Source organism: Ornithorhynchus anatinus, chromosome 17 (assembly GCF_004115215.2).
Source record: "Ornithorhynchus anatinus isolate Pmale09 chromosome 17, mOrnAna1.pri.v4, whole genome shotgun sequence".
Classification (NCBI taxonomy): Eukaryota; Metazoa; Chordata; class Mammalia; order Monotremata; family Ornithorhynchidae; genus Ornithorhynchus; species Ornithorhynchus anatinus.
In genome coordinates this window covers 43,441,216-43,585,394 of record NC_041744.1, presented here as the reverse complement: position 1 = coordinate 43,585,394, position 144,179 = coordinate 43,441,216, and the positions used below count along the sequence as shown (strand labels likewise).

Genomic DNA, 144,179 nt, shown 5'->3' with positions numbered 1-144,179 from the left:
TCCACAGGCCCCAACCACTGTAATTCACATTTTCATTTTCTTCCCTTTTCTATGGGGAACACTCGCCTTGCTTTCCTTCACATTTATGTGGAAAATCAGCCCATTCTGGATCAGCTATAAAATTAATTGAGCTTCACAGAATTAACTTCTCTGTGTTTCTAGAATCTGTCCATTAATATGGTATGTCTTTATACCTAAACCTGACTATATATTTTACATTTTGAGTAGACAGGGATAGGCATATGTAAAAGATACATCTATGAACCCAGATCCATGAAGTCTTTTTCACTGGAATCCAGAGAAGACAAAACCTTAGACAACCATAACCAAAAAGACTTATTTTTGCTGACTCCTAGTTTGCAGGTTCACTTTAAGTCTCGACTTAAAGATTCAGAAGATTGATGCTCAAGGAATGGGGTTAAGGGACCGGACTGTGAAACTGTAGAGCTCATTCACCTGGACCATCATCAGTCCATCAGAGATCTCTCACAGTGACTAGTGACACTGACCTAATTCACTAAGCTTTCATATACTGAAAGAGTTAGGTACATCAATTTCTTGAGCCTTAAAATCTTACCCATGAGACCACGACAGACTCAACTTTAAATGCTTTCTAATCTTTCATTCCACTCACTAACTAGATGCTTTCTTTGAGGCTGTAGGGTGAAATATGCATCACTAATGATCGTTTAAACATTGGTGATTGGCATCTCTTAGCCAGCTTTTCATACATAGTTCCAGATGGAACTTATAAGAAGGACATAAACCTTTATCTTCACTCCGGGGCCTCATGAACAGAAAATAAATGACTAATATATATATCACTAAAGATACATCTTTTCATTTGTCAATTCTTCAAATTTTTATAGATAATGAAATATTTACAACAACGAGAACTGGTTCTAATTCACTTCTGTTAAGATACTCTGTTGTCTGAAGTCCCTATCTATTTGATCCCCAAAATATGTGTTCAATGATATTTTTTAAGAGCCCCAGTCCTGAAAGACTCTGGTTAGGATGTGGTAGATTTCTATTTATTGTAGGATTCATCTTTGAGGGGAGACTGCCTCTTTAGGATAATATTGGAATTCTGTTGCCACCTCTCCACGGTTCCCTCTCTTGTTGCTGGTGATGAGGCTGGAGCCATCTTCACTCTCCAGAGGTGATAAGATCGGTGAGAGGGCCACATAAATTACTTAAGGACCACAGAAATCCTTCACACGATGGCGGTCTGCATTGCCTTGGGTCTCTGACACTTGGGTGTCCCCAAATTTAAATAAATTCTAAATTATCCAAATTGGCTGTCGTTTAGCTTCCTTTTATCTGAATCATGTGGTGATGCAAACTATCAATGATGCATCAGTTGCATTCCTGTCAACAGTCCTAAATGTCAGAGTAATTGTCCTTGACCCAAACTTGGTGACAGCCTGATCGATCCCCATGGCCTGACTGCTGCCTAGTAGCCTGGATCACAGAATAATATCCATCCACTATTTTCATGGCTGGTTGAGGTGAGAGTGCTTTCATGTGATAGGTCTAATGCCAATTAATGTTGTTGCAGACTGTACTGTTGTTATGGAAAATTTACTGTAAGTTTAAAGATGACACTATTGAAGCTGAGAATTTTATCAGTTTGTGTGGGCGCGCCTGATAAAAACAGTGAGAATCTAACAAAGCCTTCCACATTGGTCACCTACAAAGACAGCCCCTTGAGGACTTGTTGCATTTACTGCCCATGGTTACTGATGTCAGGGTGACTAGATTAGACTGTAAGCCCGATTAGACTGTAAGCCCGTCAAACGGCAGGGACTGTCTCTATCTGTTGCTGACTTGTTCATTCCAAGCACTTAGTACAGTGTTCTGCACATGGTAAGCGCTCAATAAATACTATTGAATGAATGAATGAATGACTTTTCTCAACATTTCACAGCAGGAGAAGGGAAAAGCAAATAAATACAGAATCACTGGTTTAGTCCACCCATAGCCTGGAAGTTGGCTTTGTTCTTGCCCATAGGTACTGGTCCTCCTGTACCTGGGTTCTCAGGAAGGAGGAGTGAAGATTTCAAGGAAATCTTTGATCTCATATTGGTTAAGGCCAGAGAGATGAAGCTTCCCTGCCCTGGCAGTTCCCATAAGTGTGGCAAACTACAAACCACCAGCAGCAACGAGAGAGCTTCCTGTGCAGTGTCAGCTCGACCATCATACAGTGAGCCTCTGCTGCACTGTCGGCTCCCAGATCGGTTGGGCTGAGCAGCACATGGTCTCTGGGCTCATCGGTCTGGATTTCTCCCTCCTAGGGAAACTGGTGCCATGAATGGCTGAGACCTTCTGGTGCTCAGTGAATTCCTGGATTCCTCGTCCCACTGGTTCCCTCCAGCCACGAGCCTTGGCCCCTGGACCAATTTGCCGTTAGAACGTCTCCTCCAAACAGGTATTTATCTGCTTGCTTGCTTTCCCCTCTCCAGTCTGACCTAGAGTAACAGCACCCCTGTTTTCATGTGTGTGTGCATGCTTCTCAAATAATTTCAAATTATTATGTCAGAAAACTTTCACACAAATGCAGAAATAGAAGTTGCACCTTAAGAGATTCTATATCTCTAATGTCCATAAACATCCAAGTAGTATGTTCAATGGAATCCTCTGTCTTCCTGTCTTTAATTCACTGTCTTTTCACTCATCTTCCAATCAATGAGAGCAGATAATGGGGAAGGTTGGAACTTTGGAAAGTGTTTGGTGCTTCAGATCACAGATTGATATTTTAACATCTGACTCAAGGTAGGGGGACTAAAATTCCCATGACATAAATACAAACCAGAAAGGGGCAGTGAATTAAAGACCTATTTTTTCGATGTTCAAAAGTCTCTAAAATATGCTCAATAACAATTACCATACAGAGATTACTGTGGGTTACCTAATACAGCTGCAAGACAATTTTAAGCCTAATCTACCCAGTTGTTAAAGAGACATGAATAACACTTAAACATACTAGGTCGTAAAGTTTTTCTCCTATTTCCCTGGCATTGCTTAGAACTTGATGACACTCCTGGGTCTAGGACTGGCCTCTCCAGGGATTGAATCAGGGGAGAAAGATAAGCGGGGGCAAAAGGTTAGAGAAGGCTTGGAGAAGGTTTGGAGAAGTGGGTGGAGGAGATGATCGGGCAAGTTCTTTTCCAGCTGTGGGTCTGCAATGATCCTGAAATCCTCTTTAGAGTCAGAAAAAGGCCTGAACATCAGGTTGATGAGGGTTCTGATGGGATGGTTGGTTGTTAAATGTTCACAGTCTGGTTTTACAAATGGAGCCAGGGAGTGAGGGGAAATAGGAACACGAAGTAGGAAAACCTCACTAAGAAACTACATCTACCTAAAGACCAAACTGTATTTTCAGAGGCTTTGTAGATTCAGACTCCTGTCTATCTCCCTCCTGTTCCTGTTTCTGAACTTTTTTCTGGCTTTTTCTTTCCAACCTGCTTGGAGAAGACTTGCTTTAGAACGTTTTTGAGCTAAGAAGTATTTGTTTTTTTCAAATAAATGTCTTGTGTGAAACGATAGGGATTGGAGGGTTTAGACTGTGGTTCCTGTAACTGAGACTGTTGCATGATTTCCCACTTACTTTTTATGGTATTAGTTATTATTATTATCAATAATAATAACTGTGATATTTGTTAAGCACTTACTATGTGTCAAGCCATATTAAGCATGGGGTAGATACAAGTTAATCATGTTGGACACAGTCCATGTCGCACATAGGGCCTAAAGTATCAATCTTCATTTTGCAGAAGAGGTAACTGAGGCACAGAGAAGTTAGGTGAGTTGCCCAAGGTCACTTAGCAGTTTGGCATTTTTATAGGGAGAAATATTTTTGAGGTTCAATTCTGTTTGGATAAAATCTGACCCAATTTCTTCACTTTGGAATCTCTTAAATTGCTCTCTACAGCCTATCCCTCGTCCATTTAACTTTTGTCTGCCACTGTAGATGGTGAACTCCTTATGGACAGAGACTGCATCTAGCAACTCTGTTGTACTGTACCATCCCAAGAGCTTAGTACAGCACTCTGCACATAGCAAGTGCTCAGTAAATTCCACTAATTTATTAAATTAGTTATTGCCTCATGGCTGGTTACAGTATTGGTACATGTAATGGAGATGGAGATCATGAGAGAATTTCAAAATACCTCTCACTGCCCTGTGACCTGACTTACCTTACTCCCCTATGACGCACCTGAACCCTAGAGAAGGATTCTTACATGTCCACTAGGGATCAAGAAGACTGTACCAGATCCTAAAAGCTTGCTGTTGACTCCTACTTGTTTTTCACTATATCATCTCTCCCAGTGCAAAGGTGTCCACACTCTGCCATTCATCTCCCCTCTGCAGAAATGAAGGAACAACAAGTCTTCTACATAGGGTTGAACAAAAAAAAGCTTCTCTCAGTTCAGCCCCTAAGACCAAAAAAACAAGAAGAGCAAAGATTCAGGAAAGGAGAAGGAATCCAACTACACTGAGTTGAAACTGCATGGGTCTTTCCAAAAGGAGAGCAAACCAGAGAATTCAATGGCAAAGATATGACATGCCAAATGCAGCTGACTCAGCAGGGTTAGATATTTTTCTGGCCTTAGTCCCAGAAGAAGCTGGAATGAATTTTGTGGAGACAGAGTTCAAGGGCCCAGTTGGCTGATTCTCACAGTGGTGGACTCCTCCCCTAACATTCCGCAGTTTTGGGCATTCACGTGGAACTCCATTTCCCTGGGAACAACTCATTCTCTCAATAATTTCCAGCCAGAGTGTTCCCAGATTTCACACTCAATGGCTCTTTATGGTTTTGTAAGCTACATTCAGGTCATTAGTCGTTTTGCCCTTTGGCCTCAGATGGTCTTGTTATCAATGATTCTACCAGAACCGCTGAGACCACCTCTCCGCTGAGAATCAACAGAGTTCTACTCAAGTTGGAATGTCCCGGAGACTCCACTTTTCCCTTGCCCTCACAAGGGGCCCATGCCTCGTCCTGGCCTGGGGAGCGGGTGTGTGTGTTTTCCTGTGATTCTGCAATTTATGAGGCTCATATCCTGGCTGTGCCTCTCTGATTCCTTGTCAGTGAGAAGCTATCTGTCAGTGCCATTTAAAGAACCTGCAAAAGGACTGGAGAAAGAAGAAACTGTCAGTGAAATGGATGACCTAGGGGCCTGGAGGAATTTCCTTCTCTAGAAGTCCATGGCTCCAGGCTAGATTCAAGTATATCAGTAGAATCTGCCTCAGGATGAGGTTTGTGAGTCTGAGCAAACTGGAGTATTCCAGTTCCTCAATGGACTGCTTAGGAAAATTACCTTGGGGTTCATGAAAAACCCAGTTATTCATATCAAGGCTGAGTTCTGAGCTGTCTCTCAGCTTGGAGGTCAGCTGAAGTTTGATTCGGGAACACTTTCTTGGCCTTCTCCACCTTGGGGCTCATTTTACACCTCTTGTTCTTCCACTTGGAGGATATGGAGGAGCTGGAAATGACAACAGGCCTTACTCAGCCCCTGACCAGGGCTCCTCCTGACCAAGGACTTCTTTGGCATCACTCGGGACTGGAGAGAACTCTACTCACTAACTGGGAGGAGGTCCAATGGCTGTCTCTATTCCTTTACCTCTCCTTCTGCTCAAGTACGCTGGCTCCTAAACTTTCTCTCTTGTTCACCTCCCCTCTGCAGAGATGAGCGAACAGCAGATAACCTACTCAGAGCTGAATAAGGAAAGACTTAATCTGCCGTGGCAGGGCCAAAACTCGAAGGACACAAAGGGCAGAAGATCAGCAAGTGAGCATTCAGTGAGTTACACGGAGCTGAAGCTGCATAATTGACTTCAGCAATGCACCCCACCTGAGAGTGTCCAGAGAAAAGGTACAACAGGTCTTCTGCCCCAGGGTATTGAATTATTCCAACAGATTTAGATATTTCACTATCCTTAGCCAAGGGGGCCCAGCAAGTTAAATATGTGTTTTTGAAGAATCCATTTGGAGAATTCTATTAAACCAAATTTCCCCATATAATTACAATTTTGCTCACATTCAGAGATTCCCAGCAAAGATACTCTCTTGGTTTAAACAGCATTAACTCAGTGAGGGTTCCCAAACTGGATTTTATTTGTTGTTCTCCTTCATTATGTGTCTCTGGCATTTCCACATGAGCTTGGGTGGGTTTGTCATTATTATTATTTCTGTTGTTGTTGTTCTTGTTGTTGTTTGTTACCTTTATCAGGCCAGATCGGCCCAGGGGCACTCCACTACAATAGATGAAAAGGCTGGTGTCCCATCCCCTCCCTAGGTGGTAAGGAGCCACCCTTACCTGGAGGGAACCATAGGTTGAAACCTGAAGGAAGCTCATGAGGTTGTGGCTGCTGTGAGGAGGTAGAGACCAGCTAGAGCAGCTGCCCTCTTCTTAGCCCACCCCTCTCCCCACATAAGGGTGGCCTCAGCACCAGCAGGGTCAAGGAGGGGAGAACCTGGGGAGCTTCCTGAGAATCCCTGAGCAGACCGTAGAGGGAAGATAACTGGTGATTCACCCTCCCTCAAACTCACAGAAACCATCTATCACCTGTTTTCACCCATTTGCCACTCTTCTTCCCCTGCCCCGGTATGAGGAAATAGGGTCTTTCAGGTTGTCAGTTCCCAGCAATAGCTTTAAAAAATTCTTAGAATGACAGGTTTTCAAAGTGAGGATCACATGGTGGGTTTTCTTGGGTAATTCATCACAGAAATCAAGACACCTCAAACCACAACACAGCCAGCACCCACTGCACTTCATTATAATTTGGTAACTACATGCACAGTTCTCCTACAATCCTACACACCCCATCGCTTTCCTCAGAATCTACCTTCAATCTAACAACATCACTGTGCAGTTACATTCACTCCCAGGTACTTTAAACCGTTACAGAATTTATGCCCTTGAGAGCAGAGATTGTGTTTACCAATTCTGTCAAACTCTCCCATCCTCTTCATGTGCTCTGCTCATAGAAAGGCTTTGCTTTGGCTCGGTTTTATTCCCCTTCAGATTTTTCTGTTATTTCCCAACAACTTTCACTGGTACAACTCTGAAATGAAGACAAGGTTTGGGACCATATTTGGAACTGAAAAACAAAGACTCATCTTCAAATGGTAGCATCAGCAACGTTTAAGAAAACCCTCCCCTCCCCGCCCACCCACTCTCCCCCTCCAGATTATAAGATCCTTGAGTGAAGATTTCTTGTTCATTAACTCTGTTGTACTCTCTCAAGCACACTGTGCAGTGCTTGGCACAAAAAGCTCAATAAATACCACTGATTGATTGGTATTTCCTACTCTCCAGTTCTCATTAACTTATGATCAGGTTAGAAGTTGGATAGAGTGTGCAAAATGAAGCTTTGTGTTCTTTGGATTTTAATGTTTTGCCTGTGGTCTGTGAGCCTCTCCAACCCACTCCCTATCTATCATCCTTTGACTCATTTTCTCTCTATCTTCTTTTTCTCTGTATCTCTGACTATATTTCTCTATTCATATGGGTCCTTTCTCTATCTCCGTTTCTCTTTCTCTTCCTATACGTGTCTCTGTGTGAGTCAAAATGAGGAATTGAGGATGTCAGTAAAAGAAAAAAACAAATTAAATGTTAAAGGAAGGTGGTCCAACAGTGAGGTCTAAAGAGATAGAAGATGGCATTAAAGATAAATGGAGAGATAACTTCACTGGGCAATGCCAGGGCTGAGGGGATGAAACAAAATCTGGAGGCATTCTGGGTGTTTGAGCACTAGGGTATTTTTTCTGTTAAAAAACATTATCATTGCTAGAATTATTTACACTACTAGTAGGTTCAAAATGCCCCCTCTGGATGTTCACTGCAGTGATTCTGGGGATCTTCTGCCTTGTGTTACTGGCCACAACAGGTTTCTTGGCTGCCCAAAGTAAATAACTTTACCGTCAGTCTTCAAATAGTGAAGATACTTACCCTTATAAATGACTTGTATCTAGACTATCTAAATAGCGCCGTCCCGATAACACTGCTTACCTAATTTCTTATAGTGATCCAGCAACAAGCAATTTCTCCAGACTCCTTTCAAAACCCTTCTTCAAACGCCATCAATGAGACAGATAGGTGCGAGCACTGAACAGTCCAAATAACCATCCCAGAGCAGCTCAGAGAGAGACAACCTTCTTTGCCTGAGGCTGCAGTGCAGGGGGGAAGTGGGGTCAGAACTCAGAACTCAGGAGCTGTTTCACCCAGTCCACTGCTCTCCCAAGGGGAGTGTTAGTGTAACTGATGAATTCTCATATAATTTGCTTTAACACGATAAGCCCCTGTTGGGGGAGGGTAATTATTCTTATTTTCCTTTGCTCTGAAGCTCTTGGTTGTTGGTAGCAGAAGGAGGAGGTATTTAGAGAACGGCCGCCCCCGAATGAGGAGCTCTAAAACCTTTACATGGAACCAAAGCATTTTTGTGAATGAGAGGAAGAAGCAGTAGAAACACTGACAATGCATGCTCCAGAAACATTTGATTCTGTCCATACTAACCCTTTCTCGTTATCTAGGACTTGGCTGTGGATTTTGTCCGGAGGACTGGATTGGGTTCAGAAATGGCTGTTACTACTTCTCTAATGAAACTATGAGCTGGGAACAAAGCAAGATGGCCTGTGCAGCTCTAAATTCCAGCCTGCTGTGGATAGATAGCCAGAAAGAGCAGGTACTTTATTCTGCCATCTTAGTTCCGATGGTTCCCATGAAAAGGCCAGAGGTTGTATAGGGATGGCATACAGACAGGCTCCCTGGACTCTGGAGCTCTAATCTTGGCTCTGCTTAGAAGCCGTTGAGCCAACTGGGGCTGGTCATTCAGTCTCCCTGATCTTCACCTTTTCCATCTGTCGACCGATGGGAGAAATCCCTGCTGTTTCATGGTACTTTGAAACCCTGTGAGATAATATGTTTTGGATTCTCCAGGTGAAGACAGTGTGACTCAAGGACAGAACTTCATCCAACCATCTTTGAAAGATGGAGGATAGCTATTATTAAGAACCCACTAGGAGTTAGACATTCTAACCCCAAAATTATACAAAGCCTGGGTCCTGCCTCCTGCCTGCAAAAGGAAGACATGGGGATATTTACCTACGCCATAAATACGGTAGCATATTAGAGTTGGCATCCTGCTGAAAGTCAATCAATCAATCTATCAATCAGTGGTATCTTTTGAGCACTTAGTTTATGGAGAGAATTATACTGTGTTTGTGAGAATACTATAAAATTAATAATCCCAATTGCTGACTTTGGAGGGATTGAGTTGGTGTCAGGGAGTCTGATCAGTGGAGGATCAGGATCCAGGCTGGTTATAGGAGCTCTGAGACAAGATATTCTTCATCTCCAGTACTTCCAGGAGAACCGTAGCTAGGCTTGCTATGATGGGATATGGCAGGGGCTGGTCTGCAAGGAGGAAAAGTCTTAAATTTCTAATAAATACAGTAAAAGCATTCATTGTTGTCTTCCTGCCTAAGGATCAGAGAGGGTGGGGGGCAGGAGGGGAAAGAGATGAGAGATAGAAGTCAAGAGAGACAATGACTGTGCCCACGCTGAAACAGACTTGAAACAAGGTGGAAAGTGGGTAGCAGGTTGGGTTTTCTCTCAGACAAGGAGGCTGGAAACTGTAAACACTCTTGGGGGATGGTAACCCCATGTCTCTCTGAGACAGCCTAATGCCTCTTTGGTCTGTTTGTGATTCCCAAAAGGATTTCCTGGCATTGTTTTCCTTCTCTGCATGGATTGGACTGTCTCATAATAGATCTGGTAGTTCCTGGCAGTGGGAGAAAAGATCAGCTTTCTCCAATCTTTTGTAAGCCTCAGGCTCTGAAAGACGGTCCTGTTTCCCAGGGGATTGTTTCAGAGCTCCCCTTCCGTCCCCACTCAACGTTCCTGAGTGTAGGGAGGTCCCTGGTACCTGGGCTCTGGGTTGGGGGGCTAATGGCGATGGGCAGCCCAGTCCAGTCCGGCTCCAGAATGAGCTAGAACCATGTCTCCGGTTTCACCCAACTTGGTTAGCCAATTCTTCACTCTGGATTCCTCCTTGGAACAAGAGTAGCCAAGTTCTCTGCCCTTCACCTAGACCATGATCAGGGGAAAGCAGCAAATTCTTGGGGAAGATCTGAAAGGCAAGAAAAATAAACCCAAGCCCTCTGTTAGCAGAATGTTCCCTACCTGTCTCAGAACAAGTATACCATACCTCCGGGGCTCTAATCTCCGTCTCTCCAGTAACTGAGAGGTTGGCTACAAGATTGACAAGAATGAGATACAATGAGTAGGATGACATTACGGAGGGAAGTGCATGAGCTGGGTTGTAGAATGAATCATGGAGGTAAGGTAGGAAGGGGAGAGGTGATTGAGTACTTTGAAGTCTATGGTCGGGAGTTTCTGTTTGATGCAGTGGTGAATGGGCAACTACTGGAGGTTCTTCAGTAGTGGGGAAACGTAGATTGAACAGTACTATAGAAAAACAATGTGGGTAGAAGAGTGAAGTATGAATTGGAGCAGGGAGAGACAGGAGGCAGCAAAGGGAGGCAGATGCAGAAATCAAGGTGGGATAGGATAAGTGCTTGGAGAAGCAGCGTGGCTCACTGGAAAGAGCACGGGCTTTGGAGTCAGAGGTCATGGGTTCAAACCCCGGCTCTGCCACTTGCCAGCTGTGTGACTTTGGGCAAGTCACTTAACTTCTCGGTGCCTCAGTTCCCTCATCTGTAAAATGGGGATTAAGACTGTGAGCCCCACGTGGGACAACCTGATTCCCCTGTGTCTACCCCAGTGCTTAGAACAGTGCTCGGCACATAGTAAGCGCTTAACAAATACCAACATTATTATTATTATTAATGTGATAGCAGTCATTAATTGCAAATCATATCTATACTCCATCACAGGATAATCATCACCATGAAAGAAACAAGGTTTAACTGTGTCTATCAAGGTGAAAATAAAATTCTATGGAGGCAACTGTGAAGATCTCAAATTGTTCATCTGCAAAACCAAGACTCACTAGTCTCTGTCTATGAAAAGCCCCAACACTGAAATTTCATCTCAATCCCATGCCAGGTACTTCCTCATGGAGAAGCCTGGAGGCTCAGCTGGTCAGGTGCACTGCTTTCTTGGTCATCAGAATGGCACCATTGCCCTTACAAGCAAAAGTGTTCCTAGATAGGATTGGACACTTTAGGCCCAAGAAAAGAAAAGCAGCATTAGCAGTGTTTCAGATCCTCATGAGATATTTCCGGTCCGGTCAGTGACTCCCATTTGAAATCTGATTCAATTGCAGCTTCCTTATAGAGTTAGTGAGATTTCTGTTAGGTAATCCACACCTATCTTCCCCTCTTGAACAGCATGCAGTACTATGCAATGTCTCGTAGCCCACCAAAAATAATTGTCATGGAAGAAAATGAAATTGTTAATGACAATAATTCACAGATTATTGACACATCCATCTTCCTTCAGTCTCATGGCTTCATGCATCCTGAAAAATGTTCTGGAAATAACCAGGCAGGTTATTGTAAAATAATAGCTATTGAGCCCTTCAAAATGGCATGTAATTCAATTAAAAGTCAGAAACAGACAACAGTGAAAGGAGATCATTTCACACACTTTGAATGGACTTTGTTGATTTAACAACAGTTATTGGTTGTCTCCTGTGCACTTTGTCCCTTGAAGAGAACAATCAGAGCAAAACAACATGGTTCATATGTTTCTTGTTATACCCTATAGAGTAAAATTCTGTCAACCTCACCTAGGTAACAGAGTAGAAGTCCAAGGCTACATAGCTCTCAAAAGAAATGTAATAATTATAGTAACTGTGGTATTTGTTTAGTGCTTATTGTATACAAGGCACTATACTACGTGTTGGGGTAGAGATGACCAAGTAGAACACAGTTTCTGCCCCACATGGGCTTCCAGCCTAACTGCAGGGAGAACAGATACTGCATCCCCATTTTGAAGATAGGAAACTAAGGCACAGAGAAGGTCACACAGCTGGTGGTGGTGGAACCAGGATTAGAGCCTAGGTCGCCTGATTCCTAAGCTTTTGTTCTATCCACTAGTCCATGCTCTCAAAGGCCGTATGTGTCAATAGAACTCAGCTCAGGATAAGAAGTTGCAGCAGGAAGAAGACTCAAAGAGTTGTAGGGTGGTTCTCCATTTTTATTGCAATTAAATATCTCCAAATGGATTTCTGATTAACACATTTATCATAATCAAATTTGCTTTTTCAACAATTGTATGCATTTTTCCTTGGATCCTGGAGGATGAAAACGGGCTTTAATTATGAATCTTACCAAACATAAGAACTGTGGCAAAATCATATTAATAGAGATGATGAATTGTGTAACAATAATGTCACAGGGTATTTCTAGTAGTGATCTCACGGACTCTCTACCGAAGCTCTTTTTGAACTAGGTTTGGAATATTTATTCCCACAATGAAATTGAACTACTGGCAAATGACGCTTTGGGGATTGGATCAAAGTAGACTCTGAATTCACTTCCCCTTCCTTTCTAGCTCTAACCCATTATGATGAAACAATGAATGTACCACATTTGAAAATAGGGCACTGAACTCAAAGACATGGTATCCGGGAGACTGTAGGTATTGTCCAGGGGAACTGTGTCATAGGAAGTCAATCTAGTCAATTCTGCAGGCTGTTGGCCATGAAGGAAGTGGATACAGAATCCAGAACTTACATTCATATTTTTTGGAGATGCTGGGTTTCTTCCACATGCTGAATAACTATCTCCACAAAGAGCTTAGTCATCTTCATCGTTTACGTCTTAAATTGAAACTGTGTTGGAGAAAATAATATTTTCATAAATGGAAATCCCCCCAACAAGCACTCTCCCTTGTTTGAAACTGTGTAGAAGGTGTGGATGAGGAATGAAAAGGGAGAAAAAGAGAGAGAGAAATGCAGAGAGGTGGGAGGGAGTTGGAGTAGGTAGAGTTGGCTGAAAACCATGAGCAGAAAGGAGTATTCTCTTGGGAGAGAAAGTGGGTTGAGTTCAGCTCCTGGGCTATTAAACTTGTCCCAAACTCCACCCTGCCCCATGGCCTCCTACATGGTAGTTTCCATAGCTGTGTCTGAGCTACTTCAGGAGGGAAATTCGGCCTATAAAGAGTCAGTACCTTTGACTGTGGGATTTGGAGAAGCAACTTGTTTTGGAATGGTTAGATAACGCAGGGTCAGAAGAGTGAGAATCATGGTAATGTTCTCTAATACTCAATATTACTAGGGCTCACTAGGAATTTTTTTAAGGAATAATATGTACATGTGATTGGCAAATGAATAAAACGATTACCGCAGGACATTTACACTCAAGATCGGTGTCAAATGTGGATGAGGACATTGCAATGCCTGCTGCCAAAGGGGGATCCCAGAGATAATCTGGTCTATGTCCACAGATTGTATGCATCCCTAGCCCAGTCAGCTTTCTCACAATGCTTGCTACTGGTGACAGGAGGTGAGTGAGAGGCTGTGGATGGTTTCACGCAAACTGTCACTACTATCGGAAAAACAACTCAAACAACTCATGACTACCAACTCATAGTCTACTCATGCGGGGGTATCCTCACCCCTAAACAGAAGCCCTCTTCAAAAAACCAGCCTTACCAAAGGACAGTGTCTGATATTCTTCTGCCTTGGGGTGACGATTACCAGCAGCATAACCAAAATATACGTTTAAGAGCAAGCAATGGGACAGACTGGCAATCCTGCATCAATCTTTTCGGCCTCACTAACATACCCAGATAATAGCCATATCTCTGAAAATGAAGAACAGCTCTACTCCTATGCCCAGGTATGGGTTTTTAGTTGCCTCCGTGAAAAATATGGTATGAAATGAAAATGCACTAAATGAAATAGACTTTTCTACTGGGAACATTATGAAGTCCATTCATGCATTTCCAAGATCATAATATTTGCCCAAATCAAAATGAATACAATGAAAGTCAATAATCAAACCCTCAGTGAATATGATTACATAATCAAGTAACAATGTCATTCTGAACCACTAATGAAAGATAGTCAATGTGTGTATGTGTATCTTTACACATTATGTATATGTACGTGTACATTCATAAAAACAAGATATTTAGTTCTTGATTCAAACAAGCTCCTACAGTGGGGTGAATTTTCTCTTAGTCCCTAACAGCTCTCTAGCCAAAAAACCTTGTGAAAACAAGGCAGGGCAAAACAAAGTGTACTTAATTTGAAGTGTTATCTTTATATTTTATTAAGAAAGCTTGTGGTTACATAGTGGATACAACTCACCTATGCTAAATAGATGTCACTATCTACTTTTGCATTAGAAAGGATAAGCAAAGATCATAGGGTCTTTTATTGCAAAAAAATTTCTGACTTTTTACAGGGAAGAAAGGAAAATCCTCCAGGGGAAAAAAAACCAAACATATTGTGAGACTGAGTAACTGAAATGTTCAGATATCACAACCCAACCTACATCTCAATTCAATGTCAACTCTGGAAGCACTGACGATTCATCTCACAGAAACACTAAATTTAGTTGTCAACTATGGAAAAAATAGAATGATTTGTAAGCAATCTAAATCATTTTTCACCATGAAAATATTAACAAAATCTTAAATTATGAAAAATGATGATGATGATGTTGGTATTTGTTAAGCGCTTACTATGTGCAGAGCACTGTTCTAAGCGCTGGGGTAGACACAGGGGAATCAGGTTGTCCCACGTGGGGCTCACAGTCTTAATCCCCATTTTACAGATGAGGGAACTGAGGCACAGAGAAGTTAAGTGACTTGCCCACAGTCACACAGCTGACAAGTGGCAGAGCTGGGATTCGAACTCATGAGCCCTGACTCCAAAGCCCATGCTCTTTCCACTGCGCCACGCTGCTTCTCAAGAAGTCCTGGGTGTTTTTTCTGGTTTAACGGTAATATTTTTTTGTTCAGGGAGGGAGGGCAGACATCAGAATCAATTGGATAAATCCCTAAAACTCAAATGTTATTTACTATTTTGAAATAATTTGTTATGAAAAAACTGGATATTCAGAAAATGACTTGGGCAGCGACATTTACTTTAAGTCAGGCAGGCAAGTTACTGACTGAGAAAAGCCAGGTACCAGCAGCAAGAGGCAGATAATCCCCAGAGTCACAACCATGACTCACTGAGGATAGTCTGATGAATCTATCAAGAATGATAACAGTGTATGTTTGTGTCATTAAAAATGACGTCAACACTGAATTGTTTCAATATTGCCCACCTCACATTTCTAGTGACCCCCTAAATCCTGCTGCTTGCTACAAGATGGAAAATAGATTCATCACTCCTTTCACCTTTGCCCTCGGCTCTTGGGTCAATCACGTATCTTCACTTCTTTACCTTTTCCCTATTTTCTACTTTAGGTGAGAGTCTATATAATAATAATTAATAAATATGGTATTTGTTAAGGCTTACTATGTGCAGGGCACTCTTCTAAGCGCTGGGGTAGACACAGGGTAATCAGTATGTCCCACGTGGGGCTCACATTTTTTCATCCCCATTTTTACAGATGAGGTAACTGAGGCCCAGAGAAGTTAAGTGACTTGCCCAAGGTCACCCAGCAGTCAAGTGGTGGAGTCAGGATTAGAACCCACGATCTCTGACTCACAAGCCTGTGCTCTTTGCACTAAGCCACGCTGCTTCTCTAAATCCATTTTGTGGCTCACACTGACACATGTTTAGACTGTGAGCCCGTTGTTGGGAAGGGATTGTCTCTATCTGTTGCTGAATTGTACATTCCAAGGGCTTAGTACAGTGCTCTGCACATGGTATGTGCTCAATAAATACGTTTGAATGAATGAATGAATGTACCCGGAGAGATACTTGATTACTTGAAAAATACATGATTCCTACTATACATAGTAGATAGAAAGTACAGAAATTATATAGTAAAGTATATGTGCGCGTCTCTCCTATGAATTGACACCTTATCGTGGAAGGGGAGTTTGTACACACTGATGACGCTTAGGGCTGTGCCTTATAGGGTTACCCATAATGGAAAAGTCGGAGGGAAGCAGCGTGGCTCAGTGGAAAGTGCCCGGGTTTGGAGTCAGAGGTCATGGGTTCGAAACCCAACTCTGCCACTTGTCAGCTGTGTGACTGGGCCTCAGTTACCTCATCTGTAAAATGGGGATTAACTGTGAACCTTACGTGGGACAACCTGATTACCCTGTATCTACCACAGTGCTTAGAACAGTGCTCTGCACATAGTAAGCACTTAACAAATACCAACATTATTATTAAACCTAAGCATCAGACAAAGTTGATTCACCTGTGCTGGGCAGCAGCCCCTTTGGGAAAGAGTCAGAGGCGGATGATCAAGTGTTTAAAACTTTGATCAAAGACAATGGCAGAGACCCAAGTTTTTGTTGCACCCAAGAAGACAGTGGTAAACCATTTCCATAGCTCTACCAAGAAGACTCTATGGATACACATCCCAGAACGGTTTTATGACAGAAGGTGGGATTTTCTGAAGAGGGTGTGTCCATGGAGTCATTATAGGTTGGAAACAACTTGATGGCATTTGATGAAGATATATGTGCGTAGATAATAAATACATGCACATGTATTAATTCCCAACTCTCTTTCTCATGCTTCCCCTTTGCTTCTCTTTTCGTCTCCCTATCTCTCTCTTTCCCTCTCTTTTCCCAGAGAGAATCATAATAATTGAGGTTTAGTCTTCCATTGAAAATTACAAGGGCTCTACACACGATGGATGCATGGGTAGGAAATCCCTTCCATCCCTCTGTACCTCCTAATCTATCAGGAGAGGAGAAGAAATTCATTCTTGAAAAACTTTGAAAAATCTTCCATTGGGTCTGGATGCTAATCAACTCGACTATTATTGAAAAATCACCTTGAGAGTCAAAAGTGAAACCATCAGAAAGAGTAGATAATTACAGTTTATTTTCCCGATAGTTGTATTTTATCAGAAGGATTAGATCTGATACGAAAAGCACCATAAACAGGACGCCCAGATTCAATGTAATGAGCCGCCACTGGAAAGGAGAGCCTAAAAGGGAGAAAAGCAGAGGAGGGAATGACCTAGTTGCAGTGAAACGATTGTCAATGAGCATAGGTGAGCATGGTGAATGATCATTCTTTTTTATCAGTTCCCCACCAAGACAGCAAAGGAGACTGAGTGTGCTGGACTAGAGGGAGAAAACAACTGACTGCCATGGGGCCCTGGATAAGTCACTTAACTTCTGTGGGTCCCAGGAATATCGTCTGTAAAACGATAAAACTGTGAACCCCATGGACTCTGTACAACCTGATTAACTTCTATCTAACCCAGCACTCAGTGCCTGGTACATGTTAAGCACTTAACAAATATTACAGAAAATATGGGACAAATACTCTAATCAATTCCTCTGCACAGGTTCTCAGTCCTGAAGTCTCAGAAATAAGGAACAAAGAAACTAAGAACTAGAACTGAGCCCGTCGTGGGCAGGGATTGCCTCTGTATGTTGGTGAACTGTACTTTCCAAGTGCTTAGTACAGTGTTCTGCACACAGTAAATGCTCAATAAGTATGACTGAATGAACGAACTAAGGAACTAGTCCTGAAGTTTCATAACTAGGGAAGCAGCGTGCCCAGTGGAAATGATAATAATAATAATTATGGTATTTATTAAGTGCTTACTATATGCCATCACTATACTAAGCGCTGAAAGAGTATGAGCACTGGAGCCAGAGGACCTGGATTGAAATCCCTGCTTTGCAATCCCTGTCTGCTGTATGGATTTGGTCAAGTCACTTAGAAGCAGCATGGCTCAGTGACAAGAGCCCGGGCTTAGGAGTCAGAGGTCATGGGTTCTAATCCCTGCTCCACCACTTGTCAGCTGTGTGACTTTGGGCAAGTCACTTAACTTCTCGGTGCCTCAGTTACCGCATCTGTAAAATGGGGATTAAGACTGTGAGCCCATGTGGGACATGGACTGTGTTCGATCTTACCCCAACGTTTAGTACAGCTTCTGGCACGTAGTAAGCATTTATCAAGTACTATAAAAACAAAACAAACAAAGGCTTATAGTCCCTATCAGGAGATTTCATCTCCAAAATCTTGGAATCTACCAGATGGGGATTAAGACTGTGAGCTCCATTTGTCTTGTAAACCCCGAGACAGAGACGGACTTCTATATCTTATATAAATGTGTGGAATGAGTCCAGGTAGCAGAAATCACTTATTGTGTGATGACCCTGTTGAAACTACACAGGGAATTTGCATAGTGCTCAAGCTCTGAAGCCCAGTGAGAAGACAGAGTAAAGAATGGGTGATCCAAACAACCTAATATTAATATGAAATTTCCCCTCTCTGTTGTGGATGTTTAGGCTCAGCTACATCTTCCACCAGGCCCAGGTTTACACTGTATTTCACCTCATTTTGGAGGAAACTGACTGTCAAGGGGTCAGGAGAGTAAAAGGTCTGAGCAGATATGGTAGGAGTGAGAAATCATAGGCTCATGCCCCTGCCCATTCTGTGGTCACAAATGCTTTAAACAAAACATTTAAAGAAGTTAACCAGTTGCTTATCAGTCATTCATGAGCAGTCAGTCCATGAGTGGAGAGCTCAGAGCACGATAAGCCCCCATTCTTAACGTTTGTACTTTTTCTTTCAACCTCCTCATTGCTACACTGGTTTGGCCCCAAAAAGAGGGAGTTTCTGTACTGGTTTGGGGGAGCGTGGGGTGTCCCCAGCCTCCCACATCCTGGATAATAAGAAACAGAGTGTGAACGTGTCTGGATTCACCCCGATTTGATCAGCAGGGATCTCACAGGGAGGAGAATAATGGAAGAAGGAGTGACCCAGCAAAACTCAGTCAGGTGACACGCTCTCTATGCATCCTGACTACATTCTGCTCCAAGCCATTTCCCTCAACACCTTCAACCTCTATTACTGTGAGCTTATCAATTAATCATTCGATAGCATTTATTGAGCACCTAGTCTGTGCAGAGCACTGTACTAAGCATTTGGGAGGGTAAAAAAGAGTAAGTAGACACAATTCCTCCTCTCAAAATCTCTGTTTTTTAGACTGTGAGCCTCCCAAAAGAGAATTGTGTCAAATTCCCATCTAAGCATTCTTTCCCAGTGCTTAGTACAGTGGTCAGGAAATGTTTAATAAATACTTTACTAGTACTGCTACAAGGAGCTTACAATCTAGTATTCCCTTTCTACTCAAGTTGTTTAAAAAGTGGTATTTGTTAAGCGCTTACTATGTGCCAAACCTCATACTAAGCACTGGGGTAGATACAGGACAATCAGGTCTCACGTGGGGCTCATGTTCAAGTAGGAAAGAGAACAGATATAGAATCCCATTTTACAGAGGAGTGAATTGAAGCACAAAGAACTTGAAGCGACTTGTATAACATCACACAACAGGTAAGTGGCAGAGCCGGGATTAGAACCTATGTTCTCTGACTCCCGGACCCGTGCTCTTCCCGCTAGGCCTCGCAGCTGCGTGCTCATCATAACCCCATGCTGCATGCTTCTTTCTCAAGACTCGGGCAGGTCTCTTTTCCTGCCTTTCTTCCTCTTCGCCAAACCATGAATCTCACTCTTCACACCCATAGTAAAACTACCTCCCTCGCCATCTCTCCTGGCTTCGATCACTCAAATCATCGCAATAACCACTAGTTACTCATATCTGTGGCTTATCAAGGAATGTTTACTAGATGCTGGGTCTGCATATGTGGACTTGTTCATTTCTCTCCCCCCTCCACCTATTTCTCTCTAGAGAAGCAGCATGGCTCAGTGGAAAGAGCTCAGGCTTTGGAGTCAGAGGTCATGGGTTCGAATCCCGGCTCGGCCACTTGTCAGCTGTGTGACTTTGGGCAAGTCACTTAACTTCTCAGTACCTCAGTTACCTCATCTGTAAAATGGGGATGAAGACTGTGAGCCCTACGTGGGACAACCTGATTCCCCTGTGTCTACCCCGGCGCTTAGAACAGTGCTCGGCACATAGTAAGCACTTAACAAATACCAACATTATTCTCTCCCCACTCCACCTACCCACATCTCTCCCATTCCTCCATTTCTCTCCATTCACCACTCAACTTTGTTTCCCCATTAATTTTTTTTATTATTATACTTAAGTGCTTACTGTGTGTGTCAAGCACTGTCCTAAATGAAGTTACTCACCTAAGACCACACAGCAGACAGGTGGAAGAGCCGGGATTAGAGACCACTAATAAACAAGTCAATTAAGTTGGACACAGTTCCTGTCTCCCATGGGGCTCACAGCCTAAGTAGAGAGAGAACTGGAGAATTAAGGCCCAGAGAAGTGATTTTTCCCAAGGTCACACAGCAAGTATTTGTGCCGGAGCTGGAATTAAAACTCGGCTCATATTCTAACTCTGGTCACAGATTGCAATATTTTCTCCTTTATTCTCTACCTCCCTCCCTCCTCCCCTTCTTTCTCTTCATCCCTTTAGCTTTGCCCTCATTTTTCACCTCATCTGTAATTTTCTTGCCTGCTGTGCAGTCTTGGGCAAGACACTTAGGTTCCTGTTACTTCAGTTTCCTCTTCTGTAACAGTGGGGATTAAAATAAGGGTTCTTCCTCTAAAGCTGTGAGTCCTTCTGGGACAGGGCTCAGGATATTCATGTCTACATTGTTGAAGGCAGCTGAGAGGTCCAAGAGGATTAGGATGGAGGCGAGGCAGTTGGATTTGGCAAGAAGGAGATCATTTGGGACCTTTGAGAGGGTGGTTTCTGTGGAGCGAAGGGACGGAAGTCAGATTGGAGGCCCATATAAGTTACGTGACTTGTGCAAAGTCACGCAACAGACAAGCGGTGAAGCTAGGATTAGAACCCAGGCCCTCTGACTCTCAGGACTGTGCTCTTTCCATTAGGGCATGCTACTTCCCCCACTGCTTTTTACCCTTTAATTTCAGAGGCTTTTCAATAACTATTATATTATTAACTATTGTGATATTTATTAAGGGCTTACTGTGTTCCATTCATTGGGGTAGATGTTGTACAATCAGATGAGACACAACATCTGCTTCATGTGGGGCTCACAGATTAGAGGAGAGGGAGAACAGGCATTCATTCACATTTTACAGGTGAGGAAACCAAGAGACAGGGGAGTTAGGTAACTTTTCCAAGATCTCACAGCAGGTAAGCGGCAGAGCCAAGATTAGGGTCTGCCTGTCTCCAAGTCCTAAATTCTTTCCCCAGAACTTGTTACTTCTCCTGGGATCTAAGAGTTCACGAACCAACAAAAGTCACTGGCAGAGTGGAGGCCCCCCAACTCTATGCCAAGCGTGACATTTTAGGCTTTATTCCATGCATTTTCCTAGCCAAAGTCATCCCGTACCGTTTGTAAGAAACTGGGCTCCCAGGGGAGTCCCCAGAGCCCTAGTAAAAATAATAATACTATTCATAATGATAATAATTATAATAATTGTGGAATTTGCTAAGCACTTACTGTGTGCCAGGTACTCTATTAAACACTGGGGTGGATACAAGCTCATCGGGTTGGACAGAGTCCCCATCCCATACGGAACTCCCAGGTTCAATCCCATTTTACAGATGAGGTCACTGAGGCACAGAGAAGTGAAGTTACTCACCCAAGAGCACACAACAGACAGGTGGAAGAGCCAGGATTAGAGACCACTAATAATAACGTAATAATACCAATAGTAACAATAATTTAAAAAATGAATAATAATCACTGTGGTTTAACTGTTTCCTACCTATCAAGCACTGTACTAAACACTGAAGTAGAAATAAGATAATAAGGTCAGAAATAGTCCCTGTCCCACATGGGGCTCACGGTAGAAGTAGGGGGGAGATAAGTTATCGAATCCTAAATGTACAAATGAGGAAATGGAGGCACGGAGCAGTTAAGTGACTTACCCAAGGTCACTCAGCAGGCAAGTGGTGAAGTTGGGTTTAGAACCCAGGTCTTCTGATTCCCAGGCCTGTGCTCTCTTCACTAGGCCGCATTTAGGTTGATTTCCATGGACTCTTGGAAGTGTCACTCCAACAATTCTTCCTTTAAATAGGAAGGGAGTTCATTTTCTTCTTATTCGACGTCAGGCAGAGTCTGTCACTGGCATCCCAGTTTTCATTCCTCAGTTCATTATTGCTCATCTTCCATTTGTCATCACTTTTCTCCAAACGATTGGCTCCTCCATTCGTATTTGTCAACAGTCTTGATGGTCCACCACCAACTGCCTTAAGGATTTGGGAGTTCTTTGCCTATCAGTGCTGCATTTATTGGACTTGACCCATCTCTCCATAAACCCAGAGGGTACAGAAGTCTTGTTCAGCCTCTTTCTAGTAGTTATGGGCCTACTCCACCTCACTCTGCCCCACCATGCATTCTGCCTGGGGCTACAAGCCGCTTTTTGTTTGATCCCTCAACAGTCCAGTGCACCTTGGCCAGAGTCACTGGAGAACAATGATATCGCTCTCTGCCCAGCTGTCTCAGTGGATCCAGGACATCTAGTATTGCCTCTGCTTTAACCTTCCTTGTACACTGGACTTCCTGGGCCACTGTTGGCCAACTCTTTCTCTTTACATCTCACACCAGTCCTACTCTGCTTATTTCCCCCAGTGTCCCCAGGGGAAAACTGGGTGTCCCCAGTTGCGTGTTCAGTACTACTCATACTATTCTGCATCAGAAGCAGCATTGCCTAGTGGATAGAGCAAAGGCCTAGGAGTCAGAAGGTCATGGGTTCTATTCCCAGCTCTGTCACTGATCTGCTGGGTGACCTTGGGCAACTTCTCTATGCCTCAGTTCCCGCATCTGTAAAATGGGAATTAAGACAGTGAGCCCCAAGTGGGACAGGGACTGTGTCCAATCCAGTTATCTTGTACCTACCCCAGTGCTTAGAATAGTGACTGGCACACAGTAAGGAGTTAACAAATACCACTGGTATTATTGTTATCTACATTATTCACTCTCAAATTCCATCTACTTGGCATGGATCCACTTTTGATTCATTGAATAAGTATGCTACAAATGATCTTTTCACCAAATACTCACTCTTGGAATCACAGAGAGTCATAGTTGCCACGGAGGCCACCTGCCCAACACACAGGATTCCCAGTTCCCAGAGATGAGCCTCCTTGGGGGAAATGGAGAATCTTACAGAGAGGAAGAAGGATATGCTAAGCAGAAGAACAGTCAGACGGACAGCAGTTTGAGGAATTCAGTTTAATTCAATCACATTTACTGAGCATATATTATGTGCAGAGCACTGTACTAGCCCTGGGGAGAGTACAGTATAATAATAGACACAATCCTTACCCAGAATGAGCTTACAGTCTAGAGGTGGAGATAGACATCAATATGAATAAATTACTTACAGATATGTAGAGAAGTGCTGTGGGGCTATAAGGGGAGATGAATAAAGGGAACAAGTCAGGGACACAGAAGAAAATGGGAAAAGGGGAAGGGAGGGCTTTAGTCTGGAAAATGTGCCTTCAGTTGGCAGCACCAGGACTGAGGATTCAGACACTCTGAAGTCAGAATCAAGATTTTTAATTTCACATTAGTAATTCCATCACGAAAAAATACAGAAGGCCTTGAACCCCGAAAAGAGATGAGCAAAGCCTTCAATGATAACTGTTCATAGCCTGCCATACCTGCTCTCTGCCCAGCCTCACCTCTCTCTGGCTTCTGGGAGCGGCTGGGTGGGGTCAGCTCCCAGTAGATCCCCTGCCACTCACTCTCTAGACCCGTGATCTTGTCACCCTTATACCTCATGTGCTGCGGAAGCTTAGAAGGCTTGGAATTTTTCAACTCTCTTAGGATCGCCTGCCGCTCACAAGAGCCATCTTTTTTCTTGTGTTTCTGAGTTCTTCCCTGCTGCTGTTGGGATGATTTTTTTTAATGTTGATGACTGAATAGGTTACCTGCTGCTTGCTCATCTCTGTGGAGAAAAGGGACATGGGAGAGAGAATTCAGAGGTTCAGGCACTAGATCTGATGTTGGGGAATGCAACCCACTGGAGAGGTGCAGGGGAAATCTTAGATGATGAAGGACCCAGCCCACATCTACTGTTGCCTTTGGGGTGTCACGGGGGATAGTTTATAAAATCGAGTGAATCCATCACTGTGAAGTACTGCCCTAAACATGGGGGAGAACATATGGGTATTAAAACAGATATAGTTTACCATTCTCATCTATGAATTGTAGCAATAGCCTGGATGGGGTATCAAAAGATGAGGCTTTAAGAGATATTCCAGTTTTCCCCACTTGAAAGCCTTACTAAGGGCACAGTCAGGTGTAACCTCACTAAAATCTACCTTGTCCCTCCCCAGTTCCTCCCCCTTCCAGCCCCTTCTTCAACTCTCCCATCTTTCCCAGCAGTCTCTCTAGTATCTCCTGCCTCTTCTTAAAATCCACCCTCTCCACCTGCACATCTGACCTCATTCCTTCATACCTTATCAAAACACTTGCCCCCTCCTTTCTTCTCTCCTGGACTGCCATCTTCAACTGTTCACTCTCCAGTGGCTTCTTTCCCCCCGCTTTCAAACATGCCCATGTCTTCCCTATCCTAAAAAAAACCATAACAAACCTCTTTTAGCCTCACGGTTCCCTTCTGTTATCTTTCCATCTCCCTCTTACCATTCCTCTGGAAACTCCTTAAGTGAGTTGTCTACACCTACTGTCTCAAATTCCTCTTCTCCAATTAGCTCCTGGACCCCCTTCAATCTGGGTTCCTTCCCCTTTACTCCACAGAAGATACCCTCTTAAAAGTCATCAGTGATCTCCTTCTTGCCAAATCAAATGGCTTCTACTCCATCCTAATCCTCCTCGATGTCTTGGCTTCCTTTGACACTGTCAACCACCCCCTTTTCCTGGAAACATTATCCACCCTCAGCTTCGCTGATACTGTCCTCTCCTGGTTCTCCTCTTATCTCTCTGGCCACTCATTCTCAATCTCTTTCACAGGTTCCTCCTCTGCCTTCCACCCCTAACTGTGGGGGTCCATCAAGGTTCAGTTCTGTGTCTCCTATTTCTCCATCTGCACCCATTCATGTATTCAACTACTACCTCTCTGTGGATGATACCCAAATCTACATGTCCAGCTCTGATCTCTCCCCCTCTCTGCAGTCTCACATTTCCTCCTGCCTTCAAGATATCTCTACCTGGATGTCCTCCCATCACTTCAAGTTTAACACGTCCAAAACTGAAATCCTTATCTTCCCAAACCCCGGCCACCAATGTGACTTTCCCATCACTGTAGATGGCCCCATGATCCTTCCTGACTCACAAGCCCATAAGCTTAGCATTATCTCAGCTCTGCCACTTGTCAGCTGTGTGACAATGGGCTAGTCACTTAACTTCTTTGTGCCTCAGTTACCTCATCTGTAAAATGAGAATTAAGACTGTGAGCCTCACGGGGGACAACCTGATTACCCTGTATCTACCCCAACACTTAGAACAGTGCTCTGCACATAGTAAGCGCTTAAGAAATACCAATATTATTGATTAGACTGTAAGCCTGTCAAACGGCAGGGACTGTCTCTATCTGTTGCCGACTTGTTCATTCCAAGCGCTTAGTACAGTGCTCTGCAAATAGTAAGTGCTCAATAAGTACTACTGAATGAATGAATCCTTGACTCCTCTCTCTCTCATTCAACACACATATTCAATCCATTATTCAATCCTGTCGGTTCCACCTTCACATCATCACTAAAATCCACAACGTTAATACAATCACTTATACTATCCTGCCTTGATTACTGCATCAGGCTCCTTGCTGACCTTCCAGCCTCCTCTTCCTCCCCACTCTGGACCACATTTCATTCTGCTGACAGGACCATTTTTCTACAAAAACATCAGGACATGTTTTCCTGCTCTTCAGAAACCTCCAGTAGTTGCCCATCCATCTCCTCATCAAATAAGAACTCCTTATCATTGGCTTTAAAACATTCAATCTCTTTGTCCCTTCTACCTCACCTTCTTACCCTCTTACTACAACCCAGCCCGCAGACTTCGCTCCTGGAATGCTAACCTTCTCACTGTAACTCATTCTCTTCTATCTTGGTGCAGACCCGTTCCCCATCTCCTGCCTCTGGCCTGGAATGCCCTCCCTCCTTAAACATTCATTCATTCATTCAATAGTATTTATTGAGCGCTTACTATGTGCAGAGCACTGTACTAAGTGCTTGGAATGAACAAGTTGGCAACAGATAGAGACAGTCCCTGCCGTTTGACGGGCTTACAGTCTAATCGGGGGAGACGGACAGACGAGAACAATGGCAATAAATAGAGTCAAGGGGAAGAACATCTCGTAAAAACAATGGCAACTAATAGAATCAAGGCAATGTACAATTCATTAACAAAATAAATAGGGTAATGGAAATATATACAGTTGAGCGGACGAGTACAGTGCTGTGGGGATGGGAAGGGAGAGGTGGAGGAGCAGAGGGAAAGGGGGAAAAGAGGGTTTAGCTGTGGAGAGGTAAAGGGGGGGTGGTCGAGGGAGTAGAGGGAGAAGAGGAGCTCAGTCTGGGAAGGCCTCTTGGAGGAGGTGAGTTTTAAGTAGGGTTTTGAAGAGGGGAAGAGAATCAGTTTGGCGGAGGTGAGGAGGAATGGCGTTCCAGGACCGCGGGAGGACGTGGCCCAGGGGTCGACGGTGGGATAGGCGAGACCGAGGGACGGTGAGGAGGTGGGCGGCAGAGGAGCGGAGCGTGCGGGGAGGGCAGGCGAAAGAGAGAAGGGAGGAGAGGTAGGACGGAGCAAGGTGATGTAGAGCCTTGAAGCCTAGAGTGAGGAGTTTTTGTTTGGAGCGGAGGTTGATAGACAACCACTGGAGTTGTTTAAGAAGGGGAGTGACATGCCCAGATCGTTTCTGCAGGAAGATGAGCCGGGCAGCGGAGTGAAGAATAGACTGGAGCGGGGCGAGAGAGGAGGAAGGGAGGTCAGAGAGAAGGCTGACACAGTAGTCTAGCCGGGATATAACGAGAGCCTGTAGCAGTAAAGTAGCCGTTTGGGTGGAGAGGAAAGGGCGGATCTTGGCGATATTGTAAAGGTGAAACCGGCAGGTCTTGGTAACGGATAGGATGTGTGGGGTGAACGAGAGAGACGAGTCAAGGATGACACCGAGATTGCGGGCCTGAGAGACGGGAAGGATGGTCGTGCCATCCACGTTGATAGAGAAGTCTGGGAGAGGAAAAATACTGCTCCCAGAGGATCTAGAGTGAGTCAGCCAGTCAATGTCCCAAGTTTCAAGTCCCAACCATATGCATTTATTCAAAATGCTTACTGAATGTCTACTGAGTACAGATTACTATATTAGGCCCATCAGAAATTACTGTAAAAATAATAGCCACGGTGTCTGCCCTGCAGTAGTACTGTGGGAATAGATAGAGAAAATAATCACTGTGGTATTGGCTAAGCATTTACTACAAATCAATCACTGGACTAGGTGTGGGGTGGAAAAAATATTAGGAGATGGAACCCAGTTCCTGACCCACATCAGCCTCACAGTCACAGGGGGAAGAACAGGTATCTTAACTCTTATCTTAACCCCAGTTTTACAGCTAGAGAAACTGAGAGACAGGGAAAACAAGTGACTTGCACAAGGTAAGTGGCAGAGCCGAGTCTAGAACCCAGTTATCCTGACTCCCAACCCATGCTCTTTCCATTAAAACATGTAGTTTTCCTAAAGAGAAGAACCAGTGCCTTCGTTCAAGTGAGACAAAGTTTAAAAGATAAAAAAGGAGTGATATAAATGGAAATAAACAATATCTAACTGTAAAATCTAGAGAAATCTACTGAAGCATAAACAATAGAAATTTAACAGCCTACATTTCAAGATGTACCCAAATGCTAATGGTTTCTGGAGGGGTTGAATAATTAGGGATTAGTAATGAAATGCATTAGTAATTAGTGATTAGTAATTAGTAATGAGAAGCAGTGTGGTGTAGTGGATAGAGTATGGACCTGGGAGTCAGAAGGTCATGGGTTCTAATTCTGGCTCTGCCACTTGTCTGCTGCGTGACCTCGGGCAGCGCACTTCACTTCTCTGTGCCTCAATTCCCTCATCTGTAAAGTGAGGGAATCTGTTAGCCCCACGTGGGACTGATACTATTTCCAACACGATTGGCTTGCAGCTATCCCAGTGCTTAGTACAGTGTCTGGGCCATAGTAAGTCCTTAACAAGAACCATTATTATTATTATTATTATCATCACTAGTGTTTGGAATCAAGTGGAGTTAATACCATTTCTGAAGACCAACTTTCTTCCCCACATGAAGCACCAGTCGTTGCAGTGAAAGCAGCAGCATTAATTAACATCTAATGTGTTCAAAGTATTTGTTATTTAGCGTAAAAGGTGCAATCCCTGCCTTCAAAGAGCTTTCGGTCTAAGGGGTGAGAAAAGCAGACACAAATTGCTAAATCATACAAAAATACACAAAAGGTAAAAGAGTAAGAGTAGTCTTCCAAATGATAAAATCCAGAGTACACTCCATTCTCCTCTCAAGCCTGTTTTTAGTCAGGCAATTTGTACAGATTTCTATGAGGGAATTATGGAGAATTGTTCTACAGCATGAATTGGACTAGATAAAGCATGAGTTCTATCTGCGCAAATAGACGGGGGAGGTTCTGCCCCATTCCTTCTAACAGACCTAAGGTAGAAAACAGAATTGATTGTGGGTATAATTTAGCTATTAACGCTTAACTATCAATCAATGTCATTTATTGAGGACTTATTATGTCCAGAGCACTGTACTAAGCATTTGGAAGAGAACAATACATTAGAGTAGGTAAACAAGACCCTGACAAATAGGAGCTTACACTGCAGAGTTGGCAACCTTTCCCAATCTCTTCTCAGCTTTAAGCATCTGCATATTGCTTATGGAACTATCCTGTATCATTTGAGGCAATTCTACGGGTATCTACCCAGCGCTCAGAACAGTGCTTGGCACATAGTAAGGGCTTAACAAATATCAAAATTATTATTATTTTTATTTATGCAGTAAAATAACACTGAACGTAACCGTAAAAGAGAACATGGTTTGTAATAATAATAGGGAAATTTGCTCTTAAAAATTTTAGTCATTGTGTACCTTTGAGTCATCTACCCTCTAAACTGTTAAATTGGTTTGAATCAATGTTTTCCATAACACAGGTTTTCCATAATGAAGTTGTTCAGATACACAACACTAGCTTTATAGTACGACTACAAAAACTAGTAATAATAGTAGTAGATTGTGAGCCCGTTGATGAGTCAGGATTGTCTCTATCAGTTGCCGAATTATACTTTCCAAGCACTTAGTACAGTGCTCTGCATGCAGTAAGTGCTCAATAAATACGATTGAATGAATGAATGGACAGTAAAGTTGTAGGAGCAGCAGTAGTAAAGTGCTTAGTCAGTCAATCGTACTTATTGAGTGCTTACAATGTGCAGAGCACTGTACTAAGCGCTTGGGGGAATAAGGTAAAACAATATAATAGCACATTCCCTGCCCACAACAGGTTTACAATCTAGAGTGTAGCCCTTACAGTCTGCAGTCTAGGGCTTACTGTGTGCAGAGCAGCAGCACTGGGAATAATAATAATAATAATTATTATAATAATAATAATGTTGGTATTTGTTAAGCACTTACTATGTGCAGAGCACTCTTCTAAATGCTCGGATAGCTACAGGGTAATCAGGTTCTCCCACGTGAGGTTCCCAGTCTTAATCCCCATTTTACAGATGACGTCATTGAGGCCCAGAGAAGTGAAGTGACTTGCCCACAGTCACACAGCTGACAAGCGGCAGAGCTGGGATTCAAACCCATGACCTCTGACTCCCAAGCCCAGGCTCTTTCCACTGAGCCACGCAGGAAAAAATGCACAGTGGGAATTAGACACGGTCTGTTACCCTTAGGGAGCACACAATCTAAAAATGTAATATGGGAGAAGGGACTGGTTGACAGGCATATACGGAGGGATGAAAGAATACAACACTAAAGAAATAGAAAAGACAAGGAAAAATGCACCAAAGAAAAATCAGTATTGTGATAAATCAATATATTATTGAGTTTATCTGATTCTTGGAAATTATTTGAGGGTATGTTTATTCTGAAGGAAGCCGTGATTAGGCAAGGGGATCGGAGACAAGTAAACTGGTCACCATGGCACCGCCCATTCCTCAGATTTCATTTTTCCCACCTATCGGAAGGCTTAATCCTCTGCCTTGTCATTCATTCATTCAGTGGTATTTATGGAAAGGATATTGAGAACAAAGTACTATGCTAAACACTGAGACGATATGCAAGGATGAGAATACGACCGGGTCCCTGGACCCCAATTTATGAATAAATGTGGCAGAACCAGAGGGAGTGATGAAACTATTTTCTGTATCCTTAATTCTGTATCGGAGTACCCGTGATTCTTCCTCAACCAACAGTTAAAATTTTCAGAATGATTTCAGAACTTTCTCTATTAAACCCTCTACTCTGTAGAGTTTTCCTGTTCAGTTAATCAATCGATCAATCAGTCATATTTATTGAGTGCTTACTGTGTGTAGAGAACTTGTACTAAGCGCTTGGGAGAGTAAAGAAGCAGCATGGCTCAGTGGAAAGACCATGGGCTTGGGAGTCAGAGGTCATGGGTTCGAATCCCAACTCCGCCACTTGTCAGCTGTGTGACTTTGAGCAAATCACTTAACTTCTCTATGTCTCAGTAAAATGGGGATTAAGACTGTGAGCCCCATGTGGGACAACCTTATCACCTTGTATCACCTTGTATCACCTCCAGTGCTTAGAACAGTGCTTTGCATGTAGTAATCGCTTAACAAATACCATTATTATTATTATTATTACAGTATAACAAGAAAACTGACCCATTCCGTCTCCACCATGAGCTTGCATTCATTAGGCTCTTTAGGCAGAGTTAGTTTACAGATAAAGAGCTTAGGGCTTAGGAGAGAGCAAAATCATACGAAAGATTTGTACATATTCTTTATTACCCTATTTATTTTGTTAATGAGGTATACATCTCCTTGATTCTATTCATCGTGATGATGTTGTCTTGTTTTTGTCCATCTGTCTCCCCCGATTAGACTGTGAGCCCATCATTGGGCAGGGATTGGCCTCTATCTGTTGCCGAATTGTACATTCCAAGCGCTTAGTACAGTGCTCTGCACATAGTAAGCACTCAATAAATGCTCTTGAATGGATGAATGAATGAAATAAGACAAAATTTGCCAAGCATATAAAATTGTGACAGTCATACCATGTACCTGCCCTGGGAGGGGCCCCTCTCACAGTGAAGGGTGGGTGAGGTCGTTAAGGTCACAGGGGCCTCTCAGAATCTTGGAATAACCCTGAGAGAAGATGCCCCAGCCAGTCCTGAATCCACAGCCCCGAGAGCAGGCAAGCAAGTCCCGATGTCCATACCTGACTAACTATCCTGAGTGCACTGTATGGCCTGAGCCACCACTCACTCATGTGATGTTTCCCATTTGCAGGAAACTGTGACGTTGCTGATCCTCTAACAACCCTCCCCTTCCCAAACCCCTCAGACAGGGGACCTTTGGTCTTTGAGCCCTAAAGGTCCAGTGAGAAGGTGTCTGTCTCAACATCTAGTTGAGCTTGTCCAAATTCAGCTGCTCAAAAGGGAAAGCTCTATGGGACCAGAATTAGGTAGAACAAGACCAGACAGCCGGGCCACTTTCTCCCTCCAGCAACTTCTCTTCTTCTCATATCCGCCAGCCCCAATCCCCGGTTCATAGCTCAGGCTAGGTTTAGATTAGATTTACCTGAATGCTGTGCCAAGAAACTCCTGCCAGCAATTGCATCGTCACTCTCACCTGTTTGCATATATAAGTTGCTGCATCAGGAGGGTCAATCGAAGTTAGGCTGGCCCTGAACAGAGAGAAGGGGTAAAGGTCTGGAAGTTTTTAAAAGGTGGAAAACAACTCACACTTCTGCACCTATCCTAATACTGATATATAGTATGTATATATATATATATATGTAGATATATAGTATTAGTGGAGAAGCAGCTTGGCCTAGTGGAAAGAACATGGGCCTGGAAGTCAGAGGCCCTGGCAATCACTTGTCTGCTGTGTGACCTTGAGAAGTCACTTCACCTCTCTGGCCTCAGTTCCCCCATCTGCAAGATGATGATGATGGTATTTGTTAAGCACTTACTATGTACCGAGCACTTTTCTAAGCGCTGGGGTAGACAGAGGGTAATCAGGTCGTCCCAAGTGGAGCTCACAATCTGAATCCCCATTTTACAGATGAGGTAGCTGAGGCACAGAGAAGTGAAGTGCTTAAATTAAGCACTTCACTAAGTGCTCTGGACTGAGAAGCAGGGTGGCATACTGGAAAGAGCACGGGCCTAGGAGTCAGAAGACCTGAATTCTAATCCCAGTTCTGCCACTTATCTGCTGTGTGAACTTTGGCAAGTCACAGCTTCTCTGTGGCTCAGTTTGCTCATGTGAAAAATGGGGTTCAATTCTTGTTTGCCATCCCACTTACACTGTGACCCCCATGTAGTACAGGGACTCTGTCCAACCTGATTAATTTATTATTATTATTAATAATAATAATAATGATGGTATTTGTTAAACACTTACTATGTGCCAAACACTGTTCTAAGCACTGGGGCAGATACGAGGTAGTCAGGTTGTGCACTGTGGGGCTCACAGTCTATTTTAAAGATGTGGTAAACCGAAGCCCAGAGATGTTAAATGACTTGCCCACTTTTGCTGACAAGTGGCGGATGCAGGCTTAAAACCCACGACCTCTGACTTTCAAGCCCAGGCTCTTTCATCTAACCCAGTGTTTAAGACAGTGCTTGACGTGTAATAGTAACGAATATAGTATGGGCCTGGAAGACAGAGGACCAGGGTTCCAATCCCAGCTCCACCGGTTGTCCTCTGTGTGACCTCGAGCAAGTCACTTAACTTCTCTGTGCCTCAGTTACCGCATCCACAAAATGGGGATTGAGACGATGAGCCCCTTGTGGGATTTGGCCTGTGTCCAAACTTATTAGTTTGTATCTACCCCAACACTTAGAACAGCCCCTGGCTCACAGGAAGCACTCAACGACTGCCATGAAAAAAGGATGAGCATGAAGGAATTGATAATATTTCTTTGATTTGCACGGTTCGCCTTATGCTTTCTTGCCCCTGCCACACATGTTTCTGTTGGGGGATGAAGTGCAACGGGGGCTGCACTGAGGTCCAGCAAAGCTTATTTTCATTGTCATATTTATCGACTACTTACTGTGTTCAGAGCACTTTTGTGCTAAGTGCTTTTGTGTTCTACAGCATCAGTAGCAAGTTACAAGTGGACTTGGGACTAGACTACAGGTCTCCCTATTCTCAGAACCATGCCCATGTCCCCACTAGACTCTTATGTTCCATGTGGGCAAGGAACATGCCTACCAGCTCCGCTGTATGTACCGTCTAAAGTGCTTAATATAGTGCTCTGTTCTCTGTAATTTCTTAATTACCACTGATTGAACGATCACCTAACGGTAGGGCTAACCATCACATATAGGTATAATAACGGGGAGCCGGTTGCCTGGAATTTGGAATTATGCTACCTTGATTTTATTTAACGCCGATGGAGGCCTATATAATAATGTTGGTATTTGTTAAGCGCTTAATATGTGCAGAGCACTGTTCTAAGCGCTGGGGTAGATACAGGGTCATCAGGTTGTTCCACATTAGGCTCACAATCTTAATCCCCATTTTACAGATGAGGTAACTGAGGCACAGAGAAGTTAAGTGACTTGCCCACAGTCACACAGCTGACAAGTGGCAGAGATGGGATTCGAACCTATGACCTCTGACTCCCAAGCCTGTGCTCTTTCCACTGAGCCACGGACTAGACTATAAGTTCCTTGTGATCTACTTTAGTGTACTCGTTGACTCGTTTAGAGAAGCACCGTGGCCTATTCATTCAATTGTATTTAACTGCTTACTGTGTGCAGATTACAGAGACTATGAGCCTGGGAGTCAGAAGGACCTGGATTCTATTTCCATCTCCTCCACCTGTCTGCTGTGTGACCTTGGGCAAGTCACTTCACTTCTCTGGGCCTCAGCAATCTCAACTGAAAAAGGGAGATTAAGAGTGTGAGCCCCTTATAGGGTGGGGACTCTCCAACCCATTTCCCTTACATCCACCCCGGCACTTAGTACTTTACCCGGTACATAGTAAGTGCTCAACAAAAATCACAATTATTATTATGTACAGTGCTCTGCACACAGCTGATGTTCAATATGCACTCACGATTGATTGATCACTTGATGGACAAGGGAAAGAGAATCAAGATTAGTCAAAGGAAGTGTTCATCTTGGAAAAGATGTGGGAGGAATCCAGAGTGTGGAAGCCAAGCACTGGTTTAAAAGCCTCAACTCCATTATTGAGCATTTCTGCTGATTTCTAGTTAGAGAATTTTCCCGCCAAGGGTCTAGCCCCTCAGGACGTACTAAGAGCTAAGCTCACACTTCTGCTGAGGCTAAAACTGCTTTGTGACTGGAAAAACATCACTCAGAGGTGGATGACAACGTTACCTCTGACTAAATTTACTCTTGGTGGCTGGTCAGAAACACAGAAATGGTGATAAGGAAGTTCTGAAATAGCTCCCAGACTGTTTCTTAGCTTTGGTAGAAATAATTTACAATAGAGGCAGTGACCAGTGTCAGGTTCTTCTGGGGTTTCCACATGCTCAGCAGCAACTGTAACAATCACAATTTTATAACCTTTTCACACAACCACAAAACAACCCCGGATGGCCAAGCAAACCTGCCACCCAGCCCCAAGCCAGGATTACACTGTGAAGTATTTATGAACTTTAACTCCTCTCTGTCTCCCTCTTTCAGGAAACTGATTCCTTCTTTCTGGATTCAGGGACACTCCCACTTCCTCCCCTACTCCCAGGACTAAATTCAGCCCTCTGGCTAAGGGTTATAAGTGGAGAAAACACCTGATCACCCTTCACCCCTGGCTCCCATCAACAGATTGGGTTCTGTGGAATCCAAACACAACTCTGTTCTCTCAGGCTCTGACCCAAATTTTAAATGTCCACCTCAGTAGATATGAATTTCCCCTCTAGCCCATAAGCTCATTGTGGGTAGCAAATGTGTGTTTATTGTTATATTATACTCTCCCAAATGCTTACTCTTCACCCAGTAAGTGCTCCGTAAATGTGATTGAATGACTGATGGAGTCCTTGGACCTCTTCTGATTCGGTGGTAATGTATCTGAGCAATGGAGGAATCAGAGACAATTGTGATTTCCCTTCTGTAACCTTAGTCTATTTTTACAAGGAACTGCCATCTCTGGTAAAAAGGAATTCATACCCACCCTCCCCACTGCTGACAGAGGAGTTTCTTTCATTCTCTTTGAGAAACTCAGCTACTCTCAGGGGAGGAAATTTCTGCTTATCCTCCCAAATGTATTAGGCCCACCACACTAAGGTCTTGCCACTTCAACTTTGAATTTTATTCCACTCAGTCAATCAATGGCATTTGTTGAGTGCTTCCTATGTGCAGATCACTGAACTAAGGGCTGAGGAGACTACAATACAACAATTAGCAGACATGTTGCCCACCTTCAACAAATTTCCAGATCAGAAGGAGAGACAGGCATTTATATAAATTAGTGCTTTATAATGTGCATTTTAAAAATATGTACCTAAGTATTGTTAATAGGCAGAGAACTGTTATACTGTACTCTCCCAAGTCTTCAGACTCACTCTGTGTTGAATGCTGAGCCATCAACCCACCTCCAGCCATTTCAGCTCCTGAGCTCCCACCCTCTCTGTGTGGCTGGTCCAGGGCTGGACTGTGGCTAATTTCTATGACTGCCAGGTGGCTAGTTTGAGTGGACCCTGTGGCCTAGATACAGAGTGTAAGGTATGAGAGCAGAAAGATGTTAAGAGGGACAAGAAGAAGGCAGAGAAGAAAGGGAGGGAGTTCTGAGTGGAAGGTAGGAAGTGAGAGAGGAACAGAATTATGGATGGTGGAGAAGGAAGCATGTCTTCTCAGATACCCCCTGCTTATGCCACATCCTGTCTTTTCTCCCACTCCTTCTAACCCAAACCATCTCATCCTGCAGGCTTAGGCATCCACAGCCACAATCAGTCAGAGGGCTAGGAGCTGGCGCTAGGCCATGGAGTGTAAGGAAGCTGTTGTTCATCCACCGAGACCCAAGCTGGAAGGTGCCATGGAGTACAGATCCCAGAAGGCAGGCCATTACCTCATCTGTAAAATGGGGATTAAGACTGTGAGCCCCATGTGGGATAAAGACAGTGTTCAACCTGATTTCCTTGTGTCCACCCCAGCACTTAACAAAGTAAGCACTTAACAAAGACCATTACTAGTATTATTATTATTGTTATTCATTCATTCAATCGTGTTTACCTATTATTATTATTGTTATTCATTCAATCGTGTTTATTGAGTGCTTACTGTGTGCAGAGCACTGCACTAAGCGCTTGGAAAGTACAATTCGGCAACAGATAGAGACGATTCCTACACAACAACCGGCTCACAGTCTAGAAGGGGGGAGGATAATGATGGTATTTGTTTAGTGCTTACTATGTGCCAAGCACCGTTCTAAGCATTGGGGCAGATACAAGGTCATCAGGTTGTCCCACGTGGGCCTCACAGTCTTAATCCCCATTTTACAGATGAGGTAACGGAAGCACAGAGAAGTAAAGTGACTTGCCCAAGGTCACACAGCAGACAAGTTTTGGAGACAGGATTAGAACCCACGACCTCTAACTCCCAAGCCCGTACTCTTGCCAATAAGCCATGCTGCTTATTATTATCATTACTCTCCCAGGTGCTTAGTTTAGTGCTCTGCACACAGTAATCACTCAATAAATATCACTAATTGATTAATCAATTTCTTTGAGGAGAAAGAAATAGCATAAATAACCGAGCCTTTCTCTCCCATCAGAGACTACCTAGACCAGAGGACACCACAATGGGAGAGTCACTTCCTTCTCTTTCTACTTAAAATTATTTTGTCATTATCATTTATCTTGATGGAAGATGATATGGCCTTAGAAAAACTTCGGGAAACATTCAACTCCAATTTCCCCCACCCCGCCCCCAGTCAATACAAGAGTATTTCAAAAATCATCTTCCTCAAACAATGCTGAAACAAACAATATACCAAGGTTCATCTTGAATTTTTTTCACAAAACTTACCATTTCTCTTCAGTAGCCAGACTCTGAAACCACTATAAAGATTGTCCCTAGAATCATGGCAGTGAGCCACCATGGGGAATGAGGGTGAGAATTAAAAAACAGAAAAGCAGTGAAAGGATTGAGCTAGCAGAATGAAAGTCTGGCCCAAGGGCAATCAGCCTGAAGGCTGTGTACACATATTCTTGTTCCTCTACTATATGTACACAGATATATTTCTCTGACTTCTGTCTTGCAGACACTACCTGCACGGGCCTGCTCTGGGTCCCGTATTTATCTTGCTGAAACTCTCTTTCAGAGAGCTCATCTGTGCAGATGGCTTCAGAAACACCTCTCTGTGAAAACTTCTAATATAGCAACAACAATAATAATGATAATAATAATAGTGTTATTTGTTAAGTACCTACTATGTGCTGAGCAATCAATGGTATTAATCGAGTGCTTATTATATGCAGGACACAGTACTTAACACTCAGAAAACTACAAGACAACAGAGTTGGTAGGTGCAATTATTTATTTCAATCATTTATTTTTCCATTCAGTGCCCGAATTAACACATATTCATGTTTTTCTTCTGGTCGTACTAGAAGTGTGCAATTTGTGTCTGCTTCTTTCATTTGATTGCTCCAAGGGCAAGAAAAAAGTCTATTCCACTAATTGTACTCTTTGAGGGGTTAATAATAATAATGATAATAATACCGGTACTTGTTAAGCACCTACTATATGCCAGGAACTGTACTAAACGCTGGGGTGGATACAAACAAATAGATTTGGACAGTCCCCATCCCACGTGGAGCTCACAGTTTCAATCCTCATTTTACAGATGAGTAAACTGAGACATTGAGAGGTGAAGTGATTTGCCCAAGGTCACAGAGCAGACAAGTGGCAAAGCCAGAATTAGAACCCAAGTGCATGGATGACGATCAATAACTGCCATTAAATGAATGAGGCCCATTAAAAGTGTGCAAAATCTCATTCTTTCACCATTGTCTGTTTCTGACGTTTTAATTGAATTTCATACCGTTTTGAAGGTGTCAAAAGCTGTTACTTTACAATAACCCACCCTATTTTTTCCAGAATATTTTTCAGGACTCACAAAGTCACGAAAGTGAAGAGAGATGGATGTGCTAATAATCTGTGAATTATTTTCATTAACAATTTCATTTGCTTCCAGAAGAATTATTTGTGGTGGGCCACAAGAGATTGCATAATATTGCATGCTGCCCAAGTGTGGAAAATGAGCGCTGGTGTTGTATCTACCAGAGATCTCACTATCTCTTTAAAGAATCTGTAACTGAATTGGATTTCCAATGAGAGTCACTGAGTTTAGACTGGAAATATCTCACGAGGCCCTGACAAACTGCTGAAGCGCCTTCTCTGGGGTCTTTAATGTCCAATTCTATCCAGAAACATCTTGCTAGTGAAAACAATGGGGCCATTCTGATGAGCGAGAAATCAGTGCAGTTGACATCTAGGATTCCGTATGAGGAAGTACGTGGATGGGATTGAGGTGAAATTCCAATGTTCGGGCTTCTCTAGACAGAGACTAGTGAGTCCTCTGTTTGCAGGTGAACCCAATGAGAATCTCACAGTTATAGTAATATAAAAAATCAGTTCTTTGGAAGACACAGTTACCCTCTGGTTGTTTTTCCTGGATAGTGATCCTGTGTTGGACAATAGAAATGATTTTCAATTAGTGATAGCTGCTAGAAGCAGCGTGGCTCAGTGGAAAGAGCACGGGCTTGGGAGTCAGAGGTCATGAGTTCGAATTCCGGATCTGCCACTTGTCAGCTGTGTGACTGTGGGCAAGTCAGTTCACTTCTCTGTGCCTCAGTTCCCTCATCTGTAAAATGGGGATTTACTGTGAGCCTCATGTTGGACAACCTGATTACCCTGTATCTACCCCAGCACTTAGAACAGTGCTCGGCACACAGTAAGTGCTTAACAAATACCAACATTATTATTATTACATTAATCCAAGCACTGATCCTATCTCGCTTCGATTACTGTATCTGCCTCCTTGCTACCTCTGGTCTCTCCCAGCTCCAATCCGTACTTCACTCTTCTGCCTGGATTATTTTTCTACAAAATTATTTAGTCCAGGTTTCCCCACTCCTCAAGAAACTGCAGTGGTTGTGGCTCAGTGGAAAGACCCCGGGCTTGGAAGTCAGAGGAGGTGGGTTCTAACCCCAGCTCTGCCACTTGCCTGCTGTGTGAGCTTGAGCAAGTCACTTACCTTCTCTGTATCTCAGTTACCTCATCTGAAAAAATGGATATTAACAATAATCATAATAATAATGCATCTATTAAGCGCTTACTATGTGCAAAGCACTGTTCTAAGCTCGGGGGGCGGTGTACAAGGTGATCAGGTTGTCCCACGTGGGGCTCACAGTCTTAATCCCCATTTTACAGATAAGGTCACTGAGGCACAGAGAAGTGAAGTTGCCCAAAGTCATGCAGCTGACAAGCGGTGGAGCCGGGATTAGAACCCAAGACCTCGGACTCCCAAGCCTGGGCTCTTTTCCACTGAGCTACAAGACTGCGAGCCTCATGTGGGACAACCTGATTAACTTCTATTTACCCGACGCTTAGAAAAGTGCTTGGCATATAGTAAGCGTTTAACAAATACCATAATTATTAATTGTTATTATTATCCACTTACTGGTCAGACAAACTCCTCACCATGCAGTTTAAAGCACTCAATCACCTTTCCTCCTCCTACCTTACCTCTCTGATTTCCTTCTACAACCGAACCCACACACTCCACTCCTATAATGCCAACCTACTCACTGTACCTCAATCTTGTCTATCCCACCATTCACCTCTCTCCCATGTCTTGCCTCTGGCCTGGAATGCTCTCCCTTTACACATTTAACAGACGATCACTGCTCCCACCTCAAAGCCTAATTGAAGGACAACTCCTCCCAGAGGCCTTCCTTGACTATGCCCTGATTTTCTCTTCTCCTCTCCTTTGTGTATCATTATTTCACTTGGATTTGCACCTTTTATGGACTACCTGCTCCTCCCCACAGCAATTATGTCCGCATCCATAATTTATTCATTTATATTGATGTTTGTATCTCCCTTTCGACTGTAAGTTCTCTGAAGGGAGGGAATGAGTTTACCAACTCTGTTACCCCCAGCACTTAGTACAGTGCTCAGCACCCAGTAAGTGCTCAACAAATGATTGATTGATTGACTGTAATATGGATAATGCAGATGGAAATATTTTCTAGTTTCATAGAAGTGAGACTCTTAAAGCCCTTAATAGCCAAATACATGACCCTTCTTCCGTACTGCAAAGAGGAAGGCCTCGGGACTCTGCAATATCCCAAATATTGACTGCTCAACCCACTTTGATCTGGCTAATGATGTCAGCACATGTGCTTACACAAGGTCTGGAAGGCAACTCTCAGAGGCTTCATGACCCATCTCTTTGGGAATCTTAGATATCAGGGAGACAAAGATTAGAGCTCTCGGAGGAATGGGGTGTCTGTGCTGAGGCAAGTAGGGAATATCCTGCTAACAAAGGGTTCGGGTTCATCTTTCCTGCCTCTCAGACTTGCCCTGAGAATTGCTGTCTGCCCCGATCCCTGGGTCAAGGTCGAGGTGAAGACCAGAGACCCTGCTTTCCTGCTCTTGTTCCAGAGAGGAAACCAGAGTGGAGAAGGGGCTTATGGAGCTGGATGAACTCAGAGACATGGATCCTTCTGTTGCTAGAGCCAGTTTGGACTGGGCTGTCCAGCAATATCATCACCCCAACCCAGGGCCCAGGCGCCAGTCACCTCCCTGCACCCAGGAATCTTTGGTGGAGGTACTGAAGGGGAGCTCAGAGACAAACCCCTAGGGGACAGGATAGTCTTTCAGGACCCCAGGCTTACCCATGAATGGAGAAAGCTGTGCCATCCTCCCACTGCCAGGAACTATGAGGTCCATTACGATACAGTCCAGTCCATGCAGGGTGGGAAAACAATCCTAGGAAATCCTATTGGGAATCACAAGAAGACCAAAAAGGCATAATGCTGTCTGAAAGAGGCACGGGGTTACCAATCCCTCAACAGTATCCGTGGTTCCCAGCCTCCAAGTCTGAAAGAAAACCCAATCTCCTAACTCCATTTCACCCAGTTTCGAGTCTGTTTCAATCCTGAGCACAATCACTGTCTCTCTTTATGTCTTTCTCTCATCACCCGCTGACCCCTGTTTCCTAGGCACAATACAGTGTCAGGAACACTTAGAACAGTGGATGGTCAGGGAATGCAATTACTACTTTTATTAAAAACTACAGATTGAGCTTTAGGGCACAAGCTTGAAAATTGAGTCTTTCCCTCCTTGGAGACCAGCACCTGCCATGTCCCATCATAACAAGTTCAGTCCCGGTACTCCTGGAAGTCTCAAAAATGAGAGAGTGTCTTGTCTCAGGGCTCCTCTGCATGGCCTGAATTCTGATTCTCCAACCTTCAGACTCCCTGACTCTCAATCAATCCCCTTCTAGAGAGTAAGCACTGTGAAGTCAGGAATCACGTGTATTAAACTCTATTGTATTCTCCTAAACACTTACTAAAATCATCTGCACAAATTAAATGTTCAATAAATACCACTGATTGATTGCTTGAATGACATTCACTGTGGCTCTAACTCTAGTCTTACTCTAAAATTGTAGCTTAAGTAAATATCCCCATGTCTCTCTGATGCACCAGGAGGTAGGGTCCAGGCTTTGTATAATTTTGGGGTTAGAAAGTCTAATATGAAGTGTGTGCTCAATAGTGGTTACCCTGCACCTTGCAAAGAGGGTTGGACAAATTTCTGTGATTGAGTTACACTTCCCTTCACCTGGAGATTCCAAAACACATTATCTCATAGACCCTCAGAGTGCAGTGAAATGACAGAGGTTCCTCCCTCCAGTCGACAGATGGAACAGGTAAAGACCAGGGAGACTGAATGACCAGTCCAAGGTGGCTCAACAGCTTCTAAGCAGAGCCAAGACTAGAGCTCCAGAGCACAGGGAGTCTGTCCTTGAGCTGTGCCGGCCCAACCTTTGGCCTTTTCAAGTTGAAACCGTGCAAGTAAGATAGAAGAGTAACTTACAAGCTCTTCCTGGTTGTCTAACCACAGCAAGCTGGAATTCAGAGTTGCACAGGCTATCTTGCTGTCTCTCCAGTTCTTCGTGTCATTAGAGAAGAGGTAACAGCTGTTTCTGAACCCAATCCAGTCCCCTGGACAAGGGTCCCAGTCACATCCTAGGTAGCAAGGGATGGGTTAGAGTCATGCACAGAATCAGATGTTTCCTGAGCATCGGTTGTCGGTGTTTCTACCACCTCTTTCTCTCATGCACACAAAGACTTTGGTTCCATGGTTCAGAGCTCCTCAGATGGGAGTGGCCTTTCTCCTAATACCTCTTCCTTCCACTCCCAATAACCAATAGTTGGGGAGCTGAGGAAAATAAGTATAACCACTCTATTACCAACAGGGACTTATCATGTTAAAGCACAATAAACTGAGAAGTCATCAACTCCATTAACGTTCTCCCCGGGAGGGAAGTGAACTAGGCACAACAGCTCCTGGACTCTTAGTTCTGAGTCCACTGACACCCTGCACTGCAGCCTCAGACAAAAAAAGTTTCAGTCTCTGTCTGAGCTGCTCTAGGATGGTTATTGAGGCTGTATAGGGTTAGCACTTACCTGTCTTGCTGATGGTGTTATGAGATGGTTTTGGAAGGGGGCTTGGAGAAACTTCTTGTTGCTGGGTCACTGTAGAAATCGGATGAGCAGTGTTATCAGGACTGCACTATTTAGCTCATTTCCTCAATGCGAGTCATTTACAAGGGGGAATCTCTTCACTATTTTAGGACTGACAGTAAAGTTATTTACCTTGGGCAGCCAAGAAACCCGCTGTGGTCAGTAATGCAAGGCAGAAGATCCCCAGAGTCACTGCAGTGAACTTCCAGAGTTTGCTTTGTGAACCGACTACAAGTGATAAGAAGATAACCAGTGATGATCTTTATAACAGAAAAATACAGCTCAGTGCTCAAACTCCCAAAATACTCCAAAATGTTAATTTCCTAAACCCTGACACCACTGAGGGAAATTGTTTCTCCATTCACCTTTTATGGCATCTCTGTTAGTGGCACACTCATCTTCTATTTCTTTAGGCCTCGCTGTCAGTCCTCCTTCGTTTTACATTTTCTTTCTTTTTCTGTAACTGACAACCTCAATTCCTTATTTTGACTCACACAGAGACACATATAGGCCAATAAAGAGGTAGAGGGATAGTTAGAGAGAGGTGCTATAAGAAGAGAGAAATATAGTCAGAGGTAAAGAGAGATAAAAAAGAGAAAGAGAAAGAGTCAAAAAGGGAGAGATAGAGAGCAGGCTGGAGAGGTTCACAGATCACAGTCAAACGATTAAAATCCAAAGAACACAGACCATCATTTTGCTTACTCTACTGACCTTTCTAAACTGACCTGTGTCTCCCCCTGAGACATACGTTTGTGACAGCTGGAGAGGAAGAAACAATGATATTTACTGAGCTCTTTGTATAAAGCACTGCACAATATACTCAAGAGAGTACCAAAGAGTAAAGTAGACAAGAACTCAAGGATTTTATGATCCGGAGGAGGTTACATGGTGGGTGGAGAAGCAGAGTTTGCCTACAACTCACTGCTGCTACTCTTTGAAAATGAGGCTTTGTTTTTCAGAGAAGCAGCATGGTTCAGTGGAAAGAGCATGGGCTTTGGAGTCAGAGGTCATGGGTTCGAATCCTGCTCGGCCACATGTCAGCTGTTTGACTTTGGGCAAGTCACTTCACTTCTCGGTGCCTCAGTTCCCTCATCTGTAAAATGGGGATTAAGACTGTGAGCCCCACGTGGGACAACCTGATTCCCCCGTGTCTACCCCAGCGCTTAGAACAGTGCTTGGCACATGGTAAGCGCTTAACAAATACCAACATTATTACTATTTTTCAGTTTTACGTATACTCCAAACCTTGTCTTTATTCCAGAGTACTAGGAGTGTAAATTGTTGGGAAGTAATGCAAAAATCTGAGGGGAAAGAAAACTGATGTAATGACTCACAATGTGCAGAGCACACTGAGCAAAACATGCAGGAAAGTAGGACAGAGTTGGTAAACAGAATCCCTGCCCTTGAGGGGATAAATTCTGTAAGGCTTTAAAGCATCTGGGAGTGAAAGGAGCTGCATAGTGATCTTGTAAGATTGAAGGTAGATCCTGAGGAAAGAGTGGGTGCTTATGGGATTGTAGGAGAATTTTACATGTAGCTACCAAAGTGTGTTGAGTGCCGGCTATATTGTGGTTTGAGGTTTCTTGATTTCTTTGCTGAATTACTGTAGAAAACCCACCGATCATTCCTCAGTTTGAAAATTTGTCAATCTTTTCATGTTTTAAGGTTGTCGCTTGGAAGCCACAACTTGAGCCAACACCATTTCCTCACTTTGGGGAGGGGGAAGAATAATAATGTTGGTATTTGTTAAGTGCTTACTATGTGCCGAGCACTGTTCTAAGCGCTGGGGTAGACACAGGGGAATCAGGTTGTCCCACGTGGGGCTCACAGTCTTAATCCCCATTTTACAGATGAGGTAACTGAGGCACAGAGAAGTTAAGTGACAAGGGGCTGGAAAAAGATGGCAGATGCTCTCTGTGAGTCTGCGGCTAGTAGGAGGGTGAATCATCAGTTACCTTCTGTTACAGGGTTGGTAGAAGAAGAACAGTGAGGAGACTAGGGGCTAGTGTTTGACTCCCATACCAGTTAACAAGAGGTCCTTCCAGGGATAAGGGAGACAGAGGTCATGGGTTCTAATCCCGGCTCCACCACGTATCAGCTGTGTGACTTTGGGGAAGTCACAACTTCTCTGTGCCTCAGTTACCTTTATCTGTAAAATGGGGATTAAGACTGAGAGCCCCATGTGGGACAACCTGATTACCTTGTACCTACCCCATAGCTTAGAATAGTGCTTGGAACATAGTAAGCACTTAACAAGTACTATAATTATTGATATTACTATTATTATGCATCTGTTGCAAGGTGTGGAGTAGCCACTGAAGCAAGAGGCCCCTAGCAGCTGTTGGCCTTGAGTTGTGTGTAGATTATGTTGCTATGCACTTCTCTTATACCAGTATCATGGCATGATGTATAGGCTTGTTTCCTTTGTACTATATATTTGGGGGACCGTCCAAGAGACATCTTCCCAGTGTAGTCATGTTCAGGTCTCCCTGCAAAGCTTGGGCTGTGAGTACCCTATCCAAATGAAACACACCACATAATTGGAACAGTGACTCAGTGGTATCATTTGCCTCTCATTGGTATCTGATATCCTGTGACCCCCCCGCATATGCTTTCCCTCCACCATCTGCTCAGTGGTGCTGAGCTCCCCAGATGCTCCTCTCCCTGACCCTGCTGGTGCCGAAGCTGCCCTTGTGTGGGGAGAGGGGTGGACCAAAAACTGGGAAGCTCCACTGGCTAGTCTCTACTTCTGCAAAGCAGTCACATCCTCACGGGCCTCATACAAGCTATAGTTTCCTCCAGGTGAGGGAGGCCCCTTACTAACCTGAGAGAGGATGGGACTCCAGCCCAGTCAGCCACTGGAGTGGCTTCGGGGTGCTCCTGGGCTGATCTGACCTGATAAAGGTATCAAACAACAACAACAACAGAAATAATAATGACAAATCCAAGCAAGTCCATGGGGAAATTCCAGAGACACTTCATGAAAGAGAAAAACTGATAAAAATCCACTTTGGGAACCACCCTTGAGTCAGTGCTGCTTCACTGGAAATATCTGAAAATGAGCAAAATTGTAAATTATAGGGGGAAATTGGGCTTAGAGAATTTCTCCAAGACAATTCCTCAAAAACACAAATTCAACTGGCTGAGTCCCCCTAAGGAAAGTGAAATATCTAAATCTGTTGGAATAATTTAACGTTACTGAGCCTGGAGCAGGTGGCCTGTGGTACCTTTGCTCTGGGCATTCTCAGATGGGCTGCACTGCTGCGGTCGATTATGCTGTTTCAACTCAGAGTAGGTCACTGACTGCTCATTTGTTGATCTTCTGCTCTTCGCACCCTTTGATTTTTGGTCCTGCCATGACAGATTAAGCCTTTGCTCGTTCAGCTCTGAGTAGGTTACCTGCTGCTCACTCGTTTCTGCAGAGGGAGGTGAATGGGAGAGAGAGTTCAGAGGACTGTGCATGTGGGCAGAAGAAGAAGTGAGGGGATTGAAAAAGCCATTGGGGTCCTAGCCCCTCCCCACTATTAAGTACAGTTCTCTCCAGTCCTGAGTGTCACCTGAGAATCTCTAGCTTAAGAAGAGCCCTGACCTGGGGAGGAAAAAATCTTGCGGTCATTTCCAGATCCTCCACATGCTGGAGGGGGGAATAAGAGAATCAGAATGAGCCCCAAGGGAATGAAGACCAAGAATGTGATTCCAAAGAAAACTTCAGTTGTCTCCCTCAAGCTGAGAGACAGCTCAGAGTTCAGCCTTGATCTGAATAGATGGCTTTTTCACGAACCGCAAGGAAATTTGCCCAACCACTCAACTGAGGAACCGGAAGAGTCCTGGATGATCAGACTGAGGAAACTCATCCTGATGCAGGTTCCACAGAGATAGGTGATTCTAGCCTGGATTCCTGGACTTCGTTTTTGGAATTCCCACCGGTCTCCTCAGTCATCCACTTCACTGACAGTCTCTTCTTTCCTCAGTCACTTTCCAGACTCTCTCAATGACAGTGACAAATATCTCACAGACAAGGGATCAGAGAAGAGCTGGGCAGCATTTGAGCCTCACTATTGGCAAAATCACCAGCAAGTGTTCATTCCCCAGGCCAGGATGAGGCATGAGTCTCTTGTATGGGCAATGGGAAAGCTTTAATCCCTGGGGTGTTGCAACATGAGCAGAATTCTCCTGATTCCCAGGGGAGAGGTGGGCTCAGGGGCTCTGGTGGCATCAGTAATAACAGGGACATCTGAAACAAAAGGGCAAAACCATTGCCAACCAGAATGTAGCTTACAGAACCAAAAAGAGCCACTGAATCTGTAGTCTGGAAGCACCCTGCCTGGCAATTATTGAGAGGATGTGATGTTCCCAGGCACCAGGTTCTCCGCAGGAATGCCCAAGACCGAGGAATGTTAAGGGAGAAGTGGAACATTGTGAGAATCAGCCAACTGAGCCCTAGAAACCTGTCACCACATAACCTATTTCAGCCCCCACCAGGAAAATGTCTAACCCCGCTGAGTCAGCTGCACGTAGCAAGCCATACCTCGGTCATCGAGTCTCTCTTGTTTGCTTTCCTGTTGAGAAGACCTAGGCAATTTCAACTCAGCATAGTTCAATTCCTTCTCCTTTCCTGAATCTTTGCTCTTCTTATCCCCTTGTCTTTTGGAATGAGGCTGAGAGAAGTTGTTTATTTTCAACTCTGTGTAGAAGACTTGTTGTTCGCTCATCTCTGCAGAGGGGAGATGAATAAGAAAGAGAGAGCAGACACCTTTGCATAGAGAGAGATGTTGCAGGGAAGAGAATCAGGAGCAAGCTTTTAGGATCTGGTATAGTCTTCCTCATCCTTAGTGGACCTGTAAGAATCCTACTCTAGCATTTAAGTGTAACACACTGAATCAGGTCACATGACAGTCAGAGATAATTTGAAATTTTCTTACGATCTCCATCCCCACTGAATGTACCAAACCAGTATACCAGCCATGAGTAATAACTAATCAATGAATCAATGGAATTTGTTGAGCGCTTACTGTGTGCAGAGTACTGTACTAAGCTCTTGGGAGAGTATAATACAACAGAGTTGTTAGATGTTTCCCCTGCCCACAAGGAACTGACAGAGTACAGGGGGAGGCAGACTTTCAAATAAATTACAGTCGGGGAAAATAAGCAGCATGGAAGCAAAGGAAGTTTCAAGAGATTCCAAAGAGAAGAAATTGTACAGATTCTTATCCAGATAGAATTGAATTTCAAAAAAATGTCTCCCTGGAAAAACATTCCAGAGGAAAATTAGTATCTGCAGACTCATGAGAAAAAGATTTGAGAGGCAGCGTGACCTAGTGGATAGAGCACAGGCCCAGGAGGCAGAAGGATTTGGGTTCTAATGCCAGCTCCAATACTTGTCTGCTATGTGACCTCAGGCAAGTCACTTAACTTCTCTGTGCCTCAGTTACCCCATTGGCAAAACAGGAACTATTACCATGGTCCTATTTGAGTCTGGGACTGTCTACAACATTGTTAGCTTTGATCTACACCAAAGCTGAAGTACAGTGCCTGGCACATAGTAAGAACTTTAAAAATACCATAAAAACATAGTCGATGGAAAATCATACAAAAATCTCAATTACAGGAACCCCAACCTATGCACTTCTGTCCCTACCATTTTACCAAAGTCATTTATTTGGAAAATACAACACTTTTCAGCTTAGCAGAGCACTAAAGCAGTTCTTCTTCAGGCAGGTGGGAAAGAGGAAGCCCAAACGAGTTCAGAAGCAGGAACAGGAGGGAGATGTCTAGGGGACTTCATCTCTGAAGCCCCTGCAAACATATAGTTTGGTCTTCCGGTAAGTGTAATTTCTTTTGTTTTCTACTTCCTGTTCCTATTTTCCCTCATTCCCCTGGCTCATCTCTAAAATCAGCCTATGGACTTTTTAACTACTAGCCATCTTGTCACAACTCTCATCAACTTGATGTTCAGGCTTTTTTCTGATTCCAAAGAGGATTTCAGGATTGAGGCTTAGTGAAAGTGCATGGCTTAACGGAAAGAGCCGGCCTTAGAAGTCAGAGGTCGTGGGTTTGAATCCTGGCTCCATCACTTATCAGCTGTGTGACTCTGGGCAAGTCACTTAACTTCTCTGTTCCTCAGTTACCTCATCTGTAAAATGGGGATTAAGTCTGTGAGTCCCACGGGAGTCAACCTGATAACCTTGTATCTACCCCAGCACTTAGAACAGTGCTTGGTACATAGTAAGCACTTAAAAAATACCATCATCATCATCATTGCAATCCCAGGGGTGGAAATGGTCTCACACTACCATATGGTCCATCCACAAGCACAGAGGCAGGAACACTTTTGAACTATCACATACAGAAGAGAAAGTTATCATAAGAGAATAAGAACAAAATAAATGTCATCACTGGGTCAGACCAATGTTTTATTCTAGAGAAAAACATGAAATACCCCTCTCTCAGTTACTCTTTTCACATATTATCATCTGCCTGCCAGTTTATTTTTGTTCTAGTTCAAGTGAAATCTCTCATTTTGCACCAAACTCATGTACTTCTTGTTCTGCCTGATTAGATGTGGAGAATAGCTAGCTGGTCATTCTCTGCAGATGAAAAAATATTACAAACCTAAAGATCTTATTACTTATCCTTCAGCCTTCTGAATAGTTTCAGTTCTTCTGAACTGAGATCCCTCTCCAAACTTCTCTAACACTTGGTATTTCCTTATCCCTCTCTCTTGAATCAATATATGGAGAGTTCACTCCTGGACCCAGGAGTGCCGGCCAAGGTCTGACAAATCCAGGACAATAGGAGAAAAATAAAAATTGTCTTACCACGGTATTAGGTAACCTACAGTAACCTTTATATAGTATGTGTTCCAAAGTCCTTATCGATCTACTGATAGACATTTGAACATTTCAAAAAATAGCTCTTCAATTCACCGTACTCTTCTGCTTTGTATTTATTTATTGGAATTTTCTTCCCCCTCTCTGAGTCAGATGTTAAAATATCAATTTGTGATCTGAAGCAACAAAGGCTTTCTTAAGTCCCAAACTTTCCCAGTTGTCTGCTATCAATGACTGGGTGATGAGCGAACAGACTATGAATTCAAGACAGAAAAACAGAGGATTATGCAGAACCTACTACCTGGAGCACCTGCGAACATTAGAAATGAAGAATTGCATGAAGTGCAATTACTATTTCTGCATTTGTATGAACTTTTTCCAACAGAATAATTAGAAGTTATTTGAAAAATGCACAAGGAATGAGTACCCTGAGACAAATGGTGTCTCAGGGTGGTTATTGCTCTCGGTCAGACTGGAGAGGGTAAAGGAATCAGACAAATACCTGTTTGGAGAAGATGTTCTGGGGGTACTTGGTCCAGGGCTCAGACTTGTGGCTGGAGGAGACCAGCGGGAATGGGAACCCAGGAACCCAACGAGCAGTAGAAGGTCTCAATCGTCCATGGCACCAGTTCCTCCAGGGGAGAGAGAGAGTCAGACCAATGAGCCCAGGGACTATCCGCTGCTCAGCACCACTGTCCTGGGAACCGAGAGCAGAGAAGTTGCTCACTGCATGACAGTCCAGCTGACACTGCTCAGGAAGCTCTCTTGTCTCTGCTGCTGGGTTTGCAGTTTGCCACACCCACAGGGGACCACCAAGGCAAAGAAGCATTCTCTCTCTGCCCTCATTTAATATGAAAATGAAGATTTCCTTAAAAACTTCACTCCTCCTTCCTGAGAGCCCAGGTGCATGAGGAGCAATATCTGCGGTGAAGAATAAAACTAACTTCCAGGACATGCATGGAATGTACCAATGCTTCTCTATGTTTTTTACTTCTGGCTGCCGTGAAATGCTGAAAAAAGTCATTCTAAGTGTCGGTCACTTCTGGCAGTAAATTTGACAGATCAGCAAGGACCTGTTTTTTTTCAGACAACCAATGTGGAGGATTTTGTTTGCTCCTCACTGGTTTGATCACACTCTCACACACACTGATAAAATCTCTACTTCGGTTATGTCATCTTTGAACGTAAAATGTATTTTCCATAACAACAGTGCAGTCTCTAAAACCATGAATTTGCACTAGACCTTTCTGATAATAATGCTGGTATTTGTTAAGCGCTTACTATGTGCCAAGCACTGTTCTAAGCACTGGGGTAGATACAGGGTAATTAGGTTGTCCACATGGGGCTCACAGTCTTAATCCCCATTTTACAGGTGAGGTAAACGAGGCACAGAGAAGTTGTGACTTGCCCAAAGTCATTCATTCATTCAATAGTATTTATTGAGCGCTTACTATGTGCAAAGCACTGTACTAAGCGCTTGGGATGAACAAGGTGGCAACAGATAGAGACAGTCCCTGCCGTTTGACGGGCTTACAGTCTAATCGGGGGAGACGGACAGACAAGAACAATGGCAATAGTCATACAGCTGACACGTGGCGGAGGCAGGATTAGAACCCATGACCTCTGGCTCCCAAGCCCGTGCTCTTTCTGCTAAGCCACGCTGCTTCTCTAATGCTTCTCTGATGAAAGGACTCTTAGTCCAACCCACCATAAAAATAACAGATGGACATTTTTCTGCGATCCAGGCTGCTGGTTGGCAGTCAGGATATTGGGATCGATCAGGCCGTCACCGAGATTGGGACAAAGGCATTTCCTCTGACATAAAGAAGCTTATTTGCAGGAATGCAATGAATGCATCAATGCAAGTTTGAAGCCCCTCATGATTCAAACAGAAGGAAGCTAAATTATGGTAAATTTAGATAACTTAGAACAGCCAATTTGTGGACACCCAAGTGGAAGAGATAATAATAATAATGATATTTGTTAAGTGTTTACTATGTGCCAGGCACTATAGTAAGTTCTGGGGTTGATACAAGCAAATCGAGTTGGACAGAGACCCTGTCCCTCATGGGGCTCACAGTCTCAACCCCCATTTTCTCTGAGGCACAGAGAAGTGAAGTGACAAGCCCAAGATCACACAGCAGACAAGTGGCGGAACTGAGATTAGGACCCATGACCTTCTGTCTCCTAGGCCTGTGCTCTACCCACTAGGCCTTGCTGCTTCTAACACAATGCGGATCTCCATCAAGATTTCTGCAAGTCCTAAAGTAAAGTAAAAGAAAATTATATGGCCTGGTAAACAGTCTTAGCAACTCTGGAGAGTGATGATGGCTCCAGACTCATGCATGACAGGCAGGGTGGAAGGAAGACCTGGAGAGGTGGCAGGAATATTTCAGTATTATCCTAAGAAGACATCCTCCCCTCAGAGATGGACCCCTACCACAACATAACCAGAGTCTATCTGCATTGACCATTGGAAAATATCATTGAAAACGTATTTTGGGGATTAAATACGTAGAGACTTTAGTGAACAAATTATCTTAATAGAAATTATCGTTGCAGTAAATCAGATCCAGGAGAAATGCAGAAACAGTTCCAGCTCCATTAGCTAGCTAAAATGTGAAGAACTATTGAATGAGCAGTTTTATTTTTAGTGATATATTATCTATGAGACATTTATTTTCCATTCATGGGACCTGGGAGTGGAAGATAAAGTTTTATGTCTTTCTTTCAAGTTCCACATGGAACTTTTGAAGAAAAGGTGGCTTACAGAAGCCAGTGGTCAAAGGTTAAATGATAGTGATTTCATCAAACATTTCTCAAAGAGAGTGTTTATTAGTGAGTAGGATGAAAGATGAGGAAGCACTTGAAGTTGAGTGTGCCTGTGGTCTCCTGGATTAGATTTGAGGGTTCTAGGAAGTTGATGTACCTAATTGTTTCTGTACTGAAATCCTTAATGGACTAGGTCATCATTGCCAGTCACTGTGAGGGACCTCTGATGGATCGATGGTGGTCCAGCTGAATGAAGGGCCCCGGTAGCTCTACAGTTCCTTGGTCTGGTCCTTTTTGCCTCATTCCTCAAGAATCAACCTTCTGATTTTACTTTAAGGCGAGCCATAAAGTGAACATCTTTACGAGCCTGCAAACTGGAATTCAGCAAAATGCCTTTGGCTCCATCCGCAGTGAGTCTCTTTGGTTATGGTTGTCAAAGGTTTTGTCTTCTCTGGGTTCCAATGAGAGAGACTTGAAGAATCTGGGTTCACAGATGTATCTTTTGTCTACACATACCCCTGTCTATTCAAAATGTAAAATATACAGCCAGGCTTCAGTATGGAGACAGCATTGTTGATGGTGAGATTCTATCTGCTTCTGAAGGTGCTGATGGCGAGGTGTTCTCTGCTTCTGATGTCGATGAGGCAGCTGCTGGTTTATGACCCTTTGGAACAGCATAGTCAGGGCCCTGTGTTGGCTACAGTCGTAAATATGTTCCGCAATTTCAACTCTTGTCCTCCTTGGCAACGAGCTGCACTCCTGCCTGCCTTCTGCTCGTTGCACACTGAAGGAACAGGACTGACAGGGATGAGGGAGGGACCGCGGTGCTCTGCAAACTGCCATCACTAAAAACTATTGCTTTGTGCAGCTTCTTGGTCCAGAGTCTTCCTGCCAAAGTCCTGAGGCAGGGGGCTGGGGGTGATGGGGGCAGGCAGAGGTGCAGATGGCTGGGCAGCAATGTGAGAGTGATGCAGCCTTATGACTGAACAGAAGCCACATCATTAATGTATCCTTCTGGTGGGCTGCCATGCTCATTCAATTCAGGGAAAGGAGAGAAAGCGATCCTCGAAACTATTCGCTTCTGCAATATTGTTGATGCCGGCCAGCCACAACCAGCTGGTCATCCACTTCAGCACTAGGAAATCAATGAAAAAATTTGCAATTCCTGCTCGGTGGGATATTCAGTCACAATCAGACAGTGACAATTGACTCAACCGGTGATCAGTGGTCAAGGCCAGGAAGCAATCAAGACTACGACCCAAGCAGTCCCGAATGAGATGAAGATGTCTGATCAGCTTGGATCTATCCCTGTGCTTAGTAGAGTGCTTAGCCCATAGTAAGTGTGGTGAGTGTCAGCTGTGTGACTTTGGGTAAGTGACTAAACTTCTCTGTGACTCAGTTACCTCCTCTGTAAGATGGGGATTAAAACTGCGAGCCCCATGTGCGACAACCTGATAGCCTTGTATCTATTCCAGTTCTTAAAACAGTGACTGGCACATAATAAGTGCTTAACAAATACCATCACCATTATTATCATTATTCATCTTGGAATGCAGAACCATTTCATAAGAGATTGTTCTTTGACCCTGTCAGTGACAGTGACGAAGGATGAATTTGAGAAACTGAATTGTCTTGCCGAGAAGATTGAGGAGGACTTGAATTGCTGAAGAAATTTGAGGGGAAACCAAATTGTCTTGCAGAGGAGTTTGAGGAGGAACTGAATTTGCCCTGCTGTCCGGCAGGAGAAAGACTGTGGGATGAGCCTGGGGGTAGGAGCCAGGGGAGCGGGTAGTCATCCCCCCCCCCCCCCCCGGCTTCACCTGGTAACAATCTGAGACAGCAGACATTTGAATGAGTGAATCAACACCCTGCTTCAACTCCCCCTGAAGCAACTGATAAAAGGGGGAAAGAATGGTTTCCTTGGCCCGAGGCAAAACTACCTAAGAAACACACTGAGACACACACTGTGGCTGCCGGGAAACACCTAAGACTTGAACCAGGAAGACATGCTGCGGGAGCCGGACTTTGTTCAACTCCTCTGATGAGGGCCCATCTGTACAAACCTGGGGAAAACAGTCAGATGGGTAGATAATAGGTGTGTGTGTTTGTGTGCACATGATCTAATGTGCATGTACACATTTACCCCTTGTGATTAGGCTAAGCATGGAATAATAATAATAATAATAATGATAGTATTTAAGCGCTTACTATATGCCAAGCACTCTTCTAAGCGCTAGGGGGATTACAAGGAAATCAGGTTGACCCATGTGGGGCTCACAGTCTTAATCCCCATTTTATAGATGATGTAGCTGAGGCACAGAGAAGTGAAGTGACTTGCCCTAAAGTCACTCAGCTGATAATTGGTGGTCGGAATTCGAACCCATGACTTCTGACTCCCCGCCCGGGCTCTTTCCACTGAGCCAAGCACTTTCCTTTGTATATAATGGTGGTTTAGTTTCACTTGGAACTCAATAATATAATAATTATGGTATTTGTTAAGTACTTACCATTTGCCAGCCACTATACTAAGCGCTGGGGGTGGATATAAGCAAATCAGAATGGACATAGTCCCTATCCCCATTTTACGAGTGAGGTAACTGAGGCACAGAGAAGTTAAGTGACTTGCCCAAGGCTACATAGCAGTTAAGTGGCAGAGCTGGGATTGGAACCCATGACCTTGTCAGCGAGTGCCTGAGCCCACTAGGAGCTCCCAGTTAATTAGGGCTGCCAAGTGAGGGAGGTGAATCTATGGATCCGCCCCAAAGTACCAAGAATCTGGGGGAGGTGACTGTTTAGCAACCTGGGGGAGGCCAGGCAGGACAAACATCTCAGTTGGGACTCATGATATAAGATGGCGGCAAGGAGAGTTTTCACTTAGGACTTGTCTGCAGTGCCTGAAAAGATCGCAGTCGGGCCTCATGTTAGCAAGTGCTTAAGAAATGTCACAATCATTATTATTATCAATACTATATTTTGTCATTATCACTGTCATTATGATACAGAGAAGAACACATAAATCCACTAATCACTTAATGCCACATTAGGCCAGGAGACCCCCTTAGTTTCTGACGCAAACAGAAGAGCTGTACTGAGGATCAATTGCAAAACACGCTCCCTCGATGCTCGTGCTTGAGAGGTTGGGCCACATGACTGATCAACTTGGTGTCAGATCAACTAGTCACCCTTTGGCAGGCAAACACAAAACCACATCAAAGGAGAAACTTGCTAGGTGAAAAGCAGCTTTGAGAGACATAAAATAACCAGTAATAGGCGTGGGCTGGGGTTGGCCGTGTATCAAATTCTTTTGAATTCTCCATTCAACGCACCCAAGACACACCAACCAAAGAACAATTTAGGAGTATATTTATCTTCATCACACTTTACCTATTTAAACACCCCCAATTACTCATCTATTTTATCTTCCATTCTCTGACTATTGCAATTCTATCTTTATCTGTCCTCCTGGAATGCCCCAACATTTAATACTGATAACTTTGGTATTTGTTAAGCACTTACTTGTGCCTAGATATTAGATAATCAGATCAGACACTGTCCCTGCTCACAGTCTTGGGGAGGGAGAACAGGTATTGAGTCCCCATTTCACAGGTGAAGAAACTGAGGCACAGAGAAGTTACATGATTTGTCCAAAGTCCCCCAGAAGCAAATGACAGTTCCAGGATTAGATCCCAGTCCTCTGATTTCCAGGCCCATGCTCTAAGCTTTAGGCTATGCTGCTTCTGGAGAATGATTTGTGAATAATTTGTGAAGTGTTATCTGTGAATATTCTTTTTCTGAGTGGCTCTATATGAGGGCAAAGACTGTTTAGCTTCTGGGTTCATTCCAAAGTGCTTAGGACAGTGATCTGCACCAAACTGGCATCAATGCTTATCACTGACTGTTTGACTGAAACTCATTTCCACACACACCTAAATAATGGGATCCACTCTGTATCTGACTTTGTCTCCTCTCCTTCTCTCCAACAGCAAGATGGGAGAGATCCCACCCACCAGTGCAGACAAGTAGGTCAAGGCCGCCCAAAATGTCTCCCTGCTAAAGGCAGCTCATGCAATCACAGATCAGGCCTCATGGTTTCCTCTTGGGTACAGACCCATTCACTGCTGTGGAAAATGGGGATGAGGAAGAGTTTTTACGAGATGTTCTTCCCCTTGACGCGTTTAGTGCCATTGTTCTTGTCTGTCCGTCTCCCCCGATTAGACTGTAAGCCCGTCAAACGGCAGGGACTGTCTCTATCTGTTGCCGACTTGTTCATCCCAAGCGCTTAGTACAGTGCTCTGCACATAGTAAGCGCTCAATAAATACTATTGAATGAATGAATGAATGAAAGAGTTACCTGTTCCTATCAAGACAGGTGGCTCACGGACCATTCACTACTGGGACCTCATTGATAAATCCATTCCAGCTGTCTGAAAGTTTGTTGATCAGGAAGTATCTTCCAGGGAAGAAACGAAGGCTTGGACCTCTGAGGCTCTGGAACCCAACTTCACCCTTGTACATGTGTTGACAGACAAAGCCTTTTCCATCTCCAAACTCCGTCCAGGAATGGCTGCCGGGACTGCACAGTGCTTGTGCCGACCCTTCCTGCTCCCAACTGCTTGGAGGAGCTCCTTTTTCAGATTACTAAGAAGTAGGATCAGCAGAGTTAGATGATTGCAATGTTGACATTATTGATTAGAAGCAAACCAGTGTTTATAGGAAATTAAGGGACTGGATGAGAATCCTGACACTGACCCTTTTTCCACCTCTAACCCATTAGGCTCTTACTGTGTGTAACCAGCCATGGAAGACAGTAAAATAGCTAGTCATCCCAATGAACTTTACAATATTATGAAGAGAAGAACAATAAAAAATTATAAACTAGACTAGTATGCATTATTCTGAAACTCAGGTGGCCCTGGATTTCAGGGAAACTCCTAAAATCGGTTCTTTCTAATGACAAGAGAATTATTTTTTTCATTTTCCCTTATCCACTTCCCATCATCTCTCTTCTGTCTCTTGCTTCCATAGATCATTTTGCTTTCTGTTTCTCATTTGTTGTCTTCAAAAGTTATCCTTTATCTTTATTTCAAAAGGTGTATGGCATAAAACTATCATAAAAAAGAGAAAAAAATTATACATATAAGTATACCTATTCCCATAAATCTGTATGCACACACACACACACACACACACATACACATATATATCTGTGTGTATATGTATATTTATACTTAGTGCTCAAATAAAATTTACTGAGGAAAACTATACCCATTTTTGCCTGTGTGGATGAAAAGGTCAATAGAAAACCTAGAGTCCTGCCACAATGACCCCATACAAACACTGTCTTTTGTGAGCTGCCATATTGATTGGATTCTTGATTCTGCTTTCACTGACATTTCCTTTCCTCATGACATTTATAAAGCTTTTTGCTGGAAAATGTTGCTCATTTCTTCAGCAGAGCAAACACAGCTGGTCTATAATTTCTTCTATAATTTCTGTATAATTTCTTGTCTACTGTTGCATCCGGTCACTGGGATGCCTAAGAAACAGAATTCACAGTTCTGTTTCTGTAGAATTGAATCTTCACTGTGTGTACAGCTGACACATTATTTGCTTTTCTTTAGGCGTTCCTTCCATCTTTAATTCCAGGCTGATGGGCCTCAGGATAACGACAAGGGACTTCAAAGTTTTCCAATTGATTTTCAATTATACATACCAGCTTTATTCATTTATTTTTGATGGCTTTCATTTCAAGTGTGTCTTCCCCATTAGAATTTGACTTCCTTGTTGACCTGGAATGCGTCACTTGGTTGTTCTGTCATCCCCCTGTGCCTCATACAGTGGGCTGCATGAAATGGATTCTCAAGATTTGAGGAGGGAAGGTGTTCAGGGAAATGCCAAGGTTAGGGGCTTGTAAGGCAGACACCACATCTCTAGGACTCAGCTCTGTGTAAAGGAAATGCCTGTTCCTAGTACAGTGGGTAACACACCAAGTCAGTTCAGTTGGAAAAGTTTCCTGTAGAAGCAGAAGCATGTTTAAACACCTGCATCCAAGTCTCTTGGTGTACATATCATCTCTATATAGAATAAATTCACACACAAACAATTAAGGAGAAAAAAATGGAGAGAGAGAGAGAGAGAGAGACAGTGTGCAAAAGAACATGAAAGAGAAATGAAGTGGAAATGAAGAGATAAAGAGAGAGAGGTACAGGTGCATAGTGGATATTGAAAGCAGAACATATACCTTATTTTTGCTCTTTTACCTGCACTTTTTATTTTGACCTCTGTCCTGCTCTTGCCACATTTTCCCTTTTTCCTCACATCCTTAATCATTAAAAACATCAGCTGGATTCAACATCAGGTGGATTCCCAATAGCCTCAACACTTATTTGAAGCTGCCTCCCCAAATTGTCACTGCTGCTAATTCCTCCTATCGGTCTACTGCCCAAACTCAGTCACTATATGGAACAATTCATTTCCTTCTCTATTTCCAGACTTTACTTCAGTTCTTCTCCATCATTCCATAGCCTGTCAAACAATGCACCATTTAACCTCCTTCATATCACACCCCCTTCCTAATCCAGACATCCATTCCATGAGCGGTAGGAGGTGTGGATGGAAGATACCCCTTCAAACAATGTGTGAGAGTCAAACGTCCTCTGCCCTGAGTCACCAGTGGAATTAAGATGAAAAGGATCCAAGGAATGAGGAAGGGGTCACCTTATTATTGACCCCCTGAAGGACAGGAAAGGTGGCTTCTTCTCTCAAATATTGTTGCTGACTGTCCTCATTGATCCTCAGCAATGATGAAATGATCAACAGCCCCGAATTATTAATGGTTCTTTACCTCAACACTTACAATTTTCTTTGCAGAAGCTGGATGGGACACAAGTAGCACCAGAAAGAGCAGCCCCAAGTCACCGCAGAAGATCCGCCAGGGGGAAAAGGGAGAGTCTGAAAGGGAGAGAAACAAAGAGTAATCCGGGCTTAATGAAGAAATGACACAGCACAGTGACCCCCCGAAAGTTTGGGACACATGGAACTTTTAACCTTTCTTGGAGAGGCACAACAGTCTGGGGGAAAGAGCAGAGGAAACGGAATCTGGACACCTGAGTTCTAATCCTGGCTGTGCCACTTACCTGTTTATGTGACCTTGGGGCATGCGGCAAGTCATCTAAATTCCCAATATCTAAGAGTGTTCTGTGTTTCCTCATCTGTAAAATGGGCACCTAAATACCCGCTCTCGCCCTCACCCTCCGGCAGCGAGCCCCAGCTGGGGACAGGGCCTGTGTCAGTTCTCGATTATCTACCCAATTGTTAAGTCAAATATTAGCCCAATAGTAAGCACTTAAAACACTCCTGTCATTTATTTCCTTTGCAGGGGTTCTCCAGTGATGGGATGTGAGAATAACAAGCTGTTGTACAAAGGTGAAACCTCCAATTTTAGACATTTCTGCCTTCCCTTCTTCAGCGGCATCGGGGATGAGAAAACAGTAGACTCAGGCAAAGGGTCTGTGAATAACAGGTGAAAAATATGGGTTATCATTGACTGACGATTAGCACCAGAGAACAAACTTCTACAAGAGCCAGACGGCGACTGAGATGAGAAAAAAAATCATGATACAGACATTTGTGTAGATTTCTGCTTTGCCCCTCAGTCAATCAATGAATCATATTTACTGAGCATTTATTATGTGCAGAGCACTATCCCAAGCCCTTGGGAGAGTACAATTTAACAGAGCTGGTAGACATATTCCCTGCTCACAAGAACCGTACAGTCTAGAGAGGAAGCTCTCCCGCTACGGCGTTGCACCACTGACCCATTTTCCTCTCTTTTAGCTTGACACCCTGTCCATCTCCACTGTCCACCAATTTTCCCCATTTCACATAGATGCTCTCTTCATCTCTGGCTCTCCTGTCCTCACAAGGTCACTACCTTACTGGGCTCGAGCCCTTCCCCCTGTTTGGATCTCTTTGAATCTGTCAGAGCAAACTCTGCACATCTTCAAAGCCCACCAGAAATTCCATATGTTTTGGAATTGAAAGGTCTTAAAATTTCACAATCCCATTACACATCACCCCAACATCCACTTTACCACTGTTCTCGCAGCCAGCCTTAGCATTCATTTGTCAATCTATGTACTATACATAATCTTTCACTTAATTATTGCCTTTAACCTTCCTTTTTCATGACATTTGTTAAGCACTTACAATGTGCCAGGCACTATGTTTCCTTACATTTATATATCCCAGTTGTATTTTTATCACTTGTCTTTAATTTGCTGTAAATAATTTCAATCTGCATGATGCATATGAGCGACCTTCTAGAAGCGCAGCTTCATGAGTTGGGAACTGTGTCCATTAACATCTTTTGTCCTTGCTCTACAGGTCTACTTAGAGTAGGTGCACAATAAATAATGTTGATTGATTCACTGATTGAATAATAATTATTTTATAATTGGATCTTTTGAGGATTAATATTCTATTCAACTGAGGGGATAAAACAACTATATGGAACCTAGGATCTTCTGGGAATCTTTCCTTCCTCGACGAAAACTCAGTTGGACCGAAATGAGATGCTCTCTGGCTTTGCTGATCGGGGACGCCGGCTCCTTTCGGAGTCATTCCTCGGGTCTTGGTTCCTGGACATCCCGCGTAATCTGACCTGTCATCCTCTGAGCTTTCTCCTGTTTCCTCCCATTCCTCCTCCACGACCTGACCTAAGCTCTTATTTGAAATAAGTTCAAATTCTGGAAAGGTAACACTGAGGCCCAGATGCACAGCCTGTTCTCCTCAACACTTTCAACTCCACTGAAAGTCATGAGCTGTCTTGCATTGTGCTATTCCTCAGACCTGAAGACAATAATGATAGCCTGCTGAAAATTGTTTCTCTTAATCTAAAATCTTAAAAATACACAGGTAAACTTAAATATATTTTAACTCCTCTTCATAAAGAACGCTTTCTCAGCCTAACGTGCCTTGAACTGCAACTAAAAGATGGAACATGACTATTTCCCAAATCCTAATGCTCTAGACCAACAGCGTATTCCTTTGAAACAATTCTCCCCAAGCTCTCCCCTTGTTTAGGAGGTCCTGGGGTTCTAATCGCATTACCATATTCTCTACCAGGAACAGAAGCAGGCACACTTTCTACCTTCACAAGGAGAAGAGTATGATTTTTTATCAGCGGTACCTGTTCCGACGCCCGAACGTCCACTGGGAGGACTTGTCATCCTGGAGATGGTCTGGAAAGGCCTGATATATCCAGGACAGAGAGACAAACTGCTATTTCTGTTAGACATTGGCTGAATGAGTCCAGGGAAGAGAAATCATTTACTATTCAATGGTCTTGCTGAAACCACACAGGAAAGTCCCATGATGCTGTGCGATTTGAGCCCAGCAGGGAGCGAGGGCAGACTGACAAGGGTAGTATTGTAACAGTGTAAAGTTTCCCTCTCTGTTGCAGATAAGGTTCAAATGTATTTCTCCGAAGGGATGAGTTCTCCACTGGGGTTTAAACCTTGGCATGGCATTCCGCTAATAGGAGAGGAATAGCAAAGAGCCCTCTTTCCACTTACTCACCTGGATCAGCCTGAAGCTGGCAGCCTCCCCCATTTTCTGAGGCAGATTAGGGGAGGCAGATTCTCAGAGAACAGAAAGCTCCAGGCTCCCCTTGGCAGATTTGCCATTGTTCCATTTGCTGGCTGATAATGTTAGGTGACCATTGAAATTTGTCAGCTGCTGCAGTTTCACTCTTTGATTCTATGGAATTCACCATCAGCTCAGACCCCAGGAATAATAATCCCTGTAACTGAGGCATTTGCTAAGCACTTACTAAGTGCTGAGATAAATAGAAGATAATCAGTTCGGATCCCGTCCCTACCCCATATGAGGTTCACAGTTTAAATAGGAGGTAGAAAAGTAATAGTACCCTCTTTAATGGATAAGTACACTGAGACACAAAGGACTTGCCCAGGATCACGCAGCAGACAAGAAAGGAGCTGGGATTAGAACCCAGGTTCTCTGACCCCCAAACCATGCTCTTCCCAGTAGACCATATTGCTGCTGGGAAGCCTGAGCACCGCAGCTCTCTCTTCCAGGGAATTATTCCATTCAGTGATATTTTTTGAGCACTTAATGGGTGAAGAGCACTGTTCTAAGTGCTTGGAATGAAATATATAACCCTCGGTGTGCCGGAGCTCAATCTAATTCTCTTCTGCAATGGCTGACCTCTAGAGTTGGCTGCCGAGTCAGACAGGCCTTGGATCGTTCAATTGCAAGTAGAGTCAGAAGTTTATTTTCACAAAGTGATTGGCTTCCTCTGGTTAATTCACAGAGAAAGGGGTTTCAAGCTCTCACTGGCCAACTAAAAGCACAGACATTCAGTGTTTTCTACCGTTCTTTGCCAATGGAGACCTCGTCAACAGAGCCTGGGGGATGCCTTCTGGGGACTGTGTAGGACACAAAACTAGGGTTGTGGCCAGGAAGAAAGGGCAGTGGCCTGGAAGTCAAAGGACTGGATTCCAATTCCAACTTTGTCTGTTGTGTGACGTTGGGTAAGTCACTTCTCTGTGCCTCAGTTTCTTCATCTGTAAAATGGCGATTTAACTTCTGTTCTCCCTCTTACTCAGGCAATGAGGCCCACTGGGATAAGGACTGTGTCTGACCTGATTACCACATACCTACCCCAGTACCTAGTACAGCATTTGATAATTGGTAAAACTTAACAAAAACAACAACAAATATCGCGGTCCTCAGCTATGGATGAGTAAGTCTAGTGGGACCCAGATCAAGAGGCTTCCTTTCTCTCTTTAGATGTTACAAAGTCCACTAGACAGATAGGTATGGGTTTTAGAAGCAGTGTGGCTCAGTAGAAAGAACCCGGGTTTGGGAGTCAGAGGTTGTGAGTTTGAATCCCAACTCTGTCACTTATCAGCTGTGTGACTTTGGGTTAGTCACTTAAGTTCTCTGTGCCTCAGCTACCTCATCTGTAAAATGGGGATTAAGACTGGGACCCCCATGGGGAACATCCTGAATACCTTCTATCTACCCCAGGCTTAGAACAGTGCTTGGCAAATAGTAAGAGCTTAACAAATACCATCATCATCATCATTTTAGCCATGCATATGTTTTAAGTGCACCTTACCCTTCACTTACATCCAGCTGTATTTTTTCATGAACATTGGTCTTTGACATTTTTTTTCTTCTCTTCACAATCATTTATTAACATTTCTCAGAGAGGAACAGTGAGGTCCTGACATTCATTCCTGTGAACATCAGGACCATGGCAGTCATGGAATGTGGAAATTCTACATCATGCATGTATAGTGTCTGGCTTCACTCATGGAAACTGTGTAAACCAAACAGACAAGGGCAATGTGTGATATGGGTCAAGGGCTTATTATTTTCCAAGTGCTATATTAAACAGTGGAGTAGATTCAAGATAACCGGGTCAAATTTTCACTGTCCCATGTAGGGAGAACAGCTTTTTAATCCCAACTTTATAGATGAGGAAGCTGAATCATAGAGAAGTAAATCAACCTGCCAGAGGTCAAAGCAGAAGGCAAGACGCAGGGCGTGGGATTAAAATTATCATTGAGGCCACCCTGAAGCTGTCGAAAGTTAGGATGCAGGAGGTGAGACTTCTATTCCAGAATGAAAGCAGAAGAGTTCAGGTTATCTGGGCACTGGAATCGTGCCACAGAAAGAAATTCTGTTTGTGATCTGAGTTTTTCCAATCTCAATCATACCTGAGTTGAAGATGCTCTAGTCCCAACCTCTGCCACTTGGCTTGCTGTGTGACCTTGGCAAGTCATTCAACCCCACTGGGCCTCAGTTTTCTCATCTGTAAAATAAGGATAATGCAGATTATGTGCTCATGTGAGACAGGGACTCTGACTAATCCCATAGCCTCATGACTACCTCAGGATTTAGCATATAAGTGTGCTTCATAAATGCTTTCATCATCATTCATTATTATCATTGGTCTGGTCCATTCCTCCCACTTCTCCCCAACTGGCTCTTTAAAAACAGGAAAGAAAAATGGAAATCACTGTAATAGGCAGAGAGGTAGAAGAGTGAGATACAAAGCAAGGTTACAGTCCTTCTTGAAAGCAGGGGAAACTGAGGTGGTTGAGGATTAGTAAGGTAAGGGGTTGAAGGCAACAAAAAAGAGAGGCAGAGGAATGGAGAGAAAGAAAGAATCTTCATTCTGATCTGAATGACTGTGAGTAAGTTGCCTTTACCCTCTGTGGCCTATACCCACTTTGATCTCACTCTGGGGTTTTTACTTCAGGATCGTTGGTGTCCTTTCCTATTTATTGCCCAACATTTGTGATTTTTTTTTAGGGCAGTCTATTTCATCTGAGAAAGTCCCCACAGGATGCCACCAACCAAAACCCCATAACTTAAATTCTGAACCCTCAGAAGGCACGTGAAGTATTGGGGTTCAGCTCGCTCACCCTTCCCAAGACCTGGGTCCTGAGTCTGGGCAGAATGCAAAACATCTAATTCTTTTCTGCTATATACCCAATATATATATGGGTAACATTCTTGGGAGTCAGAGAACATGGGTTCTAACCCCAACTCTGACACTTGTCGGCTGTGGTGACTTTGGGAAAGTCACTTAACTTCTCTGAGCCTCAGTACCTATCTGTAAAATGGGGATTAAGACACTGAGTCCCACGGGGGACAAGCTGATTCCCTTGCATCTACCCAGTGCTTAGCACAGTGTTTGGCACATAGTAAGTGCTTAACAAATACCATCATTATCGTTATATTATGAAAATATTTATTTATAGATGTGAATACATTAAAATTCCTCAGTATATAGAGACACAATCATTATACATATAAATATATAGAGTGAGCGTCAAAATATTTTATTCATCTTTAAGCAAAGGATGTGGTAATTTGCACAAAATAAATGTTAAGTTAAACGCAACCCCTTAAAGGCCCAAAAATGGTGTTAAAGATCGATGGAAATTAACAATTGGAGAATGGAATGATGTCATTTATGTTCAAATCAATGGAAGTTTGACCTCTTTATCAATGAACAAGATTCTCTTACTGTACACTATGTGATTGTGAGCTGTACATCACTCCCCAGTCTAGTTACTCCTTGAAGAATTTCTCTGAGAGCCTCTAACTTCCTCAGCTGGATGCCAGTGGGAGAAATCAAGTTCCCTTCCTGAAGTTAAGAAAGAAAGCAATTCCTCTACCAGATGAGGAAAAGTGCCTAGGTATTTCATAATAAATAATGTTGGTATTTGTTAAGCGCTTACTATGTGCAGAGCACTGTTCTAAGCGCTGGGGTAGACACAGGGGAATCAGGTTGTCCCATGTGGGCTCACAGTCTTAATCCCCATTTACAGATGAGGGAACTGAGGCACAGAGAAGTTAACGGACTTCCCACAGTCACACAGCTGACAAGTGGCAGAGCTGGGATTCGAACTCCATGAGCCCTGACTCCAAAGCCCGTGCTCTTTCCAAGAGCCACGCTGAACCTGAGGCAGGCAGTGTTGATTAGCTGGATTCCACAGAGTTCAATTTGTGGGTGGGAACTAGTCAGTCAATTGCATTTTACTGAGCACTTACCTGGGTGTGAAACACTGTACTAAGTGCTTGGGAGAGTACAATACAAACCATATATTCATTCAATAGTATTTATTGAGCACTTAATTGTGCAGAGCACTGTACTAAGCGGCTTGAATAATATAGAGTAATAAATATACTATAATATAATATATTATAATATAATATAACATAACATAATATAATATAACATAACATATATAATATAACATAATATAAATAATAATAAAATAATGTTGGTATTTGTTAAGCGCTTACTATGTGCCGAGCACTGTTCTAAGCGCTGGGGTAGACATAGGGGAATCAGGTTGTCCCACGTGGGGCTCACAGTCTTAATCCCCATTTACAGATGAGGGAACTGAGGCACGGAGAAGTTAAGTGACTTGCCCACAGTCACACAGCCGACAAGTGGCAGAGCTGGGATTCGAAACTCATGAGCCCTGACCCAAAGCCCGTGCTCTTTCCACTGAGCCACGTAATTGAGTAATATAGAAAACACATTTCCTGCCCACCCTTGGGGGTTGGGTGATAAAGTTGGTTCCCTGTAAAACCTTGCCCAGGGGGGTGGATTTCATCTTTAGGAGTGTAATGAGGAATTCCATGAATCCAGATAAAATTTTACCCACATTCCTGAAAGAGGAAGTCACAAGGAAGCTAATGTGAGTCACTACGTCACCATGATAGTCCAGGGTTTGGCTGTGAGGAAAATGTGCTTCACTATCCTGGGTTGTTCCAGTGGTTGTGTGTAAGGGTTTGAAAATTGTCCCTGCTACAGCTCCTGCTGAGTAAATGGAAATCTTCTCAGAACCTGATGTGCGATTATTTCCTCCCTTGTGAAGAGTTTCTACTCAACCCATTAAAAAGCAGATTGGAAGCTATTTCAGAGCTTCCTGGTCACCCTTAATGTGTTGCTGACCAGCTATCAGCCGCCATCCGGCCAATGCTGTTTGTAGATTTAGTCGGAACTGACAGTCTCGCTCACCACCAAGTAAACTGTTTCCAGCCACAAAGCAATTACAGAACTAACAGAAACATGAGCTCAGCTCTTAGCCTGTCCTAAGCTGTTGTTCTCTGCATCACTGAGAAGTCTTCAGTGAATCAACAGCAAATATGTACACTAATGGAGTCTGTGTTTTAGACAAACTTCTCTTTGCTTCTCCACCCTGGATGCCTCTGCCAATTTATCCAATATGGATACAGTACATTCTCTCACCTACTATTGTTCTGAGTCCCTCTCCAGGGAGGTATATGTTTCCTTATTGCAATAAATTCAGGGATGAATAACCAGACACTGCAGGCAGCAAGGTCACCTATATTCTAACTTTATAAACCAGATCTTTTTCTGCCTTGGAATTAATAAATCTTTTGGGTATACCTGTCCAAAGTCGAGATAATAATAATAATGTTGGCATTTGCTAAGCGCTTACTATGTGCAGAGCACTGTTTTAAGTGCTGGGGTAGATACTGGGTAATCAGGTTGTCCTACGTGACGCTCACAGTCTTTATCCCCATTTTACAGATGAGGTCATTGAGGCACAGAGAAGTTAAGTGACTTGCCCTCAGTCACACAGCTGACAGTTGGAAGAACTGGGATTTGAACCCATGACCTCTGACTCCCAAGCACGTGCTCTTTCCACTGAGTCACACTGCTTCTCATGATCATTTCTTGGGAACAGACACACCAAAGGATAGCCAACAACCTTGGCCTCCACTGACAGTTTTGTCCAGTAGTAAAGAACTATGGTCTGCTAGCCTCTCCTATTCTCATTTTGAAGTTTCATCTCTGATCAGCAGGAATGGATTTGCAGTAGCGGAGCCCTCCCCAGGCTTGATGACTGGCAAGATCATGTGCTTTCTTTGCCCTGGCCACAGCTTGGGTGGTCTGGCTTTGGTGGAAGGGAAGGGCATTCCAGATTAGAGGGAGGATGGGAGAAAGGGTGTGGCACTGGGATAAATGAGATTGGAGCACAGTGAGTAAACTGGCCCTAGAGGAGTGAAGTGTGCGGGTTTGGCTGTAGGAGGAGATTACTGAGATGAGGTAGGATTGGACGAGCTGAGTGCTTTAAAGACAGAGGTAAGGAGCTTCTTTCTGATGCGAAGGTGATGGTCAGCCACCGTGGAGGTTCCTGAGGAATGGGAAGTCATGAACTGAACACTTTTGGTGTTAAAATGATTTGCATAGCAGAGTGAAGTTTGGACTGAAGTGGGGAGAGACAGGAGGCTGGAAAGTCAGTAAGGAGGCTGATGCGGTAATCTATGCACGATAGGATGAGTTATTGTATTAATGTGGCAGCAGTTTGGATGAAGAGGAAAGGGAGGATTTTAGCAAAGCTGTGAAGATGCAACTGACAGGATTTATTGAGGAATTGAATATGTGAGTTGAATTAGAGCGGGGAGTCAAGGATAACACCAAGGTTATGGGTTTGTGAGACAGGAACGATGGTGATGTTGCCTACAGTAATGGGAAAGTCAGGGAGAGGACAAGGTTTGGATGGGAAGTTAAGGAGTGCTGTTTTGGACATGTAAATCTTGAGATGATGGGAGGACATCCAAGTAGAGAAGTATTGAAGACAAGAAGAAATGTGAAACTGCATCTGCTGGAGATGCAGATTTGGGTATCATCTGCATAGAGGTGGTGGTCGAAGCCGTGGGAGCGAATGAGTTCTCCAAGGGAGTGGGTGGAGATGCAGAATGGAAATGGACCCAGAAGTGAACCTTGAGGGACCCCCAGAGTAAGTGGGGAGGTTAGAGGAGGTTCTGGGGTGGGAGGCAGAGGAGAAACCCTTTCAGAAGACTGAGAATGAATGGCCTGAAAAATAAGAGGCGAACCAGGAGAGGACAGTGTTAGTGAACTAAAGGTTGGATGTTTCCGGGAAAGGGGGATGATCTACAGTGTCTAAGACAGCTGAGAGGTCAAGGAGGATTAAGATGGAATAGAAGTCTTTGTATATGGCAGGAAGGAGTTCATTGGTGACTTCGGGGTGGGCGATTTCTGTGGAGTGAAAGGGATGAAAGCCAGACTAGAGGGGATCAAGGAGAGAATTGGAGGAGCGCAATTTGAAAGAGCAGGTGCATATTTTATTCTCCTATTGTTAATATATATAACAGTAAACTCATATAAATGTATAAGTAAGTGCATAAGTAAGTACCTGATCGATAATTATTGAATGAATATGTAAATAACTCATGAAGCTGAGGTTCTTGATGAAATCCTCTCTGTGTCTATGAGTTTCTTGTTTATCATATTCACAGTCACCCACGGGTATTTAGTCTTCAGGTACATGAATTAGACCATTCAATTCCATTTCTATATTGGTTAGTACATGAAAATCCAGAGAGAAACCCACAGAAAAATGCCAATCATCTGAAACTGAAAATGGAAAGTGGTATGCAGGTTGCTTAATGTGAAGCAAGGCAAGTCACATTTTTTCCACTTGATAGGGGTGATGGTGAAAGTGTGAGTTAAAGGGATGAGGCCTGCTGAAAGTCACTGGGAGGAAGATTGAAGAGCTGTCCAGGATATCTGTCTCTACTATCTGCTCAATCCCATTTCCTACAAATGGAACCCCAGGGTTCTCCTAAAAGATTTCCTCCTGGAACCATGGAGGAATGATTTCTGTAGCCTGAGAAATTTTACGCTTACTGAATTTGGGAGAAAAAATGCAAAAAATAAATGTGCTTGCTCGGTGACATCTGATGGTTTAAGGACTCTGTTCATGGAATTGCTGTGATGCCTTCCTTCCTTAACCACTAGGAAGACAGCACCTCGTGACTCCTCCAGAAACATGGATTCTATTGCTGTACAGCATCAATTGCTTCCCTGGATCTTTCCCTAAGTGTAATCCTCCATCATCATCATTATCATCATCATCATTTTCACTAGTTCCCACTGATGGGATATTTGAACAGACATGACCTAGGACCAAGGTTAATCCTTGGTGATTCATTCCTGAACTGATTCAACATGACATTTCTATGCTTCCCTTTTCTCATTTTCTAAACCCAGCAGTAGTCTCTCTATCATTGTCAGTAGTTCTTTGAAGCAGAGATCCTGGAGTAGCCCATTTTTGGCATAAGAAATGCCCTACATAATATCAAATATCGGTAGTGTGGCCAAACAGTCTAAGATGCTTGGTTTAGGCTGCAGCCTTCCTGGAGAACTGGGTTGGAATTTACCTTGGCTGAAGTATCTTTTTATCCTTCAAAGACCCCATGTATAGGAACACAGACAACACATCTGGTTCTAATCCCAACTATGGAAGTTGTGTGAGGTTCCATTTTACTAATTGTCATCTTTTCCCCTCATTGGGGTTGGGCTTCCTGGAAGAGTAGGGCATGAATTAAAACTTTCCTCAATCAGTTGTATTTATTGAGCATTTACTGCATGCTAAACACTTTACTAAGTGTGAGAGTACAATATAACAATATAATGGACACATTCCCTCCCCACAATGAGCTTATAGTCTAGAAGGATAATTTATTAAAATGACAAATAGTTTAATAATCCACCATTGGGAAATTCATTTCTTTACAGTTTTGGTTTTTTTTAATTTAGGTTAGTGATTGAGGGAGTGCTAATGGGATGAAAAACATTGCAAGGTGATGGGGTCAGTGGTGCTTCTGCCTCTCTCTCTCTCTTAATCTGCTTCCTTCAATCCCATCTAGCTGCTGTGCAGATGGTTTCTGTGATGCCAGACAAGGAAGACAGAAAAAATACACCTAGAAATAGTGTCTGAAGACTGAAGCGATGAGGAGTTCGTCAATATTTCACTAAGTCTCTGTGCAGAGGATGCTCCAGGAGGTGGTGGTTCCTTGGATTCCGGAGAAAGAGATTATACTACCTGGCGCTCACAGATATGTGGTTTCCCAATTGCACAGTCTTCCATACTTATTGATTTTTCATTTAAATATAATGCACAATCTCCACCCTTTCTTTCGTTGGTGAAAGAGAGACTAAAGAAAAAAAGTGAAGAAATTTCACTCACATACCTCTGCATTCAGAAATAATGCTTACTGTGAAGGGTTAAATTACGGGGAAATCAAACTCCAGATTTCCCCTGTGGAATGGGCACCTTTGAGTGCCCAACTGTTCCCCTAATGCTCCTGGCCTCTCTGTCTGGTGTCTAACTCTTTAAATAATAATAATAATAATGTTGGTATTTGTTAAGCGCTTACTATGTGCCGAGCACTGTTCTAAGCACTGGGGTAGACACAGGGGAATCAGGATGTCTCACGTGAGGCTCACAGTCTTGATTCCCACTTTACAGATGAGGTAACTGAGGCACAGAGAAGTTAAGTGACTTGCCCACAGTCACACAGCTGGCAAATGGCAGAGCTGGGATTCGAACTCATGACCTCTGACTCCAAAGCCCGTGCTCTTTCCACTGAGCCACACTGCTTCTCTACCACTGCACAGTTATGTTTTCTAACCTTAAGTCTAACCAGGCCAAGTCCAAATTTCTTAGCAAAATACAGAGAGACATGTATAAATGATAAACCACAGGAAACAGGAATCAGGTGATTTTCAATGGGATTCCACAGATTTCTGAATGGGGGATTTCTCAGGGAGACCGTCCAAAGGGAGGTTCAAGGAAGAAAATAAAAATTTCACAAAGATTATGAGCTGAGAAGTCAGAAGACCTGGGTCCTAATTCCAGCTATTTTACTTACCTGCTGTGTGACTTTGGGAAAGTCACCTGAACTTCTCTGTGTCTCAGTTTCCTCATCTGAGAAATGGGGATTCCATACCTGTTCTCCCTCTTCTCTAGAGTATGAGCCCCATGGGGGATATGGATTGTATCTGACCCAACAGCTTCTACCTACTACAATGCTTAGTACAATACTTGGCCCATTGTAAAGATTTAACAAAGGTCGTAACCGAGTACTAATTATTTCACATCAAAAAAGGTTGTGACTTCCTGGTGACCTCTTGTTGTAGGGCCCTCTTTAATTTATCTTTGAAAATTGAGGCACATGGAAGGGGTTCATCTAAGTGGGAGAAATATCAGGGGATTGTCCAAGTAAATCTTTCAGTTTCAAGATGATATGTCATGTTTGAACTGGGAATTCAGTGGAGTAGGGGGCACAAGGGAGAAGATACAGATATTTACATTGTGGGAAATGCCCAGAGGAATTCAGTTCTACTTATGGAACCTAATGAACCTTGCGTCTATGTTGTTTGGACCCTATACTACAGAATTGATGTTTGAGACTTTGATCTCTGGAAGCTGAAAGGGTGAATGAGAGAGACACAGGAAATTTTATGGGATCAAGGGCACTGTCCCCTCTGGGGCTGGAGACGATCGTGGCTATGCAGAAAACCAATGATATCGCTGCCTGTCCGACTGTCACTCCAACCCAGGGCTCAGACCCCACAGTTCCTCCTTTGTCCCAGAGTCCAAGCGTTCATAGGCAGTTTAGTAGGGCAGGTCAAGGATAACTCCTGCTACTGAGGAGAGACTTACAAATTTCTGGTATAAGTTGTTTCATCTTCCCACTTCAAAGAACTACCAGGTCCAGTATGGAATAGTCCGATCCACCCAGAAAGTTTGAAGAATTTAAAGAAACTCTGTAGGAAATCAGGAACTCAGAAGGAAATTTAATTCTCCACCATGGAAAGGCACAAGCCAATCCAGTTTTCTCATTGGCTCCCTCAGTGATACCCACATCTGGACAGTCACATTCTTCCTACTTCAACCAGAACAGCTTCCCCACAGATGCCACGGTTAAAGCCAACCAATCCAGGGAGAGGGAATATGAATTATTCATTCAAGCAAGGGTATTAATTGAGTGCTTACTGCATGCATATGTGCAGCATATTCGGCTCAGTGCCTGGGATAGCACAATACGACAGAGTTGTTAGACGTGCCCTGCCCACGATGACCTTACAGTCTACTGAGGGGGACATACATTAATATCAGTGAATAAGGTATGGACGTATACCAGCTCTCTCAGGCCATCTATGTGCAAGAGGGTGGCGTTCTGGGACTTGCAGGCCTGCTGACTCTCCTTCCAAGGTTTCTTTTCAGCGGAATACTGGTAACAACCCGTGCTGAACTGAACCCAGTTCCCTGGGCAGGGAGAGCAGGAACAATCTAGGATGAAAAATTATATCAATTCCTGAGGGGAGAAGCGTATCATCATTAGACTGTTCTTAGAGTCACACCCCCAGCCAAATCCTCTCTCATCCCGGGAAGAAATCAGAACCACCCTCCTCTGAAAATCTGGCAGAGATATGGGTTATGGTATAATTGTGTGTGGGCAATGTGAAACATTTTACTGGCATCTACTGAACTAACCCACTCCATCTTCATCCCAGTAGGAAGGGAGGTATGAGGAGTGAGATGAATCTTTATACACAGAGGTCAGGAATGAATCTGAGGAATTGGCTGGAAATGAAAAATCCTGGATTCTGGGCTGTCACTACAACTCCATCTCTGACCATATTAGGGTCGCTGAAAGAACCTACCTGTACCCGAGCCTGTTGTGGGCAGTGAAGGAGTGCTTTGAGCTCCAGGAGTGGACAGTGCTATGGAAATTATTTAAATGGTTATTAACTTTGCTGTGGTTAAACATGGTCAATAATTAAAAATAGTTTTGAGCAACAAATTACTACTAATAATAAACATTAAGGTTGCTGAAAGACAGGACTTACCTGTACTGGGGTCTGTGGAGGACAATGAAGAAGCACTTTGAGCTCCAAGATTGGATGGTGCTTTGGAAATGATTATTAAAATGGTTATTAGCTTTGATGTGTTTAAGTATGATAAATGCTTAAAAATGCTTAGAGCAACAAAGTAATAATGATAACGATACTAATACTTTTAATAATTAAAACAATAAGAGTATTTATTAAACACTTACTATGTGCCAGCCTGGATTGGATACCAGGTAATTAGGTTGGACTCACTCTCTGCCTCTCAGAGGGCTCATGCCTAATGTGGAGGGCTACTTTTGTACAGGAAAAAAACTATGGCATCTGGTTCTTATCCAAATGTTAAACTTTAATGAATGAAACCAGGACACTAATGTTTAACATTTGGTTAAGGACCAGATGCCATAGTTTTTTGGCGAGGGGTAGTTTACATATTGAGGTGTTGGTACACACTCTTCTGGAGAGACTTCCCCACTTTAAATGGCACTCGGTGGATATCTGTCCAGCAAGCCGAAAATCTGTTTCTTTATTTCTCATACCCTTAGGGTTTTTCTCAGATTTCTACAGTTTCTATTGTATTTTTTTCCACTGTTTCCAGAAATGTGGGATATTGACACTCCTAATTATTGGACATACACAAATATCATTATCTACATTTACCATCTCAACAATTGCTATTATAATTAAAGTAGTATGCATATGCTTATATATATACATACACACATACATACAAATATGTATATATTATATATACTTATAAATCTATGTCACATATATGTTTACATATATGTGTGTATATATTATATTTGTATAGATTTATGTATATTGGCACATTCTTTTGATTAGATAATAAAGCTGATGATTGTAAAGGGACTGTGTATGACCTAACCATCTTGTATGTACCCCAAAGCTTATTTCAAAGCATGGCACATAGTAAAGGCTTAACAGATACCACCATTATCATCATCATCAAAGGCATTTGAAATTTCTCTGACTGAACTGAACTAGGCTGACATCCAGGGCAACTAACAAATGTTACCTACCTCTTTCATCTGCTCATATGGAAAATATTTCTGTTAGTCCTTATTTGGAAAGGTTAAAAGAAATAGCAAGGATTATTTGTGTGGTTAGCATGGCAACAATAGTTAAAATTACATAACCAGTTAATGGGAGTCACTGCCATGGTAGATCTGAATTATATTCAAAATGGAAATTATTGGAGTGAGCACAGAGGACCAATTTGGAAGTGTCTTCTTGGACACTCTTTACAAATAGTATTGATTCTCCTACTGGCTCTTAGAAATTGCAAGATCTTGAGGGTGGGGACCGTATCTTCTCCCTATGGTGTACCTTGCCACTTGATTGAAAATGACATCAGTAGGTAATGACAGTCACCATGACAGCATGTTTACCCACAGGTTTAATTGGAAATGGCATATAGGGATTGATCAGAAAGGATTAATTACTCAATGGTACTTATTCAGTGCTTACTATGTGGAGAGTACTGTAGTAAGCACCTGGGAGAAACATTTGATATAAAAGATTTGATAGACACATTCCATGCCCACAACAAGCTTACAGACTAGGGGGGATGCCTGTCCGATCGTCTCAGCTGGTCGTCTCAGCTGGCAGACTTCATAAATAGGACAGGTCTCCTTCTTCAACTCGTGTAACTGAGACCCTGCTTCAAGATGAGAGACCTGCTCGAGTCCCTTTCACCCTGGGGACTATACGATTAGACTTTGGAACAGGCTTTACCTCTTTCAGGCCACCTACTTTAGTAAAACTGATTTCATTAGTGGAAGATTCACTAGTATCACTCTAATGAGCTGAAAGATTTAACCGCAGATTTTTCTCATGCATGAAAGAGGTCATTTAACCATAAAACCCTGCAAAGTCAGTGGTTTCAAAGTAAAGAACTTCCACGTCAGATCATTATCCAACACATTATTTCATTCTCCAAGTGATCACACTTGAAAACCCGTAGAGCCATAGTGGCCACGGTGCCCACCAGCCCAAGACACAGCATACCCAGAGTCCCAGCGATGAGCCTCCATGGAGGGGACAGGGAATCTGACAGAAAGGGCCAAGGAGATGATGAGCAGGATGATGGTCAGAGGAAGCAAAGAGCAAGAACCAGAACAAGCCTAAATCCCCCACGTTAGGATTGAGAAACTTGTTTCAGAATAAGGCAATAATTTTGGCCCCAGTGAGAGTCATGTGGGAAGACAGTCATTCCATGGTTTACGAGGAGCAAGTCATCAAAGTACCAATCAGTACCAATCAGTTTTCTACTCTGTCACTTGAAGATTCTTCCTTTCATCTCACTGATTTCTTCATTCAGTTGTGCAAAGTGGAGGATGATTCTCAAATCTACATCTCCTGCCCTGATCTCTCTCCCTCTCTCTGCATTCTCACATTTCTTGAGCCTTCAAGACATCTTTACTTGGATGTCCTGCCATTACCTCAAATTTAACATGCCTAAAACAGAACTCCTAATCTTCCCAACCAAATGCTGTCCTTACTCTAACTTTCCCATCACTGTAGATGGCACCACCATCCTTCCTTTCATACAAACCCATAACTTAGGAGTTATCCTTGACATTATTATTATTATTATTAAAATATTAAATCATTAACATTATCGTTATTATTATTCAAAGCCTTCAGTGTAAGGTGCAGATAATCTGTCATACCTTTACTCTGTCCAACCTCACATCTGCCTTGGAGCTGAGGTTGACTAAGCAGTTTGAGGTCTGTGTAGGTCACTTGCTGATCACTCTCAAGGCCTGTGTTCTTGACATCCTTGTATCTTCTGTGTTGCCGGTGTTGAGAGGGCTTCACATTTTTTACTTCTGTTTAGGTTGCCTGCTTCTCTGGTCCTCGTCTGGGAAGTTCTTAGATTTTCTGTGCTGTTGCTGAGCAAGCTTGGAATTTTTCATCTCTGCATAGGTCACCTGCTGCTCACTGGAAGCAAATTTACTCTTATGTTTCTGAGGTCTCCCATCCGGTTTCTGTGATGAATTGTGAATATGCAACTCTGAATAGATGACCTGATGTTTTTCCATCTCTAAGATGTAGAAAAGACAGAGTTCAGGCTTTCAGAGGGAATCCGAGTGGAAAACTAGTTATGTCTTGATTTCTTGGTTTCTTGATTCCCCACCCCAGACGTGGGCTATTTACACTAGACCATGCTTCTTCCTTGGTTGGGAGGCTGTTTTGAAGCTATCACTCATTCTTCCATCTGTACAGGACCAATCATTTGACTTTCTTCAACCTTTCCAACTGGGTCTCATTTCTGAAGACTTTATGCATCTTAGTGGTTCTCCTCTGAGCCATCCCCAGTTTTTCCTCTCCCTAGGATTTTGAGCAGAACTTCAGTAATGAAGATCATGTGGAGTGGAAGTATGATTTCTCTTTATGAAGCCCAGAATCAGAGCTTTAGGCCTAATTGCTCTGATATTTTGTGACTCTACCTTAGACTGTATTTGCTTTTGGCATACATAAGAAGAAGTCATTCTCATTTTTATTCATGTAGTTATTTCTCTTATCCCTTATTTGGGCTTTTGAACATCATAATATCATTTTTTAACCAGAGTTGACCTTGAACTTGAGGCTGACTTTGAACTTGATTTTTGTTTTTGTTTGTGAGTTATTTTTTGTTATTTTTATTGGTATTTGTTAAGTGCTTACTATGTTCCAGGCACTGTATTCATCAGATTGGAGACAGTTCCTCTTCCACATGGGGGTCATAATCTAGGCTGAGGGCAGGAGGATTTAATTCCCATTTTACAGATGAGGTAACTGAGGTACAGAGAAGTTAAGTGACTTGCCCAAGGCCACCCAGCAGAGGAATGGTGGAGCTGGGATTAGTACTCAGGTCTGATTCCCATGCCCATCTTCCTTCTACAAGACCACGCTTCTATTATCTGAAATTTGAACAAAGTAAGTGTTCAACAAATATCACTGATGATGATGATGAGAATATGAAAGTGTTGGAAAGGTATTTTGGCCCCAAATCCTGTCCAGTGATGGGAGATGATTCTCTTGGGTATAGAATCCCAAGGAGGTTGAGAGCTGTGACTTGTTAGAGTGATCATCACCCCTCCTCCCACCTTTTCAGGTCACTGAAGCCCAGGTATCAATATTCCTTGCAGGAAGATGTACTATTTTAAAGAGGCTTTGAGAAAAAAGTCACGTTGAAAAAAATAAGATGCTATTGTCATGACTCAGAAAAGCAAGACTATATGAAAAGTTCTGCCTGGAGAATTTTACCTGTATCTTCAAGGTACTGTATCTTCCTTTAAGCCTCATACTCACCCAATTCTTTTCTCCTCCTGTACCCAGCTACAGATGGGTTCTCTTTGAGGACTCTGCTTAGGCAATTGACTACATGTTTTTCTCACACCAAAGAAGTGTGAATAATTCTGAACAGAATGTCAAATGGATGCGTGTCAGAAGTGGGAAGTTTGCATCTGCTAAAACAGTAGCTCAAGGGTAGGAGCTGAGGGTTAACTATATCCCAGGGCTATTTTCAACCTGGCATCATTCAAGAAGTCTAACCATCAGAGACCTCACTGTTTCACTGTGCCTGTTCTCAACTCAAATCTCAGAGGGAGGGTCTTTACTCTGTGATCCTGAGAAGAATTGAAGGCCCTGGGGTTTGGGTGATGGATGGAATGAGGACCAGAGATATGACAGTCCCAGCTAAAACTGAATAAATCAAAGCCTTAAAATTTCCTGGACTCTCTCAATCATCAATGATTGCTGTATTTGTTAAAGGCTTACTAAGTGCCAAGCACAGAACTGAACACTAAGGTACAGACCATATAATCAGATCAAATACAGTCCCTTTCCCACACAAAGACCACAGTCTAAAAATCACCATTTTAATGAGCTTATTCATTCACTCACTTGTTTGTTTATACATTTTCTTGGCTCCATTATTCAATCATTCATTCAATCGTATTGATTGAGTGCTTACTATGTGCAAAGCACTGAACTAAATGCTTGGAATGTACAATTTGGGAACAGAGACAATCCCCACTCAACAACAGGCTCACAGTTTAAATGGGGGAGACAGACAACAAGACAAAACAAAACAAGCAGTCTGGCATCAATATCATCAAGATAAATAGAATCATAGATATATGCATATCATTAACAAAATACATAGAGTAATAAATAATATATGCAAATATACACAAGTTCTGTGGGGAGGGCAAGGGGGAAGAGCAAAGGGGAATGGGTAGGGGAGGAAGAGCAGAGGGAAAGGGAGGGCTCAGTCTGGGAAGGCCTCCTGAGGAGGTGAGCTCTAAGTAGGACTTTGAAGAAGGGAAGAGAGTTAGCTTGGTGGATGTGAGGAGGGAGGGCATTCCAGGTCAGTGGTAGGACATGGGCTGGGGGTTGATGGCGGGACAGGTGAGATGAGGCACAGAGAGGTGGTTAGCAGCAGAGGAGAGGAGTGTACGGGGTGGGTTGCAGAAGGAGAGAAGGGAGGTGTGGTAGGAGGGGGCAAGGTGATGGAGAGCTTTGAAGCCGAGAATAAGGATTTTTTGTTTTATGTGAAAGTTGATAGGCAACCACTGGAGATTTTTGAGGAGGGGAGTGACATGCCCTGAGTGTTTCTATAGAAAGACGATCTGGGCATATAGGCGGATGGGAGATCAGAGAGGAGGCTGAGGCAATAATCCAGTTGGGATAGTATGAGAGCTTGTACCAGCAAGGTAGCAATTAGAAAGGAGAGGAAAGGGCAGATCTTGGCGATATTGTGAAGGTGAGACTGGCAGGTGTTGGTGACAGATTGGATGTGTGGGGTGAATGAGACAGCAGAGTCAAGGATGACACCAAGTTGCGGGCCTGTGAGACAGGAAGGATTTTTCTGGATTAAGTAATTCAATTAATTGATAGTATACATTATGTGCTCCCTCTATTCAAAGCACTATACTAATCATTTGGAAGAGTATAAAAGAATTGGTTGAAATTGTGTACACAGCAGGGCACATAGGCCCTAAAATAAATTCCAAGTATAGAAGTAGAAAAATTCAAAAATTAAACGGGGCAAACAATTGTTTCCTTTGGTTGTCCTTTGAGGAGATCACGTGGTCATCATAATCATCATTTTCACCACCATCCTAATCATTCTCACCATCACCATGATCACTACCTCAACTATGGTCATAGTTACCTTCAGTGGAAAAAGCCCAGGCTTGGGAGTCAGAGGCCATGGGTTCTAATCCTGGCTCCACCACTCATCAGCTGTGTGACTTTGGGCAAGTCACTTCACTACTCTGGGCCTCAGTTACCTCATTTGTGAAATGGGGATTAAGACTGTGAGCCCCATGTGGGACAACCTGATCACCTTTTATCCACCCTCCCCACGCTTAGAACAGTGCTTGGCACATAGTTAGCACTTAACAAATACCATCATTATTATTATTATCACCATTGTGATGGTGTTCATTAATCTAGAGTTTCCAGGGTGTGATTTGCTGTGGTCTAAACTGCTCACTATGTAGGAAGTTAATGAAGGGCAGAATCTCAGTTTTGCACATCTTTTCACCACAGACGGGAGAACTTGCAGAGCAGCACTAAATGAGAAACAAAAACCTCCTGCCTTCTTTCTCTTGCTTGACTACTCAATTTCACTTCCAGGAAATTAGAGCACCTGTAGACTGGAAAGGACTGACCTCGGGTAGGAAGTATTCTGAACTGAACTGACTTTAGGGATTTCAAAAATCCGTAGTCTGGAAAGAACTTGAGAAACATCACAGTCTAGTGGATAGAGCAGAGGGCTGAGAGTCAGAAAGACCTGGTTCTAATTCCAGCTCCACCACTTGTCTGCTTTGTGACTTTGGGCAAGTCAATTAACTTCTCTGTGCCTCAGTTACCTCATCTATAACATGGGGATAAAGACTGTGACCTCATGTGGGACAGGGACTGTATCTAACCTGATAAGCTTTTATCTATCTCAGCACTAGAGTGGTGCCTAGCATATAGTAAGCACTTAAATATAATAAAAAAATAAAACAACACTCAACTTTCAGGGACTTTCTCAGTGCCACTGAGCTCAAGAAGGAATAAGAGTGAATTGAATTTAGGGACTTCAGTGCAAGGCATTCATCAGCCATAAAGATAGAACTAGGCACAGTGTTCTACACAAAGTAAATTCTCAAATATGAATGAACCAGTCAACTCAATCAATGGTGCTCTCTGAAAACCTGGGCAAATATAGTAAAACAGAGTTGGGAGGTGTAATCCTTCCAAGGATCTTACAGTTTTTCAGGGGAACCCAGACGTTAAAAGTCTCACAGAGACTCAAGCTATTTGTTCCCCTACAGAACCATACTCACGCTTTAGTTCTGTGAAGGAGAAACTGAATTACCTTGCTGAAAAAGTTTTGAGGAGGGCTTCAGTGGCTGAAGAGAAATGATTTATTTTGCAGAGAAGTTTGAGGCGAGGCTAAATTGCTCCACTCTGTAGGAGAAAGACTGTTGGATTGGTTTAAGCCCCAAGTGGGCAAGTGCAGGGGGAGGGCTAGCCATCCTCCCTGGCTTCTCTTGGTAATGAGCGAAATGACCTGAAGATGGCAGGCAATCCTGAGCAGCCCCTGCTGCAAAACCACCCTGAAACAACTGATAAAAGGAGGGAGAGAACTGGTCCCAGGCCCCCCATGGGGAAACCACCTAAGCCAAAACTCCTACGGCGTGGGCTGGGTGAAACCATCTAATCCATGCACTGAAACAGCTACTGCAGCGTGGTCAAAACACCTATCACTTGAATCAAGATGACGCTCTGCGGGCTTCTGTATTTCTTGAACTCCTCCAACGTAAGATCATCTTCACAAAGACCTGGGAAAAACTAGCTGGATTGGTAACTATAGGTGTGTTTGTGTGTGTGTGTGTGTGCGCACGTATGTAGTCGTACCCCTTTTTCAGTAGGTTAAGTATGAAATTAAGTTTTCCACCGTAGACAGTGGTGGTTGGATTTCACTTTTGTAACTTGTCATTGAGTGCCTGAATTTAAAAGGGGGAGACAATCCCTAGGAAAGAATCAGAAGTTGAGCGCCTGAATTTAGAGGGAATCATATCACTGGTGAAGAGCTCATAGGTTGAGCCCCTGAAGCTAACGGGGGAGACATTCCCCAGTGACAGGCTCATGACTGTGTGCAGTTCTGGTTTCTGATGATAAGAGCTACAAAAGCTATAGTAAACAGCAACTAAAATGATCAGGGGTGCGGAGGACAGGGATACAGTCAAGAGATTAGGACTTCATGGACTGGAAGGACAACGATAAAGGGGAAGACAGGGGTGAACTTTAGACAATCATGAAGGATGTCACTGTAGGACCACCAGATTTCACGATACCAGAAAGAGGAACACCTAATGAAACCTGATCTTTATTTTTATATTCATATTTTATTGAGCACTGATGGTGATGAATTCCAAACCGACAAAAGAAGGTACTTCACACAGAATGTAATAGTCACACAGAGTGTGGGAATTCAAGCAGTTAATCAGTAGTTCATACTGAGCACTTACTATGTTTTAGAACACTGTACTGTGTGCACAACAGTTGGAAGTGTGCATAACACTAGAGTTGGTAGACAAGATCCATGCCCACAAATTCTATTCTCTTTTATTCTACCAAGAGCTTAGTACAGTACTCTGAACCCAGTAGATGCTCAATAAACACCATTAATTGGTTGATTACTTCTGTTTAAAGAAGGCACTGAAATCTGCCAAGTGGAGAAGCCAGATTGTTTTAATAATTCACTTTCTTGAGAGTGTCTCCTAGGATGCTTGACATTCTTCTTTCTGTGCATTCTCAGAAAATGGTAATCTTCTGCTGGATTCACAGATATAGCTCTTCAAGACTGCACAGTTTTCCGTAAACAATGAAGTTCGTGAACTATAAACTATGCAGGCTCCAACAGTAGCTTTCGGAGTAAATCTGAACCTATGAAGGGGACAAACAGGTTATTTCTACACACCCTTATTCCCTGGGAATCTCAACATAGAATGGGAAGATAAAGAGACAGTTGGAATCCACTGAAGAGAGACCGTAAAACAGGTAACTGCTGCTTCTCAGATCCCAGTAATTAGAAACAAATACCATAATTATTATCTAAGGCCAAGAGCTCATGGGAGCTGTGGGGCTGATTTCCTTAAGGTGACAGGCATCTTCATGATGTGCTCAGGCTGTGGCTAGCCCTGAACTGAATGTAAAAATAAATATCTGCTCTGGTGAAATCATGCGGATCGATTAGTCAATCAATCAATTGTATTTATGAAGCACTTAGTGTATGCAAATACTGTACTAAGCACTTAGGAGAGTACAGTATAACATTCCCTGCCCACATCGAGTTTACAGCCTTAGATCGGCAGTCAGCCATTAATAGAAATAAATAAATAATGGATATGTCCATAAGTGCCACAGAACTGAGTGTGGAGGGGTGAATAAAGCAAATCAGGGCAACACAGAAGGGAGTGGGAGAAAAGGAAATGAAGGCTTAGGAAAGTCTCTTGGAAGAGATGTGCCTTCAATAGCACTTTGAAGATGGGGAGAGTAGGTGGTTAGAGATTAGAAATCCTTTTGGGCTGTGCTTCTCTCCTGCCCCAGGGATCATCACCTCTGTTTGCAATAACATCCTGTCCAGAGCTGTCCATTGGCCTCAGATACTTTCCTGTCTGCCTGAGGATGAAGACAGGCTTAGAGAGAAGCTGTGGGTTTTTTCTCACATTTATGCCCTGGGCTGAGACTCAAAGTCCTACTCTGACCCCAATCCTTCCTAACTCCATTCAGTTAGACTCTCTAGTGCCTAAATCAGTGAGCAGGAGGTTCATACCTACGCTGAAGGGACATTCAACTGTGAATGTGAATCAATCGACCCTGGAGGCTGAGGGTCAATGATCTTCATCCTGGCCCAAAGCCCCTCCCTGTCCAGGGTGATGTAACTGCAGTGAGAATCTGGATAAAATGCATGGCTCCAGAGAGCAGACTCAGGAAGAATAACAGTCAGGGAACAGACAGACATTGCCCTCATTCCACAGATACTCACAGGCTAGAGGATAGTGGTGAGCTATCTGTCCACTGCCAGGACCCAGTATTTTGGGACCAGTTGAGTCCGATCCAGTGGAAAAGAGAAAGTGAACTGAAGAAATCCTATTTGAAGCACAAACAAACCAGAAAATCATGTTGCATCCTCAACCTTTCCTAGGGACAGAGATATCAACAATGGTACGTGAGAAGGAGGCTCTGTGACCTGGAAACCACACAGCTGGCCAGTCACATTAGTTGAGTAGCTGCCTCTTGGGTCTAAGATCACATCACTCCTCTGCTCTGCATAGCAGTTTTACTTATCAATCAATCAAGCACATTTATTGAGCGCTTACTGTGTGCAGAAGACAGTACTAAGCACTTGTAAGACTAGTAATTGGGATGTTAAGTGCTTATTATATGCTAAACATTGCTATTTGGGTGTTTTCTACCTTACACTTCTAAAGGGAGTGGTAACAGATTCAATAGTATCTGATCAGTCATAGACCTATGGAACTCAGTCTAAGTAGGAGGGAGAATAATGATTTAATCCCCATGTTATAGATGGGGAAATTGAGTGACAGAGTATCCAGTGTCCCATAACAGGCAACTGATAGGGTTGGGATAAGAACTCAGGCTTCTAACTCCAAGACCGCTGCACCATCTACTTGGCTACACTTCTCCTTTGGGGTGAGATTATGTACTCTGCTCTTCAGTAATAGTGACAGTGTTTCCTACTAAATGCATATTATATGTCAATCAGAGCTAAATGCTCTGATAGGTGCAAGATAACCATTTTCTGTCCCCAAGATGGCCTCAGAGTCTAAAAGGGAGTGAGAACACTTATTCATTCCCCATTTTACAGATGGGGAAACTGAGGTCCAGGATGGCTGTTTGCTTAAGAAATGGTTTGCTCAAGGTCACACCGCAAAGACCAGAGCCGAAACATGAAACCAGGTATCCTGATTCATGCTCTTTTTTCCAGAAGGCCATGCTGGAAGACTGGCAACCCACCATAATTTGTGTTGTAAGCATTAAATATTTCCAACACCAAGACCTGGATCACACTTGATCTCAGAAAACAGGCTCTAGCACCCTGGAAGAGAAGGCAGGATGGTAAAAAATGATTCTAGGGTCCTCCTCCAGGGGTGACAGTGACACAGTCTCATAGATTCTCCTTTGGGTTCTGGGAATTTCTCTCAGGAAATTCTCCCATTGCTTCCATCTCCTGTCTGAACTTGCAGGCCTGGACAAAAGAGAAGACAATGTTGGAATGAAGAACCTACCAGCTCTTCCATGCTGTCTATCTTCAGGAGACTGGAGTTCTGAGAAACACAGATCATGTGGCTGTCTTGCCAAGTTTTCCTTTCCATAGAAATAAGATAACAGCTGTTCCTATAATTCACCCAGTTGACTGGACATGGGCCAGAGTGATATCCTAGAGAAAGCAAACAGGTTAACAGATTGAAGGAGATTTTATTTTAGCTGTGGTTGGAAGAAGCTCTGTGGAATCTTGTTGCTTCCCATTTTTTTTCTTTTTCAAAGGTAAATGTGAAATTTACAAATGTACTCAATCAACTGTATTCATTTTTCAATGAGTTATATGATCCTTTCTTCCCCCTCCTTCTATTTACTTCTTCTCTCCTCTTTATCTCTAATCCTTCATTATCCTTTGCTTACATACCCCTACCTGCATTCTTCCCCTATACTTTGTGAATTGTAGAAAATTAGTATTACAAATCACAGATGATATCACTCCTTCAGATGTAGCTATCTAAATCTATTGAATAGTGATAGGCTCGATCAATCAATCAATGACATTTATTGAGCACTTACTCAGAGCACTGTACTAAGTGCTTAGAAGACTACAATACAACAGAGTTGGTGAGCCCATTCCCTGCTCGTAACAAGCTTAAAGTCTAGCGATGACTCATAATAACAGGAATAGGGGTACAGATGACTCAATATATTTAATCAATCATTCAGTGATATTAACTAAGCACTTTCTGTGTGGAGACACTGTACTAAAGACTGAGAAAGTACAAGTGTTAGACATAATCACCTCCCCCAAGGATTTAGACATAGGCACAATTGCAGACATGTGCTCATCCTTAGAATTATTAATGGCATAGACTTATTGAGCTCCTCCTAAGTGCAAAGCACTGTACTGAGCATTTAACAGAGTGTCACACAGCAAGACACGTGGCTCCCAACCCAATGGAGGAGAAAGCCAAATACATATTACAAACAGAAGGAGCAGGAGGAAAAACAAGGGTGTACCAGGGAGTGGTACAGATGTTTCAGGTTAAAAATACTTAAATAAATACTGGAATAGCTAAATGAAACATGCATAGTACATAAGTGCTGAGAATATTTTTGAAGATGACACTAATGATGGTGAGTTTCTATGCCTCTGTGCAAATGCAGTTGAACTATATCAACACAGGGGTTGAGACACCCTCTTACACCCTTTCCAAATGAGGATATGTCATTATTATGCTAGGAGATTTTCCCCATGTCTTGTCTGTCTCTCTGCTTCCTTAAGCCTCAGTCTACATGGACCTTTTCCTCTGGTAAAGCAACCACTCTCTTGATTTCTCCTTGCCCAGTTTGCCTGTCTCTGTGGCTTTCCACAGAGACTGTCCATGGCTTTTTCACATTGTCTTTAAAATATTTTTTCTGCCTTCTGGGATTGCTGGTTCCCCTCTTTCAGTTCTCCATGAGGCAGCTGCTAAGCTATCTTGCCATCATCCATTCTCCTCACACATGCCTCCCAACTGACCTGCACTCAAGTGAGCACTGCTTCAGTGGTGGGGAGCTGGTTGAATTCCAGAACTTCATTGAGGGAAACCTTGTCCTGCCATTGGTGTTTAGTGGGGTTCTTAGTGGTGCTGATGAAACCAGACTTGGATGTTCCTCTTCAGCCTTGTATACCTCCATCTTGGAATCAGCCTGATGTTCTGCTGACACCATACACTGCGTCTTGCCCAGTGAAATACCATCAGAAAGACCAGCTTCCTCAAAGACAAATCCTTTAGTGACATTTTTCTTCTGCATCCAAGAGCACTAGGAAGGTTTGATTTCCAGCCCTATCTGTGATCCACATTCAAAGCCACAGAGAACGAACTTCCCTGGCCTTGAAAATCCTACTGAAGGTTTTGATGGGAAAAGTCTGTGGAGAAGATCTCTTTGAGGAAATATCCAGTAAGCACTTCATCAATCAATCAATCAGTCGTATTTACTGAGCACTTAGGTGCATATAGACAAAGAATAAACCACATTCATTACTTCAGTTCTTCAGTTTTCTCTTTCCTTAGGGTTAGCTCATTCTCTCCCTCTCATGCTCCATTTTGATATCTCCCTTCTCTTTTTAGAATTTTGCTGAGTTTCTTATTTGCCACTTCCCTCCAGCAAGGAAGGTTTGACCTTGGCCTAAAGAACCTGCCCCAGTGAGTCTGTCCACTTCTAAATTTTTTTAAGATATTTGTAAAACCCTTCCTGGGTTCCAGGCACTGTACTAAGTACTGGGGTTGATTCAAGAGAATTAGATTAGACACCGTCCTTGTCCCATGAGGTTCACAGTCTAAGTCAGACTTTAAAAATATTACAGTTATTATTTATTATTACTGGGCAAGTACCAGAACATAGTCATCTGAATATAAGAAAAAAAAAAACAAAATAAAGCTGCTTATGTTCTTCGAAACTGTGCCTATCTAGTGACTGGCTTTAGAGAGAGATGTTTTCCCATAACATGGAATTAAATAGGTCCCCTTCTAGAACCTGCCCTGACTTACCACCCTAACTCTACTGGACAAGACAAGAAAGGTCAGTGTCTCAAATGAGGATCACAGTCTCTATCCCTATTTTACAGATGAGATAACTGAGGTAAAGGGAATTTAAGTAACGTCCCAAGGTCTCCCAGCAGACAGATGGTGGAGCCCAATTAGAACTCAGGTCCTCTGACTCCCAAGCCTGTTTTCCCATCCTCTCCACCCACTGAACCAATATTTTGCTTTGGAAATCATCTGTACATCACCCCTCTCAATCAAGTGGTCTCTATCCAGGTTGGGGGTAGTAAAATATTACTGGAGTCCTAGTACGCACCCTGCATCCATGTTCCTGCTCTCTCCATCTTGCATCAAGAGGAAAGGTGCCTCTTTGATCCAGTTAACTAACTTCTTGATATTCTCTGTTAACTCCAACCTTTCCCTCCGCTATCTCAGCAGTTGGTGGGGCACTGTTCAGATCACGGACTTTAATTAGCAGTTTTAAGGCCACATCCAGTAATGAGTCTTGTATAGTTCAGATGAATGAACTCTGAGCTCTCTCAGAGTATCCTTGAATGAACCTGGCCTAGTGGAAAGGGAACAGGCCTGAGAGTCAGAAGACCTGGGCTCTAATCCTGACTCAACCACTTACCTGCTGTGTGACCTTGGGCATACCACTCAGCTTCTCTGTGCCTCAGTTCCCTAATCTGAAAAATCAGTCAATAACATTTACGATTGCTTACTGTGTGCCGAGCATTGTACTAAGCACTTGGGAGAGTACAAAAGTGCTTAGAATAGTGCTTGGCACATAGTAAGTGCTTAACAGATACCGTTATTATTAATAGATTAATATAAGAGACACGTTCCCTGGACATTCAATACCTGTTCTCTCTCCAACCTAGAATGTGAACCCCATATGGGACCTGATTATCTTGTTACTACGTCATCACATAGTAAGAGCTTCTCAAATACGACAATTATTATGATGTTACCTCACGTGAAACGATGAAACCTCTCCTAACCTGGTAAAAACTAGTTCCAGAGAAGATTTCACCTACCATTCAGAGATGTTGTGTTGGAATGGGATGAGGAAGTATTGTTTAGTTCCTGGTTGGACAGTACTAGAGGCGAAGGGAGGAATAACAGAGAGGTCACAATTATGACAATAGTGTACCTGGTAGGAACTACTAGAGAATAAAGTAATAATCAAATACTCACAAGCAACCACTGTCCTCTTTTCTAAAGACTGGGCCATCCTCTGTCCCAGATTGATTTATTCAAGTCAAATTAGAGTTTGAGCAGAGTTAATTTCAGCCCAGCAGCCAAGAAATCCACCTCCAGACCAAGCAAACCCACTTCAATATAGTCGACTCTGCTGACCTCTTGCCTGGCCCCCTTCAGATATCTCTAGCTTTTATGAATATTCATATCTCTCCCCAGAATTTTGTATAGGTGTTCATTCAATTATACATGGAAACATTATTCTTTACTGTATTTGTAAATGTTTTTCAGTCCGTATCCCCTGATATAGACTAAGGTGTTAGAGTATAAGGGAAGCAGTGTGGCCTGGTGTATAGAGCACGGTCCTGGGAGTCCGAAGGTTCTCATCCCAGCTCCACCTCTTTCCTCCTCTGTGACCTTCAACAAGGCATTTAACTCTCAGTTCCCTCATCTGTAAAATAGGGATTAAGACTGTGAACCCCATGTGGAACATGGACTTTATCCAAACTGATTAGCTTGTATCTACTCCAGCTCTTATCACAGTGCCTAACACGTAGTTAGAGAAGCAGCGTGGCGCAGTGGAAAGAGCACGGGCTTTGGAGTCAGGGCTCATGAGTTTGAATCCCAGCTCTGCCACTTGTCAGCTGTGTGACTGTGGGCAAGTCACTTAACTTCTCTGTGCCTCAGTTCCCTCATCTGTAAAATGGGGATTAAGATTGTGAGCCCCACATGGGACAACCTGATTCCCCTGTGTTTACCCCAGTGCTTAGAACAGTGCTCTGCACATAGTAAGCGCTTAACAAATACCAAAAAAAAAAAAAGTACCTAACAACTTCCATTAAAAAAAAAGCAGCTCCTTATGGCCAAGGGACAAGTCACTCTTTTGGTTTTATTGACCCAAGGCTTAATATGATTAATTAATCTGAATTGGAACTACTTCCATAACACAGTCTTGAAAACGGACCAAGGTAAGAATATACTTTGTTACACTTTCAAAATGTCTCCTGGATCCAGGTCTGTGTGATCCCACTGGGATTCAATTCTAGCCAAAAGACAAACCCCTTTGAACTCCACTAACAGGGATGAATGCATGAGCACACAAAAAACACACATATTTCTCAACCAAGTAAGTAATATCAATGCATTGGAACATTATCACGGGGTTGATCTTTTCTTCGGATACTCACTCATGAAAGCCAGAGATGTCACCGTAGCCACCAGCCCAAGACACAGGATCCCCAGTATCCCAGAGATGAGTTTCCATAGGGAAGAATGGGAATCTATCAGAGAGGAACAAGGAGATGCTCAGTGGAAGAACTGACAGAATCAAGTTGAGATGTACGTATGAACATATCTTTAAATTATATGTTATAAATTATTTCTATTAATGTCAGTCTCCCCCTTTAGATTGTAAGCTCCTTACAGGCAAGGAGTATGCCCAAGAATTCTGTTGTATTATACTCTCCCAAACACTTAGCACAGTGCTCTGCATAGAGTAAGTGCTCAATAAAAGAATCTATTGATTGAATCCCAATAACCATGTCAAAATGCGTGAGCAATCAATACCCCTTACCAACTAGAAAGGGATGGGACACCAGGCTTGTCAGCAACTGGAGTGGCTTTGGGGAGCCCCGGCTGATCTGGCCTGATAAATTTATCAAACAACAACGACTGAAATAATAATGATGGCACGTCTATCCAAATGGAAGCTGTCTGGCCAGTCGGATAGAGCATGGGCCTGAGAGTCAAAGTTCTAATCCTGACACTGTCATTTGTCTCCTCTTGGGCAAGTCACATCACTTCGTGCCTCAGTTAACATCTGTAAAGTGGGGATTAAGACTGTGAGCCCCATGAGGGACATGGATTGTGTCCAACCTGATTAGCTTATATCTACCCCAGGCTTTATAGTAAAGGGCCTGGCACATAGTAAGCACTTAAATGCCATAAAAAATGCCAGAGACGAACACAATTGAATTCCACTTTGAGAATCACCATTAATTCAATCTCACTGTCAAAAAGAGGGTATCTTCATTGGGAATATCTAAATATGAACAAAACTGTAATATATGGGGAAATTGGCCTTAGTAGATTTATCCAAGAGAATTCTTCAAGAAGACAAATTCAACTTACAGGGTGCCCTTGTCTAAGAATAATAAAACATTTAAATCTGTTGGAATGACGCTAGTGACTGAGCCGGGAGCCGGTGGCCTGTGGTACCTTTGCTGTGGGCATTCTCAAATGGGCTGCACCGCTGAGGTCGATTATGGTGTTTCAGGTCCATGTAGGTCACTGACTCCTCACCCGCTGATCTTCTGCCCTTTGTGCCCTTTGATTTTTGGCCATGCCATGGCAGATCAAGTCTTTCCTTATTCAGCTCTGGGTAGGTTACCTGTTCCTCACTAGGCTCTGCAGAGGGAAGGTGAATGGGGGTGAGTGTTCAGAGGACAGTGCACTTGGGCAGAAGGAGAGATGAGGGGATGGAAACAGCTGGTGTAGTCCTAGCCCCTCCCTGTTATTGACTGCAGTTCTCTCCAGTTCTGAGTGATGGCAGAGAATCTCTCAGTCAGGAGGTGCTCTGGTCGGGGGCGGAGAAAGGTCTGGTGTCATTTCCTGCTCATCCAAATGTTCCAACTGGGGGAACAAGAGACATAAATGAGCCTCAAGGTGGAAAAGGCCAAAGGAATGCTTCCAAAGAAAGCTTCAGCTTTCCCTCAAGCTGAGAGACGGCTCAGAGTTCAGCTCTAATAAGAGTAGTTGGCTTTTTCATGAACTCCAAGGAGGAAATAGAAGAGTCCTGGATGATCATTCTGAGGCAGGTTCAACAAACATATGTGAATCCAGCAAGGATACATAGACTACTAGAGATGGGAATCCCACCAGGGATTTGGTCATCTTCTTCACTGACAGTCTCATCTTTCCTCAGTCACTCTGCAGACTCTTTAAATGGTACGGGCAAGGGATCGGAGAGGAGCAGGGCAGCACTTGAGTCTCATCAATGGCCCAATCATTGGCAATCATATACTCCCCAGGCCAGGGTGACGCATGAGTCCCTTGTGAGGGCTAGGGAAAATCTTTAGTCTCTGGGATGTTCCAACATGAGTTGAGTTCTCCTGATTCCCAGGGAAGAGGTGAGGTGGGCTTGGGGGCTCTGGAAACATCAGTGAAAACCGGGCCACCTGAGACCACAGGACAAAATCAGTAATGACCAGAGTGTAGTTTACAGAACCACAAAGAGCCATTGAGTCTGGAGCCTGGGAGCAACCTGGCTGGTAATTACTGAGGGAATGTGTTGTTCCCAGGGAAATGGAGCTCCATAGGAATGTCCAAGACGGAGGAATTTTAAGGGGGAGGAGTCCAGCAGTGTAAGAATCGGCCAAACAGGCCCTGGAATCCTGGCTTCCCAAAACCCATTCTAGCCTCTGATGGGACTAAGGCCAGGAAAATGTCTAACACTGCCGAGTCAGCTGAATTTGGCATGCCATACCTTTGTCTTTGAGTCTCCCTTGTTTGCTGTCCTGCTGAGAAGACCTATGCAGGTTCAACTCAACGTAGTTCAATTCCTTCTCCTTTCCTGAATCTTTGCTCTTGTTGTTCTTTGGTCTTTTTGGTTGGGGCTGAGACCAGGGTTTTTTTTTCAACTCTGTATAGAAGATTTGGTCACTCATCTCTGCAGAGGGGAGATGAATGGGGGATAGAATGCATACACTTTTGCACAGGGATAGATGATGAGGCAGAAAGTAAGCAGGGGCCAGGAGCAAGCTTTCAGCATCTGGTATTGTACTTTCCAAGTACATATTTCAGTGTTCTGCACACCGAAAGCGCTCAATAAATACTATTGAATGAATGAAATGAATGGTATGGTCTTCCTCATCCCTAGTGGACATGTAAGAATCCTTCTCCAGGATTCAGGTGCATCAACGGGGAGAAGGATGAATTTGGTAACCAGACAGAAGGATTTTGAAATTTCCTTATGATCTTCATCTTCAATATATATACCAAACCAGCCTACCAACCATGAGCAATAACTAATCAATGAATCAACTGAATTTATTGAGCACTTACCACAGACAGAGTACTGTACTAAGTTCTTGGGATAATGCAGTACAAGAGAGTTTTTAGATGCAATCCCTACCCATAAAGAGCTTATAGCCTACAGGGGGAGACAGACATTAAAACAGATTAGGGATAGGGAAAATGGATATAGGGAAGAAGAGGAAGTTTTAAGAGATTCCGAAGAGTAGAAACTGTATCTAAGATTTCTATCCAAATAGAACTGAAGCTCAAAAATATGTTTTCCTATGAAAATGCTTCTCAGGAAAATTAATATCCACAGACACAGGGAGTCGGGAGTCGGAACTTGGCTTCTAATCCCAGCTCCGCTACTTGTCTGCTATGTGACCTCGGGCAAGTCACCAAACTTCTCTGTGCCTCAATTACCTCTTCTGCAAAAGGGGGATTAAGACTGTGGGCCCTGCGTGGAACATGGACTCTGGCCAAACTGATTAGCTTGTATCTACCCCACTGCTTAGTACAGTGCCTGGCACCCAGTAAGTGCTTAACAAATGCCATTAAAAAAAGCAGTGAAAAATCATACAATAATCTCAATTTCAGGAACCCCAATCTAAACTCTCCAATCCCTATCATTTTATGTAAATGTCTTTAATAAAAGACATTCATTAGTAAAGATAAACACTTTTTAGCTCATCAAAGTATTAAAGCACATCCTTTCCAGGCAGGTGGGAAGGAGAAAGCCAGAACAGAAGGGAGATAGACAAGGAATTTCATCTCCAAAGTCTCTGTAAATACACAGTTTGGCCTTCAGGTAGATGTAATTTCCTAATGTTTCCTAATTCCTGTCCCTATTTCTCCTCATTCCCTTGCTCCATCTCTAAAATCAGCCCATGGACTTTCAACAACCAGCCATCCCATTAGGACCTTTTCTGACCTTTTTCAGGCCTTTTTCTGATTCCAAAGAAGATTTCAGGTTTATTGAAAACCCAGAGATGGAAAACACCTTGCACAACCATCTGCTCCATCCACACTTATTGAGGCAGGAGCATGCTGAAACCATCCCACATAGAGGAGATTGTCATCACAAGAGAATGAGAGCAGTGGAAATGTTATCACTGGGTCAGACCAATAATTTATTCTAGAGAAAAAAAAAGAAATAACCCACTCTCACATATTATCATCTATCCCTGCCAGTTTATTCTTGCTCAAGCATAACTGACATCATTCATTTTGCAACAAACTCATGTCTTGTTCTGCCCCAGTAAAGATGGAGAATAGCTGATAATTCTCAGTAGATGACAATGTATCACAAACTTAAAGATCGTATCAACTTACCCTTCAGCCTTCTTTTCTAATGGCTGATCAATTCCAGTTATTCTAAACTGATATCCTTTTCCAAATCTTCTCTAATCCTTTAGCCTCTCCTTATCCTTCTCCCATGATTTGACCCCTGGAGAGTCCAGTCCTGGAACCAAGAGAGTCATCAAGGTCTGACCAATGCCAGGAAAATAGGAGGACAACTTCACACCCTAGTATGTTATAGTGTATGCTTAAGTGCTATGCACAACTCACAACAGCTGGGTAGATTAGACTTAAAATTGTCTTGTTGTAGTGTTAGGTAACCCACAGCAACCTTTGTATGATGTGTGTTTCCAAATTCTTATTGATCTATTTATAGACATTTGACCATTTTAAAAACAGCTGTTTAATTCACTGACTCCTTCTAGTTTGCATTTATGTTCTTCCCCTTTTCTTGAGGCAAATGTTAAAATATCAATTAGTGATCTGAAACAGCAAAGACACAATCTTTCCCCTATCTGCTCTTACTGATTGGGTGATGCGTGAACAGACTCTGATGGAAAGATAGAAAGCCAGAGGAGTCTGCTGAAAATAGTACCTGGAGCACCTACGAACATTAGAAATGAAGAATCTCAGTAAGGTGCAACTTCTAGTTCTCCAATTGTATGAAACCTTTCTGACAGAATAAGTAGAAATTATTTAAGACACACACACACACACACACAGTGTCTCTCAGGGTGGCCATTACTGTAGGCCAGTCTGGACAGGGGAAAGAAGCAGACAAATACCTGTTTGGAAGAGAAGTTCTGGGGGCAATTGGTCCAGGGGCCCGGGCTTGTGGATGGAGGAGACCAAGGGCACAGGAAACCCAGGAATCCAAAAAAAAGAGGAAGATCTCAGCAGTCCAGGGCATCAGTTCCCCCAAGAGGGTGAAATCCAGACCAATGAGCCCAGAGACCATCTGCTACTCAGCCCAACTGTCCTGGGAGCCGAGAGTGGAGCAGCTGCTCACTGTATGACGGTCCAACTGACACTGCACAGGAAGCTGTCTTTGTTGCTGCTGGTTTGTAGTTTGCCACATCCACTGGGGACCACCAGGGCAGGATATCATAATCTCTCTGGCCTTTTCTTATATGATATCAAAAATTTCTTAAAAGCTTCACTCTTCCCTCCCGAGGACCCAGGAGCAATATCTATGGGGAAGAACAAAGCCAACTTTCAGGAGCCGGATGGACTTTAGCAGTGATTCTGGGTCCCTGAGCTTTTCCCTTCTGGCCGCTGTGAAATGTTGAAAAAAGTCAGTCTAGCATAAATCACTATGGGCAGTAAAGGCAACAGGTTAGCAAGGTGCTGTCCTTTCAGGCAACCAATGTGGAAGGCTTTGTTAGACCTTCACTGGTTTGTTCAGCTGCACCCACACACTAATAAAAATCTCTACGTCAATAGTGTCATCTTTGAACCTAATGAAAATTTCCATAACAACAGTACAGTCTGCTACAATGTGAATTTGCATTCGGCCTTTCAGATGAAGGTGCTCCTTCCCAACCCACCATGATAAGAGTGGATGGACATTTTTCTGTGAACTAGGCTACCAGGTGGCAGTCAAAACATAGATTGATCAGGTTGTCACCAAGATTGGATCAAGGACGATTACTCTGAGATAAGTAGCCTGTTTGCAGGAATGCAATTAACACATCCAGTTCATAGCATTCAGACAACAGGAAATTAAACAAGGGTAAATTCAGATAATTTGTCATGGCTAATTTGGGGATGCCCCAGTGCAAGTGATCCAACAGAATGCAGACCACCATCAAGCGAAGGATTTCTGCGCATCCTTAAGTGATTTATTTGGCCCTGTCTTAGCACCTCAGCGGAGTGAAGATGGCTCTGACCTCGTCTCAGGCAAGAAGGGAGGGAATCCCAGAAAGGAGCAGCAATATTTTAGTTTTATCCTAAACAGGCAGTCTCCCCTCAGAGTTGGACCTTGCATTACATAGAAACCTACCACATCCTAACCAGTGTTTTTCTGGACTAGCTACTGAAATATGTCACTGAACACAAATTTTGGGGGTCAAATAGATAACTCCATCAGAAAACTTAATAGGAATGATCTTTGACAACCAGATAGAGGAAAAATACAGGAACAGTTTTCATTGTCCTGAATTTTCCTTTAGTTAGTAAACATTTGAAGATTTGGTAAAGGAAGAGAGATATATTTTAGGTAAATATTATGTGAGTCATTTATTTTCTATAAAGAGCACCCAGGAGTGGAAGATTAAAAAATTTTACATCACTCTTTAAAGTCGCACCTGGAATTATGGATGAAAAGTTGTGGTTACCAGATGTCAGTGGCCATTGGCTAAATAATAATTAGTGATTCTTATTTCATTAAACAGTTCTCAAAGAGAGCAGCTAGTTAGTGAGCAGGAGGAAAGACCAGGAAGCATTCAAAGTTGAGTCTGTCAGTAGTCCCATGGGAAATGTTTTAGGGCTCCATGAAGTTCACACACCTAACTGTTTTAGTACAAAAAACCCTGAGTGTTACCAGAGGGCACTTTGATGGACTGATGACGGTCCAGGTGAATGAAGGGCACTGGTAGCTCTACAGTTCTTTGGTCTGGTCCCTTCAGCCCCATCCCATGAGCATCATCCTTCTGATTCTTCTTTAAGTTAAGACCTAAAGTGAACATCTCTATATAGAGTCTGCAAACTGGGAATCAGCAAAAGTGCCTTCAGTTCCATCAGCAGTGAGTCTTTGTTGGTTATGACTGCCAGTAGTTCTGTCTTTTCTGCTTTTCAATGAAAGACACCTCTTGGCTCAGGCTTCCCAGTTGTGTCTTTCATATAAGGATACTCCTGTCAATTCAAAATGTAGGGTATATAGCCACGGGTAGGTATGAAGTCGTAGCTGCTGATGATGGTGAGATTCTATATACTTCTGAGAGTGCCCCATTCCTACACATCAATGTATGTTCCATCTTCTGTTCCATAAATCACTCCATTCCTTCGTTTCCTTTCAGCCTCAGTTAATACAAGACTGTGCAGCAAGAAACACAGAATAATGTTTGTCAGTTCTGTGAACCTCAATCACTTATATATCTGATCCAGAAAGGGCAGATTATTTTCCTCTTCAATGTGAAGGAAAGCAAGATGAATGCTCCCTATAGTACAGGGATAACAATGAAATTGTGAATTACAGATATTTTGGCCTGTGCAGTGTCCCCTGGGATGAAAACAGAAGACAAACCTATGATACCTGTATGCCCCAACTGCCCCCATCCAAGTCCATCCCACCCTACCCTGCCATGATTGGGAGTTGAGGGACTAGCAGTAGAAGAGTGGATGCCTGGGCCTATGTTGTGTTTTTTTGATCATAGAAACACCTAGGACAGCTCATGTGGTGGACAGACTCAGCAGGCATCCTGAAAGTAGCTTGCTTACATAAAAGATGAAGACTGTGGGGCAGTTGAGAAGCAGCGTGGCACAGTGGAAAGAGCACGGGCTTTGGAGTCAGGGCTCATGAGTTCGAATCCCAGCTCTGCCACTTGTCAGCTGTGTGACTGTGGGCAAGTCACTTAACTTCTCTGTGCCTCAGTTCCCTCATCTGTAAAATTGGGATTAAGACTGTGAGCCCCACGTGGGACAACCTGATTCCCCTGTGTTTACCCCAGCACTTAGAACAGTGCTCTGCACATAGTAAGCGCTTAACAAATACCAACATTAGTTGAATTATTTGGAACATCATTGGCAGTGCCCTGTGTTCACTTGAATGTTCTGTATGTCGAACTCTTGTGCGCCTCTGCAATGTTCTGCACCCCCGCTGCCTTCCTCATGTTGCACTCTGTGTCCCTGAGGGAACAGGACTGACAGGGGCGACGGAGTGAGACTTGTGGTACACAAACTGCCATATTAGACTGTAAGCCCATCAAACAGCAGGGATTGTCTCTATCTTTTGCTGACTTGTTCATTCCAAGCGCTTAGTACAGTTCTCTGCACATAGTAAGCACTCAATAAATACTATTGAATGAATGTCCTGAGTTAATGGGCCGGTGATGATGGGGGCTGGCAGAGGGCCTGAACCACAAATCTGCTCCAGGTGGATGGACAGCAGTGTCAGAGTGAACGAGCTTTAGGGTTGAGCAGAACTCATGTTATTAATAGATCCTTCAGGCAGGGCAGACCAGCGCCGCTCCCCCAATCAAGGGAAAGGTGAGAAAATGATGTCTAACGCCATTCGCTTCTGCAACCAGCTGGTTATCCCGGTCAACAATAGGAAATCAATGAATAGAAATCTCAGATTCCCACTCTGTGGGATGTTCATATATACTCTGACAGTGACAACTGACTTAAACTGTGTCCAGCAACCATGGCCAGGGAGCAATCGTGACATTGACTTGAGAAGTTCTGAATGAGACAGAGATGCCTGATTATCTTGGATCAATCCCAGTGCTTAGTAGAGTGCTTGGCACATATGGAGTGCTTAAGAGATGCCACAGTCATTATCATCATCATTATTGTATTAGTTTCACTATCATTATGATATACATAGAAAAACCCACATGGGTCCACTAATCACTTAATGTCAAATTAGACCATGAGACCTCTTTAGTCTCCCTGAAACAAAGAGAAAAGATGTACTGACGGTGAATCATAGAACATAATGCTTGGGAGTTGTGGCCACACGGCAGATCATCTCGGAATCAAATCAGCTAAACACCCTTCTGTGGGAAAACACAAAGCCTCAGAAAAGGAGAAACTTGCTAGGTGTAAGGTGGTTTTAAAGGGACGCACAGTAATCACTGATGGCCATGGTTAGGGGTCAGCCATGTGTCTCACTCCTCTGAGTTCTGCACACAACTCATCCAAGACACATCAACCAAAGAATGCTTTTGGACTCTATCTTCATCAACTAGATTCAGTCCTTTACTCATCTATTTCTGTGTTCCATTCTCTGGCTATTACAATTCTATCTATATCCTTTCTCCTGGAATATCCCAACATTCAACAATGAAAACATTGGTATTTGTTAAGCACTTACTATGTACCTAGCCCTGTAGTAGATACAGAGTAATCAGGTCAGACACTGTTCCCAATCCACTTCATTATAAATCAATCCAACTGTATGAAAGCCTTGAGCAGGTAGGGTCTTTCAGGGAGGGAAGGAGATGGGGTTCAGCGCTTGGGCTTTGAGTTCTGCTCCCAACCCTACCCTGTACTGTGTTGTCAGATAAACCTGTTTCCATCTCTGAGCCCAAGCTTCTCCAGGATGGCTGCCGGGCTGCATGGTGTTTGTGCCTGCCTGCCTGCTCCCAGGGGTTTAGAGAAGCTCCTTGTCTCAGCATCACTAAGAAGTGAGGATCGGCAGGGGTAGATGATTCCAAAGTTGACATCTTTGCTTAGAAGGAAACCAGCGTTTATGGGAAATTTTGGTACTAGATGAGAATTCTGACACCGATCCTTTCTCCAACTCTACTCATTTGGGTTCTTATTGAGTGTAACTAGCCCTGGAAGACAGTAAATCACTAGTCATCCAAATGAGATTTACAATGATATGAAGAACTATAAAAAAATTATAAGCCAAACAACTATCATATATTGTTCTGAAACTAAGGCTGCCCTGGATTTCAGATGAACTCCTAAAATAAAAATCATAGTAATGATGATATTTGTTAATCGCTCTTTGCCAAGCATTGTTCCTAAGCCTTGGGGTAGATACACTGTTATCAGGTTGTCCCAAGTGGGGCTTAAAATATGTTCTTTTCAATGAAAAGAGAATTTTTTTTTCATTTTACTTTATCCACCTCTCATCATCTCTTTTTTGTCTCTTGCTTGTGAAAATCATTTCACTTTCTGTTTCTCATCTGTTTCCCTCAATAGATACTCTTTATCCTTTGTAAAAAATGTACATGGTATGTACCTATCAGTAAAAAGAGAAATAAATGTGTACATATGTGTATAATTGTTCACGTGTGTGTTTATACATACATGCGCGCGCGCACACACACACACACACACACATATATATATATATATATATATTTATACTTACTGTTCAAAAAAGACTCTGTTGGTGAAAAATACACCCATCTTTGCATGTGTGGATGAGAAGGTCAAGAGAAAACCTACAGTCCTACCACAATGACCCCATGTAAATACTGTTCTTTGTTGGGCTGCCATATTGGTTGTGTTCCTCATTCTGTTTTCACTGTTATTTCCTGTACTCAGGACATTTACAAAGCTTCTGCTGGAAAATGTTGCCTGTTTCTTTGGCGTGGTCAGCAGTGCTAGTCTCTACCCATGACTATTTTCTCCCAGAGTTCTGATGAAATGCAGCATAATCTGTGGTTTTGTTTTACTATATACTTCAAATGTTTCCTCTGTTCTCCTTCTTTTTAGTATCCCAATTCCAGTTCTCTACACAGCAGTTGTTTGGGCATCCATCTGTCATTCATTCTCCTTATATGTCCAACTCAGCATAGTAGTGTTGAAGTGAGCTAGCTTCAATGCTAGAAGATTGTTTTTTTCTAATATGTTCTGGCTTCCTTGATTGTATAATTTCTTGTTTATTTTTGCATCATTGGTCACTAGGCTGCCTAGGAAACAGAATTCAGTTCTGCTTCTCAACACCTGAATCTTAATTATGTGTACAGCTTCTCTGGCGTGATTTGACACAATATGTTGATTTTCTTTTGGTATTCCTTCTGAATGAAATGCCAAGCTGATTGGCCTCAGTCTAATGACAACGGACTAAAATGTTTTCCGAATGATTTACCTTTATATGTACCGACATTCTTCTAGACTGCAAGCCCACTGTTGATGGTACTTTCCAAGCGCTTCAGTACAGTGCTCTGCACACAGTAAGAGCTCAATAAATACAATCGAATGCATGAATGAATTATTCATTACTTTTGACTGATTTCGGGTAAGGTTGGTCTCCCCATTTAGAGTGCAACCCCCTTGTTCATTGGGAATGTGTCACTTCATTGTTCTGTAGTTCCCATGTGTCTAATATGGTGTACTGTATCAAGACCGTCAAGAATGCCATCTGCCCTGAGCCACTGGTGTAATTAAGATAAAAAGGATCCAAGAAACGAAGAAGGGGTCATAATGCCATTCACCTCTGAAGGACAGGAGGGGTGACTTCTGTTTTCAAATGTTTTGCTGACTGTCCTCATTAATCCTTAGCCAGTGGTGAAACAATCAACAACCCCAGGATTATTAATAGTTCTTCTTCAACACTTACGTTTTGCTTGCAGCAGCTGGACGGACACAAGTAGCACCAAGAAGAGCATCCCCAGAGTCACTGCCAAGATCCTCCAGGGGGAAAACGGAAAGTCTGAAAGGGAGAGAAACAAAGAATGATCCAGAATGAGTGATGTGTAGACACAGGGCAGTGACCCAATCTACACTGTGGAGATATGGTACCTTTAATCTCTCTGGAGGACAGTATAGTCTAGTGGAAAGAGCAGAGGACTGTAAATCTGGACATCTGAGTTCTAATCCTGGCTGTGCCACTTGTCCACTGTGTGGCCATGGCCATGGGGTAAGTTATCTAAATTCCCTATGACTACAAGTTTTCTATGTTTTCTCATCTGTAAAATGGGGATTTAATACCTGTTCTCCCACACCCTCAGATAGTAAGCCCCATGTGGGATAGGCCTGTGTCAGATGTGGTCATCTTGTATCCACCCACTCCAGTCCATACTCCACTCTGCTGCCTGTCGAGGGTGGGGAATGTAGCCGTTTATTGTCGTACTGTTCTCTTCCAAGCATGCAGTACAGTGCTCTGCACACAGTCAACGTTCAATAAATATGATTGAATGAATGCCCAGATCATTTTCCTATGAAAACATTCAGACTATGCTTCCCCCTCCCTCAAGAAACTCGAGTGGTAACCCATCCACCTCCGCATCAAACAAAAACTCCTCACTATTGGCTTTAACACATTCAATCACCTTGCCCTCTCCTACCTCACCTTGCAACCTCACCTCCTGTTACAACCCAGTCCTTCTCACCATACCTAGAACTCTTCTATCTCGCAGCAGACCTCTCGCCCCCATCCTGCTTCTGGCCTGCAATGCCCTCCCTGCTCACATCAAACAGATAATTTCTCTCCCCTCCTTGAAAGCTTTGAGGTAATCACATCTCCTCCAAGAGGCCTTCCCTAACTAAGACTTCCTCTCCTCTTCTCTCACTCCCTCTGCCCCTCCCTGACTTGCTCTCTTCATTTATCCCATTTTCCAGCCCCAGGGCACTTATGTAAGTATCTGTTGTTAATTGATTAATTAATTCAAATTTCTGTCTCCCCACCCCTGACTGTGAGGAAATGTGTCTATTTATTGTCATATTGTACTCTCCCAAGAGCTTGGTACAGTGGTTTGCACGCAGTGAACACTCAATAAAAATCAATGAATGAATGACTGAATACCCCAGTGCTAAATCCAATGTTTGGCTCGTAGTAAGCACGTTAAAAACACTGACATATATTTTCTCTGCAGTGGTTCTCCTGTGAAGGGTGGAGTGAGAATAACAAGGTGTCACAAGAAGGTGAAATTCCACTTTAGACACTGCTGTCTCCCATCTTCCAGCTGCATCAGTATGAGAAAACAGCAGGTTCAGGCAAAGGATCTCTGAACTGCAGGTAGGAGATATGGATAATCTGAGACTGAGGATTAGCGCCCAGAGAAAACCCTTCTGCAGAGCCCAGACAGAGTCTGAGGTGAGATAAAGCCATGACACAGACATGAGCTCTGTGCAGATTTCTGCTTGTCACCTCAGTTGTATTTATACAGCACATACCAAGCCCTTGGGAGAGTACATTTTAACAGACACATTCCCTGCCTACAAGGGCCTTACAGTCTAGAGGGAAAGCTCTCTTGCTATGGAGTTGCACCATTTTGACCCACTTTCTTCTGCATTTAGCTCATTTCCCTGTCCATCGGTGTCTCCGCTGTCCACCAATTTTCCCCTTCTTATAGAGTTGCAGTCTTCATCTCTGGCTCTCCTTTCCTCACAAGTTCACCTCCTTACTGAGAAGCAGCATGGCTCAGTAGGAAGAACATGGGCTTGGGAGTCGGAGGTCATGGGTTCAAATCCCAGCTCTGCCACTTGTCAGCTGTGTGACTGTGGGCAAGTCACCACTTCTCTGTGCCTCAGTTACCTCATCTGTCAAATAGGGATTAAGACTGTGAGCCTCATGTGGGACAACCTGATTACCCTGTATCTACCCCAGTGCTTAGAACAGTGCTCTGCACATAGTAGGCACTTAACAACTACCAACATTATTATTATTACTGTGCTCTGCATTGTCCATTCTTGCCCCCAATCCATTCCTCATGCCATTTTCCCTGTTTGAATTTCTTAGATTCTGCCACAGCTTACGCTGCACAACTTCCAAGCCCTCCTGAAATTCCATTTGCTTTGGAATTGATTGTCCCTACAATTCTACAGTTCCATTTCACATCATCCCAACATCCCCCTTAGCAAAGCTCATGCAGCCATCCTCGGCATTTATATATTGAACTGCATCCTGGACTCGCTCATTCACTTAATTATTGCCTTCGCCTTCCTTTTTCATGGCATTTCCTAAGTGTTTACAACGTTCAAGGCACTGTACTTCCTTACATTTTATATCCCAGTTGTATTTTTATCCATTTGTCTTTGATTTGCTGTACATCATTTGCATTTGCCTGTCTTCCCCATTAGACACTCAGCTTCATGAGATTGGGAACTGTGTTCACACTTGCTCCGGCACTGTAGTGCTCAGTTTACAATAAGAGCACCATAAATAATATTGGCTGATTGGATGATGGTAATTCTTTTATAATTGGATTGTTTGAAGATTGACATTTCTATTAAACTGTGGGGAAGGAACAATTATATGGAATCTAGGAGATTCTGGGATTTTTCCTTCCCAAAAAAACCCAGTTGGACTGAACTGAGATGCTCCCTGGACTATACTGACCGGGCACAGCAGCTCCACCAGAATCATTCCTCAGGTCCCAGTTCCTGGACAACGTGGGAAATCTGGGCCATCATCCTCTGAGCTTGCCCCTGGACCTGCCCTAGGCTATTACTTGAACTTATTTCGAATTCTGGGAAAGTGACATTGAGGTTGAAATCTCCAGCCTGTCCTCCTCACCACTTTTTAACTCCGCAGAAAGTCACTTGCTCTCTTGAATTGCACAGTTCCTGAGTTGAAGAAAATAACAACAGACTGGTGATAATTGCTTCTCTTGATCTTAAATTGTTTCAAAAATAAAAAATACAAAGGGAATTTCAGTACATTTTAAACCCTCTTCATGAAGAACACTTTCTCAACCCAATACCTCTTGAACAGCGATTAAAAGATGGAACGTGACCATTTCCCAAATCCTCCTGCTCTATGCTTACAGCACATTCCTTTGAAACAATTTTCACCGGGTTCGCCCCTTGTTTTAATTGCACTGCTGTATTCTCTGCCAAGAGCAACTGCAGATCCATTTTTCTACTCTCACAAGAAGAACAGTGAGCCTTTCATCAGTATTACCTGTTTTGTTGCTTGAATATCCACTCAGTGGGCTGGTCATCCTGAAGATGGTCTCGAAAGGCCTGGTAAATCCAGAGACAGAGAAGCAAACTGCTATTTCTGTTAGGCATTGGCCGAATGAGTCCAGGGAAGAGAAATCATTTACTGCTCAATGCTCTAGTTGAAACCACACAGGAAATTCCCATGTGGCCGTGCGATTCTCTAGCCCTGCAGGCCGGTGAGAGGCCAGGCTGACTAGGTTGTGACCCTAACAGTGAAATCTTTCCCTCTCTCTTGCAGGTAAGGATCGGGATGAATTCTCTGCTGGAGTTTAAACCTTGGCAGCGTCGGTTGCCGATAGGAGGAAAGATCCCCGGAGGCTCTTCTGCCAACAGCTATCTTCCCACTCACTCAGCTGTTTCAGCTGAAGCTGGCAGCCTCATCTTTTCTCTAAAGCAGACTGGGGGAGGCAGGTTCATAGTCAGGCTAAAGGTCCAGGCTCCTCTTGGTAAATCTGCTGATGACCGATTTGCTGTAGGGTAATGTTGGCTTACCAGAAAAGAGTGTCCCTTAGTCGATAGACCCAAGGTCTACAATAATAATAATAATAATGTTGGTATTTCTTAAGCACTTACAGAGCACTGTTCTAAGCACTGGAGGAGATACAGGGTAATCAGGGTGTCCCACATGAGGCTCACAGTCATTTTAGAGATGAGGGAACTGAAGCACAGAGAAGTGAAGTGACTTGCCCACAGTCACACAGTGGACAAGTGGCAGAGCGGGGATTCGAACCCATGACCTCTGACTCCCAAGCCTGGCCTCTTTCCACTGAGCCACGCTTCTTCTCACTGAGCCACACTGCTTCTCAAGTCAGAAGGGAATGGGTTCTAATGTTGGCTCTGCCACACGGCTGCTGTGTGTCCTTGGGCAAGTTGCGTACCTTCTCTGGGCCTCAGTCGCTTCATCTGGATATTTGGGATTATGACTGTGAACCACATGTGGGACAGGCACTGTGTCCAACCTGATTAACTTGTATCTACCCCAGTGCTTAGAAGAGTGCTTGGCATGTAAAAAGCACTTAATGAGTAGCATAATCATTATTATTACTGAAAATTATCGTCTATTGCCATTTCATTGCTTAATTATATGGAATTCACTGTCGGCCCATATGCCAGGAATGCTGGTCATTGTAACTGCGGCATTTGCTTAGCACTTACTATGTGACAAGTACTGTACTAAATGCTGAGGTAAATAGACAATAGTAAGTTCAGACCCAGTTGCTGTCCCGTATTAGGTTCACAGTTCAAGTAGGAGGGAGAACAGGAAGAATACCCCTGTTTTACAGAGAAGGAAACTGAGGCCCAGAGAAGTTAGGTCAGTCAGTCAATCGTATTTATCGAACGTTTGGAAGAGTACAATGTAACAATATAACAAATTCCCCGCCCACAACGAGCTTACCGTCTAGAGGCAGAGACAGACAATATAAATAAAGGAATCGGGGATATGTTCACAAGTGCTTAACATAGTGCTATGCAAACAGTAAGCACTCAATAAATACAATTGAATGAATGAATGCCATGCGGCTGGATGGGGGATGACTAAAGAGAGCAAGTCAGGGTTACACAGAAGAGAGTAAGAGAAGTGAAAAGGAGGGCTTAATCAGAGAAGGCCTCTTAGAAGAGAGGGCAACTTAAGTGACTTATCCAGGTTTACACAGCAGTCAAGTAAGGATCTGGGATTAAAACTCAGGTCCCCTGACTCTCAAACCCATGGTCTTTCCGGTAGGTTATACTGCTGCCAGGAAGCATAAGCATGAAGGCTCTCTCACCCATGGAATCAGTCAGTCAGGGGTACTTATTGAACACTTAATAAGCATAGAGTACTGTACCAATAATTATGGTATTGTTAAGTGCTTACTTTGAGCCAAGGACTGTTCGAAGCGCTGGGGTGGATACGGGTTGATTAGGTTGGACAAACTACCTGTCCCTCATAGGACTCACAGTTTTAATTCCCATTTTACAGATGAGGTAGCTGAGGCCCAGAGAAGTTAAGCGATTTGCCCAAGGTCACACAGCAAAGAGTTTTAATTCCCATTTTACAGATGAGGTAGCTGAGGCCCAGAGAAGTTAAGCGACTTGCCCAAGGTCACACAGCAGCGATGTGGTAATGCTGAGATTGGAACCCAGGTCCTTCTGTCTCCCTGGCCCATGCTCTATCCACTAAGCCACACTGCTTCTCCAAGTGCTTGGAAGGTTATATAGTCCCCCACTGAAATAATAAAAATAATAACAGTGATATTTGTTAAACTCTTACTTTGTGCTAGGAAATGTTCTAAGCGCTGGGGTAGATACCAACGTTTAGGGTTGGGGACAGCCCCTGTCCCACACGGGGCTCACAGTGTTGGTAGATAGGTTCCCTCTCCAAACTGCATCTTACTTGTCCTTCAAAAATTACTCAGAAATCACACCTTTTCCACACAGCCTTCCAGATTAATTCCACCCAGCTCCAACCAATTCCATTTCTATACTAATTCCTTAGAATTTGAGCCAAACTAGTTAGCATGTTTCTGTATTTCTCTCTGGGGCTCTTTTGAAACTCTTCACGTTTGTATGTTTAATCACTTGCTTCTCTGATCGTAACAGTCCCGATTCCTTCACATTATGGTACATTCTGTGAGGGCAGAGGGCATTTCTTCTATTTCTTCCCATCTCCCCACAGTGTCTACTGCATCACAGGGCTCACGATGGATACTCATAAATGCTAGTGACTAACTGATCCGCTCTGACACAAATTCCTCTTCAGCCTAATATTTTCTAACTGAACCTCACATTGAACACCTGGACCGAGCACCACTGTGACCGAGGTTGAGCAAGTTCTGTAGCGTATAACTCATCAGCCACGGTTCAGTGTCCTCTGCATTCAAAGCTGTCATAGACATGAGACTGGTCAAAGCCTTCGATCTATTGCTCCAACTTGCTGAGCTGCAGATCCTATTTTTTCTCACCAATCTCAAACACAGCTGAACTGTTTGGGTATGAGGATTGAGACAGAAAGCTGAAGAATCGAGGTGAGCCATGGAATGGGTCAGGGAATGGTGGAGGAACTGACTTACCCCTTTCGGAGACCATCCTTCACCCTCCATTCACCCCTGCCACTCCAAATGCCCAGACAGAGAGTTGTACATGACAGTCCCCTGGCCTCGACAGTCCAGTCTGGAGATGTGGGGCAATCCAACTGGACATCCATCTGGGCATCAATCCATCTATCAATTGTGTTTATTGAGCACCTATGTGTGCAGACCCCTTGGGAGATTAAGAAGCAATGGATTTGGTAGAGATGATCCCTATTTTGTGGTGCAGGGAAAGTTTGATACATATGTCCTCTATCTCCTTTTTACTCCCATCCTCGAAATGAAAAGTTGACATCTATGGTCCGTGTCCTATTTTCCTCACTGCATCAAAATTTCAATCTCTCAGTGGCTAATGAATTCTCGCCCATCCCCCCACCCCTCCCCACCATGGCCTCCAGTCTTTCCTAGCTGCAATCCACACTCTGCTAATGGCGCTTCTTCTGTTCTAAACCTCCTTTAACTCTGAATCAGTCACCTTTGATGCTATGGAACACTCCAGCTTCCTTAAAATATACCAGGTCTCAGTTTTGCCAATGACTTTACTAAAGTAGTTCTCTTCCTACTTCACTGATCTCTCCTTCCCAGCTTTCCAGTCCTGTCTGTTGTCATTCCTACCATCTTTCAGGCACTGTCAAAGGCTCACAAAGATGTACTCTGGATCCCTTGTTCAACTTGCTGAAGCTCTCTCTCAAGGAGCTCATCTGCTCAGGTGACCTCAGAAACCCCTCTATATGAAAAATTCTAATCTAACAACAATAATAATGATAGTAACGATAATAACAATAAAGGGCTATTTGGTATTGAGTGCTTATCATATGTAGAGCATGGATTTAGCACTTAAAATTCAAGACAACAGAGTTGGTAGATCCACTAGTTTATTTTTCCATTTGCTGCCGGAAATACCACATATTCATGTTTTTCATCTTGTCCTACTAGAATCATACAGTTTGTGCCTGCATCCTTCAATAGATTGTTCAAAGGGCAGGAACAATGTCTTTTGCTCTTATAGAACTCTTTGAGGGACTATGGGCATAGGAGACAATCATTAACTCCTGTTAAATGAATGAGGTCCATTCAAAGTGTGTGAAAATATCACCTTTCACTGTCATCTGTTTCTGACTTTCTAATTCAGTTGAATACCATTTGGAAGCTGTAAAAAGTTGGTACTTTACAATAGCCCACATTCTTTTTTTTTCCAGAACATTTTTCAGGATTCATGAAGCCATGAGCCTGAAGGGAGTTGGATGTGTTGAATAATCCAAGAATTATAGTCATTAACAAATTCATTTTCTTCTGTAATAATTATTTATGGTGGACCACAAGATATTGCATGCTGCTGCGTGACATCCAAGTGTGGAAGACGAGTAGTGTTGTTTTATGTAGCAGAGATATCACTATCTCTTTAAAGAAGCAGTAACTGAATGATTTCACATGGGAATCAGTGAGTTAGAGTGGAAATATCGCACGAGGCTCTGAAACATTGGGGAAGATACTCCTCTCGAGTCTACAATTCCAATTCTACCTAGGAACACTTTGCTTTGCAAAAACAAGGGCACCATTCTGATGAACAAGAAATCAGTGCAGTTGACCAGGCGAGCATCCAGGATTCCTTGTGAGGAGGTACCTGGGATGGGATTGAGATGAAATTCCAAAGTTGGGGTTTTTCATAGAGACTAGTGAATCCTCTGTTTGCAAATGAACAACCTTGAGACACTCACAGTTACTTTCAAAGAGATATTTTCCACTTTGATAGATGCAGTTACCCCCTGTTTGTATCTTGATGAAAGTGAGCCTGTGAAAGACAATAGAAATGATTTTTGATTAGTGATATATGCTACATTAATCCAAGCATTGATCTTCTGCCTTGATTATCGTATCTGCTTCCTTGCTACCTCTGGTCTCTCCCAGCTCCAATCCATACTTCACTCTTCTGCTCGGATCATTTTTCTACAAAACTATTTAGTCCACGTTTCTCCACTCCTCAAGAACCCCCCAGTGGTTGCCCATATGCCTCAGCATCAAACAGAAACTTCTTAGCATGGAATTGAAAGCACTTACCTTTCCCCTTCCTACCTTGCCTTCCTGATTTCCCACTACAACTGAGACAGCACTGTTCACTCCCATAATGCCAACCTACTCACTGTATCTTGATCTTTTCTATTTTGCCACTGACCTCTCTCCCACATCCTGCCTTTGGCCTGGAATGTTCTCCCTCTTCACATCTGACAGATGATCGCTGTCCCCACCTTCAAAGCCTTATTGAAGACACATCTCCTCCAAGAGACCTTCTTGACTAAGCCCTCACTTTCTCTCCTCCACTCCCTTTTGTGTCACTATTTCACTTGGATTCGGCCCTTTTATAAACCACCTGCTCATCCCCACAGCACTAATGTCCATATCCATAATTTATTTATTCATAGAAATATCTGTATCCCCCATTTGATTTGTTGCAGACAGGGAACCTGTCTACCAATTCTGTTACACTGTACTCTTCCAAGCACTTAGTACAGTGCTCTGCACACAGTAAGTGCTCAACAGATATGATCGATTGATTGTCTGTAGTAGGGGTAACACAGATGGATTTATTTTCTAGCTTCATAGATGTGAGAATCTCAAAGTCTTTAAAAACAGAACATATGACCCTTCTTTCATACAACAGAGAGGAAAACCTTGGGGTTGCATTGTCCTGAGTACTGACTGCCAAATTCAATTTACTTCAGCTAATGATGTCAACTCATGCACTTATCCAAACACTGGAAGGCAGCTTTCATTGAGAATCTCAGGTATCAGGGAGACAGAGATTACAGCTCCGGGGTTGCAGAGTATATGGGCTGAGACAGAAAGGGAACATGCTGCTAACATCCTTTCCTGCCTTTTAGACTTGCCCTGAGAAATTCCTGTCTGCCCTGATCCTTAAGTCACAGCCTAGGTGAGAGGTAGAGATGCTGCTTTCCTGCTCTCATTCCAAGGAGGAAACCAGAGTAGAGATTGGGGTCATGGAGCTGGATGAATCCAGGGACAAGGTTCCTTCTGTTGCTGGAGCCTGACTGGACTGGACTGTCCGTATCCACCATCACCCCAACCCAGGGCCCGGGCACCAGGGACCTCCATACACTGAAGGGGAGCTCAGGGACAAACCCTTTGGAGACAGAAGAGTGTTTCAGAGCCTGAGGCTTACCTATGACTGGAGAAAGCTGTGCCACTCTCCCACTTCCAGGAACTACCAGGTCCATTACGAGTCAGCCCAATCCATGCAAAGATGGAAAACAATGCTATGAAATCCTATTGAGAATCACAAGCAGACCAAACAGGCACAATGCTGTGTCAGAGAGGTATGGAGTTACCAATCCCATGACAGTATCCATGTTTCCCAGCTTTCTCGTCTGGTAGAAAACTCAACCTGCTAACCACATTCCATCCTGTTCCAGGACTATTTCAGTCCAGGGCACAATCGTTGTCTCTCTTTACTTATTTCTCTCATCCCCTCTCAACCCAGTTCCCTAGGCAGAAAAAGGTGTCAGGAACACTTTATTATTAACCTGAGACTCGGCTGTGGGGACTGGCTTGAAAATTGAGTCTTTCCTTCTTTGAAGACCAGCCCTTACCAAGTCCCATCATAGCAAGCCCAGGCTCAGTTCCCATGAAGGAAGTGGAGATGTGAGAGTATCTTGTCTCAGGGATCCTATAAACAGCCTGGATCCTGATACATCATCCTTCAGTCTCCCTGATACTCAATCAATCCCTTCTAGAAAGTAAACACTTCAAAGTCAGCAATCGTGTTTATAATAATAATTATGGTATTTGTTAAGCTCTTACTATGTGCCAAGTGATGGGGTAGATACAGGGTAATCAGGTTATCCCCCATGGGGCACACAGTCTTAATCCCCATTTTACAGATGAGGTAACTGAGGCACAGAGTAGTAAAGTGACTTGCCCGAGGTCACACAGCAGACAAGTGGCGGAGCTGGGATTAGAACCCACATCCTCTGACTCCCAAGCCCAGGCTTTTTCCACTAAGCCACGCTGCTTCTCTAACTCTTATTCAAGCTACTCACTCTCACTCTTATTCTCCCAAACACGGACTACAGTAATATGCACAAACTAAGTGCTCAATAAATACCACTGATTGATTGATTGAATGACTTTCAACCAGGGCTCTAACTCTAGTTTTATACTGCAATGGTGGCTATCTTATGCAGCCAGGATGCAGCCCAGCTGTGTGTGATTTGGGGATTAGACAGTCTAATATTGGGTGGGTACTCAATAATGGTCACCCTACAGATTTCAAAGAGGGTTGGATTAAGTTCTTTGCTCGAGTCACATTGCCCTTCACCTGGAGAATCCAAAGCACATTATCTCACAGGGCCTCAGAGTGCAGAGAAATTGCAGGGGTTCTTCCCTCCAAATGACAGATGGAAAAGATGAAGATCAGGGAGACTAAACGACCAACCAACGGTGACACAACAGCTCCCAAGCAGAGCCAAGACTAGAGCTCCAGAGCACAGGGAGACTGTCTGTGGGCCATCTCTATACAACCCCTCCCCTTTTCATGTGAAACCTCAGAATTACCTCCTCTTCCTCACTGTCTATCCACAGCAAACTGGAATTCAGAGCTGCACAAGTCTTCTTGCCGCCGTGCAAGATTATCTTTGGAGAAGAGGTAACAGCCTTTTCTTAACTGAATCCAGTCCTCTGGACAAGGGCCCCAGTCACATCCTAGATAACAAGAATGAGTTAGAATTATGCACAGAATCAGATGTTTCCCGAGCTTTGGTTGTCAAAGTTTCTACCACCTCTTTCTCTCATGCACACAAAAATTTTGGTTCCACATAGGGGGCACTGCAGCCTCAGAAGAAGCAGTTTTGGTCTCTGTCTGAGCTGCTCTGGGGCGGTTATTTGGACCACTCAGTGCTCGCACCTACCTGTCTCTTTGATGTTGTTCAGAGATGGGTTTGGAAAGACATTTGTAGAAACTCCTTGTCCCTGGATCACTATAGAAATCAGATAAGAAAGACTAACAGGACTGCACTACTTAGATCACTCTTTAGATGCCAATCATTTAAAAGGCTAAGTTTGTTCACTATTTTAGGACTGGTTTTAAAGTTATTTACCTTGGGCAGCCAAGAAACTCACTGTGGCCAGTAATGCAAGGCAGAAGATTCCCAGAGTCACTGCAGTGAACTTCCAGACTGTACTATGTGAACCTACTAGTAGTGATAATAATGTCAATAATGATAATCTTTTCAACAGAAAAAAATATCTCTATCCACAAACACCCAAAATGCCCTGAAATCTGAATTTACCCACTAAAACGTGACAAGTCTTAGAGAAATAATTTCTCCCTTCACCTTTTACGCAATTTCTATTAACAACTCACTTATCTTCTATCTTTTTTTTTCTTTAGAACTGACAACCTCAATTCTTTATTTTGACTCATACAAAGACACGTATAGGCCAAGAAAGAGGAAGAGAGATAGAAAAGGTACCAGGTGAAGAGAGAAATATAGCCAATGACAGAGAGAAATATAACCGATAGAAAAAGTCAAAGAGGGAGACGTGGAGAGTGGGCTGGAGAGGTTTAAAGAGCATAGGCAACACATTAAAATCCAAAGAACACAGACCTTCATTTTGCTCACTCTAACAAACTTTCTAACCTGACCTATGACTCCTTCTGGAGCATATGTTTATGAGAACTGGGGTGGCTTCACGGACTCCGTCCTCTCCTGGTTCTCCTCTTACCTCTCTGGCCGGTCATTCTCGGTCTCCTTCGCTGGCGCCTCCTCCCCCTCCCATCCTTTAACTGTTGGAGTTCCTCAAGGGTCAGTTCTTGGCCCTCTTCTGTTCTCCATTTACACTCACTCCCTCGGTGAACTCATTCGCTCTCACGGCTTTGACTACCATCTCTACGCAGATGACACGCAGATCTACATCTCCGCCCCGTCCTCTCCCCCTCCCTTCAGGCTCGCATCTCCTCCTGCCTCCAGGACGTCTCCACCTGGATGTCGGCCCGCCACCTAAAACTCAACATGAGCAAGACTGAGCTCCTCATCTTCCCTCCCAAACCCGGTCCTCTCCCAGACTTCTCTATCACCGTGGATGGCACGACCATCCTTCCCGTCTCTCAGGCCCGCAATCTCGGTGTCATCCTTGACTCGTCTCTCTCGTTCACCCCACACATCCTATCCGTTACCAAGACCTGCCGGTTTCACCTTTACAATATCGCCAAGATCCGCCCTTTCCTCTCCACCCAAACGGCTACCTTACTGCTATGGGCTCTCATTATATCCTGGCTAGTCTACTGTGTCAGCCTTCTCTCTGATCTCCCTTCCTCCTCTCTCGCCCCGCTCCAGTCTATTCTTCACCCCGCTGCCCGGCTCATCTTCCTGCAGAAACAATCTGAGCATGTCACTCCCCTTCTTAAACACCTCCAGTGGTTGCCTATCGACCTCTGCTCCAAACAAAAACTCCTCACTCTAGGCTTCGAGGCTCTCCATCACCTTGCCCCTTCCTACCTCTCCTCCCTTCTCTCTTTCTACCGCCCACCCCGCACGCTCCGCTCCTCTGCCGCCCACCTCCTCACCGTCCCTCGGTCTCGCCTATCCCGTCGTCGACCCCTGGGCCACGTCCTCCCGCGGTCCTGGAACGCCCTCCCTCCTCACCTCCGCCAAACTGATTCTCTTCCCCTCTTCAAAACCCTACTTAAAACTCACCTCCTCCAAGAGGCCTTCCCAGACTGAGCTCCTCTTCTCCCTCTACTCCCTCTGCCACCCCCCCCTTTCACCTCTCCGGAGCTAAACCCTCTTTTTCCCCTTTTCCCTCTGCTCCTCCCCCTCTCCCTTTCCATCCCCTCAGCACCGTACTCGTCCGCTCAACTGTATATATTTCCATTACCCTATTTATTTTGTTAATGAATTGTACGTCACCTTGATTCTATTTAGTTGCCATTGTTTTTACGAGATGTTCTTCCCCTTGACTCTATTTATTACCATTGTTCTTGTCTGTCCGTCTCCCCCGATTAGACCGTAAGCCCGTCAAATGGCAGGGACTGTCTCTATCTGTTGCCGACTTGTTCATCCCAAGCGCTTAGTACAGTGCTCTTCACATAGTAAGCACTCAATAAATACTATTGAATGAATGAAAGTAACCAGTGATAATCTTTATAACAGAAAAAAACAGCTCAGTGCTCAAACCCCCCAAATGCCCCAAAATGTTAATTTCCTAAACCCTGACACCACTGTGCAAAATCGTTTCTCCATTCACCTTTTACGGCATCTCTGTTAGTGGCACACTCATCTTCTACTTCTTTAGGCCTAGTTGTTGGACTTCCTTCGTTTTACATTTTCTTTCTTTTTCTTTAACTGACAACCTCAATTCCTTATTTTGACTTGCACAGAGACACATATAGGCCAATAAAGAGATAGAGGGATAGTTAAAGAAAGGTGCTATATGAAGAGAGAAATATAGTCAGAGGGAAAGAAAGATAGAAAAGATGGAGAGAAAGAGTCAAAAAGGGAGAGGTAGAGAGCAGGCTGGAGAGGTTCACACATCACAGTCAAATGATCACAATCCAAAGAACACAGACCATCATTCTGCTCACTCTACTGAACTTTTAACCTGACCTGTGTCTCCTTCTGGAGCATATGTTTGTGACAACTGGAGAGGAGGAAACAATATTTACTGAGCTCTTCGTGCAAAGCACTGCACAATATACTCGAGAGAGTACCGAAGAGTAATTAGACATGAACTCAAGGATTTTATGATCTGGAGGAGGTTACATGGTGGGTGGAGAAGCAGACTTTGCCAACAACTCGCTGCTGCTACTCTTTGAAAATGAGCCTTTGTTTTTCAATCTTAAGTATGCTCCCAAACGTTGTCTTCGTTCCACAGTAGTAGGAGTGTAAATTGTTGGGAAGTAATGCAAATATTTGAAGGTAAAGAAAACTGAAGAAATGCTGCGCAATGTGCAGAGCACACTGAAGGAAGCACACGGGAGAATAGGACAGAGTTGGTAAACACGATCACTGCCCTTGAGGGGATAAATTCTGTAAGGCTTTAAAGCATCTGGGAGTGAAAGGAGCTGCACAATGATCTTGTAAGATTGAAGGTAGACCCTGAGGAAAGAGAGGGTGCTTATGGGATTGTAGGAGAATTTTGCACGTAGCTGCCAAAGTATAATAAAGTGTGTTGAGTGCCGGCTATATTGTATTTGAGGTTCCTTGATTTCTTTGCTGAATTACTGTAGAAAACGCACCGTGTGTTCCTCAGTTGGAAAACCTGTCAATCTTTTCATGTTTTAAGGTTGTCGCTTGGAATCCACAACTTGAGCCAACACCATTTCCTCGCTTTGGGGAGGGGGAAGAAGGTGATAAGGGGCTGGAAAAAATGGCAGATGCTCTCTGTGAGTCTGCTGGTAGTAGGAGGGTGAATCATCAGTTACCTTCTGTTACGTGGTTGGTAGAAGAAGAGTGGTGAGGAGACTAGGGGCTAGTGTTTGACTCCCGCACCAGTTAACAAGAGGGCCTCCCAGTGGTAAGGAAGACAGAGGTCGTGGGTTCTAATCCCGGCTCCACCACCTATCAGCTGTGTGACTTTGGGGAAGTCACTTAACTTCTCTGTGCCTCAATTACCTCATCTGTAAAATGGGGATTAAGACTGTGAGCCCCATGTGGGACAACCTGATTACCTTGTTCCTACCCCATTGATTAGAACAGTGCTTGGAACATAGTAAGCACTTAAATACTATAATCATTAATATTACTATTACTACGTATCTGCTGCAAGGTGTGGAGTAGCCACTGAAGCAAGAGGCCCCTAGTGGTTGTTGGCCTTGAGTTGTGTGTAGATTATGTTGCTATGCACTTCTCTTATACCAGTATCATGGCACGATGTATAGGCTTGTTTCCTTTGTACTACATATTTGGGGAACACTCCGAGAGACATCTTCGCAGTGTAGTCATGGACAGGTCTCCCTGCACAGCTTGGGTTGTGAGTACCCTATCCAAATGAAACACACCACATAATTGGAACAGTGACTCAGTGGTATCATTTGCCTCTCGTCGGTATCTGATAATCTGTGACCTCCCCCATATACTTTCCCTCTACTGTCTGCTCAGGGGTGCTGAGCTCCCCAGATGCTCCTCTCCCTGACCTTGCTGGTGCCAAAGCTGCCCTTGAGTGGGGAGAGGGGTGGACCAAAAAATGGGCACCTCCACTGGCTGGTCTCTACTTCATCAAAGCAGTCACATCCTCACAGGCCTCATACAAGCTATGGTTTCCTCCAGGTGAGGGAGGCCCCTTACTAATTTGAGAGAAGATGGGACTCCAGCCCGTTCAACCACTGGAGTGGCTTCGGGGTGCTCCTGGTCTGATATGACACAATAAAGGTATCAAACAACAACAACAATAAAAATAACAATGACAAATCCAAGCAAGTCCATGGGGAAATTCCAGAGACACTTCATGAAAGAGAAAAACTGATAAAAATCCACTTTGGGAACCACCACTGAGTCAGTGCTGCTTCACTGAAAATATCTGAAAATGAGCAAAATTGTAAATTATAGGGGGGAAATTGGGCTTAGAGAATTTCTCCAAGAGAATTCCTCAAAAACACAAATTCAACTCGCTGAGTCCCCCTGACTAAGGAAAGTGAAATATCTAAATCTGTTGGAATAATGTAACGTTACTGAGCCTGGAGCAGGTGGCCTGTGGTACCTTTCCTCTGGGCATTCTCAGTTGGGCTGCACCACTGCGGTTGATTATGCTGTTTCAACTCAGAGTAGGTCACTGACTGCTCATTTGTTGATCTTCTGCTCGTCACACCCTTTGATTTTTGTTCCTGCCATGGCAGATTAAGACTTTGCTTGTTCAGCTCTGAGTAGGTTACCTGCTGCTCACTCGTTTCTGCAGAGGGAAGTGAATGGGAGAGAGAGTTCAGAGGACTGTGCATGTGGGCAGAAGAGGTGAGCGGATTGAAAAAGCCATTGGGGTCCTAGCCCCTCCCTGCTATTGAGTACAGTTCTCTCCAGTCCTGAGTGTCACCTGTGAATCTCTCGGTGAAGAAGAGCCCTGACCTGGGGAGGAGAAAGTCTTGCTGTCATTTCCAGATCCTCCACATGCTCCAAGTGGGGGGAACAAGAGAATAAAAATGAGCCCCAAGGTAATGAAGGTCAAGAAGGTGATTCCAAAGAAAACTTCAGTTGTCTCCCTCAAGCTGAGAGACAGCTCAGAGGTCAGTCTTGTTATGAATAGATGGCTTTTTCACGAACTGCAAGGAAATTTCCCCAACCACTCGACTGAGGAACCGGAAGAGTCCTGGATGATCAGACTGAGGAAACTCATCCTGAGGCAGGTTCCACAGAGATACGTGAATCTAGCCTGGATTCCTGGACTTCGTTTTTGGAATTCCCACTGGTCTCCTCAGTCATCCACTTCACTGACAGTCTTTTCTTTCCTCAGACATTTTCCGGACTCTCTCAATGGCACTGACAAATATCTCACTGACAAGGGATCAGAGAAGAGCTGGGCAGCATTTGAGCCTCACCATTGGCAAAATCACCGGCAAGTGTTCACTCCCCAGGCCAGGACGCAGCATGAGTCCCTTGTATGGGCAACGAGAAAGCTCTCTGGGGTGTTCCAACATGAGCAGAATTCTCCTGATTCCCAGGGGAGAGGTGGGCTCAGGGACTCTGGTGGCATCAATAATAACAGGGCCATCTGAGACAAAAGGACAAAACCATTGTCAACCAGAGTGTAGCTTATAGAATCGCAAAGAGTCACTGACTCTGAAGTCTGGAAGCACCCTGCCTGGGAGTTAATGAGAGGATGTCATGTTCCCAGGGACAAGGTTCTCCACAGGAATGCCCAAGACCGAGGAATGTTAAGGGAGAAGTGGAGCATTGTGAGAATCAGCCAACTGAGCCCTAGAAACTTGTCTCCACAAAACCCATTTCAGCCTCCGCCAGGAAAATGTCTAACCCCGTTGAGTCAGCTGCACATAGCAAGCCATACCTCGGTCATCGAGTCTCTCTTGTTTGCTCTCCTGCTGAGAAGACCTAGGCAGTCTCAACTCAGCGTAGTTCAATTCTTTCTCCTTTCCTGAATCTTTGCTCTTCTTATCCCCTTGTCTTTTGGGATGGGGCTGAGAGAAGTTGTTTATTTTCAACTCTGTGTAGAAGACTTGTTGTTCACTCATCTCTGCAGAGAGGAGATGAATGAGAAAGAGAGAGCAGATGCCTTCACATAGAGAGAGATGTTGCAGGGGAGAGAACCAGGAGCAAGCTTTCAGGATCTGATATAGTCTTACTCATTCCTAGTGGGCCTGTAAGAATCCTACTCTAGCATTTAGGTATATCACAGTGAATAAGGTCACAGGACAGTCACAGGTCACAGTATTTTGAAATTGTCTTAGGATCTCCATCCCCACTGTATGTACCAAACCAGTCTACCAGCCATGAATAATAACTAATCAATGAATCAATGGAATTTGTTGAGCATTTACTGTGTACAGAGTACTGTACTAAGCTCTTGGGAGAGTATAATACAGCAGAGTTGTTCGATGTTTTCCCTGCTCATAAGGAGCTGACAGAGTACAGGGGGAGACAGACTTTCAAATAAATTACAGTCGGGGAAATAAGCAGCATGGAAGAAAAGGAAGTTTTAAGAGATTCCAAAGAGAAGAAATTGTACGGATTCTTAACCAAATACAATTGACCTTCAAAAAGATGTCTCCCTGGAAAAACGTTCCAGAGGAAAATCAATATCCACAGACTCATGAGAAAAAGATCTGAGAAGCAGCATGACCTAGAAAGAATACAGGCCTGGGATGTAGAAGGACTTGGGTTCTAATCCCAGCTCCAATACTTGTCTGCTATGCGACCTCAGTCAAGTCACTAAACTTCTCTGTGTCTCAGTTACCCCTTCAGCAAAACAGGAACTATTACCATGGTCCCATGTGAGTCAGGGACTGTCTACAACATGATTAGCTTTGATCAACACCAAAGCTGAAGTACAGTGTCTGGCACATAGTAAGAACTTAAAAAAAAAACATAAAAAAATAGTCGGGGGAAAATCATACAAAAATCTCAATTACAGGAACCCCAACCTAACCACTTCTATTCCTACCATTTTACCAAAGTCATGTATTTGGAAAATGCAACACTTCTCAGCTTAGCAGAGCACTAAAGTAGTTCTTCTTCAGGCAGGTGGGAAGGAGGAAGCCAGAACAAGTGTTCAGAAGCAGGAACAGGAGGGAAACAGCTAGGAGACTTCATCTCCAAAGCCCCTGCAAACATGTAGCTTGGTCTTCTGGTAGGTGTAAATTCCTATTATTTTCTATTTCCTGTTCCTATTTTCCCTCATTCCCCTGCCTCATCTCTAAAATCAACCTATGGACTTTTTAACAACTAGCCATCTTATCATGACCCTCATCAACTTGATGTTCAGGCTTTTTTCTGATTCCAGAGAGGATTTCAGGATTGAGGCTTAGTGAAAGTGCATGGCTTAGTGGAAAGAGCTGGCCTTAGAGGTCAGAGGTCATGGATTTGAATCCCGGCTCCACCACTTGTCAGCTGTGTGACTTTGGGCAAGTCACTAAACTTCTCTGTTCCTCAGTTACCTCATCTGTAAAATGGTGATTAAGACTGTGAGTTCCACGGGGGTCAACCTGATAACTTTGTATCTACCCCAGCACTTAGAAAAGTGCTGGCACATAGTTAGCACTTTAGAAATACCATCATCATCAACATTGCAATCCCAGAGCTGGAAATTACTACCATATGCTCCATCCACAAGCACGTAGGCAGGGAACACTTTTGAACTATCACAAACAGAAGAGAAAGTCATCACAAGAGAATAAGAACAATATAAATGTCATCACTAGGTCAGACCAATATTTTATTCTAGAGAAAAACATGAAATACCACTCTCTCAGTTGCTCTTTTCACATTTTCATATTTTATCATCTGCCTGCCAGTTCATTTCTGTTCCAGTTCAAGTGAAATCTCTCATTTTGCACCAAACCCATGTACTTCCAGTTCTGCCCCATTGGATGTGGAGAATAGCTAGCTGGTCATTCTCTGCAGATGAGAAAGTATTACAAACCTAAAGATCTTATTACTTATCCTTCAACATTCTGAATAGTTCCAGTTCTTCTGAACTGAGATCCCTTTCCAAACTTCTCTAACACTTTGTCTTTCCTTATCCCTCTCTCCTGATTCAATATAGAGAGAGTTCAGTCCTGGATCCAGGAGTTCCGGCCAAGGTCTGACGAATCCAAGAAAATAGGAGAAAAATAAAAATTGTCTTGCCACGATATTAGGTAATCAATGACTGGGTAATGAGTGAACAGACTATGAATTAAAGACAGAAAAACAGAGGATTCTGCAGAACCTACTGCCTGGAGCACCTGAGAACATTAGAAATGAAGAATTGCATAAAGTGCAATTACTATTTCTGCATTTGTATGAACTTTTTCTGAGAGAATAATAAGATGTTATTTGAAAAATGCCCAAGGAATGTGCACCCTGAGACAAATGGTGTCTCAGGGTGGTTATTGCTCTTGGTCAGACTGGAGAGGGTAAAGAAATCATACAAATACCTGTTTGGAGGAGATGTTCTGGGGGTAATTGGTCCAGGGACTCAGACTTCTGGCTGGAGGAGACCAGAGGCAATGGGAACCCAGGAATACAACGAGCAGTAGAAGGTCTCAATCGTCCATGGCACCAGTTCCCCCAGGGGAGAGAGAGTCAGACCAATGAGCCCAGGGACTATTCGCTGCTCAGCACCACTGTCCTGGGAACCGCGAGTAGAGAAGCTGCTCACTGCATGACAGTCCAGCTGAGACTGCTCAGGAAGCTCTCTTGTCTCTGCTGCTGGGTTTGCAATTTGCCACACCCACAGGGGACCACCAAGGCAAAGAAGCATTCTCTCTCTGCCCTTATTTAATATGAAAATGAAGATTTCCTTAAAAACTTCACTCCTCCTTCCTGAGAGCCCAGGTGCATGAGGACCAATATCTGTGGGGAAGCATAAAACTAACTTCCAGGATATGTATGGGCTGTACCAGTGCTTCTCTATGTTTTTCTCTTCTGGCTGCTGTGAAATGCTGAAAATGTCATTCTAAGTGTTGGTCACTACTGGCAGTAAATTCGACAGGTCAGCAAGGAGCTGCTTTTGCTGCTTTTTCAGACAACCAATGTGGAGGGTTTTGTTTGCTCCTCACTGGTTTGATCACACTCTCACATACACTGATAAAATCTCTACTTCAGTTATGTCATCTTTGAACCTAAAATGTATTTTCCATAACAACAGTGCAGTCTCTAAAAACATGAATTTGCACTAGGCCTTTCTGATGAAAGGACTCTTACTCCAACCCACCATAAAAATAACAGATGGACATTTATCTGTGATCCAGGGTGCTGTTTGGCAGTCAGTATAATGGGATCGATCAGGCTGTCACCGAGATTGGGTCAAGGGGATTTCCTCTGACATAAGAAGCCTATTTGCAGGAATGCAATGAATGCATCAATGAAAGTTTGAAGCCACTCATGATTCAAACAGAAGGAAGCTAAATTACGGTAAATTTGATAACTTAGAACAGCAAATTTGTGGACACCCAAGTGGAAGAGATAATAATAATAATGATATTTGTTAAGTGTTTACTATGTGCCAAGCACTATAGTAACTGCTGGGGTTGATACAAGCAAATGGAGTTGGAGACAGGCCCTGTCCCTCATGGGGCTGACAGTCTCAACCCCCATTTTCCAGTTGAGGTAATTGAGGCACAGAGAAGTGAAGTGATATGCCCAAGATCACACAGCAGACAAGTGGCAGAACTGAGATTAGGACCCATGAACCTCTGTCTCCTAGACCTGTGCTCTACCCACTAGGCCATGCTGCTTCTAACACAATGAGGACCTCCATCAAGATTTCTGCAAGTCCTAAAGTAAAGTAAAAAAAAATTATATGGCCTGGTAAACAGTCTTAGCAACTCTGAAGAGTGATGATGGCTCCAGACTTATGACAGGCAAGGTGGAAGGAAGACCTGGAGAGGTGGCAGGAATATTTCAATATTATCCTAAAAAGACATCCTCCCCTCGGAGATGGACCCCTACCACAACATAACCAGAGTCTATCTGCATTGACCATTGGAAAATATCATTGCAAACGTATTTTGGGGATCAAATAAGTAGAGACTTCAGTGAACAAATTATCTTAATAGAGATTATCGTTGCAGTAAATCAGATCCAGGAAAAATGCAAAAACAGTTCCAGCTCCATTAGCTAGCTAAAATTTGAAGAACTGTTGAATTAACAGTTTTATTTTTAGTGATATATTATCTATGAGACATTTATTTTCCATTCATGGGACCCAGGAGTGGAAGATAAAGTTTTATGTCTTTCTTTCGAGTTCCACCTGGAATTTTTGAAGAAAAGGTGGCTAACAGAAGCCAGTGGTCAAAGGTTAAATGATAATTAATGATTTCATCAAACATTTCTCAAAGAGAGTGTCTATTAGTGAGTAGGATGAAAGATGAGGAAGCACTTGAAGTTGAGTGTGCCTGTGGTCTCCTGAATTAGATTTGAGTCTTCTAGGAAGTTGATGTACCTAATTGTTTCTGTACTGAAATCCTTAATGAACTAAGTCATTATAGCCAGTCACTATGAGGGACCTCTGATGGATCGATGGTGGTCCAGCTGAATGAAGGGCCCCGGTAGCTCTACAGTTCCTTGGTCTGGTCCTTTCCACCTCATTCCTCGAGAATCAACCTTCTGATTCTTCTTTAAGGCGAGCCATAAAGTAAACATCTTTATGAGCCTGCAAACTGGAATTCAGCAAAATGCCTTTGGCTCCATCCGCAGTGAGTCTCTTTGGTTACGCTAGTCAAAGGTTTTATCTTCTCCGGGTACCAATGAGAGACTTCAAGAATCTGGGTTCACAGATGTATCTTTTGTCTACACATACCCCTGTCTATTAAAAATGTAAAATATATAGCCAGGCTTCAGTGTTGAGATGGCATTGTTGATGGTGAGATTCTATCTGCTTCTGAAAGTGCTGATGGCGAGGTGTTCTCTGCTTCTGATGTCGACTGCGGCAGCTGCTGGTTTATGACCCTTTGGAACAGCCTAGTTAGAGCCCTGTGTTGGTTAGTCGTACATATGTTCTGCAATTTCAATTCTTGTCCTCCTTGGCAACGAGCTGCCCTCCTGCCTGCCTTCTGCTCATTGCACACTGAAGGAACAGGACTGACAGGGTTGAGGGAGGGACCATGGTGCTCTGCAAACTGCAATCACTAAAAACTATTGCTTTGTGCAGCTTCTTGGTCCTAGAGTCTTCCTGCCAAAGTCCTGAGGCAGGGGGCTGGTGGTGATGGGGGCAGGCAGAGGTGCAGGTGGCTGGGCAGCAGTGTGAGAGTGATGCTGTCTTATTACTGACCAGAAGCCATGTCATTAATGGATCCTTCTGGCTGGGCTGCCATGTTCATTCAATTCAAGGAAAGGAGAGAAAGCAATCCCCAAAACTATTCGCTTCTGCAATATTGTTGATGCTGACCAGACACAACCAGCTGGTCATCCACTTCAGCACTAGGAAATCAATGAAAAAATCTGCAATTCCTGCTCGGTGGGATATTCAATCACAATCAGACAGTGACATCTGACTCAACCGGTAATCAGTGGTCAAGGTCAGGAAACAATCAAGACAACGACCCAAGCAGTTCCGAATGAGACCAAGATGTCTGATCAGCTTGGATCTATCCCTGTGCTTAGTAGAGTGCTTAGCCCATAGTAAGTGTGGTGAGTGTCAGCTGTGTGACTTTGGGCAAGTGACTTAAATTCTCTGTGACCCAGTTACCTCCTCTATAAAATGGAGATTAAAACTGCGAGTCCCATGTGCAACAATAGATAGCCTTGTATCTATTCCAGTTCTTAAAACAGTGCTTGGCACATAATAAGTACTTAACGAATCCCATCATCATTATTATCATTATTCATCTTGGAATGCAGAAGCCATTTCATAAGAGATTGTTCTTTGACCCTGTCAGTGACAGTGACCAAGGATGAATTTGAGAAACTGAATTGTCTTGCCGAGAAGTTTGAGGAGGACTTGAATTGCTGAAGAAATTTGAGGGGAAACCAAATTGTCTTGCAGAGGAGTTTGAGGAGGAACTGAATTTGCCCTGCTGTTGGGCAGGAGAAAGACTGTGGGATGAGCCTGGGGGTAGGAGCCAGGGGAGGGGTAGTCATCCCCCCTGACTTCACCTGGCAACAATCCTGAGACAGCAGACATTTGAAGGAGTGAATCAACACCCTGCTTCAACGCCCCCTGAAGCAACTGATAAAAGGGGGAAAGAAATGGTTTCCTTGGCCAGAGGCTAAACTATCTAAGAAATGCACTGAGACACACACTGTGGCTGCCAGGAAACACCTAAGACTTTAACCAGGAAGACATGCTGCGGGGACCCGGACTTCTTCAGCTCCTCTGATGAGGGCCCATCTGTACAAACTTGGGGAAATAGTCAGATGGGTAGATAATAGGTGTGTGTGTTTGTGTGCACATGATCGAATGTACATGTACGCATTTACCCCTTGTGATTAGGCTAAGCATGGAATAATAATAATAATAATGATAGTATTTAAGCACCTACTATATGCCAAGCACTCTTCTAAGCACTAGGGGGATTACAAGGAATTCAGGTTGACCCACGTGGGGCTCATAGTCTTAATCCCCATTTTACAGATGAGGTAGCTGAGGCACCGAGAAGTGAAGTGACTTGCCCAAAGTCACTCAGCTGATAATTGGTAGTTGGGATTCGAACCCAAGACCTCTGACTCCCCAGCCTGGGCTCTTTCCACTGAGCAGAGCACTTTCCTCTGCATATAACGGTGGTTTAGTTTCACTTGGAACTCAATAATAATAATAATTGTGGTATTTGTTAAGTACTTACTATTTGCCAGCCACTGTACTAAGCGCTGGGGGTGGATACAAGCAAATCGGAATGGACACAGTTCCTATCCCCATTTTACGAGTGAGGTAACTGAGGCACAGAGAAGTTAAGTGACTTGCCCAAGGTCACATAGCAGATAAGTGGCAGGTGGGATTGGAACCCATGACCTTGTCAGCAAGTGCCTAAACCACTAGGAGCTCCCGGTTAATTAGGGCCACCAAGTGAGGGATGTGAATCTACGGATCCGCCCCAGAGGACCAAGAATCTGGGGGAGGTGACTATTTAGCAACCTGAGGGAGGCCAGGCAGGACAAAAATCTCAGTTGGGACTCATGATATAAGATGGCGGCGAAGAGAGTTTTTACTTAGGACTTGTCTGCAGTGCCTGAAAAGATGGCAATCAGGCCTCATTTTAGCAAGTGCTTAAGAAACGTCACAATCATTATTATTATCAATACTATATCATTGTCATTATCACTATCATTATGATACAGAGAAGAACAGATAAATCCACTAATCACTTAATGCCACATTAGGCCAGGAGACCCCCTTAGTTTCTGACGCAAACAGAACTGTACTGGGGATCAATCTCAAAACACGCTCCCTCGATGCTGGTGCTTGGGAGGTTGGGCCACATGACTGATGAACTTGGTGTCAGATCAATTAGTCACCCTTTGGCAGGCAAACACAAAACCACAGCAAAGGAGAAACTTGCTAGGTGAAAAGCGGCTTTGAGAGACACACAATAACCTGTAATACGCGAGGGCTGGGGTTGGCCCTGTATCTCATTTTTTTGAATTCTTCATTCAACACACCCAAGACACATCAACCAAAGAACAATTTAGGAATACATTTATCTTCATCACACTTTACCTATTTATACACCCATTTACTCATCTATTTTCATCTTCCATTCTCTCACTATTGCCATTCTACCTTATCCGTCCTCCTGGAATGTCCGAACATTTAATACTGATAATTTTGGTATTTGTTTAGCACTTACTCTGTGCCTAGATATTAGATAATCAGATCAGACACTGTCCCTGCTCACAGTCTTGGGGAGGGAGAACAGGTATTGAGTCCCCATTTCACAGATGAAGAAACTGAGGCACAGAGAAGTTACATGATTTGTCCAAAGTCCCCCAGAAGCAAATGACAGTTCCAGGATTAGATCCCAGTCCTCTGATTTCCAGGCCCATGCTCTAAGCTTTAGGCTATGCTGCTTCTGGAGAATGATTTGTGAATAATTTGTGAACTGTTATCTGTGAATATTCTTTTTCTGAGTGGTTCTATATGAGGGCAAAGACTGTTTAGCTTCTGGGTTCATTCCAAAGTGCTTAGGACAGTGATCTGCACCAAACTGGCATCAATGCTTGTCACTGACTGTTTGACTGAAACTCATTTCCACACACACCTAAATAATGGGATCCACTCTGTATCTGACTTTGTCTCCTCCCCTTCTCTCCAACAGCAAGACGGGAGAGATCCCACCCACCAGTGCAGACAAGTAGGTCAAGGCCGCTCAAAATGTCTCCATGCTAAAGGCAGCTTGTGTCATTCACAGATGAGGCTCAAGGTTTCCTCTTGGGTAACAGACCCATTCACTGATGTGGAAATGGGGATGAGGAAGAGTTACCTGTTCCTATCAAGACAGGTGGGCTCACGGACCATTCACTACTGGGACCTCATTATAAATCATTCCAGCTGTCTGAAAGTTGTGATCAGGAAGTATCTTCCAGGGAAGAAAGAAGGCTTGGACTCTGAGCTCTGGACCCAACTTCACCCTGTACTGTGTTGACAGACAAAGCCTTTTCCATCTCCAAACTCCTCCAGGATGGCTGCCGGGCTGCACAGTGCTTGTGCCGACCTGCCTGCTCCCAAGTGCTTGGAGGAGCTCCTTTTCTCAGAGTTACTAAGAAGTGAGGATCAGCAGAGTTAGATGATTGCAGTGTTGACATTATTGATTAGAAGCAAACCAGTGTTTATAGGAAATTAAGGTGCTGGTTGAGAATCCTGACACTGACCCTTTCTCCAACTCTAACCCATTAGGGTCTTGCTGTGTATAACCAGCGATGGAAGACAGTAAAACAGTTAGTCATCCCAATGAACTTTACAGTATTGTGAAGAACAATAAAAAATTATAAACTAGACTAGTATGCATTATTCTGAAACTAAGGTGGCCCTGGATTTCAGGGAAACTCCTAAAATCGGTTCTTTCTAATGACAAGATAATTATTTTTTTCATTTTCCCTTATCCACTTCCCATCAACTCTCTTTTGTCTCTTGCTTCCATCGATCATTTCGTTTTCTGTTTCTCATTTGTTGTCCTCAAAAGATATCCTTTATCCTTATTTCAAAAGGTGTATGGCATAAAACTATCTTAAAAAAGAGAAAAAAATTATACATATAAGTATACCTATTCCCATAAATCTGTATACATACGCACACTCACACACATACACATATATATCTGTGTGTATACGTATATTTATACTTAGTGCTCAAAGAAAAATTTACTGAGGAAAACTATACTCATTTTTGCCTGTGTGGATGAAAAGGTCAATAGAAAATCCAAAGTCCTGCCACAGTGACCCCATACAAATACTGTCTTTTGTGTGCTGCCATATTGGTTGGATTCTCGATTCTGCTTTCTCTGTCTTTTCCTTGCCTCATGACATTTATAAAGCTTTTGCTGGAAAATGTTGCTCATTTCTTCAGCAGAGCAAACACAGCTGGTATATAATTTCTTGTATAATTTCTGTATAATTTCTTCTCTACTGTTGCACCGGTCACTGGGATGCCTAAGAAACAGAATTCACAGTTCTGTTTCTGTAGAATTGCATCTTCAATGTGTGTATAGCTGAAACACTACGTTGCTTTTCTTTAGGCGTTCCTTCCATCTATAATTCCAGGCTGATGGGCCTCAGGATAACGACAAGGGACTTCAAAGTTTTCCAATTGATTTTCAATTATACATACCAGCTGTATTCATTTATTTTTGTTGGCTTTCATTTCAAGTGTGTCTTCCCCATTAGAATGTGACTTCCTTGTTGACCTGGAATGCATCACTTGGTTGTTCTGCCATCCCCCTGTGCCTCATACAGTGGGCTGCATGAAATGGATTCTCTAGATTTGAGGAGGGAGGCTGTTCAGGGTAATGCCAAGGTTAGGGGCTTGTAAGGCAGACACCACATCTCTAGAACTCACCTCTGTGAAAAAGAAATGCCTGTTCCTAGTACAGTGGGTAACACACCAAGTCGGTTCAGTTGGAAACGTTTCCCGTAGAAGCAGAAGCACGTTTTAACACCTGCATCCAAGTCTCTTGGTGTACATATCATCTCTGTATAGAATAAACTCACACACAAACAATTAAGGAGAAAAAATGGAGAGAGAAAGAGAGAGAGAGAGACAGTGTCCCAAAGAACATGAAAGAGAAATGAAGTGGAAATGAAGAGATAAAGAAAGAGAGAGAGGTACAAGTGCACAGTGGAAATTGAAAGCAGAACATATGCCTTATTTTTGCTCTTTTTCCTGCACTTTTTATTTTGACCTCTGTTCTGTTCTTGCCACATTTCCCCTTTTTCCTCACATCCCTAATCATGAAAAACATCAGCTGGATTCAACATCAGGTGGATTCCCAATAGCCTCAAAACTTGTTTGAAGCTGCTTCCCCAAATCGTGACTGCTGCTATTTCCTCCTATTGGTCTACTACCCAAACTCAGTCACTATATGGAACAATTCATTTCCTTCTCTATTTCCAGACTTTATTTCAGCTCTTCTCCATCATTCCATAGCCTGTCAAACAATGCACCATTTAACCTCCTTCATATCACACCCCTTCCCTAATCCAGACATCCATTCCATGAGTGGTAGGAGGTGTGGATGGAAGATACCCCTTCAAACAATGTGTGAGAGTCAAACATGTCCTCTGCCCTGAGTCACCAGTGGAATTAAGATGAAAAGGATCCAAGGAATGAGGAAGGGGTCACCTTATTATTGACCCCTGAAGGACAGGAAAGGTGGCTTCTTCTCTCAAATGTTTTGCTGACTGTCCTCATGGATCCTCAGCAATGATGAAATGATCAACAGCCCCTGGATTATTAATGGTTCTTACCCAACACTTACATTTTTCTTGCAGAAGCTGGATGGACACAAGTAGCACCAGCAAAAGCAGCCCCAGAGTCACCACGAAGATCCGCCAGGGGGAAAAGGGAGAGTCTGAAAGGGAGAGAAACAAAGAGTAATCCGGGCTTAATGAAGAAATGACACAGCACAGTGACCCCACTGAAAGTTTGGACACATGGAACTTTTAACCTCTCTTGGAGAGGCACAACGGTCTGGGGAAAAGAGCAGAGGAACGGGAATCTGGACACCTGAGGTCTAATCCTGGCTATGCCACTTACCTATTTGTATGACCTTGGGCATGCGGCAACTCATCTAAATTCCCAATACCTAAGAGTGTTCTGTGTTTCCTCATCTGTAAAATGGGCACTAAATACCCGCTCTCCCTCACCCTCAGACAGCGAGCCCCAGCTGGGACAGGGCCTGTGTCAGTTCTGATTATCTACCCCAATGCTAAGTCAAATATTTAGCCCATAGTAAGCACTTAAAAACACTCTTGTCATTTATTTCCTTTGCAGGGGTTCTCCAGTGATGGGTAGGGTGAGAATAATAAGCTGTTGTACAAAGGTGAAACCCAATTTTAGACATTTCTGCCTCCCTTCTTCCAGCGGCATTGGGGATGAGAAAACAGTAGACTCAGGCAAAGGGTCTGTGAATAACAGGGGGAAAATATGGGTTATCGTTGACTGACGATTAGCACCCAGAGAATGAACTTCTACAGGAGCCCAGACGGCGACTGAGATGAGAAAAAAAATCATGATACAGACATTTGTGTAGATTTCTGCTTTGCCCCTCAGTCAATCAATGAATCATATTTACTGAGCATTTATTATGTGCAGAGCACTATCCCAAGCCCTTGGGAGAGTACAATTAAACAGAGTTAGTAGACATATTCCCTGCTCACAAGAATCGTACAGTCTAGAGAGGAAGCTCTCCCGCTACGGCGTTGCACCACTACAACCCATTTTCCTCTCCTTTTAGCTTGATGCCCTGTCCATCTCCACTGTCCACCAATTTTCCCCATCTCACGTAGATGCTCTCTTCATCTCTGGCTCTCCTGTCCTCACAAGATCACCACCTTCCTGGGCTCGGCATTCTCCAAGTGCTCTGCATCCTCGAGCCCTTCCCCCTGTTTGGATCTCTTTGAATCTGTCAGAGCAAACTCGGCACATCTTCAAAGCCCACCAGAAATTCCATATGTTTTGGAATTGAAAGGCCTTAAAATTTCACAAACCCATTACACGTCACCCCAACAGCCACTTTACCACTATTCACGCAGTCAGTCTTAGCATTCATTTGTCAATCTATGTACTATATATAATCTTTCACTTAATTATTGCCCTTAACCTTCCTTTTTCATGGCATTTGTTAAGCACTTATAATGTGCCAGGCACTATGTCTCCTTACATTATATATCCTAGTTGTATTTTTATCATTTGTATTTTATTTGCTGTAAATAATTTCAATCTGCATGATGCAAATGAGCTCCTCTAGACGCGCAGCTTCATGAGTTGGGAACTGTGTTATTAACGTCTTTTGTCCTTGCTCTACTATCTATTGCAGTGCTCAGCTTAGAATAGGTGCACAATAAATAATGTTGATTGATTCACTGATTGAGTAATAATTATTTTATAATTGGATCGTTTGAGGATTAATATTTCTATTCAACTGAGAGGATGGAACAACCATATGGAACTTAGGATCTTCTGGGATCTTTCCTTCCTACGAAAACTCAGTTGGACCAAATTGAGATTCTCTCTAGGCTTTGCTGATCGGGGTCGCCGGCTCTATCGGAGTCATTCCTAGGGTCCTGGTTCCTGGACACCCCGGGGAATCTGACCTGTCTTCCTCTGAGCTTTCTCGTGCTTCCTCCTCTTCCTCCTCCAGGACCTGCCCTAAGCTCTTATTTGAACTTATTTCAAATTCTGGGAAGGCAACACTGAGGCCCAAATCCACAGCCTGTTCTCCTCAACACTTTCAACTCCACTGAAAGTCATGAGCTGTTTTGCATTGTGCTATTCCTCAGACCTGAAGAAAATAATGATAGCCTGCTGAAAATTGTTTCTCTTAATCTTAAGTCTTAAAAATACACAGGTAAACTTAAATACATTCTAACCTCTCTTCATAAAGAACACTTTCTCAGCCTAACGTGCCTTGAACTGCAATTAAAAGATGGAACATGACCATTTCCCAAATCCTACTGCTCTAGGCCAACAGCGTATTCCTTTGAAACAATTCTCCCCAAGCCCTCCCCTTGCTTAGGAGGTCCTGGGGATCTAATCGCATTACCATATTCTCTGCCAGGAGCAGAAGCATACACACTTTCTACCCTCACAAGGAGAAGAGTATGATTTTTTATCAGCGGTACCTGTTCCGACGCCCGAACGTCCACTGGGAGGACTTGTCATCCTGGAGATGGTCTGGAAAGGCCTGATAAATCCAGAGACAGAGAGACAAACTGCTATTTCTGTTAGACGTTGGCTGAATGAGTCCAGGGAAGAGAAATCATTTACTATTCAATGGTCTTGCTGAAACCACACAGGAAAATTCCATGATGCTGTGCGATTCTAGCCCAGCAGGAAGCGAGGGCAGACTGACAAGGGCGGGATTTTAACAATGTAAACTTTCCCTCTCTGTTGCAGATAAGGTTCAAATGTATTTCTCCGAAGGGATGAGTTCTCCACTGGGGTTTAAACCTTGGCATAGCATTCCACTGATAGGCGAGGAATATCCCCAGAGGTTCTTCTGTCTTGCAGCCTCTTGGCAAAGAGCCCTGTTTCCACTCACTCACCTGGATCAGCCTGAGACTGGCAGCCTCCCCCCTTTCTCTGAGGCAGATTAGGGGACGCAGATTCTCAGAGAACAGAAAGGTCCAGGCACCCCTTGCAGATTTGCCATTGCTCCATTTGCTGGCTGGTAATGTTAGGTGATCACTGAAATTTGTCAGCTGCTGCAGTTTCACTCTTTGATTCTGTGCAATTCACCATCAGCTCAGACCCCAGGAATAATAATCACCGTAACTGCGGCATCCCAGCTCTGCCACTTGTAAAATGTGTGACTATGGGCAAGTCACTTCACTTCTCTGTGCCTCAGTTACCTCATCTCTAAAATGGGGATTAACTGTGAGCCTCACGTGGGACAACCTGATTACCTTGTATCTACCCCAATGCTTAGAACAGTGCTTGGCACATAGTAAGTGTTTAACAAATACCATCATTATTATTATTATTATTTGCTAAGCACTTACTAAGTGCTGAGATAAATAGAAGATAATCAGTTCGGATCCTGTCCCTACCCCATATGGGGTTCACAGTTTAAATAGGAGGTAGAAAAGTAATAGTACCTTCTTTTATGGATAAGGACACTGAGACACAAAGGACTTGCCCAGGATCACACAGCAGACAAGAAAGGAGCCGGGATTAGAACCCAGATTCTCTGACCCCCAAACCCATGCTCTTCCCAGTAGACCATATTGCTGTTGGGAAGCCCGAACACAGAAGGTCTCTCTTCCAGGAACTTAGTCCATTCAGTGATATTTTTTGAGCACTTAATGGGTGCAGAGCACTGTTCTAAGTGCTTGGAATTAAATATATACCCCTTGGTGTGCCTCAGCTCAATCTAATTCTCTTCTGCAATGGCTGACCTCTAGAGTTGGCTGCTGAGTCAGACTGGCCTTGGGTCATTCAACTGCAAGTAGAGTCAGAAGTTTATTTTCACAAAGTGATTGGTTTCTTCTGGTTAATCCACAGAGAAAGGAGTTTCAAGCACACACTTACCAAATAAAAGCACAGACATTCAGTGTTTTCTACTGTTCTTTGCCAGTGGAGACCTCATAAACAGAGCCTGGGGGATATCTTCTGGGAGACTGTGTAGGACACAAAAATAGGGTTGTGGCCTAGAGGAAAGGGCATAGGCCTGGAAGTCAAAGGGCTGGATTCCAATTCCAACTTTGTCTGTTGTGTGACGTTGGGTAATTCACTTCTCTGCACCTCATTTTCTTCATCTGTAAAATGGCGATATTACTTCTGTTCTACCTCTTACTCAGGCAGTGAGCCCCACTGGCATAAGGACTGTGTCTGACCTGATTACCACATACCTACCCCAGTATTTAGTACAGCATCTGATACATGGTAAAAACTTAACAAATACAGCACAACAAATATCGCGGTCACCAGCTATGATGAGTAAGCCTAGTGGAACCCGGGTCAACTTGCTTCCTTTCTCTTTTTAGATGTTACAAAGTCCACTAAACAAATCGGTACGGATTTTAGAAGCAGTGTGGCTTAGTAGAAAGAGCCCGGGTTTGGGAGTCAGAGGTTGTGGGTTCGAATCTCAGTTCTGTCACTTATCAGCTGTGTGACTTTGGGCAAGTCACTTAAGTTCTCTGTGACTCAGTTACCTCATCTGTAAAATGGGGATTAAGACTGTGAGCCCCATGGGGAACAACCTGATTACCTTGTATCTACCCCAGAGTTTAGAACAGTGCTTGGCAAATAGTAAGAGCTGAACAAATATCATCATCATCATCATTTTAGCCATGCATACGCTGTAAGTACACCTTACCCTCCACTCACAGCCGGCTGTATTTTTCCATGAACAATGGTGTTTGACATTTTCTTTCTTCTGTTCACAATCATTCATTAACATTTCTCAGAGAGGAACAGTGAGGTCCTGATATTCATTCCTGTGAACACCTAGAACCATGGCAGTCATGGAGTGTGGAAATTCCACATCGTGCATGTATCGTGTCCGGCTTCACTCATGGGAATTGTGTAAACCAAACAGCCAAGGGCAATGTGTGATATGGGTCAAGGGCTTATTATGTTCCAAGCACTGCATTGAACAGTGGAGTAGATTCAATATAACCGGGTCAAAATTTTCACTGTCCCATGTAGGGAGAACAGCTTTTTAATCCCAATTTTATAGATGAGGAAGCTGAATCATAGAGAAGTAAATCGACCTGTCAGAGGTCAAGCAGAAGGCAAGAGGCAGGGCTCGAATTAAAATTCTTATCATTAGGCCACCCTGTAGCTGTCAAAAGTTAGGATGCAGGAGGTGAGAATCTATTCCAGAGTGAAAGCAGTTCAGGTTATCTGGGCACTGGAATCATGCAACAGAAAGAAATTCTGGTTGCGATCTGAGTTTTTCCAATCTCAATCATACCTGGAGTTGAAGATGCTCTACTCCCACCTCTGCCACTGGCTTGCTGTGTGACCTTGGCCAAGTCATTCAAACCCACTGGGCCTCAGTTTTCTCATCTGTAAAATAGGGATAATACAGATTATGTGCTCATGTGAGACAGGGACTCTGACTAATCCCATAGTCTCATGACTACCTCAGGATTTAGCATATAAGTGTGCTTCATAAATGCTTTCATCATCATTCATTATTATCATTTTGTCTGGTCCATCTCTCCCACCTCTCCCCAGTTGGCTCTTTAAAAACAGAAAAGAAAATGGAAGTCACTGTAAATAAGCAGAGAGGTGAGAAGAGTGAGATACAAAGCAAGGTTACAGTCCTTCTTGAAAGCGGGGGAAACTGAGGTGGTTGAGGATTAGCAAGGTAAGGAGTTGAAGGGCAACAAAAAAGAGAGGGCAGAGGAATGGAGAGAAAGCAAGAAATCTTCATTCTGATCAGAGTTGTCAGGGAGTCACCTTTGCCCTCTGTGGCCTGACACCCTCTTGGGTCCCACTCTGGGATTTTTACTTTCAGGATCTTGGTGTCCTTTCTTATTTATTGCCAACATTGTGATTTTCTTTTTAGGGAGGTCTAGTTTGATCTGAGAATGTCCCCGCAGGATGCCACCAACCAAAACCCTATAACTTAGATTCTGAACCCTCAGAAGGCACGTGAAGTACTGAGGTTCAGCTCACTCACCCTTCCCCAAGACTTGGGTCCTGAGCCTGGGTAGAATGCAAAGCATCTAATTCTTTTCTGCTATATACCCAATATATATATATGGGTAAACATGCTTGGGAGTCAGAGACCATGGGTTCTAATCCCAACTCTGACACTTGTTAGCTGTGTGACTGGGGAAAGTCATTTAACTTCTCTGAGCCTCAGTTACCTCATCTGTAAAATGGGGATTAAGACACTGAGTCCCACAGGGGACAAGCTGATTCCCTTGTATCTACCCCAGCGATTAGAACAGTGCTTGGCACATAGTAAGTGCTTAACAAATACCGTCATTATCATTATTATGGAAAACATTTATTTATAGATATGAATACATTAAAATCCCTCTGTATATAGAGACACAATTATATACATATATAAATATATTGAGTCAAAGTATTTTATTTCATCTTTAAGCAAAGGATGCTGGGAATTTGCACAAAATAAATGTTAGGTAAATGCAAACCCTTAAAGTATGGTATACATGATCTATGAAAATTAACAATTGGAGAAATGGAATGATGTCATTTATGTTCAAATCAATGGAAGTTGACCTCTAATCAATGAACAAGATTCTCTTACTGTACACTATGTGATTGTGAGTGGCACATCACTCCCCACTCTAGTTACTCCTAGAAGAATTTCCTCTGAGAGCTCTAATTCCCTCAGCTGGATGTCAGTAGGAGAAATCAAATTCCCCTTCCTGAAGTTAAGAAAGAAAGAAAGCAACTCCTCTACCAGATGAGGGAAAGTGGCTAGGTATATCATGTCTGGCAAGGACAACTTCCTCATGCCAAAATAGACTTCCAGGAGGTAGAACAGTAATGATAGTTATTTCTCTTATCCCATAGCCCAGATCCACATTTACCAGAGACTCAGAAAAAGTTTAAGGAGACAGAAAGTCTGTTGAGGTCGCTGAACCTGAGGCAGACAATGTCGATAGCTGGATTCCACAGAGTTCAATTTGTCGGTGGGAACTAGTCAGTCAATTGCTTTTACTGAGCACTTACTGGGTGTGAAACACTGTACTAAGTGCTTGGAAGAGTTCAATACAGCCATATAGAAGACACATTTCCTGCCCACCCTTGGGGGTTGGGTGATAAGGTTGGTTCCCTGTAAAACCTTGACAGGCAGGGGGTGGGGGTGGATTTCATCTGTAGGAGTGCAATGAGCAATTTCCATGAATCTAGATAAAATTCTACCACATTCCTGAAAGAGGAAGTCACAGGGAAGGTAATGTGAGTCACTACGTCACCAAGGTAGTCCGGAGTTTGGCTGTGAGGAAGATGTGCTTCACTATCCTGGGTTGTTCCAGTGGTTGTGTGTAAGGGTTTTAAAATTGTCCCTGCTACAGCTCCTGCTGAGTAAATGGAAATCTCCGAAGAACCTGACGTGGGTTATTTCCTCCCTTGTGAAGAGTTTCTACCGAGCCCATTAAAAAGCAGATTGGAAGCTATTTCAGAGCTTCCTGGTCACCCTTTATGTGTTGCTGACCAGCTAACAGCAGCCATCCGGCCACCGCTGTTTGTAGATTTAGTCATTCATTCATTCATTCAATAGTATTTATTGAGCGCTTACTATGTGCAGAGCACTGTACTAAGCGCTTGGAATGAACAAGTCGGCAACAGATAGAGACAGTCCCTGCCGTTTGACGGGCTTACAGCCTAATTGGGGGAGACGGACAGACGAGAACAATGGCAATAAATAGAGTCAAGGGGAAGAACATCTCGTAAAAACAATGGCAACTAAATAGAATCAAGGCAATGTACAATTCATTAACAAAATAAATAGGGTAATGGAAATATATACAGTTGAGCGGACGAGTACAGTGCTGTGGTGATGGGAAGGGAGAGGGGGAGGAGCAGAGGGAAAGGGGGAAAAAAAGGTTTAGCTGCGGAGAGGTAAAGGGGGGGTGGTAGAGGGAGTAGAGGGAGAAGAGGAGCTCAGTCTGGGAAGGCCTCTTGGAGGAGGTGAGTTTTAAGTAGGGTTTTGAAGAGGGGAAGAGAATCAGTTTGGCAGAGGTGAGGAGGGAGGGTGTTCCAGGACCGCGGGAGGACGTGGCCCAGGGGTCGATGGCGGGATAGGCGAGACCGAGGGACGGTGAGGAGGTGGGTGGCAGAGGAGTGGAGTGTGTGGGGTGGGTGGTAGAAAGAGAGAAGGGAGGAGAGGTAGGAAGGGGCAAGGTGATGTAGAGCCTCGAAGCCTAGAGTGAGGAGTTTTTGTTTGGAGCGGAGGTCGATAGGCAACCACTGGAGGTGTTTAAGAAGGGGAGTGACATGCTCAGATTGTTTCTGCAGGAAGATGAGCCGGGCAGCGGGGTGAAGAATAGACTGGAGCGGGGCGAGAGAGGAGGAAGGGAGGTCAGAGAGAAGGCTGACACAGTAGTCTAGCCGGGATATAATGAGAGCCCGTAGCAGTAAGGTAGTCGTTTGGGTGGAGAGGAAAGGGCGGATCTTGGCGATACTGTAAAGGTGAAACCGGCAGGTCTTGGTAACGGATAGGATGTGTGGGGTGAATGAGAGAGACGAGTCAAGGATGACACCGAGATTGCGGGCCTGAGAGACGGGAAGGATGGTCGTGCCATCCATGGTGATAGAGAAGTCTGGGAGAGGACCAGGTTTGGGAGGGAAGATGAGGAGCTCAGTCTTGCTCATGTTGAGTTTTAGGTGGCGGGCCGACATCCAGGTGGAGACGTCCTGGAGGCAGGAGGAGATGCGAGCCTGAAGGGAGGGGGAGAAGACAGGGGCGGAGATGTAGATCTGCGTGTCATCTGCGTAGAGATGGTAGTCAAAGCCGTGAGAGCGAATGAGTTCACCGAGGGAGTGAGTGTAAATGGAGAACAGAAGAGGGCCAAGAACTGACCCTTGAGGAACTCCAACACTTAAAGGATGGGAGGGGGAGGAGGCGGCAGCAAAGGAGACCGAGAATGAACTGACAGTCTCGTTCACCACCAAGTAAACTGTTTCCAGCCACAAATAATGTTGGTAATAATGTTGGTATTTGTTAAGCGCTTACTATGTGCCGAGCACTGTTCTAAGCGCTGGGGTAGACATAGGGGAATCAGGTTGTCCCACGTGGGGCTCACAGTCTTAATCCCCATTTTACAGATGAGGGAACTGAGGCACAGAGAAGTTAAGTGACTTGCCCACAGTCACACAGCCGACAAGTGGCAGAGCTGGGATTCGAACTCATGAGCCCTGACTCCAAAGCCCGTGCTCTTTCCACTGTGCCACGCTGCTTCTCTAAGCAGCAAGCACAGAGCAATTATAGAAGCAACAGAAACATGAACTCAGCTCTTAGCCTGTCCTGAGATGTTGCACTCTGCATCACTGAGAAGTCTTCAGTGAATCAACAGCAAATATGTACACTATTGGAGTCTGTTTTAGACAAACTTCTCTTTGTTTCTCCACCCTGGATGCCCCTGCCAATTTATCCAATATGGATATAGTACATTCTCTCACCTACTATTGTTCTGAGTCCCTCTCCAGGGAGGTATATGCTTCCTTATTGCAATAAATTCAGGGATGAATAACCAGACACTGAAGGCAGAAAGGTCACCTATATTGTAACTTTATAAACCAGATCTTTTTCTGCCTTGGAATTAATGAATCTTATAGGTATACCTGTCCAAAGTCGTGATAATAATAATAATGTTGGTATTTGTTAAGCACTTACTATGTGCATTGTTCTAAGCACTGAGGTAGATACCGGGTAATCAGGTTGTTCTACGTGACGCTCACAGTCTTCATCCCCATTTTACAGATGAGGTCACTGAGGCACAGAGAAGTTAAGTGACTTGCCTTCAGTCACACAGCTCACAGTTGGTAGAACTGGGATTGGAACCCATGTCCTCTGACTCCCAAGCCTGCGCTCTTTCCACTGAGCCACACCACTTTTCATGATCATTTCTTGGCAACAGACACACCAAAGGATAGCCAACAACCTCGGCCCCCACTGCCAGTTTTGTCCAGTAGTAAAGAACTATGGTCTGCTAGCCTCTCCTATCTCATTTTGAAGTTCATCTCTGATCAGCAGGAATGGATTTGCAGTAGCGGAGCCCTCCCGAGGCTTGATGACTGGCAGATCATGTGCTTTCTTTGCCCTGGTACAGCTTGGTTGGTCTGGCTTTGGTGGAAGGGGAGGGCATTCCAGACTAGAGGGAAGGTGGGAGAAAGGGTGTGGCACTGGGATAAATGAGATTGGAGCACAGTGAGTAAACTGGCCCTAGAGGAGTGAAGTGTGCGGGCTTGGCTGTAGGAGGAGATTACGGAGGTGAGGTAGGATTGGGCGAGCTGAGTGCTTTAAAGACAGAGGTCAGGAGCTTCTGTTTGATGCGAAGGTGATGGTCAGCCACTGTGGAGGTTCCTAAGGAATGGGAAGTCATGAACTGAACACTTCTGGTGTTAAATGATTTGCGTAGCAGAGTGAAGTTTGGACTGAAGTGGGGAGAGACAGGAGGCTGGGAAGTCAGTAAGGAGGCTGATGCAGTAATCTACACGTGATAGGATGAGTGATTGTATTAATGTGGCAGCAGTTTGGATGAAGAGGAAAGGGAGGATGTTAGCAAAGCTGTGAAGATGCGACTGACAGGATTTATTGAGGGATTAAATATGAGTTGAATTAGAGAGGGGAGTCAAGGATAACGCCAAGGTAATGGGCTTGTGAGACAGGAAGGATGGTGATGCCACCTACAGTAATGGGAAAGTCAGGGAGAGGACAAGGTTTGGATGGGAAGTTAAGGAGTTCTGTTTTGGACATGTAAATCTTGAGATGATGGGAGGACATCCAAGTAGAGAAGTATTGAAGACAAGAAGAAATGTGATACTGCATCTGCTGGAGTTGCAGATTTGGGTATCATCTGCATAGAGGTGGTGGTCCAAGCCGTGGGAGTGAATGAGTTCTCCAAGGGAGAGGGTGGAGATGGAGAATAGAAAGGGACCCAGAAGTGAACCTTGAGGGACCCCCAGAGTAAGTGGGGAGGTAGAGGAGGTCCTGGGGTGGGAGGCAGAGGAGAAACCCTTTCAGAAGACTGAGAATGAATGGCCTGAAAAATAAGAGGCGAACCAGGAGAGGACAGTGTCAGTGAACCAAAGGTTGGATGTTTCCGGGAAAGGTGGATGATCTACAGCGTCTAAGACAGCTGAGAGGTCGAGGAGAATTAGGATGGAATAGAAGTCTTTGTATATGGCAGGAAGGAGTTCATTGGTGACTTCGGGGTGGGCGATTTCTGTGGAGTGAAAGGGATGAAAGCCAGACTAGAGGGGATCAAGGAGAGAATTGGAGGAGCGGAATTTGAAAGAGCAGGTGCATATTTTATTCTCCTATTGTTAATATATATAACAGTAAACTCATATAAATGTATAAGTGCATAAGTAAGTACCTGATCGATAATTATTGAATGAATACGTAAATAACTCATGAAGCTGAGGTTCCTGATGAAATCCTCTCTATGTCTATGAGTTTCTTGTTTATCATATTCGCAGTCACCCACGAGTATTTAGTGTTCAGGTACATGAATTAGACCATTCAATTCCATTTCTACATTGGTTAGTACATGAAAATCCAGAGAAAACCCACAGAAAAATGCCAGTCATCTGAAACTGAAAATGGAAAGTGTTACGCAGGTTGCTTAATGTGAAGCAAGACAAGTCACATTTTTTCCCACTTGATAGGGGTGATGGTGAAAGTGTGAGTTAAAGGGATGAGGCCTGCTGAATGTCACTGGGAGGAAAATTGGAGAGCTGTCCAGGATATCTGTCTCTACCATCTGCTCAATCCCATTTCCTACAAATGGAACCCCAGGGTTCTCCTTTTTAAAAGCTTTCCTCCTGGAACCATGGAGGAATGCTTGCTGTAGCCTGAGAAATTTTACGCTTACTGAATTTGGGAGAAAAAACGCAAAAAATAAATGTGCTTGTTCAGTGACATTTGATGGTTTAAGGATGCTGTTAATGGAATTGCTGTGTTGCCTTCCTTCCTTAACCACTAGGAAGACAGCACCTCATGACTCCTCCAGAAACATGGATTCTATTGCTGTACAGCATCAATTGCTTCCCTGGATCTTTCCCTAAGTGTAATCCTCCATCATCATCATCATTTGATGATGGGGTATTTGAACAGACATTACCTAGGACCAAAGTTAATCCTTGGTGATTTATTCCCGAACTGATTCAACATGACATTTCTATGCTTCCCTTTTCTCATTTTCTAAACCCAGCAGTAGTCTATCATTGTCAGCAGTTCCTTGAAGCAGAGATCCTGGAGTAGCCCATTTTTGGCTTAAGAAATGCCCCACATAATATTAAATATCGGTAGTGTGGCCAAACAGTCTAAGATGCTTGGTTTAGGCTGCAGCGTTCCTGGAGACCTGGGTTGCAATTTACCTCTGCTGAAGCATCTTTTTATTCTTCAACGACCCCATGTATATGAACACAGACAATACATCTGGTTCTAATCCCAACTGTGGAAGTTGTGTGAGGTTCCATTTTACTAATCGTCATCTTTTCCCCTCATTGGGGTTGGGCTTCCTGGAAGAGTAGGGCATGAATTTGAACTTTCCTCAATCAGTTGTATTTATTGAGCGTTTACTGTGTGCTAAACATTTTACTAAGTGGGAGAGTATAATATAACAATAGAATGGACGTATTCCCTCCCCACAGTGAGCTTACAGTCTAGAGGGATAATTTATTAAAATGGCAAAGAGTTTAGTAATCCACCATTGGGAAATTCATTTCTTTACAGTGTTTTTTTTTTTTTAACTTAAGTTAGTGATAGAGGGAATGCTAATGGGATGAAAAAAAATTCCAAGGTGATGGGGTCAGTGGTGCTTCTGCCTCTCTCTCTCTCTCTCTCTCTCTTAATCTGCTTCCTTCAGTCCCATGTAGCTGCTGTGCTGATGGTTTCAGTGATGCCAGACAAGGAAGACAGAAAAAATACACCTAGAAATAGTGTCTGAAGACTGAAGCGATGAGGAGTCTGTGAATATTTCACCAAGTCTCTGTGCAGAGGATGCTCCAGGAGGTGGTGGGTCATTGGATTCCGGGGAAAGAGATTACACTACCTGGCGCTCACAGATATGCAGTTTCCCGATTGCACAATCTTCCATACTTATTGATTTTTCATTTAAATATAATGCACAATCTCCACCCTTTCTTTCTTTGGTGAAGGAGAGACTAAAGAAAAAAAAGTAAAGAAATTTCAGTCACATACCTCTGCATTCAGAAATAATGCTTACTGTGAAGGGTTAAATTACCCGGAAATCAAGCTCCCGATTTCCCCTGTGGAATGGGCACCCTTGAGTGCCCAACTGTTCCCCTAACGCCCCTGGTCTCTCTGCCTGGTGTCTACCTCTTTAGAACAACCACTGCACAGTTAAATTTTCTAACCTTAGGCCTAACCAGTCCCAGTCCAAATTTCTTAGCAAAATACACAGAGACATGCATACATGACAGACCATAGGAAGCAGGAATCAGGTAATTTTAAATGGGATTCCACAGATTTCTGAATGGGGGATTTCTCAGGGAGACTGTCCAAAGGGAGGTTCAAGGAAGAAAATGAAAATTGCACAAAGATTATGAACTGAGAAGTCAGAAGACCTGGGTTCTAATTCCAGCTATTTCACTTGCCTGCTGTGTGACTTTGGGAAAGTCACCTGAACGTCTCTGTGTCTCAGTTTTCTCATCTGAGAAATGGGGATTCCATACCTGATCTCCCTCTTCTCTAGGCTATGAGCCCCATGGGGGATATGGATTGTATCTGACCCAACAACCTCTACCTACTACAGTGCTTAATACAATACTTGGCACATTGTAAAGATTTAACAAAAGATCATAACCGAGTACTAATTATTTCACATCAGAAAAGGTTGTGACTTCCTCTTCACCTCTTGTGTAGGGCACTCTTCAATTTATCTCTGAAAAATGAGGCACATGGAAAGGGTTCATCTTAGTGGGAAAAATATCAGGGGAGTGTCCAAGTAAATCTTTGTTTCAAGATGATTTGTCATGTTTGAACTGGGAATTCAGTGGAGTAGAGGACACTAGGGAGAATATACAGACATTTACATTGTGGGAAATGCCCAGAGGAATTGAGTTCTACTTATGGAACCAAATGAGCCTTGCATGTATGTTGTTTGGACCCTATACTGCAAAATTGATGGTTGAGACTTTGATCTCTGGAAGCTGAAAGGGTGAATGAGAGAGACACAGGGAACTGAGGAAAATCCCCGTGGAATTTTATGGGATCAAGGGCACTGTCCCCTCTGGGGCTGGAGACAATCGCGGCTATGCAGGAAACCAATAATATCGTTGCCTGTCCGATTGTCACTCCAACCCAGAGGTCAGACCCCAGAGTTCCTCCTTTGTCCCAGAGTCCAAGTGTTGATAGGCAGCTTAGTAGGGCAGGTCAAGGGTAAAACCTGCTACTGAGGAGAGACTTACAAATTTCTGGTATAAGTCGTTTCATCTTCCCACTTCAAAGAACTATCAGGTCCAGTACGGGATAGTC

General features: G+C 43.5%; 3 protein-coding genes across 4 annotated transcripts in view; all 3 read right to left on the bottom strand.

Moving 5' to 3' along the window:
* Window positions 1-38,009: 38,009 nt before the first annotated feature.
* On the bottom strand, window positions 38,010-129,824 carry LOC103170750 (natural killer cells antigen CD94-like). Its single transcript, XM_039914568.1, has 9 exons — window positions 129,783-129,824; window positions 50,230-50,424; window positions 47,426-47,611; window positions 46,125-46,313; window positions 43,030-43,125; window positions 42,841-42,909; window positions 42,248-42,399; window positions 41,044-41,147; window positions 38,010-38,826 (listed from the first exon to the last, which is right to left on the bottom strand). Exons 3-9 carry the CDS (start codon window positions 47,607-47,609, stop codon window positions 38,709-38,711), a joined length of 912 nt encoding a protein of 303 aa, XP_039770502.1. The 5' UTR covers window positions 47,610-47,611; window positions 50,230-50,424; window positions 129,783-129,824; the 3' UTR covers window positions 38,010-38,708.
* Window positions 84,958-92,434, bottom strand: LOC103170741 (NKG2-A/NKG2-B type II integral membrane protein-like). The gene is made up of 5 exons (XM_039914443.1): window positions 92,254-92,434; window positions 90,987-91,175; window positions 89,957-90,049; window positions 88,607-88,669; window positions 84,958-85,219 (listed from the first exon to the last, which is right to left on the bottom strand). Exons 1-5 carry the CDS (start codon window positions 92,432-92,434, stop codon window positions 84,981-84,983), a joined length of 765 nt encoding a protein of 254 aa, XP_039770377.1. The 3' UTR covers window positions 84,958-84,980.
* Window positions 129,825-142,338: 12,514 nt separating the features above from the next.
* LOC114817792 (NKG2-D type II integral membrane protein-like) overlaps window positions 142,339-144,179 on the bottom strand; it is a 17,549-nt gene continuing 15,708 nt past the window's right edge. For both annotated transcript variants that reach the window (XM_039914487.1, XM_029081941.2), the window contains 3 exons: window positions 144,113-144,179; window positions 143,557-143,586; window positions 142,339-142,846 (listed from right to left, as the gene is read on the bottom strand). The exon at window positions 144,113-144,179 is cut by the window's right edge and continues 37 nt beyond it. In XM_039914487.1, coding sequence (XP_039770421.1) covers window positions 142,726-142,846; window positions 143,557-143,586; window positions 144,113-144,179 — 218 coding nt within the window. In that variant the 3' untranslated portion in view covers window positions 142,339-142,725. The remainder of the gene's footprint in view (window positions 142,847-143,556; window positions 143,587-144,112) is intronic.

Coding starts and splice junctions, on each gene's coding strand:
- LOC103170750 (XM_039914568.1), bottom strand. CDS start 47,609: ATGAGCGAACAACAAGTCTTCTACACAGAGTTGAAAATAAACAACTTC. Junction 46,314..47,425: donor AGAGAGACTCGATGACCGAG/GTATGGCTTGCT, acceptor CTCCCTCTGCAG/AAACGAGTGAGCAGCAGGTA. Junction 42,910..43,029: donor GGGTTTCTTGGCTGCCCAAG/GTAAATAACTTT, acceptor CGATTTCTACAG/TGACCCAGCAACAAGAAGTT.
- LOC103170741 (XM_039914443.1), bottom strand. CDS start 92,434: ATGAGTGACCAAATCTTCTATACAGAGTTGAAAAAAAAACCCTGGTCT. Junction 91,176..92,253: donor AGGGAGACTCAAAGACAAAG/GTATGGCATGCC, acceptor TTCCCTCTGCAG/AGCCTAGTGAGGAACAGGTA. Junction 88,670..89,956: donor GACATCTCTGGCTTTCATGA/GTGAGTATCCGA, acceptor CTTCGCCTCTAG/TACTGTCCAACCAGGAACTA.